The sequence below is a fragment of the Coptis chinensis genome, chromosome 6 (genome assembly GCF_015680905.1).
Source record: "Coptis chinensis isolate HL-2020 chromosome 6, ASM1568090v1, whole genome shotgun sequence".
In the NCBI taxonomy this organism is placed as follows: Eukaryota; Viridiplantae; Streptophyta; class Magnoliopsida; order Ranunculales; family Ranunculaceae; genus Coptis; species Coptis chinensis.
The window spans coordinates 82,949,580-83,093,758 of NC_141461.1; the positions used below are offsets into that span (position 1 = coordinate 82,949,580).

General features: G+C 36.3%; 11 protein-coding genes, 3 long non-coding RNA genes and 2 pseudogenes across 22 annotated transcripts; 7 read left to right on the plus strand and 9 right to left on the minus strand.

Moving 5' to 3' along the window:
* Positions 1-2,156: 2,156 nt before the first annotated feature.
* LOC147494876 (sm-like protein LSM36B) lies at positions 2,157-12,400 on the minus strand. Its single transcript, XM_086569358.1, has 3 exons — positions 12,225-12,400; positions 2,659-2,772; positions 2,157-2,537 (listed from the first exon to the last, which is right to left on the minus strand). The coding sequence occupies exons 1-3, from the start codon at positions 12,337-12,339 to the stop codon at positions 2,491-2,493; spliced, it is 276 nt and encodes a 91-aa protein (XP_086425484.1). The 5' UTR covers positions 12,340-12,400; the 3' UTR covers positions 2,157-2,490.
* Positions 12,401-13,032: 632 nt separating this feature from the next.
* On the plus strand, positions 13,033-13,890 carry LOC147494877 (F-box/kelch-repeat protein At3g23880-like). The gene has a single exon (XM_086568271.1). The coding sequence runs from the start codon at positions 13,033-13,035 to the stop codon at positions 13,888-13,890; it is 858 nt and encodes a 285-aa protein (XP_086424397.1).
* A 299-nt stretch (positions 13,891-14,189) lies between these two features.
* PFC1 (Ribosomal RNA adenine dimethylase family protein) lies at positions 14,190-31,244 on the minus strand. Its single transcript, XM_086569359.1, has 11 exons — positions 30,902-31,244; positions 30,639-30,788; positions 30,482-30,538; positions 30,002-30,100; positions 17,312-17,407; positions 17,124-17,208; positions 16,395-16,447; positions 15,498-15,581; positions 14,968-15,078; positions 14,661-14,863; positions 14,190-14,562 (listed from the first exon to the last, which is right to left on the minus strand). Exons 1-10 carry the CDS (start codon positions 31,115-31,117, stop codon positions 14,798-14,800), a joined length of 1,017 nt encoding a protein of 338 aa, XP_086425485.1. The 5' UTR covers positions 31,118-31,244; the 3' UTR covers positions 14,190-14,562; positions 14,661-14,797.
* On the plus strand, positions 19,833-21,639 carry LOC147494879 (uncharacterized). The gene is made up of 2 exons (XM_086565295.1): positions 19,833-20,143; positions 20,234-21,639. The coding sequence occupies exon 2, from the start codon at positions 20,263-20,265 to the stop codon at positions 21,637-21,639; it is 1,377 nt and encodes a 458-aa protein (XP_086421421.1). The 5' UTR covers positions 19,833-20,143; positions 20,234-20,262.
* A 13,275-nt stretch (positions 31,245-44,519) lies between the features above and the next one.
* LOC147494880 (uncharacterized) lies at positions 44,520-48,673 on the minus strand. The gene is made up of 3 exons (XR_015200215.1): positions 48,325-48,673; positions 45,412-45,542; positions 44,520-44,746 (listed from the first exon to the last, which is right to left on the minus strand). It is a non-coding gene; the product is annotated as an uncharacterized LOC147494880 (long non-coding RNA).
* A 4,808-nt stretch (positions 48,674-53,481) lies between these two features.
* Positions 53,482-80,357, plus strand: TERT (telomerase reverse transcriptase). 8 transcript variants are annotated; one of them, XM_086569364.1, is made up of 18 exons: positions 53,482-53,895; positions 53,967-54,047; positions 54,134-54,199; positions 54,849-55,017; positions 55,192-55,286; positions 56,502-56,822; positions 57,248-57,325; positions 58,686-58,751; positions 59,305-59,473; positions 60,925-61,583; positions 62,451-62,565; positions 63,292-63,436; positions 74,114-74,252; positions 74,702-75,892; positions 77,172-77,755; positions 78,793-79,065; positions 79,346-79,558; positions 80,040-80,357. In XM_086569364.1, the coding sequence occupies exons 1-18, from the start codon at positions 53,566-53,568 to the stop codon at positions 80,041-80,043; spliced, it is 4,698 nt and encodes a 1,565-aa protein (XP_086425490.1). In that variant the 5' UTR covers positions 53,482-53,565; the 3' UTR covers positions 80,044-80,357. The 8 variants fall into 8 exon arrangements, with proteins under 8 accessions (XP_086425490.1, XP_086425494.1, XP_086425488.1 ...); XM_086569368.1 differs by lacking the exon at positions 80,040-80,357 and having other exon boundaries at positions 77,172-77,277; positions 77,416-77,755; positions 79,346-79,759; XM_086569362.1 differs by lacking the exon at positions 80,040-80,357 and having other exon boundaries at positions 79,346-79,759.
* LOC147494882 (uncharacterized) lies at positions 64,718-73,408 on the minus strand. Of its 2 annotated transcripts, XR_015200273.1 has the most exons (4): positions 72,561-73,408; positions 71,882-71,950; positions 71,734-71,784; positions 64,718-66,119 (listed from the first exon to the last, which is right to left on the minus strand). It is a non-coding gene; the product is annotated as an uncharacterized LOC147494882 (long non-coding RNA). The 2 variants fall into 2 exon arrangements; XR_015200272.1 differs by having other exon boundaries at positions 71,882-73,408.
* Positions 80,358-87,018: 6,661 nt separating the features above from the next.
* Positions 87,019-87,988, plus strand: LOC147494883 (small heat shock protein, chloroplastic-like). Its single transcript, XM_086569371.1, has 2 exons — positions 87,019-87,354; positions 87,472-87,988. Exons 1-2 carry the CDS (start codon positions 87,120-87,122, stop codon positions 87,885-87,887), a joined length of 651 nt encoding a protein of 216 aa, XP_086425497.1. The 5' UTR covers positions 87,019-87,119; the 3' UTR covers positions 87,888-87,988.
* A 137-nt stretch (positions 87,989-88,125) lies between these two features.
* Positions 88,126-89,568, plus strand: LOC147494884 (putative xyloglucan endotransglucosylase/hydrolase protein 27). The gene is made up of 2 exons (XM_086569370.1): positions 88,126-89,041; positions 89,194-89,568. Exon 1 carries the CDS (start codon positions 88,368-88,370, stop codon positions 89,019-89,021), a length of 654 nt encoding a protein of 217 aa, XP_086425496.1. The 5' UTR covers positions 88,126-88,367; the 3' UTR covers positions 89,022-89,041; positions 89,194-89,568.
* A 4,349-nt stretch (positions 89,569-93,917) lies between these two features.
* On the minus strand, positions 93,918-100,363 carry LOC147494885 (uncharacterized; annotated as a pseudogene).
* Positions 100,364-100,372: 9 nt separating this feature from the next.
* Positions 100,373-100,957, minus strand: LOC147494886 (uncharacterized). Its single transcript, XM_086568272.1, has one exon. The coding sequence runs from the start codon at positions 100,955-100,957 to the stop codon at positions 100,373-100,375; it is 585 nt and encodes a 194-aa protein (XP_086424398.1).
* Positions 100,958-101,282: 325 nt separating this feature from the next.
* On the minus strand, positions 101,283-105,030 carry LOC147494887 (uncharacterized). Its single transcript, XM_086568273.1, has 3 exons — positions 104,975-105,030; positions 102,092-102,340; positions 101,283-101,769 (listed from the first exon to the last, which is right to left on the minus strand). The coding sequence occupies exons 1-3, from the start codon at positions 105,028-105,030 to the stop codon at positions 101,283-101,285; spliced, it is 792 nt and encodes a 263-aa protein (XP_086424399.1).
* Positions 105,031-105,819: 789 nt separating this feature from the next.
* Positions 105,820-106,713, minus strand: LOC147494888 (ethylene-responsive transcription factor ERF026-like). Its single transcript, XM_086566252.1, has one exon. It carries the CDS (start codon positions 106,413-106,415, stop codon positions 105,876-105,878), a length of 540 nt encoding a protein of 179 aa, XP_086422378.1. The 5' UTR covers positions 106,416-106,713; the 3' UTR covers positions 105,820-105,875.
* A 757-nt stretch (positions 106,714-107,470) lies between these two features.
* Positions 107,471-108,680, plus strand: LOC147494889 (LOB domain-containing protein 23-like). Its single transcript, XM_086568274.1, has 2 exons — positions 107,471-107,623; positions 108,381-108,680. The coding sequence occupies exons 1-2, from the start codon at positions 107,471-107,473 to the stop codon at positions 108,678-108,680; spliced, it is 453 nt and encodes a 150-aa protein (XP_086424400.1).
* A 7,644-nt stretch (positions 108,681-116,324) lies between these two features.
* LOC147494890 (ethylene-responsive transcription factor ERF026 pseudogene) lies at positions 116,325-118,042 on the minus strand (annotated as a pseudogene).
* Positions 118,043-125,969: 7,927 nt separating this feature from the next.
* LOC147494891 (uncharacterized) lies at positions 125,970-126,786 on the plus strand. Its single transcript, XR_015200275.1, has 2 exons — positions 125,970-126,128; positions 126,234-126,786. It is a non-coding gene; the product is annotated as an uncharacterized LOC147494891 (long non-coding RNA).
* Positions 126,787-144,179: the final 17,393 nt, after the last annotated feature.

Here is a 144,179-nt window from a genome sequence, read left to right on the forward strand (position 1 = left end):
CAAAGTATGAATTGAGGAAGGAGGTTGGAAGGGGTCATTTCGGCCACACTTGTTCTTCTAAAGTCAAAAGAGGGGAGTTTAACAAAAAAAACATTACCTAAGTCGAGAATTTGAAGGTAAGCCCAGTAGAAAGAGAGACAAAAAAATAGGGGGTAGTTTGGGCATTACATAAAAAATAACAGTTCTGTTAGAGGTCTGAGACAGATTGGGGGTCTAATTGTGATGATTGAAATTTTGGGGGTTAAACACAAAACTCGACATAACTTTGGGGGGATAACTCAAAAAGCCTCTTAGGTTAATTACCACTTATGGTCTAGCTATGTGGGGTTCAAAAGGAAGTCGATCTGGATACCGCAGTAATAAGAGGCCTATCATAGGCATCACTTGATCACCATGATCAATTGATGCTCTGTTACTTAGCACACCATATCTAGGCCATCCAGTTAAGAATCTTTCATTCATTTTTTTTCTTGGACTGTGTTTCCTAAAACTTATTGGCACCCTATTCTGCATTCGTGAGTGATGGAAAATGAATCTGTAATATTTTATATAATTTTGTTTTCTATATATCTTGCAGGTGACATTGTCTATGTAGTTAGTGACCCTAATTTTTTCAGTTGCTTGGGGAAAGGAGACTATGCCTGCAACAAATAATTGAAGTCTATAAATATTAATATATGGAAAACCAAGATTGCAACAACTGAATGTTTGATGGTGCCAAATATTCTGCATTTTGCCTCCTTGCGTGTCATTGAGTTATACTAGCATCAATTGAACATTTGAGCGTTGTGAAATTGGGTTTTATGTGTTGAAGGATATGGATACTTAATTATATTTATCTCAATATTTAGACATTTTGTGGATACTCCAAATTTTGCAAGAGCATGATACGAATAGGCAATGGTACTCACTTTTTACAACATGTTATCCTTCAATTCGTGTAAGCAAATGTTCAATATGCTGATCTTATTTGCAGTGCAAGTGTGCAGGTAGGTGTTTGATAGAGAAAGGGAAATGATAATCCATGTTAAAGTGATTTGCTACTTAAGGTTTGGAGATTTAAGATGCCTCAGAAATCAATGCTCTCGATCGGGGTGGGCTGAGATAACTTAGTTCCATCGGCTGTTATCCATAAAGCTTTGTGAGCTGAGAAGAAAGAGGAAATGAATTCCAAAATTTTATATTACTTTGTTAGATACAAAGTAAATGGTGAGAAACAAAATCAAGAATCATTCAGGTTGAAGACAAGGGTAATTTCTAGATCATGTTACTATACATTCGTATTGTAAAAATACCATTCACGTTAGATCAATTATGTACAATTATTTGGAAACATATGTAATTTTTTATCGCCTCCATGAAGACTAGATGTAATATTTAGTGTTGACACACTAAGTGTGAAAGACACCCATAATGACTTGAGTGGCGTAGCCATGGGTTAAATTCTAGTATATATATATTCTAGATTAGAGGTATCATTTCGGCAAGCACCTCCAGACGAAATGGACAACATGAAGAGGGAGCTCTTCAGTCTTCAACACCCGAAAAACAGATGCAACAACTAATCCACCATAGCTGGTTATGAAGCTCCCACCTTGACAGTTGCCCAGCAGTACGAGTAGCCATAGTTCTATTTAGCCAATGGACCACATCTAATCTTGCCATTCCCCTTGCACCATTATCTACGCTATTCTTTCTTTCATAGTTTGCGAGCGGAATGACTTGGAATATTGTTAGCATTCTGCAAATAGAATTTGCTTGCATCATTCTCAAGGTTAAGGTCGATTAAAAATCAAAACTGTGCTATTAAATCATTGGTCTCTAGGTTGTAAGATTGATGCAACCAATATGCTGCAACAAAAGAGATGAATCTAAACACGTAGCCATCTCAGAACTCTTCATTGTTTAGTAAGATAAGAACAGAAAAGAAAATTTGTGCTCGCATCTAGTTTGCCCAGAACCAATCTTTATGTGCTGAAGATGGCAGTCAGCTCAGCCTTATCCGACTGACTACTTGTACCATTTAGCTGCCAGTGGTGTGACCGTGTGTGACAGCTTCAAACATTTTCCTTTAACTCGATCTAAGTAGCATAAGTTCACCAAAGACATTCTTGCGAGCTCATATTAGTAGCACTTGCCAAGTTCAAAACAAAGGATCATTGCCAATATCCCCCAGAACCTATGTACCAAGCAAATTGCATTAGACTAGAGTAATCCACCATCAAGCTCTTAAAAACTGTGAGTGCAGCCGTTTAAGTTTCAATCACTTAGGAAACCATTCTAGATGAGGTTTTCAAAAATACAGTCAGAATCATTCTGAACCTCAACTCTACCAGATTCAAAAGTCGTTTGCTGTTGACTAAAATAGTAAATTTTAGTAAACAACTGATCCATTTCTAGAAAACACGACCTCCACATGTTAGTGCCACATATTCCAGGACTGTCTCAGCAACTTTAAAACGTTTCACCATGTACTTCCCTTAAGAACCTCTACGATCCTTCAGGCAATGTCCTCTTCGATGTACTGATATACAGAACTGCACCCACATAGAGAAACAAGATCCTCAATTCCTTGTTATAAGCTTGCAGAAAAAAGTAAATGGAAGCAAGATAAAAACTATAACACTAAGATATAAAGGAAATAACACTTCAAGTTACCATTGTTTCCTCGAATGAAAGCATCACCATATTTGTTTTTCAGCTGACCATTGACATATTCTTCAGTTTGCTCCATTGCTATATTCATATAACCATCCAAACAAGCTAATATACCTGCAGAATCAACAAAGAAGAATTTTTAATTGCTCATTGACTACAAACAGCACAAAACAATCAGATCAGATGTGGTTGTATCTCCACATAAACCTCATGCGAAACCATGACATCCTTACAGCAGAAAACAATGTGACTGATTCCAAGGTCAAGTGGGCACATCTAACAATGTAGAAGTAATTTATTCTATTGATTGGGTAACAAGGTAGTAGCAAATCTCAACCCATATGATTCCTCGCATAAGAAAAATCTCCAATATGCATTATTTTTTGTTTGTTTTATGTAATATATGTTTCCTAGGGAAAAAATGGGAAAACGTTATTCAGGAGAATCAATCTATCAATTCAAAATTTTCCCCACCCGATTAGGCCAATTTGCTAGTCACTTCCCAAGTTCGAATTAAACTGTTGAGAACATGCTAGAAGGGTATAAGTTAAAACATATCTAAGGCTGATGATGTGCCCCAGAAAGCGGGTATTCAAAGAGAAAAAACTCATACCTGCGCAGAGATAGAGTGCATGATAATAAAATGAAACAACAAAAAACATGATAGAAACTCAAATAATGATTTTGCACAAAATTTTCAGCTTTGTCCAGTCAAAAAATCTAGATAGAAAAGAGCTCTCACACAAAACGAAGGCACTCATTTCCCCAGTATTATCTAAGTTACAGGACTGGGCCAAAGGGAGTATCTAAAGCTCAGCTGAAGTCCATCATCATATTAAGCAACAATGGTTATACTATATGGTAGGCAGTAGCTGCAACTGAATCGTGAGGAGCCTTCACAGAAAGTGTTTGTTTACCAATATCATAATGAATATAACAAAGGGTATGAGGAGGGTTCGAACCCAGACCAACACCACTAATAGCAGTAGTAGTATCTCGGATGTCACCCATAGTAAAAGAAAATAGAGATACCAATAACAACCAACAAAAATTCTCTAACAATGAAAGGAGTAAAATATACAGAAAATAACAAAATATAGAGATTTGGCCGAGACAACAAAACAGTAACCGCTCACAAAGGATTCAGGGGAAAAAATTAAAAAAAATAAAAAAACCCAAAAACTACTGAGAAAAACACCGAGCAGCAAAAGAAAATATCCAAGAAAATACCACACTGAGAGATGAATAAATCCCTAAAACAAAACTTGCGGTTTTCCTAAACTTCAATCAAACCAGCACAATAATAGATCCTGAAAGAAGGGAAAACAGGCTGGTTATCGGAAAAAAAAAAGAAAGAAGGGAAAACAGGAAGAAGAGAAACGAGTTAGTGATGAACTTGGTACTCACCAAGTTAATTACCAATCCCTTTATCTTCTTCCTCTTTTCTTTTCTTTTCTTTTCTAGATCCATTATTGTGCTAGCTTGATTGGATTTTGCACAAAATTTTCAGCTTTGTCCAGTCAAAAAATCTAGATAGAAAAGAGCTCTCACGCAAAACGAAGGCACTCATTTCCCCGGTATTATCTAAGTTACAGGATTGGGCCAAAGGGAGTATCTAAAGCTCAGCTGAAGTCCATCATCATATTAAGCAACAATGGTTATACTACATGGTAGGTAGTAGCTGCAACTGAATCATGAGGAGCCTTCAAAGAAAGTGTTTGTTTACCAATATCATAATGAATATAACAAAGGGTCTGAGGAGGGTTCGAACCCAGACCAACACGACTAATAGCAGTAGAAGTAGTATCTTGGATGTCACTCATAGTAAAAGAAAATAGAGATACCAATAACAACCAACAAAAATTCTCTAACAATGAAAGGAGCAAAATATACATAAAATAACAAAAATACAGAGATTTGGCCGAGAAAGCAAAACAGCGACTGTTCACAAAGGATTCAGGGGGGGGAAATCAAAAAAATTAAAAAATCCAAAAACTAGTGAGAAAAACACCCAACAGCAAAAGAAAATATCCAAATATGGAAGCCAAATCGGCAAATACCACACTGAGTGATGAATAAATCCCTAAAACAAAATTTGCGGTTTTCCTAAACTTCAATCCTAGGAAGCACGGATACGGATACGCGACATGGATACGACACGACACGGATACGCGGACATGGCATTTTTCAAAAATATAGGATACGGATACGTCATGGATACGTTTGAATAATATATATATAAATATTATATAATTGAGCATTTTTCACCAAATTCAAATTAAAATGGCAATTCTACTTCATAAAATGACCAATTCAAACACATTAAGCAGCAACTTTGTATAAGTGTATAACACTGCAAGCAAATGCCAACAAAAAAGTTCAAAACAATACAATGGATTTGTCAATCAAGTTGTCCAACTTCAACTATGTCATCTTCTACATCTTAATTCACTTCATCTTTATTCTCTTGCATCTCTTCTTATCTTTGATTTTATTTCACTTGTTTTTTTTTTTTTTTGAAGTTCCAAATTTTTTTTGTGAGATTACTATTCCCGCATATCCCCCGCGTATCGGAAATTAAAAATTAATTAAAAATCGGATACTCCAAATCGTATATCCCATTACGTATTCGAGGCGATCGGGCGATTCGTTGTTGATATTATCGCATTACCTGGATACTTCACCAATACAGAAGTATCCGTGCTTCATAGCTTCAATCAAACCAGTACAATAATAGATCCTGAAAGAAGAGAAAACATGCTGGTTATCAAAAAAAAAAAGAGAAGGGAACACAGGAAAAAGAGAAATGAGTTAGTGATGAACTTGGTACTCACCAAGTTAATTACCAAACCCTTTATCTTCTTCCTCTTTTCTTTTCTAGATCCATTATTGTGCTAGTTTGATTGGATTTTAGCTTTTCGAGTTTAAACACCAATTGAATCTGCTCCTATATTAAACATTATCTGCTCCTAATTTCATCAAGGTTGTTCCACTCAACTCAAGCGTATGGTGAGGACATATTGGTTAGGTGACCATAACTAAAGAAAAGGTGTTGGCCTTTTTATTTCAATTAAGGTGTCTCCAACTCTCAGCTTTTTTATGTCCTATGCACATATTTCTAGGTTGGAGATGGTACAATACTTAACATGAGAGGTCTTTCTCATTTCACTTGATTCTAAGCATAGTTGTTAACCCGCGTATCGTTTTTCATCTCTCTCTCTCTCCTTTTTGTGACATTATCCTTAGAAAACAACCAAAATGTATTGTACAACGCATACCACATATTGTGTATGATATTGAAAATAACAGTTCTAGCCACCTGAAAGGCAAAAAAGTCTATAATAACTAGCTAAAATGTTGTAAATAGTGTTAGAAAACCGAAAATAAGTTAAGGGCAGAATTTTCACTTTAATGTGTCGGGTTCGGGCTATATGTGTGTGATAAGTTAGTAGAGCTTAGCCAAATTCCTGAACACGTTTTTGGGTTTCCTATTTGTTTTTGGAAACCACTTTAGCTTCCTAATAATAGGAGGTTTCTAATTCCATTTTAGAAATCAAAACCGCCTTTTGCATTCTATATAATGTGATTTTCGTCTAGATCTAATACATTTTTTTGAGACCTAAGCCTATCTTCTTCTTCAAGCCTTAATTGTCATAGAGAGTTATACATGTTGTTCTAGAGAGTAGGCTAGTAGAGTGCATCTTAGATTACTGTTGTCATTGAATCTGTGAGAATGAACGTTTAAGGAGCTTTTTTCACCTATAGAGGGACAAAATCTTCTCTTAAAAACAATGTTCATACACACCTTGACAATTTGTTCTTCATCTATCATTTAGTTCTTTTCGGTTTCTACCCTTTTTTTCACAACAGTCTTAAAAGAAGAGTTATACTTGTTGTTATAGAGAGTATGACAATAGGCTATTGTTGTAAATAGGGTTAGAAAACCGAAAAGAAGTTAAGGACAATGAATAACATATTGTCAAGGCATGTATGAACATTGACCTTAAGAGAATATTTCGCCCCCTCTGTAGGTGCAAAAGGCTTCTTAGACGTCTTCTTTTACAGGATTCAATGACATCATTAGTCTAAGTTGCACTCCAGTAGCCTACTCTCTAGAACAACAAATATAACTCTCTCTGGTGGCTAGAGCTTGAAGAAGAAGATAGATTTAGGTCTCAGAAAAAAGTGTTGTAAACCTGGATGAAAATAATATATAAATATATAGTACAAGAGTGGGTTTTGGTTTTCTAAAAAGAAATGAGAAACCTTGTGTTACTAGGAAGCCATAGCAATTTCCAAAAGAAAATAGGAAACTCATAAACATGTTCAACATGCAATAAACAGTTTAGGAAATTTAGCTAAGCCCTACTAACTTATCACACACATATAGCCCAAGCCCAAATCCAAACCGACTCGACTCGGCTCAGTGCGGCTTTTGAGTGGGCCTCCACCCGAAGCCCAAAAGTATCTTTATCTTTAGATGTATATTATAGTTGTACCCTCTTGGCTCTATTTTTTGAGCATTCACAGAGTCTCCAATATTTATAAAACTCTTTGGCTAATTACGAAAAAGTAAGAGATTAATATGAAAAAAAATTAGACAATTGGAGCACTCACATAAACTCCAGTTTTTTCTAAACTCTATTATTAATTACGGAAAAAATATGATATAAAGAAGGAAACAATCTCATCTAGCGTTTCACAGATTCTCCAACTTTTCCTAAACACTAGCTAATTACGAAAAAAAAATAGGAGACAAAAAAACTAAATTGCTAAAAACAATAAGTTCTAACAAAAACAATTTTCCTAAAACTCTTATGCCACAAAGAATAGTTTCTCACCATTGTTTTCAACCTGATCTTAGGTGATCTAGAAATTTAACATAACAAAGTTTCTTTCTAGAAAAATGCAATGAAATAACGAAGGAAAATATGAATTGAGTTACGTGAACATTTACTTTCTACATTTGTTAACCTCACATATGACTGGGACAAAAGAGGAAAAATAAAAGTAAACTAATCATAAAATAGGTAACAGTGTACACCCAAAACTAAGCGGACAACAAATAAAATTGTATTGTATGTACTATATGTCTATATGGGCCTAAACAAATAAAGTTGGATAGATTTAATGCACCATCCACTTTGGGATTTAGACATTTAGTCATCGCTAAGGATTTCAAAAAACACAGTAATTACGACATATTCCAATTAAATTTATAAATTTATAAATTTTTTTCAACACTATAATGTAATTTCCAATTTTATAATATACCAAACCAAAACAAATTACAGTGGAAAATTAAATTTATACAAAAAATAACATCACAAAACATATAATAGAAAATTTTGCATTTATTCTAAAGCAAGCTCACATATATATAAAAAAATAATGGCAAACCAATAATGACAAATATTTTAAAATATATATAATACTACATGAAACTAAGCTCGAAGAACAATTAATGGAAAACCGAAAACTAGTTGCAAATGCATCGAACTAACCTCAAATAATATTTAATGGAAAATCGAAAACTTGATGCAAATGCAAACATTAAACTAATCTTAAAAAGTAATTAATGAAAAATCGGACTATGGATACAACTGCATTAAACTAACATCAAAGAATAATTAACGTGAAATCAAAACTTGGATGCAAATACATCGAATTAACATAAAAAAATAATTGTTGGGAAATCGAAGACTGGTTGGAAATACATTGAACTAACCCTCAATGATTAAATTAATGGGGAATCAGAAACTGGATGCAACTGCATTGAACTAACATCAAAGAATAATTAACTATAAACTGGAAACATGATGCAAATGCATAGAACTAATCTTAAATAATAATTAATGGAAAATCGAAAATCGGATGCAACTGCATTGAACTAATCTCAAAAAATAAACTGGATGCAAATGCATTGAACTAACCTCAAGAAATAATTAACGGAAAATCGAAAATTGGATGCAAATTCATTGAACTAACCTCAAACAACAATTAACGAGAATGCATTACAATAATCTAAAAAAATAATTAACGGAAAATCAAAAATTGGATGCAAATACATTAAACTGACCTCGAAGAACAATTAATATGAAATTGGAAATTGGATGTAAATGCATTGAACTAACCGCATTGAACTAACCTCAAAAAATAAATAACGGGAAATCGGAAACTAGATGCAACTACATTGAACTAACATCAAAAAATAAATAATGGAATTGAAAATCAGAAACTGGATGCAAATGCATTGAACTAACCTTAAAACATAGTTGTGTTATATGTTATAGACTTGTGGGAATGTCTCAATAAATACAATTTTGCATTTAAAATAGTGTTATCTTATCTCTTTTCGTATGATTGGGAACGCCTTGCTATTCAAGTAGCTTCAATTAACTTCGCCTTATTAGTCAATTTCACAAAACTTCAATCAAACTTATATTATTAAACAACAAAATAAAATTGAAGAGTTTTATCAAGGGTGAGTTTTTTTTTTAATGGATAGTGGGGTTTTTACGTTATAAGAAATTTGGATGAGTGATCCATGTAATATTCATATATAATAGTTTTGCATATATAGTTGAAAATATTTTTCAAAATAATTAATATAACATCACACGTTCGTAGATAATCTTTGAAGATCCCACATAGTGAGTCATGTATAATTTAAAGAATAATTAACAGGAAATCGGGAATTGGATAATTTTTTATGATCCCACATAGTAAATGAAACATAATTTATTTTTATGTCCTGTTTGAAGTTGGTATTACACACCATATTGGATAATTAAAAAAAATCAAAAACGTAATGGATTCAAATACATTGAACTAAGCTCAAAGAATAATTAATGGAAAATCGAAAATTTTATGCAAATACAATAAACTATACTCAAAAAGTAATTAACTAAAAATCAGAAACTGAATGTAACTGCATTAAACTAACGTCAGAGAATAACTAACGAGAAATTATAAATTAGATGCAAATCCTTGAAAAATATTTAACGGGAAATTGAAAACAGTATGCAAATACATCAAACAAACTTCAAATAATAATTAACGGAAAATCGGAAACTGGATGCAAATGCATTGAACTAATCTCAAAAAATAATTAACAGAAAATCAAAAACCGAATGCAACTGCGTTGAACTAATCTCATAGAATAATTGGCGGGAAATCAGAAATTAGATGCAAATGTATTGAAATAACCTCAAAGAATAGTTAACGAAAAATCAAAAACCGGATGTAATTGCATCGAACTAACCTCAAAGCATAAATAATAAAAAAAACTTGATGCAGATATATTGAACTAACCTCAAAGAGTTATTAACAAAAAGTCAGAAACTGTATGCAAATACAATGAACTAATCTTAAAGACTAATTAGCGAAACATCAAAAATTAATGCAACTGCACTGAACTAATCTCAATGAATAATTAACGGGAATTCATAAATTTGATGCAACTACATTGAACTAACCTCAAAAAATAATTAACGAGAAATCGAAAACTTGATGCAAATGCATTGAACTAACCTCAAAAAACAATTAACTAGAAATCGAAAATTGGATGCAACTACATTGAGCTAACCTCAAAGAATAATTAACGAAAAATCAGAAACTGGATGCAACTACATTAAACTAAAATTATATATTAACTAATGGTAAATCAGAAATTAGATGCAATATCTTGAAGAATATTTAACGGAAAATCAGAAACTTGATACAAATACATTAAAATAACTTCAAAGAATAGTTAACAAGAAATCAGAAATCGGATATAGCTGGTCGAACTAACTTCAAAACATAAATAACCATAAATTTGAAACTATATGCAAATGCATTGAACATCGAACTAACCTCTAAAAACAATTAACTGAAAATCAGAAACTGAATGTAGATGTATTGAACTAATCTGAATAAGTAATTAACGAGAAATTGGGACCTGGATGGAAATGCAATGAACTAATCTCAAAAACTAATTAACGAAATATCGAAAACTGGATGCAACTGTACTAAATTAACCTTAATGAATAACTAACGAAAATTCATAAACTTGATGCAACTGCATTGAACTAACCTCAAAGAATAATTAACAGAAAATCGGAAACTTGATACAACTGTATTGAACTAACCTCAAAAAATAATTAATGGAAAATCGGAAACTAGATACAATAACTATGTTGAACTAACCTCAATGAATAATTAATAGAAAATCAGAAACTTGATGCAAATGTATTGAACTAACTTCGAAACATAGTTGCATTATTTGTAGGGGGAATATAATGTTTCGACAAGTATAGTTTTGCATTTTAAATTGTGTTTATCATAATTCTTTTATTATGATTGAGAGCATCTTGCTATTCAAGTAGTTTCAATATCATCTTTGCCACATTGAGCATTCTCATCAAACTTCAATTATTAAACCTAACAACTAAAAGAAGTCAATAAGTTTTATCAAGGTTTGGTTTTTCTTTTTATTGAAGTGGTGCAAAAAATTTGAATGAGTGATTAATATAATTTTCATATATATCTCATAACTCTGCATAATTGCTAATATATTTTAGAATAATTTAATATAATAGTACATGTTCGTAGGACGGGTTCGAAAACTAGTATATATATAATAGCAATCCCTTTTGGAGCTCTATAAGAGTGTCCACGTCAAATTTTACTCACGGGAGATCAGGAGAGAAAAAGAGAAAATTACGACCAAAAGTACTTCTCTTTTACTAACGAAAAATCAGAATACAAAAATGGAAGATTACCAATTTATTTCTCAAAAGAAAAAAAAAAACTTTACGAGTAAGTACTTCCATGGCCGATTCTCTCCTCATTACCTTAACATAAACTCAAAAACTTTCATAGCTTCTCTTTCTTCAACCTCAACTTCAGTCCTCATTTTCCGTTTCAGCCCAGGTGTACTGCCATCGATCAATTTTTTCATTCTTTAAGTCAGGTATTTTATCAATATCATATCTTCAATAGTCTTGGTTTTATATTCTATCATATACTAATATTGTGTTCTACGACATGAATGTTATTCTCCTCCTAAGAAAAATCTAACAAACATCATATTCTCATATCTATTGACTATATTTTCGATTCCTGAATTGGCCTGAGCCATATTGACAATTTTGTTTTAAAAAAAAAAGGTTTTCTTACAGTAAATTAAATTTCAGTAACTATGTTTCAGAAAAATTTTGATTGAGGCTCTAAATTTTGTAAATTGAGTAGCAACTATAAAATGAATCATCCCAACCATGTTACTCAGTTTCAAGGTAATTGATCATGATCACACTTGAGTAAGTTTGATTTAATAACATCTTAGTAAGAAATAGGATATAGCTTAATTTATTTCAATACTTAGATGACGTGATTAGCAGGCGAGCTTCTTTTATTGTCTAAATTATTCTCTTAAACATTTGAGATCATTAAGAAAGTTCTTCTTCTTTCTCACCCAGGAGGCATTGAGTATAATCTCAATTACCGCTGTTTTGTACTAAAACTAATTCCAAATATAATTGCACTAAAAATAAAGATATTCATAAAAAAAAAAAAAAAAAAACCTCTATAATCGACCCCTGAATTGAGCTTAACAACAACGGGCCGGCCACGAATCGACTTGAGAAAATCAGCAGGTGTCTTTGTAGCCCCCAATCCCTTCTCACCTCCTCCACTCATATTATTTTAATATGGCTAAATCGGTAAAACCCTAATTTTGGACTTTCTTTCCCTGGAAAAAAAACCTAGTTATATATTCCGATAATTCCTTTTTTTGGCTTTTCCGAAAGATTTCCACGTGGAAAAAAAGTAAGCAAATGGTTATATATTCCGATAATTTATTTTACCTTTTTGGCTTTCCTATTTATTTATTCTTTAAAAGATATATGCCAAAAATAAATGTGTTTGGTTTTTGGAAAAAAAATAGTTTTTCATCCAAAAACACTTTTTGGCCCCAAAAACTTGTTTTATGATAATTAGGTAAAACTTGTTTTTAAGTTAAAAAACTATTTTTTTCAGAAGGAAACACTTTTTGAGCTAAAAGCAAATGAATGAACAAATGGTGACTGGTGTGGTGAGGGACCTCCCATTTATTTTACATCATACACTACTTGTTCACTAGTACGTACTGCATATTTGGCCACTTGATCTGCCCTCCAAAGTTTTCGCTAATACAAGTATACAACTACAATTTGAACTCTACGTCTAAGCGTCTAACGTTAGTAGAAATTCTTATTTCGGTAACAAACGTGCACCAAGTATTAAGGTCATGCAAAGTTGCAAACACGTTGACTACGCCCACTAATTAATCACCGGCTGCTGCATGCGTTTTCTTCCTTCACCTCGTTCTTCTTTTCAGCAACAAATTAAGTAATGGCAAACATGTGTGATATGCCTGAACAAGTACTTTTCAGTATACTTTTTCGTCTACCAGTGAGGTCTCTTTTGCGAGCTAAGTCAGTTTGCAAGTCGTGGTACTGTCTCATTGTAAGTTTTGATTTTATCACCCAACACCTTAACTTTCATCGTTCAACAACAACTATCAAGGATAACAATGATCGTCTCATTGTTATTAAAATCGTTCTATCTGCTTTTCGTTGTAGTAAAGAATTTTCCTTACTATCTGGTGACAAATTTGACTCTATCAGAGATTTTGATTTACCATATATTTTAAAGAAGGATCGTTGCCCATCTATCATTGCTTCTTGTAACGGTTTAATTTCTCTATATCATCGACTTGGATTATCTACGTACGTTTCTTTGTGGAATCCTGCAACAAAACAATTCAGACTTATCCCCAGTTCTCCGTCGGCTACTGCCCTTCTAAGAAAACACAGCAAAAAGGTGGTTTATGTCTCTCTTGGATTTGGTTTTGATGCTAAAAACAGTGACTACAAGGTGATGAGATTAATTTTTATGGAGGGAAACTGTCTCCTAGTCGAGTTATACAGCTTAAGTACCGATTCTTGGAGAACTATTGACGTTGTTTTGCCCCATGGGATTGTTTTGGCTCGTACTTTTTTCAATTCATCTAGTAAAGCACTGTACAAGAACGAAATTTTTTGTTGGTTAGGAACTGGTAACTTGATAGAAAAAGGTACTCAAATTATGATACTTTCATTTGACTTTAGCAACGAGGCTTTTGGATCTATGGAATTACCTGTAGTATCAAGTCTAGTGATGGAGACAAGGATTTGGCTATTTAAGGGAAAACATTGCTTGCATTCATAGGGATAGTTTGACATCGGAGACAGTAAAATATCGTTACTTTGAAATATGGATGATGAATGAATTCGGCGTCAAAGAGCCTTGGATTAAGCTATATACAATTGGATCCTTTTTACTACCAATTCATCAGATAGGGTGTTTTCGAAGAATGGAGAGTTTCTCTTTACAAGCGCAAGGGGTGCAAATAATAAGGGGTACTTGTGCAGTAAATCCAGTACTCATGTGGAAGACTGCAAAGTAGACCCTAGTTTGAACCCAAGCGAAAGGGGTGCGTGCAACTAGCCAACCAGTAAGGATACTGCTGCAGTCCAACTCAGTCAACATAAATGTAGTTTAATTTGTTAATTGCTTTACAACATTTGGGTTTATTGTGTGTATAGGCTGCTCTTTCGACTAATATCTTCCTATCATTACGTAGTTATATTCCTTAGACCTCTAATACAGGTGACTTGTGGGAGCAACATTTGGTCATTTGGACATCATAACTGTTAAGCTTCTCCTCTAAAAATTTTGTAGTACAAATGGTTACAACTTTTGCCTATTCTCCATGACGCACTCCGGACAAAGAAGAACATGCTTCTGTATTTCAGTTTCCTTTTTTCTGCAGGACAACCTCCCAACAATGACGTCCATGCTTCTAATAGACTATCAAGTGTAGGACTTCAATTTGGAAACCTGCCGAACAAATGCCACCAATTTCTTATCAAACTAAAACAGTCTGTCGGCACATTCAAATAACATTTAATACCACCTGGAAGGTGGTGTCGGTTTACCTGCACTTTTCATTGTTGAGTTCCTTGAATGGATCTAGCTGCCATGCTGATTTTGCAATGCTGTAGAAGGTGATCTTGTATATCTAGTTTAGGGTTTTATATAAACCCGTGGTTCTCATCAGGAAGGTAGAGAAGCACTACGCTTTCACAATTAAATTATGCAGTCTTACAAAATCATCTAGTGTGAGCTCCTCTGGCCTTGACTGCACGAGGTGAATGAGAATAAATGAAAGAAAGAAAACCCAACGGTAATTAGGTCTGTGAGGATATACAAAATAGAAATGTTGTCCAGTACCATTTCACTTACCGTAACTGGAACACCAACATTTCCAAGAGCTTCTTCAATCTCAGGAGCTGTACATATATGCTGAAGTGACCTCCTCAGCATTTTACGCTTACCATTGAAAGCAGAATTCACCTACATCCAGAACACGAAAGAAGCCATGATGAGATGCATATATAGGTAAACCAACTTAAATTAAACTAGTACGGTTCAAATTTCACCAAATACCACACACCAAGTTTGAATTAAGTTTGGAAAACTTGTTTCAGTAGTTTTACTAATTGGTCAGATAAAAGTTTTTAAGAACATTGTAGAAAACAGTCTCTAAAGTACTTACAGAAGGGAAACTTTAAGAAGTCTTTCCTATATAATAATTTTTGGGCTAGTTATAAAAGGTTTACATTAGTTCAATCAACTACAGAGTTTATGACTTTAGGGGGAAAAAACTCAAAAAGCAAAGGTCTTGTCAGATAGCATAAGCGAAATTGTTATATTGAGTATAATAATGCCAGGCTGATACAAATGCGCATACACAAAATAGAAGATGGACCAACCAGTGAGAAAAAACTTTTAGGAGACACAATTGCTGGATATTCCGAAGGTTTTTTTAGCTTAAATGCGACAACAGCTGCATCTACCTGCAAAGAGAAATGCAGAAGTCAACATCAATCTCCATTTCCTCAACAAACACAGCAGATGTTTTTTCTGTACATAAATTACTGACTCAGATTAATTGATCACCAATGACAAGTATAAATCCAGTGACCATGCGGTATAATTAACACAATTGTTTTATATTGACAATTTTCTAGAACCAATATTTTACACATAATACTCGGTAACAATTCTTATATCAGCAGACACCTCAGCTTTACCAGTAAGATTGCTGCTTTCCTAAATTGCCTCTCTGAGAACTGTCAAAGCGAGCTTACAAGGAATTTCGGGATTTTATGTCCTTATCTTGACATGTCGCTTAGTCATTTAGATCCATCAGATTAGAAGTTCATTATCCAATATACTGTAGAGGCAGCAAGAACAAAAAAAAATCTCCTGAGTACCATGTCATGGTCAACAGTTTTCAAACATTGCCTATCTAATTGTGCTAATCAAATTGAATGTCTCCACAACTATTTCTTTTAGTTCACAATGAAACTTGCTTGAGAATGTCCTCCCATAAACACTCACAGACACACACTGATGCGTCCAAAAAGATAGATCTAGCCATATACTAAATGAGAAAATAATAATTGTATCATCACACTATGCAGTGCCAATATCTGCATGAATTAATTTCATTCTGGATGTTATACTTAAGTACCCAGAATCCCCAAAGCTTTCACATGGTACCGAAGCAAACTTCGTTAGACATTTATGAACAGCGAGATGCTTGGAAACTTTACAAAGATCGAATTGCAACAGAGACACTGATATAAACATAACAATTTACTTACATTCGGTTGGGGGAAGAAATTTGTTCTTAGGACCTTCAATTTGTATTCTGGGTCTGAACAGACACAAAAGTTTAATAAGAAAGGATTTATAACAGTCAAATAGCGCCAGAAATAGAGACCTTACATTACTGACTTCAGCAATCAAAGTAAGTGATGCTCGACACAATTAAAGTCATATCTATTTCTAAAGTAGAAAACTCACTCAGGACTGTTGCTGTAAGTGTTGTTCAGCGCTTTACAGTTTACACAAATTAACAACTGTGAAGTCCAGCAACATTCCATTAATAATTTAAAAAAATATTGCATTAAAATTCCTCAGAGACACAGATACTGAGATACAAAACAGTCGAACTAGAGCAATATCTATTTCTTGATATGCCCAGACCAGTCCAACAGTTGAATTAGAAACTCAATTCAGTTCTGCGCACATCAATAAACTCGAATGTTTTGATTTATTATTATTATTATTATTTTCTTACTCCAAGTTGACTTGGGCAAATTTTATAGCTCTAGCGCCACACAGTCATGTGTCTGGGAACAGCTTGGTCATGGCAAGAGGCTGTCAAGAATGTTGCTTCACTCTATACATTTTTAATTGCTTATTAACTGTACAGATCTCACTATTTTCTTTATAATGGATTATTGATATACTTGACTACGTATTGCCTTCAAAAGTTGATGAAAATATATAAACATACAGAACAAAAGCATACTAAGAAAGTATTATACCTGAGTAAAAGTTCACAAATATGTTAATGGGCCGATACTCTGACGTCCGCAGAGATGCATCTACCAAGCGCGAAGCTGTTTCATCCTGAAATTATTTCACAGAATGAAGTTATTAACAAATTCCCTTATAAATTCATAGTGAGTTTTATAAAGTGAACGAAATATTTGAAAAGGCATCAATTTTTTACCTGGAGTAAGAGGACAACTTCTGAAAAAATGTCCCCCATTGGAAGAAGTTGCTTCACCACATCTGTACTTATATTGAATGGTAAATTGGAGACCACCTGCAAACATGGGGAAAATACTTTATTTCAAATTTGAATTTGTTTTTGACATCGATATGAATAAATTTCAACAATAATGCTTACTCATCAACAAAAGAGTTTTTGTGGTGTAGTTTCGGTGTTCTGATACAAAAGACTTTTTGTAGTATTCTAGTTTTTTGTATAGAGTATATGTAAGTAGATGCACTATATCAATAAAAATTGAGAGGAAATTTGGTTTTACTAATGCAATCTGAAATTAAATGTTATTGAAACACTTAATAAATTATTTTATTGGCGAATTGAACTGCCGAGCTTGATAACGCATGCTTGTCACCTAAGTAGGGGCTATAAAGTGGATGAATCATTGGGGCATGCCTTGCAACGTTGCCACCCAAGAGCGCACTTAATGTGCAGTCCCCCACTGTGTTGCCCCTGGACTTTGTCGCTGAGGTTGAATTCTCTAGCCTGTGTTTGTCCGTCTGAAGGGGGCATTAAAGCTGGAGAAAGGGGAAGTAAGGGGGTAAGTGGCACAACCTACCTTTGGCCGTCCCTTCCTTGCTGCTCAGCCATGTCGGTTAGTAACCTCTGAAGAGCTTGCATCACCTTAGTGCAACATCGAAGGCCAGGCACCCCAGGGGGGAATGGACCTCCCAATCAAGCATCCAACTTTTTTCTGGTTTTGCCCTCTACTATTTTTTTTTGATAAATTGGCATCTTATTCATATGAGAAGAAAGTAAGAGACTCACCAATACAGGGAGGTGTTGAAGAAAAAAGAAACAAAACAGTGAAAAAAACTAGCTAAGTTACACCTGAAATAACAGATCCCCACTCTAACATCAAGTTCCCAAAACAGTAGCCCCTCCTCTCCGAAAGCATCAATGTCCAAAGCCACAAGTTCGCTTTAATGTTACGAATTGTGGCTTCAATGGATGCTGGCTTGTTGTTAAAGATGGCATCATTCCTTGTTTTCCAGATAGACCGCCACTTGGCATAAGGGACTAAAGGCCAAATGCAATTCCAATAGGCCGTAGTATTTGGCGACAAGCAGCTATGAAGACAAGAGACTACTGAATGAGGGCAGATAGCCTGGTTGATATCAATTTCCACCGGTTGTAGAATGGCTTGCCACATGTCTTTACTGAAACTGCAGTGTAACATAAAGTGGTCTGCAGTTTCATCAACTTGAGTGCAAAGCACACACTCTGCACTTCTGCAGCCACATCTTTACCTCGTGCGCGCAGTTGATCCGTTGTCAGAAACGTTTCCTTGTAGCAAACACCAAAGGAAGAACTGCATTTTAGGAGGTACACCACTGCACCACTCCAATGATAAAAGCTTTCGAGTTATAGGTTGGGGTGGGTAAGGAATGCCGCTGGCCAGAAAATTATAATAGGACCGAGAACTGAAACTACCATTGCTAGACAGCTTCCATTACCCATTTATCCTCTTCCACCGAAGGGGTTAACCCTACAAGAGCATCCAACATGCGAATGACGCCATCCAAGTGTCAATCCCTTACACCATACCTTAATTTGAAATTCCAAGTCAGCCCATTATTCTCCAAAACCATATGATCTTTTACCAGTCCATCCTTGTCGCTCGCATATCGAAAAAGTTCTTCAAAATCATCTTTGAAAGGTTTATCCATGCACCAAGCATCCTTCCAGAATTTTGCTTTGTCACCTTGCCCCACCTAGTATGTAATATTTTCTTTAAGCTTATCTTTGGTAGCGAGAATGCCACGCCGTAAACTGCAACCATAGGAACTAGAAACGCCGGGTGGCCAGCCCTCCACCTCTGGCTCACCGAATCTGTCCTGAATAATCTCCTTCCATAAGTCTGGCTCTCCTTTACCATATCTCCACACCCATTCACCCAAGAGGGACTTGTTGGTCAAATGTATATTTCTGATGTTTAAACCCCCCATCTCCTTAGGCTTACACACATTCTCCCATGCCACCATATGATACCTTCTACCGTCTGCTGAAGAACCCCATAGAAAATCTCTCGTGATTCTCTCTAATTTCTTAGCTACACTCATCGGAATGGTAAGCAGCGAGAGGTGATACATAGGGATGGCAGCAAGGGTGCTCTTGATGAGTGTTAGTCGACCTCCCTTAGACAACATCTTTCTTTTCCAACCGTTAAGCCTCTTGGCGCACTTTTCTTGTACTGGATCCCATACTTGCTTGTTTTTGTAACCTGCGCCCACTGGCAACCCAAGGTATTGACAAGGAAGTTGGCCCTTTGTGCACCCCATAGCATTGAAAAGTAGCTCCAAATTCTGCATCTCCCCCACTCCAATAATAGAGGTTTTGGCTAGATTTGTTTCTAAGCAAGAAATAGCCTCAAACCAAAAAAGACCAAACTTAAGAACCAAGACTTAAGATAATGAAGCATCTAGAAAAAAAATAGTGTCTTCTGCAAATTGTAAGATGGGGACTATTGTAATATTAGTCCTATTGGGCCTATACTTGGGCCCAACCTATGTACATTGTAACTCTGTTATTATAAATAAATGATGGGTCTCACTTTGAGACCCAACTTTTACTGTCTCTCTTTCTACATGGTATCAGAAAAAACAGGAAGAGAGAAGTAAGGAGATCAAACCCTAGCCACCACCCTTAGCCACCACCCTAGCTGCCACCCCCTTCCTTCTTCATGGCCCGGGCAGCGACGCATGTTGCGCCTGACCTGTGCCATTGAGCTGCTCATCTGAGAGCCCGACTTGTGCTGCCTCCTACTGTTTTCCGGTAGGTTTCCGGCGTTTATCACAGTTTTCCGGTATGTTTCTGGCGTTTAACGCATGTTTCCGGCGATTTTAACTTTTTTCTCACATCAAGGTACTATTCTTTGCACTATATCCCTTATCATGACGGATAAAGACTCTAAAGGTACGGATGATGTCTCCTTGTTGAATAATTTCTCTTCTTCAAAGAAAATTACTACCGCTCTTCTTAATGGGCGGAATTTCCACTCTTGGGCTCGTTCTGTTCGCTTATTTTTGGGGGCCAAAGGGAAGATGGATTGGCTTGTTCCCAACAAAATGATTTGTCCAATTAATACAGACCCTACCTACAATAGTTGGTCCATGACCAATTGTATGATTCTAAGTTGGTTGTTCAACTCTATGGAGCCTGATGTCTATGAAACGTTTACCTTTTATGAAACTGTTAATGGATTGTGGGCTGCTCTCTCCGAAATGTATGCTACTACGAACAATGAGGTTCAAATTTATGAGCTCTACCGTGAGTTGGGTCAAGCTACACAGGGGGGTCTTTCTGTCTTAGCTTACTTTGGGTACTTGAAGAAGCGCTGGGAGGTGCTTTCTGCTTACACTTCCCTATCCAGTATTACTAGTATTACACTGACTATTATGGCCGCTCTTCAGAAGCGTGAGGAGAAGCAGAGAGTTCATCAGTTCCTTATTGGTCTTCACTCTGATTTTGAAGCCATTTGCACTCAAGTTCTCAATATTGCACCTCTTCCATCTCTTGGTGAGGCGTATGCCGTTATCGAGAAACATGAGCGTCGTGTTCGGATTACTTCTTCTCCAGTGGTTTCTGATGCACCGTCTTCTGCTGATCAGATGGCGTTTGTTGCTACTACTCGACCCCAGGGGTCTTCTGTTGGCTTTCGTTCTACTGTTCCATCCGGGAACACTCATGGACGCTTTTGTGATCATTGCAAGGGCAGTGGCCACTTTATTGATAGTTGCTATCAGTTGCATCCAGAGCTTCGTCCCAAGAGGGGGTCAAGGGGCTTAGGAGGCAGCAAGCCTCGTATTGCAGCTATTGCTGATATTTATGGTAGTCATCATTCAAGGGGAGTTTCTGAGGATTCTGGGACTTTTACCCTAAGACAGATTAATCAGCTTATGCATGCTATGTCTCTACGTGAGGGGACATCTAGTACTTCTGCCATGACTGCTGCCACAGGTACACCTACTACGTTCCATGTTCGTTCCCCGCCTCCATCTGGTTGGGTCCTTGATTCCAAGGCAAATGATCATATGACTGGTGAGTCTAGATTATTGTCTGATAGCACACCTTTTTCACATCACGTCTGCCTTGCGGATGACTCATACACCACTATTACCCGTAAGGGTACTGTTCAGTTATCCCCTGCTATCTCTTTAGAGTCATTCTTACATGTTCCTCACTTAGCACTTAGCCTGTTATCTGTTAGTCGTCTTGCTAAAGATTATCACTGTTCTGTTGTTTTCTTACCCCATTTTTGTTATCTTTAGAACCTAAGTACGAGGCAGATTTTTGGCAGGGACTATAAGCATGCGGGACTATTCTACTTTAGAGATCCCCCCCTTGTCCTAGTACCTGTTCCACCAGTATCGAGTTTGCATGCTAGTGTGTTGCCTGTGTCAGGCCGTTATTTGTTTTCTGCTGAGTCTTTGAAAAGTTGGCATGCTCGGTTGGGCCATGTCAACTTCAAGCATCTATGTACTTTATTTCCTGAATTAATAAAAGCATGCAAAAATAGTCTTTTTCATTGTGATACTTGTTCTTTGTCTAAACATGTGCGTAATTCTTATATTCCTCGCATTTCTAGATCTCCTTGTATGTTTGATGTGATTCATACGGATGTTTGGGGCCCTTATCCTGTGACTACCCTCTCTGGCCATAGGTACTACGTGACCTTTATAGATGACCATACTCGGTGTACTTTGATCTATTTACTTCGCAAGAAATCTGAGGTTCTCCCTGTTTTCACTCAGTTTCTCCAGCTCATTAAAACTCAATTCAATATCGTGGTTCGCGGACTTCGGTCTGATAATGCGAAGGAGTATATTTCCAACGAATTTGTCACCCGTCTTAACCAACAGGGTATCCTTCAGCAACTAATCTGTCCTTATACACCTGAGCAAAATGGTGTTGCTAAACAAAAAAATCGGAGTCTTATGGATGTAGTTCGGTGTTTGTTGCAAGGTATGCATGTTCCTCAGTCCTACTGGCATTATGCGGTTCTTACCGCTGCCTACCTTCGAAACCGCACACCCAATAGAGTTCTTAATAGTAAGGCCCCTCTTCAAGTTGTATACCCCAGTCGTGTTCTGTTTCCCATTATTCCCCGGGTGTTTGGCTGTGTTTGCTATGTTCATGATAAAAGTCCTACATGGACCAAATTGGATGATAAATCCATTCGGTGTGTCTTTCTAGGGTATTCCCCTATGTCCAAGGGGTATCATTGTTACCTAGTCGTCACCTCTATCATACCTTGGATGTCACATTTGTTTAGCATAGTGCATATTTTAGTCATTTTACATCTGTGCAGGAACCTTTGTCTTTCCCAGAGAAGGCGTCTTCCGCTGTTTATCCTGTTCTTGTCTTTGATACTCCTCTGGTGGTCCCTCCTACTAAACCATTACAGGTGTATACTCGTCGCACTTCTACTCATGCTCATGCTCTGCCCACTACCTCAGGTAACATTCCTTCAACTTCTAGTGATCTACCGACTGTGATTGCTCCTACTGTTGACTCCCTTATGATTGCTCCTGTTGATTCTCCTGTTGATTCTCCTGTTGTTGAGCCCCCTCGATTTCCTTCTAGGACCAGGCATCCCCCAGACAAATACGGTTTTCCTACTAACCATCCTATTGTGCAGTTTGTCTCTTATCAGGGTGTATTTGCTTCCTATCAGACATATCTGACTTCGGTTTCCTCCATTTGGATACCGCGATCAGTTTCTGAGGCTCTGTCAGATCCACATTGGGTAGCCGCTATCGCGGTGAGATGACATAGACCGGAAAGCGAATCGGACTTGGAAATGGTTGCTTTACCTCCCAAGACTCGTCCTGTTGGATGCAAATGGGTTTTTACAGTGAAGTACTTGGCAAATGGTTACAGTTTGAACGATATAAGGCCCGTTTGGTTGCTAAGGGGATTTACACAGCCCTGGACGTGACTTTGGTGCGACCTTTGCTCCGGTAGCCAAGTTAAAATCTGTTCGACTTCTTATTTCCCCGGCTGCCGTTATCAATTGGATGTGAAGAATGCCTTCCTTCACGGAGATCTGGCCGAGACAATTTACATGGATCCCCACCAGCCTTTCGTGGTGAGGGGGAGTATGCTGGGAAAGTTTGTCGACTCCGTAAGTCTTTATATGGGCTTAAGCGGTCACCACGAGCACCGGTTCGATGGATTCAAATGAGGTTGTTGGCTACAATATGGATTTACCAGTGCCACTTTCGGACCATACATTGTTTGTTCGGCAAAACTCGGGGGCGCGACTTATCCGCTTTGATTTGCTTGTATATGTGGGCGACATTATTATTACAGAGATGATCGATCGGGCATTGTACAAATTAAGGAATCCTTGGGAAGTCTTTTGAGGTTAAAAACTTGGGTCCTCTACGTTACTTTCTTGGCATTGAGATTGCACGTAGTCCCAAGGGAATCTCCTTATCTCGACGAAAGTATGTTCTAGATCTTCTGACTGATACAGGGATGCTGGGTTGTCGACCAGTTTCTGCTCTTATGGTGCCTAACAGCTGGTTAGTTGCAGACAAGGGACCATTATTGTCAGATCCATCAGCTTATCAGCTATGAAGCACCGATACGTCCCTAAGGGTGAAGTATCTGTGTCCGATACGTATCCGACACGGATACGCGTCCGATACATGTCGGATACGCAATTTGGAGTATCCGATTTTATAATTAATTTTTTAATTTCCGACACGCGGGGATACACGGGGGACAGTAATCTCACACATACAAGAAATTTTTTTGGAACTTCAACAAAAAAAAACAAGTGAAATAAAAATCCAAGTTAAGAAGAGATGCAAGAGAAGAAAGATGAAGTGAATCCAAGTTATACATGTAAGTTGATGTTTAATGTGTTTGAATTGGTCATTTTATGAAGTAGAATTGCCATTTTAATTTGAATTTGGTGAAAAATACTCAATTATATAATATTTATATATATATATATTATTCAAACGTGTCCATGATGTATCCGTGTCCTATATTTTTGAAAAATGTCGTGTCCGCGTATCCGTGTCGTGTCGTATCCATGTCGCGTATCAGTATCCGTGCTTCCTAGCTTATCAACGCCTTGTTGGGCGTCTTATTTATATAGTTAATACTAGACCAGACATTACCTATGTTGTGAGCAGAGTTAGTCAATTCATGCATGCTCCACGACAATCTCATTTGGATGCAGTGGAGCATATTCTGAAGTACCTAAAGTCTTGCCCTGGCTTAGGTCTCTTCTATGCAGCTGGTTCACAAGGTCCCTTAATGCTACTAATCGATTCGATTATGGAGGTTCTATTGACAGTCATTCCACTACCGACTTATGTGCTTTTCGTGGGAATCACCTTATCTCATGGAAAAGCCAGAAGCAGTCTGTTGTTTCCAGATCATCTGCTGAAGCTGAGTATCGTGCCCTAGCTTTAGGCACTTGTGAGATTATGTGGTTGCGATCTATTTTGGGAGAGCTTGGTTTTGCACACCGGATCATCCAGTATTTCATCGCGGACAATCAAGTTGTCATCCATTTAGCTTCGTGATTCAAATCTACATGAAATGGACTAAGCATAGAGATTGATGTGCATTTTCTGCGGGAAAAAGTTCGTTCTGGGATTGTCTCCCTGTCTTTTGTTAGGACTAAGGCACAGATTGCTGATACTCTTACCAAACCAGTGGGACCTGCTGATCTTCTCTCTTCTATTGGCAAGCTGGGTATATTAGATATCTTCGCACCAGCTTGAGGGGGAGTATTGTAATATTAATCCTATTGGGCCTATACTTGGGCCCAACCTATGTACATTGTAACTCTGTTATTATAAATAGAGGATGAGTCACACTTTGAGACCTAACTTTTACTGTCTCTCTTTCTACAGGGACAATGGGACTAGCATTACCAACAGAAAAGCCAGCTAGCCACCCTCCTTGCACCGCCTTTTGAATCATTTTTTGGAGGGCTTCCATCAAAATATCGAACAAAAAAGGATTGAGAGGATCTCCTTGACGTAAGCCTCTATTACTATTGAAGTTACCTGTGGGGGCACCATCGATCATCACAGAGAAAGATGTTGTCGATACACGTCTTAATCCACACAATCCACTTGTCCCCAAACCCGAATTTATGTGACATATATCTAAGAAAACTCCAATTCACATAATCGAAAGCTTTCATGATATCGACCTTGCATATGATACCTGGTGTATTCTGATGAAGTCTCGAATCAATACACTCATTGGTTATCAATACACCATCAAGTATTTGCCCCTCGATGAAAGCACCTTGAAATATATAGATTATACCTGTCAAAATCTTGGAGATGATTTTATAAATGCTTCCAATTAAACTAATAGGTCTGAAATTTGACATATCCCTTGCCCCCTCATGCTTTGGAACAAGAGTGATATACGCGGAATTGTTGCGCCAGTCAATGAAAGTTGAATCTTGAAACATTTTCACAACAGCCATCACATCGCCCTTAAGAAAATGCCAGCATTTGCAATAGAATTCCATATGAAAGTCGTCTGGTCCCAGAGACTTGTCTCCTTTGAATCCCTTCACCACATCTTCTACTTCTTCAATGCTAAAATCCCTCTCTAGCCATTGTTTCCTTTAATTTCTTCTGAAATAGTCTCGAATTCTAAGCCCTCTAAAAGTCGGATGAAAGTCTACATTCTCTGTATAAAGAGAAGCATAATACCCCACTACATGGCTTTTTATTTCAGCTTTATCTGACAACGTCCTACTGCCCACCCGGATTTTAGAGATGCCCTTAATCCTATTCTTCATGTTGGCCACTTTATGGAAGTACTCAGTGCATCCATCACCATCCTTAGCCCACAGCGTTTTTTATTTCACCCTCCATGAAACCTCCTCCCTCTTCAAAAGAGTTTGGAGCTTCGCATTAGCTTCAATTTTTGTTATGAATTCCTCCTGAGTAAGACCCCATTCCTCTTCTAACTTATCAAGATCATCAATGATGTTGACTTGTGTATCAATAAGAGCGTCCACATGCCCAAAAACCTCTTTGTGCCAAACAATAAGTTTTATTCTGAGTGCTTTTAATTTTCTCCACCAAATAATACTTGGAGATCCACAAACTCAAAAGAGCACCACCATTCTTCCATCTTCCTCAATATATCTTTGTCATCAAACCACATCAATTCAAATTTAAACGGCCTTGGGCTTGATACTTGGACAGTGCAGTCCAATAACACAGCTTTATGGTCCGAGGAATATCTCGGGAGTGCAATTTCTTAGCATTTCGATAGTGCAGTCCAATAACAAAGCTTTATATAACCATGCATGGCCGAGCAAGGAACCCCATCTGAACATAATATATCCCCGAAAGATGTATCTGTCCACTCCTCTCAAAACTTCGACCAGAGAAAGATGAATCCCTTGATTGCTACAATCATCTGTGCTATAGTCATCGCACATCCATCAAAGTGTCTCGTGTTCCTTTCCAACCACAAAGCCCATATGATAGCAAAAGGTAAGATGTTCCACACTCTGCATCCCTTTGGGGAATGGACACTAAGCACCCAAGAGCTCAACAAATCTTTCACTGACCGAGGAACAACCCAATACACCCCAAAGTGGCCCACAAAGTAACTCCATATCTCCCAAAAAAAAAAGGCAATGAATGAGAATATGACTCACTGATTCTCCATCAGCCATACACAAAGGACAAAAGTTACTGATAATTTTCTTTCTCCTATTCTTTCTCCTAATGAGATTGTCTATAGTCAAAATCTTATTATGGGTCACACACCAAATGAAAAAAGAAACGAAACAAGGGATCTTTGTAGGAGAAAGACTTGGCTGAGAATGTGAAACAAGGTCACACACCAAATAAAAGAACTAGGAAAGTCTTGAATCATGACCCCTCGGGTGTTAGCCGGTTGATGAGAACACAAAGAAAATTAGAAAGACTTAGCTGAGAATTTCACATTCTTTTCTATAGTCCAGTGTCGACGATCCTTATCCGGTCTCACAGCAGGAATCGCCTCTAGAATAAGCGTGAGGGTGGAAATGCTCGCAATATCCCAATCAGTCAAGTAAACATGAATCCCCAAATCCCACCCAAGATTATCGTTATTTAAAAGCATGAAATCACAAATGGGACGATTTTTTAAAGGAAACTTTGAACACCAAAAATTGTAGAATCCAACATGCTAGTTAAAATACTGAGAAAGCTAACGATCGAATTTAGCAAAAGAGGGGGAAAAAACAACTTATTGAGGTCTAGAGGATTACAAAATGCCAAAATGACTAATTATGTGTTTTTCCTGAATTGATGACACTTCATGAAGTTTACGATGAACTATGTCCACCATAAAACCTTCAATGTTAGTTGCATTGCTAGTTGTTCTAAAATAAATCCAAATGGAGATTTTATGATTGTGATATATACCTCGACTTTTTTAACCTCGTACAGCCCTTTGAAACGAAATCCAGGGGACACTAACTGCACAGTCTCACCGCATCCTAGGCTCAAAGGTTTCATTTATTATTCAGCACACACCCAAAAATAGGAGAGCCCAAGCCCCAAAGTGAGCAAAATAGACATACAAAGTACAAACCAAACACCAGAAGCATGAAAATTTAACATGAAATCCAACAATACTCGCGAGTCGCGATGAACTATGTCCATCATAAAACTCTGCAAAGTTTTTGCCCATTCCTTGTAATAAAATCAAAACTATTTGTTTTGTATTCTATGCACCTAGCTGAGACCGAGACCAAAAACCAGTAGACGAGTTACAAACTTCAATCAATCAGTCCCACATTGAATAACAATACTATTAGCGCTATAAACCTTTATATACTAAATCATTACTCTTTCTGTTGCAGAGAAAGTAATTAAGGAGAGCTTGTGGCCCAAGTAGGGGGGCATGAAGATGGTTGAATCGCTGAGTCAGTATTGGGTTTATTATGTTAGTCATCTGTTGGGTTAATGTGGGGGATCACACCCTACTCTGTTCTGCTAGTCGTCTGATAGGGAATAAAGGGGCGCACGCCCTTGTTTGGCCTATCAGAGTGGGAGCACGCCTTTGGACTGTTTTTAGTCAGGTCTTTTATTTTCGAAAGGTTTTAATCGGTGGACTTTAAGGGTCTTTCAGTCATTGTTTGTTTAAGTGGTTGGACGCCTATTTAAGGCTATGTTAGGGTTTGTAAAAGACACTTCTTGTTTATATTCAATTTATTTGATTGACTCTTAGTTAAAGATTGACTTTTATTGATTCTCGGTTAGAGATCGATTTTTTTTTTTTACCAACCAAAAAAAAAAAACGCTGCATTACTCCTATGTCAGTTGGTATCAGATTCAACTACAAACTGGATATGTATGATCGTACGCGAATGGCCGAACTTTCTAGGCAGGTAGCATCGCTAACCCGCCAGGTCGCCGCCTTTACTCGGCAGCTTGACCAATCTTATGAGCGTCAAACACCAGCAGTGGAAGATGCATTGAAGGTAAAAAGTTCTAAAACTTCAAACTTTATTGATGTGGTTGAAAAAAATTCAATTTTTATTTTTGAAGTTGAGAAAAAATTAAGTTTTGTTGATTGGGATTTAACCCCTGTGTTTGATGAGGAGTCTGTTGACGGGGGATATATTATCCAGTTGGTGATCAAAAGGAGTTTATAGATTGGGATTTACCACCAGTTTATGATGTTTATCCTGACGATGAAGAATTATCTGTTTTGTGTTTTGTAGATCCAAGTTTGTCTAACTTGGAGGAAAAATCTGGTTGTGTTGGTTTGGCGCGTTTGTTTGAAAGTTTCGCATATCTATTCATTGACGTCTTTGCAGATTTATTAATGGCGAAGAATCTATGCTTTCTTTTCAGAAGATATTTGTCTGTGCATGTTGTGACAACGAGTTCTTTTCATAAAACTATGCAAGTTAGTCAATATCGTGGCAAAGTTCGAGAACGACTTCAGTCTGTTTTGCTGTTCATTTTCTGCCTTTGCGCCAGTAACATTCAAAGACAAATGTCCTCCAAGACAGGGAAAATGATAGGGAATAAAGAGACACATGCCCTTGGTTTGGCCTATCAGAGGGGGCGCACGCCTTTGGACTATTTTTAGTCAGGTCTTTTATTTTCGAAGGGTTTTAATCGGTCAACTTTAAGGGTCTTTCAGTCATTGTTTGTTTAAGTGTTTGGACGCCTATTTAAGGCTATGTTAGGGTTTGTAAAAGACACTTCTTGTTTATATTCAATTTATTTGATCGACTCTTGGTTAAAGATTGACTTTTATCGATTCTCGGTTAGAGATCGATTATTTTAGATTGTTTAAGAGCTAACGCTGCATTACTTACTCCTACATCAGTCAGTATTGGGTTTATTCTGTTAGTTGTCTGTTGGTTAATGTGGGGGATCGATCAGCCATGTTCAGTTAGTTCCTGCTTTGGGACCGCATGTGATAGTGGCACAACGTGTGGCTTCCTAATCTCGAAACTCAATCAAACAACTCCATTCCTTTTCTCCCTAAATAGGCTTCTGAGCAGAACAACTCTAAAGAAATTATATAGAAAGAACGATGGCATATGATGTTTAAAGTATTCAAAAATTTCATATTATTCCCAGGGCAAAAAAACAGGATAAGAGAAAGTAGAGTACTCACTTTTGCATGTCTTGGAACTTTCGTGATTGATGCTCTACTTTCCATCAAAGACGTCATATGACAACGAATATTGCACTTTGTGAAGTCCTCTTGCAAAACCTAAACAAGTCCTTTCAACTATTAAATTCAATAATAAGAAAATAAAACCACATAGGGCAATAAGCCTCATAGACTAAAGAAAGATTTAACAAAAATAAATAAAACATTTCCATCCTCGTTTATATACTGCTAACCCGCAAGAATACTAATGAGAATGTAAAGTTTGTGACATATATTATTAGATGATCAGCAACATAACCAATAACATAACATGAGGCTAATAGCAATCCTATGCTGAAGCGGATGTTCGTAGAAGCAAGGAGTCATTGGATAATTGTCATCCAACAGCTCCATACTCCTCCTCCACATGACCACATGAGCCTGTCTTAGGAGAGTTAAAATATTTGAAAAAGACCAATAACTTAGAAACTTATAAATTACCGAGAAGCGTTCAAAACTTGCAAACCGTTCTTTGACGAGTGCAGCCATGTGTGGATCCTGTAATACACACAATTCACACAATGTCATCCCCACTCCTAATGACAACAACATACTCAATACATATCATATAATAGCAAGTATTTAGAATGCTACACACCTTTTCAATTGCAATAACAGTTGCACCGGCATTTAAAAGAACTTTAGTTAAAGACCCTGTTCCTGGTCCAATTTCTAGTACCACATCTCCATCTCTAACTTCAGCCGTTTCGACAAGCTTGTCATTAATAGCCGTATTCAACATATAATGCTGCAAATAAACATACAAACTGTTCAACAAAAGTCCCCAAAGAACTGTAGTTGATTTATACAGTATAAAAATGCTCATTTTGATGATATGTTTGTAGGAAAGAAAAAGTATACCTGTCCAAGAGACTTTCTTGGAGTACGTCCTTTGGATTTGAGAGCTTTAAGGGTAGCATGGTAATCGTCCTCGCTTCGAGCACATAGTACAATAATACAAGAGCTTCTTCTGATGTTGTGTTGTGGAATAGTATGTAGTGGGTGGAAAGAAGGAGGTTGTGTATGTAATGTTGGGAAATAAGAAAATGGCGGGAGAGATTGGTGAGGAAGTAGCATTTTTTTTTGAAAATATGGCGAAGGATAACGGGAATAAAATGAGGCCGTGATAGAGTGCCAGCTGTTGTATATTTACTATTTGGTTTTGATGTTTCTCAAGGGGCAGTTGATGAACAAGTTTTTTTTTTTTCGATAATTATATTTTCTAAGAACTTATAGTATAACCCCGTTTGTAAATTAAACTCATTTGAGCATATAATTAGTACCAGCCCACTCTATGAACTCTACCACCAAAAGTGGATTTATAACATAAATTGAGGGCTGATTTTTTTGTAAAAGTAGTCTTCTCATAATGGATAATCTCCCTACAAAAAATCAGCCCAAACAAAAATGTTAACCTTATCAAAAGTTGTTTTGAAATTTGAAAAATCTAGACAATTGGATAATTTTATAACATTGTAAGCAAATTTTGATATCATCTTCTAATGTGTTTATTTTTTTCAAAAGATGATCTATATTGTGGGGAAAACATTTCCACCGCAATATGAGCAAATTAGGTCTTGAGCAAGGCTTTTGTGACAAGATCATCCATCTCTAATCTTTTGAGTTAAGGACATGATTTTTAGTCTTCTAGGTTTGAGTCATTGACCTTTGAGTTTTGATTTTTACTTTGACATTTTAAGTACTTTTTCATAACAGTTTGAGTATTTATAAGAAACGTTAATAAAATTCATTTTGGTGCTAAAATGCATATTTTATGATAAATGATTTGAAATTGCCTGTAACATGCAAAAGACAAAAATTATGAGTTGTCTGTTTATTATGCGTAAGAATGATGTAATGCAGTAATGTATATTTGGGAGCTGATCAATGGACTGTTACAAAAGAATTTTGGCAATAGCATTATTTTTCGGTAAACCATTGGAAATGCACCATTCGGATTCGAGTATCACAAATAAATTTGGGATTCCAATCTGTTTGCACCCCTAGGTACAGTGAAGGTAAAAAATGAAACAATTAGAAGACTGGAACTACATAAGGAAATTTTCTCGATATTTTTCACTCAAGTGTTTCCACTCAAAATATAAAGCGGTCAGGCGTGATGGGAAATGATATATATATATAAACCATCAATCTAACAAAACAGAGCTGTTTCTTGACTTGCGGCTGGGATTCGTTTTAAGAGGGTATAAATCGAGGGCCACTGTTCTGCCACGTAGATTAGTAGATTAGGAATTAATGAAAGGTCTTAATTGTGAAAACCCTTTGTACCGCAAACCCCTTGGTTATTTATCTTTAGTTAATGATGATAACTAAGCAATTAATTCGGTTTCAATAACCTTTCTCTTTTCCAATAAACCCTTCGGATAAATCAAGGGTCTGGACATTCCCTCTCCACTGAGAGAAAATAGTCGTTCATATAACGTGGTAAGCTTAATTGCACCATCTTCAACCTCTAAGAGAAAACAATGTCGATCGTTCATCATGCCCACACTCTCAATCCTATTTGTACAAACAAGTCGTCTTCGCTGGTAAGAATGAGTTTCAATAAAGAAAACAGTCCATCATTAGCCAGGAGTTTCTCAACGTTATCACGAAACGAGATTTTCCTTATCGGAGTATCAAAATGCTTGCAATCGAACGTTATGCGGGAGAAAAGATTAGGTTTGAAGACCAAGATTATATAATAGAAGGGATAAATCGCAACAGCTTTGATGATGGGATTGATATTGCTTTATTTAGTGCTGGTGAATCAATTAGTATGGAGTTTGCACCTGCTGCTGTTGAGCGTGGAGCAATTGTTATAGATAATACTTATGTGTTTCGTATGTATAAACAGGTTCCACTAATCATTCCAGAAGTTAATCCAGACGCAATGTCTAGACTCTTTTTTGGTAAAGGTGTTATTATTGCTAATCCTAATTGCGCTACTATTATGTGTTTGATCGCAATGACTCCTCTTGATCGCTACGCCAAGGTCGAGTTCGATCTATCCACTTTCTTTAGTTTTGTTTTTCCTACTCGGAGTAATACACGAATACAACGAATACTGAATGTTGGCCACAGTAACTGAATTTTACATTTTCATGCTTCAATTGCCATATGATTGAATTGTTTAAATTTCCCTTTTTTTTTCTTCTTTTTTTTAATGACAGGTAACCCGTATGGTAATTAGCAAATTTCAAGCATTCTGTGAAGCTGATGCATTAGATGAAAGAATCGTGAAGTTTCATGAGGTTTTCTTTAACTATAATTTCATGATATTGCACAGTTGTGGAATGCCAAGAAGCTATACCTTTAGAAGAGTTGCACCGGGCTACACCCCCCACCCCCCCCTAGGAATGTGAATTTCAAGACGATCATGGTATGGAAGTTGCACAGTTTGTCCCCCTCGACCATGTACACATGAACTTGAACTTTGTGTTTATAGGCCTGGGTAAATTGGTGCTTTTCTCCAAAGGAGTAGCTCCTTACTGATTCTCCTTGATCAATCTCTTGCTGTTTTATTTTTGATGGAACCTTCTAAGCAGAACCCTAACAATACAATGTTTTATGTTACGCAACATAAGGCCCTCGAGGTTTGTCTTAGTTACTCGATGGTTTTATTTGCATTCTTATATGCCAGTGTATGTCGAGTTCGTGTTGATACCCTTTTTTTTTTTGTTCCAGCTTAGCTTTGAGGTACTTAATTCACCTGTACAATCGAATGGGTATAATGAAGAGGGAATGAAGTTAGTGAGGGAGGCAAAAAAGATTTGGGTGAGTATTATGTTGCAATATAATTCAGTTCTTTCACAATTTGAGCACCAAGTACTTCTTGCTTATGATATCTTCTTGGTTTGACAACAACTATATTCCTATTTATCATAGTTGTATAATTTGGTATAACTTCCCCGTCTCCACTTGCATCAACTTAACAAAACAGCTCGGTTTCCTGACTCGCGGCTGGGATTCGTTCTCAGGGGTTATAAATCGAGGGCCACCGTTCTGCCATGTGGCCTACTAATAATTAAAAGTCTTAATTGTGAGAACCCTTTGTAGTGCAAACCCCTTGGTTCTCACTCTCGCCATTAAGACCTCCTTGCTTGCAATTCATTAGACACGGCTATAAATTGAACCGAATAGTCATTCTCTCTGTTTGCCTTCTCCAGTTCTCCAAAGTCCAAACTACTTCCGATCTCTCTCAAGCTATGATTCTATTAGAAAGATCAATGTGTTGTCTTCTTCACCCAAAGCCAATGCATGCCATATACAAGGTAAAGTTTCTATCAGCGTTTCTTCTTTTGCTTTGATTGTTCTTTTTTCCCAAGTTTCAAATGGTTTATGTTTTGATTCAATTAAACTATTGGCCTTTTATTGGCTGAAATTTGGGTCTCACAAAACTACGAAAGAAACTATTTAGTTCAAAGTGTGCGTGTCTCGCCGATTTATTTGGTTTTTGTAACTCAACTTTTGAGGTTTTTGAGGTTGCGCGGTTTTCATTGTGATTGATATTGGCTTCATAGTTTTCATTTCTTCTAATGGAGTACTTCTCTTTAATCTTCTTATTTTTTCCAATTGTGTATTTCTTATGGCTAAGTTAATTTTTCTTTGAAAATCAGATTGTCGGAATGGTATTTCTCTATATCAATGTTTGCATATGTAGTTCGATATTTGCGTTGTAATATCTTTTATTGGTTTGGATCAATACATTATAAATCATGTGATAATATACTTCAGGGGATTGGAGCAATCTGCACAGAAGTTTGCAAGCCGATTTGGTTCGTTCTATGCTCATTATATAGTTTATACTTATTATCGATATCTCAGTAATGCAAACTGTTGCTGCCTGGAGCTGAAGATAGGTGTGCTAAATCAATTTGCATTGCCAAAACTAAACATGTGGTAAATTTGCATTGAACAGAGGAAGTTTGCACACAAAATATAGCAGACGAAGGAGTTTCATGTAAAAACAGGTACAACTTGCTACTATAGTTTATTGGTCAACTAATTCATGTGCCTAGCTTCTTTATAGGTTGTGGTTGAGATTTCATCCCACCAATGGTTGGGATGCTCTCTCATTCCCCAAACAACTCAAATGGTGTTTTAGTTCCCACTCTATCATCTTAAAGGGTATGAATGGTGTTTGTAATTATAAGTACTGTCACATTGTTCACTTTTTAGCCATTTTCATTGATCATTTGAACTGGAAATCTTTTGTACATATAGTGAAACATATGGTAGCTAACCATGTGAGGAATTATTTTCAACATGAAGCAACGGACACTGCCTAATTTAAACCCGTTGTATTACTAAAGTAATTAGATGCATACATATCTGTGCAGGTTCATAAGCACGTAAGTGCTTTCTATAGTGTTCCCAAACCTCCTTTAAGAAACCTTTTTTTTTTGTTAGTCATTTAACGAGTAAATTTTTTTATTTTAGGATTTGAAGGAACAAGTAGAGTGGAACAAGCTAGAAAAGTCATTAGCAAGCACAAGATGAAAACAATTATGCAGAAGACTTTCTGAGCAGCCCAATGTTTGTAAGTCAATCTCTTTCCTCTTGCTATCTCTCTTTCTTAATTAACGCAATTTAAGATCTGAACTGATGACACTATTATTGACATTTTTTCACAAAAAATATTCTCATTTTTTTGTTGATGGTGTTTGAAGCTTATTCATGCTCGACACTCAAAAAATATTTTTGATGTTGATTTTTATTTTTTTTCCTTTTGAATTGCTATTCGTTTTTGAGTTTTTCCCTTCTCTTGATCATGAAATTGTTGCTAATCAATGTGAAAGGATGGAATCATATGGTATTGTTACACAATTTATCTTTGGCTATGTTCTATGGATGTCCTACTTTCTCAAACCCTTCAAACACGGATTCCATCAAGAGGCATCATTGATATGTTTCATCTCTGACTCACGGCTGGGAGTCACATTTTAGTGGGTATAAATCGACGGTCAAAACCGAAGACATGTGTAAAATTAGAAAAAGAATTAATGAGTAAGCCTGCCCTTTCTTGATTCCAATCAACCCTTCGAGTTCTTAACTTTCTATCTCTATACGTGTTTACCTTATTCGACAAAACTCTTTACATTCGCTCAATTCTCAACATAATTAGAAGTTTGACCGAATAGTCATTCTCTCTTCTCCAATTCACCAAACTTCTATAGATCTCTCTCCCATCTATTACCAATGTCGTTGTCTTCTTTACCAAAGCCAATTGATGCATTTACAAGGTAAAGTTTCTGTCCTCTTTTCTTCTTTTGCTTCGGCTGTTCTTTATTCCCAAATTTTAAATGGTTTATGTTTTGATTCAATTGAACTATTGCCCTTTTATTGGCTGAAATTTGGGTCTCACATAACTTATTCATGCAACCACTGATTCAGTTGAAACTGTTTACTTGAAATTGTGTGACCACTGATTCGTTTGTTTTGTATAGCTCAACTTGCGGTTGCACGGTTTTCGTTGGATGGGCTATTGCTTCATAGTTTCCATCTCTTCGAATTGAGTGTTTTTGAAGTTAGTATTTCTCTTTAATCTTCTCATTCTTTCCAATTGTGTATTTCTCATGGCTAAGTTGATTTTTCTTCGTAAGTAGAATATCGGATTGGTGTTTCTCTATATTCTATATGTATAACTTAGTCGGTCAAGAACTGATTAGACACTCAGCCTTATTGGATTGTCTCAGAAGCTGAAATTGGATGGATGGAATCAAAGTGTAGTACTATATATATATTATTTTTTATTATTATTTTCTTTTTGGTAATTTTTCCGATTTTTTTCCCTACTTGACCGCTTTATTATTTTGTGCTATGGTTATTTGTGGATTTATGAAACTTTGCATACGTACGCATACTGAAACATTGAAACTTTTGCTAGCGAAATGCTTGGTGCAATGATGTTGTGTGGAGAAAATGCTCTATATGACTTCTTGATTGAGTGTATTTCTTATTGTTTAGTGGATATAATGTCCTTGCCAGGGCCCCTTTCGCTCATGAAATAATTTACATTGGTTGGTGAATCATTTCTATTACAGCAAATTACCAAATTTCTATAGCTCAATCAAGTATCAGACGCCCACTGTGGCTCCTCTTCTTCTCCATATATTATGAATTTAAACAATTTTTTTTTTCGTTTCTAATAGCCGCCTCACAATTAGAAAAATAACTCTTCGCTACATCGCCTTCTCAAAACTGCTTCTTCCACTGTATATTATTTCTAATGCCTCAAAGATCCAAGTTGTTGTCTTCTTCACTTAAGCCTACACCATTATAATTCTTCATAAATAGTGCCGCCTGGTAAGCAATCTCCTCTATCTTATCTTATATTTGTTTTTTATTATCTCAGATCGATTAAACTACGTTACCTTACTCCAACTGAGAAGTTTTCGCGAAAAAAAAGGTTTGTACACTCTTTCTTTAATCTGTAGGAAATTGATTAACCACCTTCTGAACTATGAACTATGGTAAACTCATTGATTTATTCTAGCTATCGTTTCTCTCTACAAATTTTAGAAAAATTTATTTATACCAATACCATAAATTACTATTTCATAAAAAATTAAATTGGAAGCAATTGGTGTCGCAGCACACATACGTAGTAATAATATGCCTACAGTTGATTCTTTGGTCACAAAATCGTAACAATGAATATGAGTTTGTTGATCATGTCGCTTCCTTCAACATACTTCTCCATTTATAGTCACGCCTGCAACATTTGATAAGAGATGTTAAGGCTTTGTGGTTGGAAGTTTTATCTTTCTTTCTTTTATTATTATAATTAAATTTTATTTGACAATGAACACAATTCCGATCCTTCTCACTATAGATTGGTAATCTGTGGCTATCTCTCAAAACGTACTCTAAGCTTTTATATATGTTTATTACATTTTTCGCCTATTTAGAATCCTGGGACACAATTCCTTCTCACTATAGATTGGTAATCTGTGGCTATCTCTCATAACGTACTCAATTTGATGTTAGAACTTAGTATTTGATGATATGGAAATCTTCTACAATGTCAATACGAATGGTTATTGTTTATATAACAATCAATTACAAGATTTAATCTGAAACATATATGAAACTAACATAGGGTACTAACAATTGATTATACTCTTCCAATGTGGAAAAATTATATGCATCTTATTAAGGTTTTTGTTGTCATTGACAGGTTTATGCTTATGTGCTACAACTCTGTAGTAGAATCGGAGGGATTTTTTTTTTTGGTGGTGTTGGTTTGATTACTTATCTTGATGGTTGTCCTTAAGAGCATATCAAAACGTGATATTTGTTGTTTGAAGAGATGCAAGAGAAAGTTAAGTGCGTTCGTATATGTATACCCAATATTTTTTATTTTTATTCTTCAATATTAACCATGTGTAATATGTGTTTGTGGTTCAAAAGAATCCATTGACTTCAAGGAGAAGTTCCACTGCTTTCACCGCAATGTGTGGTGTTTGTGTGGCAGTGTTATAGGCCTAATTTCATTTTTTTTCCTGATTAATGCGGGTTCTGATGGCAGTGATGATCGAAGGTTTGATTTTGATGTACATGCCAGTCCTCAAATGGTAGGTAAGCTTGAGTGCATACATGCATTGTGTCAGGTATTGTTAGAATTTGAAATCTTGGGTATTGACTGATACAGATGGTGTATCATTAGATTGTTTATGTCATACGATATCAAATTTCTTTTGATACTTAATTCATCAAATTATTTTTTATGTTTGCTAATTTGTGTATTGTGTGAACATGATATGTTACGTGTAAGCGTTAGTGGGGTGTTAAAAGTAAAAATTGTAGCAGTTTCTTTTGGCCTTAAATGTTAGAATGAAAAAGGTTTGATTTATTAGGGTATGCTCAACAAAGATTAGAGAGTCCCATGGCCTAATAATTTTCATCTGGGAGATTGAGCTTTATTTGGACCAACAAAGGGTTGGAACGGATTGCCCACTGTTTTAACTTTAGGAAGTTGAGACTGTGGTATAACTGGAAATAGTTTACGTCCTTTGTTATTTGCTATTGTATCACCCACTAATCCTATGAAAGCTTGGTGTGTTTCTCTAATGTTACTCCCCCATTGAGTTTCCAATGTCTCAAATTTATAACCATTCATGTTTACTGGCTTCGCGTATTGAAAGCATGCAATCGTGTATAAAGTTTGGTTGTTGTTATTGGTGGTTGAGAGGGCTTCGGTCGTTACTGGTGGTTCGTTTTGAGTGTATGTTGACGATTCCAGATTTAGCTTCCAATGAAGAGCAAGTAAGTCAAAAGGATTTGAGTTTATGTTTTTTCCGTTTAAATTGCAAATGTCGGTGTCTGGGAAGAAAGATGAATGTTCTTATTGTTTTTCTTTACACGTAATTGTTGGTAGCATTATGTGTTCACCGAACTAGAATGTCTAGATTAGAATACTCTCTGCAGCTTTTTGGGTAAGCTACTGTTAGAATATTTAGATTTCAAACCAAAATAAATTTTTATGTATAGCAACCAGTATGTCCAGCTATTAATTTCTCCTTTTTTTTTTATAAAAAAAAACTGTTTGATTAAAAAAAAAAAAAAAAAAATAGTGGGTCTATTATAAGTGATGGTCAGTTGTTTTCTCCTTTATAAGGTTATACTTAGGTTTGCATTCTTAATCGTAGTTTAGGAAGCGACAAGCTGTTCAATGTCTTGGTTTCAAACTTATTATATTATATATTTTTTACGTGTTGATTTTTTCAGTTTTTTTTTCGGAGCAAGGATTACTATATGGAGAAACATTCAATATTGTACCCATTTCTATATTGAACGGTTTGTTTCTCCCACCTTAGGTTTTCTACTAGCTGTACTTTAGTTCTCAAGCAGCCTTTTGGAGCATTGGATGTGCCTAAGTAACTAAAAAATATATTGTAGTGAAACCGCTGAATTTGGAAGTCTTAGTTTAGGTAATTGAGACAAGAAATTTGTGTAAGGACAAGGGCTTAAACAATCACCCAACTTTTATTTTCGTTCTGCTACACATTTTAATTTGTAATGGTTTCAAAATGAAAATTCATGTATTTTCTTTTTGCTCATGTGATGTGAGTAAAGAGTTCATGTTGACAAGTACCCAAATTGCGAAGCAGCCTTGGATTTTCCCTGACAGATCAATTTGATCTAAACATGCTAGAAGAGGTGTTGAGTCTCCTGTATATTCCATATAAGGGTGCAAACTCTTGAACTGCTTGGCCACTCCATGCACTTTACGCAGGTCTCTTGGTTATCCAAAGTCTTTGTGTTGTGCACTGATGATCATCTTCACCATAGGGAATTTATCATTTGCCCCAGGTCTACTGTCGATTCATTTGTTAAGTCGTTTACTTGGTATGACACATTGTGAGAGGTGTAGTTGTGTATGAAATAGGTTGACATCCATTAAGTATTTTTCTGAAAACCGGAGTTGATATTTGGTCGATTCATGTATAGCGAAATAAATTTTTGTGGGATTAATTTGCCACAATTTTTTTGTCCAAGCAGAGCTATACAAAATGTGTTGCACGACGTAGACGCGTTTCTAAAACAATATGGATGAATATGACTAGAAAGATATCGAAGTCTACTATTTTACTTTTTCAGTTAAACCAATTATGAATGTATGCTTCCAAGAAGCTTTTAGGGAAGTCAGTTTAATAATGAGTCCAATTAGCATTGATGGATCTGCAAAATAGCGACAATAGACTCTGTTGCTTACTTACTTACTTACACATGACCTTTTAATAGGGTACTTGCAACTTCCTTAGAATTAGTTGAATTAAAGGTAGAATTTGGCAATTTTTAAGGTTATTGAAGCTGTAGAAATATTTCTGGTTGTGTTAAACTTATTGATTTACTGATAGGCGGTAATATTCTATGATGGCCTCATCAGCTCAGCATTGCACAATGGTCCTTAAGTAGATGGTTATGGTGTTGTCTTCTAATTTAGGATTTTGGATAGACAATAGGCATTGATTTTATCACTATTTTGTCAAATGCATTAGTTGTATAATTTGTATGGAGTTGGTGTACATTCACAAAATTTATTTTTTATATCTATTCGTTCCAAATCTTAATATTGTATTAGTAAACTGGAAACATTACTACTTGCAGAACCGATGAATCCTAAAGATTGTTGTGCCTATAATTCACAATCAAAACAAGAATCTTTGTAGGCATTTCGTGTTTCACGTGTGATTTGAAAGCTAAGGATTGATTACAATTATTTAATAAAACGTTGGACAACCTTCAGAACCTCCAATCAGTCTCGAGCTGCCTCCCTTGATAGCCAACGGAGCGTGAAGCCCAATCAACCTTCAGAACCCAACTATTTAGAATTTTAATTGTGCTGCATTTCTCATAGTTTACATAGTTATTTGGCACGGACACTCTTATTTTCATCGAGCTGCTTACTTATCAATTTTTATTTTTCGATTCTGTAGGGAAATTTTCTATTATTGGACACTTCTATTTTCATCAAGCTGCCCATTTATCAATTTTTTTCTATCAAATAAATAATAAATAGATGTGGAATTTTAAATCACATTATATCTGATATTTCTTTATGGAATCCGTGCCTTAACTAGTGGTAAACATATCAACGCTAATGTGACCATATGCATGTGCTTGGCTGTGGTGGTAAAAGACAACAAATAGACCGGGCCACTAAAAACTAGCAGAGCGTGGCGTGCTACCCATTCTTAGTACAACTTGTTGCTGATTTACAATTATAGGTATAAGTTGGTCTCATATTTTGGATTTCCTCCCAAAACTCAGTGCTAAATGCAGTGATCACGAGTAGTCCAAAAGTGACATGGTCTCCCTCCATGTTACATGCAATCTGGACTTGCGACGAGATTGAAGTGATTATGAAATTGTTTAACTATTTAATGAGGTAAATACTAGCAGTTGAGGTTTATTTATTAGTGTCAGATAGAAAAGAATAAGTGGTGCACATCTTAATCATCTAGGGGGTGCTGAGACCAAAGTCCTAAAATCCTGCACAACAAACAAACCTTATTTTGTTTTACTTTTCTTAGATCATAATATTTCAAAATACGTATAAGATGCATACATATATTAGCTTCGTAATTAGGTAACTATGATTTAAAATATTGCAAAAGAAACACTGCCTTCACTATTTCATTAAAACTACCCCTAAATAAGTATGAGAACTTTAGTCAAGTTAGCAAATAAAAATCAAAATAATATTTTTATTTTTATTTTTTAAGAAAAAAAAAACAAAAAAAAAAAACACACTTTGATGAGATCTTAAATTGATGGACATTACGTGAAAATCTTGATCAGATCAACTCATGGTCGATCATTGCACACATGAAATAATATAACTCGTGCATCTATCGTCATTTTATAGAATCTGCACCCTATTACCCAAATGTAAAAATAAAATAAAAATGGTACTAAATGTTGTATGTAAACATGGCTAAGAAGCGTGCAATCTCATTCATCTACAATTCTTCCCGCTTATTTGCTAATAAATCGTGATGTAACTTGTGATTTGTGATTTTCATGTTAGATGCACAAATACACGAATGTCAGGTTACATTTTACACCATGGTGCAACCTGTACAATTTTTGCTATGGAGTTTATTTTGGACCTTTAGGTTGGCTAAGTGTCACCTTCTCAAATAGAGTGATGTGGACAAAGCTTATAACTTATATGAATACGGGTGATGCATCTAGCTTTTCTTGCTCAATCGCTATCGCTGCTTATGCTGTGTGTTATGAAAGAATGTGTGTTTATATTTATTAATGGAAAATTTGTTTATAGTGATTATATTTGTCTGTTTATTTGTTTAAATTACTAGGTATTACCCGTGCCTTCGGCACGGATGTTTTTATTGTGGCTACTCATTTAAATGATGGACTTCAAAAATATAATCTCAATATACTTTAATAGTTGCATAACTTCAATAGCAAAACAGTTGTAATAATTTAAGTGTAACTAAAATCAATTGCAAACTGCAAAAACTTGCACTATCCAAAACCAAGATGGCCTCCAAATATTATATAAATATAAAGATTTTAATACAAATGTTAGACTACCAATGACTCATTTGTTTCATTATTGTATCTTCTCATTCACTGAGGAACATAAAATCTTCCAAATTTGGAAAATGTATAGAAAATAACTTTGGTATTACATTAGTCCTCAAAACTTTTACAATCTTTTGCCAAAACAAAGTCCACTTGGATGATGCATGTGTGCCATAATTAACACCACCTCATCTAGCACTCTCATTCTCATTTGCAAAGAAAATGATCACATTTTTTTGTATTCAACTGGCAGGCTATTGTCATATTCATCTTTGAGAAATCAATCGACTTTTCTTTTCAGGGACCAACTTATGCATCAAGCTATTGACATGAAAAGTTATCAAAAAAAAGCCAAGACATATCATACGTGGTCAAAGTAATTTTTCATCATGTTATGCGCAAGAGGACAAAGTAAGGAACTAAAGAAAAAATCATATTGAAAGCACAAAGAAAATTATACAATGAAGCGCAAAAATTGCAATCAAGAAAACCTTGCAATATAAGGTTCATTCAATGTAAAGAGAATATAGCAACGATCTTATATAGCGATACGAATCTCAAAAGAAAACAAAACTTGACTAAAAGCTCCATGCCAGAAAAAATGCATTACACATTTGCATTTTTTTTTATGTATTTCTAAAGTCAGATATAAAGTGAGATGTACAATCTCGTAAAGACCATCTCGTAAGGACGGTAATAGAGTTCTAGCTAGGACTGATTCATTACTTCAAGGGAATTTGCCTGTGAGAGGCGAGGCAGAGTCAAGTAGTCGTAATTCCCTGAATGTTTCTCCAAGCTGAGGCTAGTCTACCCTTGATGATCGATTTCAGAGCTACCTGCAATTTCCTTGTAAATCCACTCAATGAAGGTCCTATTGCACCCCTCGTATATAGTATCCACCTTCATCAAATTGAATGTATTTCCCATAATGTTTCTTCAGATATTTCTTTTATAACGAATAATCATTTGAAAGACCAATTGTAACATTCGTAAATCAGTTGAGTTAGCCAGTAGTAATCAAACAGGGAAAGATATTCTATGCTAGCTATAGTTTGAGGTTTAATGATGAAGCAAAATGTGACCAAGCAATTTATAACCAAGATCATAGCAACTATACATCAAGTACACAACAATAGAACAAGTCTTCAGTTATGGGTTTAAAAAACCCATTTGTGAAAATTCAAATAATTAGCATTGAGTTATGAGTTGAGATTAGGAAGACTCAATTGTCCAAAGTTAGACTTTTCCTCTTAAGTTTCAACCAATAGGCAACTATTTGTAAGACAAACTACATCTTTCTTTCACAACTGAAGAACAATGAATCTTGTTAGCTATGAAGAAAAATCTATTTCCTATACCACCCACTATTTTACATGAGGTTGTTACTTGTAGCATGACCATCACATAATCAGGTCTACCATTTATCTATACAATAAGACACAACACTTAACATTATCATACATAATAAGAACATTTAAATGAAGTAAGAAAATAATCATCATAAACGAATAGTAACTACACAGAATACCTGAAACCAATGCAGCAATGCAAATTTAAGCAAGAATGAGAAAGCATCTCTTTTCATCCCTAGTTCATCTACCTCAAATGTTGTTGCTGCAAACTGACCTTAGATACAACTTTATCACTCTGAAAGTATATCAATAAAGAAAACCCACGTTAACCACTTGTGCTACATACATTATCAGTTTCAAGTTTATTGGTTAAATTATGTAAAACAAAAGAGCATGCCTTCAATTCCAATTTGACATAAGTTTCAGTAAGTGCTAAATGCCATTATATTTTCACATTATTTCACCGAAGTATGTTAAGCAAAACAGACATTAGCAAACCAAAAATATGTGATGATAGAATACTCACTTAAAAGTAGAAATTTAAGAACACACAACAGCACAAAGCCAAAGAAACGGTTCAACTCCTAGTTCCATTAGTACTGCAGTTTTATTAATAACTTGGGACTTAAACCTTCCTTTCCTTTGGCCATTGGGAATAGTGATTCTTTCTCTTTGACCATAGTAGCTTCTTGCACGTACTGCATTGGATGAGATAATTAAGTAGCATTAACACTACCACCGAAATACCACCCAACCTCAGTTCAAGCAATGAAGCAAAAATAATACCAACTCATACCTTGTTACATACATTCAAACTATTTGAGCTAGTAGTTGTCCTTATTAGTGATCAAGGACTTTCATTCCGTTTTCAAACTTACATGCTCAAGCTTAAAATTTTAGTAGTGAAGCATATTCTAAACTTGGCCATTACTACTGAGCGGCACTCAAACTCCAACTCACCATTCAAATCAGCATAGTAGTAACCAACGGAGCAACAATTAGCCTAAATGTAACCACATCTGGAGTATGGACCAGGCATTTGGCCGTGTTCCTTCAACACGTCAATTTTCAATAGCGTCTAATCTGCGAACCTAAAATAAAATGGTAAAAAAATCAGGAACAATAATCATTTGCAAATCATCAAGGTGAATGTAGGCATGGGAAGAAATGTGTCAATAAATTTAACATGATTCTTAACTAACCAATGCCTAACTTGTATACATATATTCTTTTCACTTATCGATGTTAAGCCCAAATCAAATCCCTTCACACTGCTGTCAACTAAGAACAAATCTCACCAATGTAGATATTCAAATAAACCATACGCTAATTATGATTTCTAAAGCCAAATAGGGTATTGATATCTGCTAATTCATAGTTCCCATAAAGTAGCCATAAAATTTTCACCTATTCAATTCCTTACATAGTTTTATTCCCTACAATTCTCTAAACAATATTACTCTGTTTCCAAATACATGATCTTGTAGTCCAGGGTCAATGCTCATTACAACAATGCATATAAATGGCAATATAAAATTTTGGGCTAATTAGACTTACCCCCCCCCTCCATTTTCAAAAATATCAGTGATACCCCCCCCCCATTTGAGTGATCTAATGGTCAGATTTCTTCATCTGAAAAAAAAAAATCATCTCGTAACCGTTGGATCTTGCAATTGGGGGGGTATCACTAATATTTTTGAAAACGGGGGGGGGGGTAAGTCTAACTAACCCTAAAATTTCTTGCAAAAAAAGACCTAAGAATCATATTGATTATAATGTTACCATGCTAGGCCAAGGACAACACCTGATTAATATATGGTCAGTTCTACTCTAACATCTTCATATGTTTATTTGTTTAACCTCTTCTGTCTTGTGATAACTAATAGAGCGTACAAAAGATAAATACTAAATAAATCGAAGTACCGAAGCAATCATTAGACTGAATAATACTAGAAACATACGCTATACATACCATCAACAGTAACAAAGGATGATGGTTTAACTCGGATCATACTTTACTTGCTGCAAATCAAATACCGCAAAGTTTAACTATAATCTTGTAACTCCACCTACACTATCTTCCCTAAATGCTAAAAGTGGATACACCAATGCTAAAAGTCAATAGCTTGGACCAATTCTCCTCTCGTTGCTGGACTTAATGGCTCTTTTGTATTCGTAGCATGTCACTATTATTTTGCACCACATCAAATGACATATTGTCGGTCCTTTACATAATAGGTCTAAGCCTTTATGTTATTAGAACAAGCCTATAACTACACTAACTTTTTGGCTATTCCTTAGTCTTGTCTAAGATCCATTAGTCTTTACTAATCTACTGTTGTTATCTCAGCAGGTCGTGGCTCCGAATACACTTTATAATCCTCTCCTAGTAACAAAAACCGTTATGCCATGAAGGTTAGCCAGTGGAGTTATTGTGGTTAATAGTCCAACACACATTTTACAACCTGCTCCACAACGCTATCATCATCTCACTCATCAATCGGTCTACATTTTAAAGATTGATGGAATTGCTTGGTGTCTAAATCTTCTCAGATTCCTCTCTGACCATCCAACTAATCGACCGATGAACACAACCATGGACATGCATACTGACATCCAAATGGAGCTTTCATTATGCATAACATACATCTCACTGCAACTGGTATACTTAACTTTATTAACCACCATTAACAGAAACATATGAAGAACATCCTAGAAGATGATTCAAGGAGTAAAAAACAATCAACTATTATTGCATACAGTAGTGGAACTTAGTTTTAATATAAGATATACCATGTCGAACAAAAAAAAAATACAAAACACCCAGACACCAATGCAAATGACAACAAATAGATATTTCATCTTTTTGCAAATAGAAAGCAAATATCACAAATTCATGTAAATGGGAAAATCTCACATCCTATACAAAATTTAAAGAGAGAGAGAAGGGGGTGTTGAAAATGACATTGATATAATGTTCTTGTTGCTTAATCGAGCTAAAACAAAACAAAGATTCACATGGCATTGGCACACTCTTCTCCATTGAGTTATGCAATAAATAGCTCAAGAAATAAGATATAACACATTTTTATTAGGATAGTAATATTTAAATTTATATATATCTAATTCACCTTGGGAATATGGTCGTTCCTCAACCTTAGCAAGCAAATTAGCTAACATAACTAAGGGACTAAAATGCTTATCCCAAATCAACAAATATAAAGGTACAATAACCTTATTAGCCGCACCAGTCACAATAAATGTAGTAGCAAACACTGCCTACATTGCTACAAAACCAAAGAAACTAATAAGCAAGTGAACTATTGAGCTACAAACAAAACCCTAAGTGCTCACTTGCATTGGCTTCCACCACGTGCTTTTCTATTTCTTTCAATACCAAGATAACCTATGTTACCCTTTGGAATATGCTGCTACGCTGCTTTGGAGCAAGTGGGTATCTCAATTTCAGTATGCTTACATATAACTTTAAAATGCTAAAATGAGTGTTATATATCTTTCATCTAAAAAAACATAAAGACTGAAAGTAAATATTGGTTGTAAGAAATAATTTTTTTTAATGTATAATACTTTTTTTTAACGGCCTGAAACGTTGTTGTAGAGGTCCAAGCCCACAAAACCTTTAATAATCTTTCCATATGCTACTTTGTGTTTTTGACCCTTTATCACAACCGTTACATTTCACAAATTATATATAATATCGAAAAAAAAAAACAACAACTAACATTTCACAAATTAAACTAAATAGTTATGAATTATTTTGTGGGCCTTTATTCCATTTTTAATTGGCATTTATACACATTAATGTGCTTTAAAAGTATACTAAAAAATGTTTCAAAACGATTCAGAGCGTACATCTATTCCAATCGAACACAAATTCCTGTGAAATCCCAACCACCATTTGTGGTTCAACTTTTATGGTCACCTTCCTTGCTCTAAATCCCCATCCTTGGATATCCTTACAAAAATGAAACGTTCTACAATGTCATGGAAAAAGAAATTGACAAATTAAGAACCAGAACATGAGATGTAATGTTGGTATTTTACTACCATACCATGAGATGTAATGTTGGTATCTTACTATCAATTGAAGTCTGGCTACATGTCCCTTATCTGAGCTAGTAATAGAGTTAAATTCATTAAAACTTACTAACCTTGATAGATAGAGCTAAATCAATTAAATGCCAGAGAAGCAGTCCTGATTCATCCTATGCAAAGCAAAACAATCAACATCAACAAACAAAAGAGACCACCAAAATTGGAATTAAACATTTAACGAACAATTAAATAATTGCGAACCTTTAGAGAGTAATTTGGGAATACGACTAACTTAATTGTAAATCTCTACTTGGATTAAACAAATGAAATGGAAATGGAAATGCAAGAAAAACCTTCATAGAATCGGATCTTTGATTGAGGCATGAGAGATGATTAGTAAAGGAGACAAAGAGGTTTATTGGTATTACTAGGGCTGTCCACAAATAACCGAAAACCAAAAAACCAAACCAAACCGGACCGAACCGGCTGGTTTTTTCGGTTTCTAATATAACCGGTTTGGTTTTCGGTTCTCAATACTAAGAACCGACTATTTTTGTGCGGTTTTCGGTTTCATACCTCGATTAACCGTTATAAACCGAACCGAACCGAAATTAATCTTATTTTACATTATTAAATTTGTCTCTTTTTGACTGCCCATAAATGTTGACTTACTAAACTTAGTCAGCACATCAACTTGGACACCCAACTCTTAACTTTACCTAAGAACACCTACATATGCATGGGCCAATATTCTTTGATGGGCATATGCGTTGAATATGGGACTAAAGTAAAATGGTAAGAGTTTCACCTTCAAGAAACTCTCTCTTTCACCTTGCACACTCCTACATCCCTCCTCTCTCTAGCTCAAAAGCATTTTGATTTATAAAATAATCCAAAATGAAGACATGAAGAATTCTAAAAGTTTTAGAAGTATTTAAAACAAACTTCTCAAATTCTAACAATGACCCACTTCACAAAACTATGATTCCAACTCATCAACCATTAAAACTTGGTTAGAAATGAAAAGTGAAGGAGAAAACTCCATAGTTACTATTTCATATGAAACGTAGATTAGAGCATGGATTGAGCAATTAACTTTTAAGTCGTCTCATGTTCATAAAATTGAATTGAATGAAACTATACCAAAACTCAAAAACTTGACAAACTATTAACATTACCAACCAAAGTGATGAGAATGGACTATGTGCTTGGAATTAGATATAATGAAAAAAGAAACAGTAGAAGTTATGTGAGATTGGGAAAAACAATGGTGTATTAAAAGAAAGAAAGAAATGGGTGTTGGGTTAGAAATTGGTGGGTTGCAATTTGGTGAAGAAGAGAAAGTGATAATGGCAAGTTGGAACAACAAACTGTTTTAGTCCCATATTGCTTAAAAAAGCCAAAAGTAACGCTAAAAGGAAGTTACAAATAGAGTAGCTGAGGCATGGGCCTCAACAGGTGCTCTGGATGGCTCCATTTTGAGGGTCCATCGGTGGGCCGCTGACTAATTGTTAAAAGTTGTTGTCAAAGTCTAAAAACTGAAAGTTATAACCGAATCGAACCGAATTTCGGTTTGGTTTTTAATCGGTTTTAGTGACTTGTCAGTTCGGTTTCGGTTGCTATTTTATAGAACCGATCAATTCAGTTCGGGCCAAGTTTTCATTATAAACCGGACCGAACCGAACCGTGAACACCCCTAGGTATTACAAACGCTTCTGATTCTATTCTCAACAATACATTAATTCCTATGTAGAAAATAATAGTAGGAGTTTCTTTTTTCCGATAATATTATAATAATGCTAGGAGGTTTATTGAATACTTTATTAGTGATTAAAGATCAATGGTTTATTAATGATTTATGGTGGGCGCTATTTGAGTGATTAAGAATAAAGCCAGCCATAAAAAAACAAGTGACTACAGTTGTTTGGGTTGGCAAACGTTTTAACTTTTAAGCGTAAAGAGATAATACATAAGCAGAAAGAAATGGCGTCAACAAAAAATAACAACCAGTGGAGTATTGGAGTTCGACAGTAAATTATGATCAACGGATCAAAGCTAAATTATAATAATTTAGGCATGACACATAAAGAAAACAATCTGACGTCAATATCCACTGTCAAACTCAACTGAAAACAAAAATACAAAATAAATGCATACACAGAGTAGATGAAAGAGCAGGGTGGTCTGTGACATTCTCATCACAATTCAGTTGTGAGCGAAATTACTGTTGGTTTTCGCATTCAAACCCAAAATTTTGAATCTTCATCCGCAAAGTTAAAAATTCGGAACAAATAAAAAATGTTAGTAAAACGTACAACTCAACCAAAAACCAATGTCCATGCTCTAACATCAAACAATAATCCAACAAATCTATTTACTCTGAAATTAGGAAAAAAAACACTAAAATCGTACCTCCTAAATAACCTTTCCGAAGATGATTAAAGATCAAGAACAAATTAGAAACACTAATGACGAGAGAGAGAGAGAGTGTGGAGGTGGTGTTTTATATGTGCTGGATAGCCTTAACAATATAGGAGAGTTAATAGCTAATGTTTAGTTGATAGAAGACGTAGAGATTGATCAAGACTTGATTGGTTTTCTGAAACTGATGGCGAGGTTTGGGGATTAAGCACCACCGCTGAAGCAAAAATATTTATAACATCATGCAAAAATTTAATTGTATGAAAAGTTTGCAATCTTCAATCTCCGTGCGTTACGTTTTACTTTTTTTTTTCATTTCTTTCCATAGTTATACCAAACCCAAAGCCCACGTGAAACTTGAGAATATCTTCACGCACAATTTTGAGATTAAATGAGAGAGTTAATTGCATTTACACGGCTCAAGATATTTAATACATATTGTATTACTATATTTGGTTGTATTTGGTAACCGAACTTTAAAGTAATTAATACCCATTTACCAAGAAATTAAGAAGTCAAAAGAGTTACTAATTCCCCTTACAAAAATTGGAAATGACGTTTCAAATTTATTAAATGGTGTAGAAATTCACATGTAGAAAGTTAATATAACTATTAATACAACATGTAGAAAGTTAATATAACTATTAATACAACCACTTTTTTGGGTAATTGATAACTATTTTTTGGTAACTGGAGTAATTGGTACTTTTATTACCAAATCAATCTTTTATTACAAAACATTTAATTCATTAAGTAACATTTTAAATGTCATTGAAGTTTCAAAACGTTCTAAGCCATACACGTGTCTATGCAAATCCCCATGCACATCTAACTCAGATTCCTACGAGATCTTGACCTCTCTTTGTCCTGCCATTGTGTTTTATTATAATAGATTAATGACATATTTTTATCGCGTTCAGTACTTCGATTGATGAAACTTGTACATTCTTTTACATATTTATTTACCTAATAAATAGTTAACATTGAAATTAGTGGTAATTAAATTTATACCTGTTCCATAACAAATATAATCATTACATCCACCATAACCTAGATTTACATCGTAAACATCAATCGAATTTGTAGGGGATCCATTTAATTTCCTTATATATATATAGTTTTATGAGTGTGTCCAAAATCACCCTAAAAACATTTATTGCCATTTGAAATATTATAATATAACTATAAAACCACTCTCATACCCCATAACTAACTAAAGTTTTTGCCATACAATAATCACTTCAATCCAATAATATATCCTAAATTCATTTGGGGTATTTCCAATAGAGGGGGGAAAAAAAACATCAACAATATACGGGCTTGTAATATTGTATTTACGAATTCAAAATAATTAGTTGTTGACTTGTAATCATGTTTATTGGAGTTATTGGTGAGAGAAATGTTGTTAGAGAGCGAGATAAATTATTGGAGAAGAATTCAAAAACATTTTTTATTTTTTTTAAAGAAAAAAGAATAAGTAAATAACTTATTTTGTTTTGGATACGTCTAATAATTAAAAAAAAAAAAATCTAAATATATCTTAAATAAATTTATTTATTTATTTTAAAAATCAGTTGAGCTCCCAATACTACCGATACTATCTAATAACATCATTCCTGGCACAGTGGCACATGACATCCTCAATGCCCAAGAGTATGAAATGTTGTCAGAACCAAACCCCGGTTGACTTAAGTCCACTAGTTGTTGCAAATATCTATACACCATAGGGGTGACTTCGGATCGGATCGGATTAACCTCCTTGAATTTTTCCAAATTTTTTTGACCCTAATATGCTAGCCAAATCCGATCCAATTTTTTTTCGATTCAAAATATATTTCCAATTTGAACTTTCGAAATTTCCAATAACTCGAAATTTTATACTTTGGTAAATTTTTCAAAATCTCTTTACTTTCAATTATTTTGGAATATCATTTGGTTTATTGTAGGGAGAGAAAACCATGTCCACAACACCAATGTACCAACAATATACGCACTTGTTTAATGAGAAACCCATTTTCATTCAAACAAGTGATCCAAAAAAAACGAGAAAAAGAACCTAACCACCAGCAAAAACATTGCGTAATTCGGGTATTTGTAATGTTTCAATCTTTTTTTATTGGAAATTATTGAAGTGTGATAAATAATGGATTATGGTCTTGGACTAAAGCTTTTACATAATATTATATATATTGTAATTTGGCTTTTGGATTGAGAAAGTCAAAAATGACTTGACATTTTTTTCATATCATTTGTTTTAAAAAAAAGAATAAGTAAATAGCTTAAATATTTTTGTTTTGTTTTTGGAAGTAAAAACTAGAAAATGAATGAAAAATCGAAATCTAATCTTGGATAGTGATTTAAGTATATATTTTAAAATAAATTGGTAATAATATCGGAAATTTCTAATTTTCATTGGATCGGATTTTAGAATTATATCCAATCCGATCCAATTTTTTGAAATTTTGTCAAAATCGCCCATGAAAACTACACCCAAAGTTGGTCGGATTTAAAAAAATCCACTAATTCGGCAAAATCTAGACACCCCTAATACACCATCACACTTCCCGCCCAACTCAATGACTTCTCCTAGAAGCCACTAATAAAAACACTTCCCCAAATCTCTATCTCATTTTTTCAATGGCGAGAAAGAAGAGGAAGCAGAGAAGAGTACCTGAAGTAGTATGGAGAATATACCATAACAAAGCACGCACATTATCACAAACCATCCTCTCATTACTCCCTACTACTACTCAAACCTCCTCAACTTCATCATCATCTTTACCATGCATCCGTTGCAGAGGACAAATCTGTCTTTTCTGCTGTGGTAATGACGTCGACTCATTTCTTATACGCCGAACCGATCCACCTGATTATAAAAAGCTACTTACTAGAACCTATGCTGTAATTGACGATAATGCACCCCCTCTTTCTTTATTATATTCTGGTTGCCGTTGGTCTCAGCAACAAGTACGTCGTATACTAATTAATGTAGAATTGATTATGGTGTATGGTTGGTTATATATGTGTAATGTTTTCAGATTGTGAGGAGGACTATTGAGAGGATAATGGGTGATGTACAAGTATCACGTAAAAATGTTATATGTAATGGTTATAATAAGGTAAGCGTGTGATATGTATATCTATCTGATTAGTCATTTTTATTTTTTTTACAATATTCTTATTATTATTATTTTTTTTTTTGCAGTTTGCTCAATCAAGCGTTTCTGTGGATCTTTTGACTACCTCAGCTTGGAGTCTTTTCCAAGAAAGGGTATGTGCTTATTGTAATAACAATGTCTGTATGTCACCCTCATGTGTATGAGTTTGTATATATGTCTATCTTGAGTTTGTGACACTTCTGTTGTCCATATGGACATGCGCAAAGGTTTAATTTTTCCTTGTAATGAACTATATCTCACTCTGATGATTCGATATGGGAAGATAGTATTGTCTGTTGGAGGCTGCCCACTTATCATAAACATAAAAGTAGTGGTTATCTGTCTTTTGGCAAGGATGATCTCCCTAACAAGCTAGTCTCTGAAAAAGAATCAACCCTTAACTTTTTGTTAAAATAATCAATGGGGTGCTGGTGAGATCCTGCCTCAAATGTGTCTCTGTGTGTCTGTTGATACACTGGTATCTAAGGTAGGGGTCTAGGTGGGAGCAGGAGAAAGGGACGGCAAAACAGTAGAAAAGCTTGAACCCCTTTTTTAATATATGAATAAACTTTGATGTTTGCTTTTTACCTTACTGCATCTGTGTGTCTTCCTCTGTGGGTGCATTGTCACACTTAACTACATAGATAGGGCTATATACGTAAAGACGTCATATCTCATTCCCTTTTTTCTTAAGTTGCTATTTTCGTAATGTATTTTTTGTTTCTAGTTGTTCATTGGAGTTAAAATTTACAACACATCCAGATTGGAGATGATGTCATGGTACACCTTTTGAAGTTTGTATCTATATTTTTGCCCGTTGGGCGTGGGAATCACCATCAGGTCTCCGGCTTTCCTATTAGCGGCTTATGCTCCAAGTTCTCAAAAGGTTTAAATGCTGCAGCATTTCAGCGGCCTTTACCTGATCAATCTGGTAATTAAGTTATGGTTGTAAGTTGTATTCATTTCCGGTATTCTTCTGTAATTGAACATTGTCTTGACTAAATGGATCGGTTGTGTGCATATTTCCTGTCCATTATTTAGGAAGTATAACGTGACTCTGTAAACCATTGTAAGCCGAGTGATATGAAATTTCCCTTCTTGGCAGAAGTCTCCAAAAAGCGGAAAAGAGTCAATAGGGAAGGCAAATTGTGCTTGGACTCCGATGTTCTTACTCAGCATTCATCTGGTTCTGATGGCCCTGTAAGTTTTGTTAATTTGCAAGTTTGAATATCAATAGGTATTGCGATTCCAATTTCGGTACCGTCCTAGTGCTCACAACCACTTACTACGAGCATTGCTATCGAAATGACTGTAAAAAAGCATTCATCTGATTCTTCTTAGGAACTAGGTGTTTCCGGAGGTATTGTCCAGCATAAGACGCTAGACATGGTTTATCATCCTCCTACAAAAGTAAATCATCATTCACACGTTTAATTATGTAAGAGAATTCCAGTAGATAAGTAATATAAAGTTACATAATATTGTATAATTAAACTCTCTCGAGCCAATTATTCTTACTTTAAAAGTAATTAAAAAGGTAATAAAATTTAAGAGTGCAAAAGAATGAGGAAATCAAGTAAGAGTAGATGCATTATCCCGAAAAATAGAGTAAGAGTAGACGCGATCTATAACTGATACTGGAATAGAATAAACAAAATACTATCAGCCACTAGTAAAACTCGATGGCTGAATGTGTGCCAGGTTAGAGCCTCAAAGTTTAATCCCTTACTAGCTCTCAGAGGTGTGGCCTGACCTTTAAATATGCTAAGGTTGACTATTTAGTGATTATATATCACATTTAGATGGTTGGACTCGGTCTGATTGAGCCTCAGGTTAATTTGACAGTTGTAACTATATTACCCTTTTTTTGTTCTTTTGGGGGATGGGTGGGGGTGGGGTGGGGTTTTGCTATTGCAGCCGCATTGTTTATTAGTCGTAACTTCAACATGAAATAACATACTGATAACCAAAATCAATTACATGTTTAGTCCATAGTTCCGGAAGTGCATTAGGAAACTTAAATGAAGCCGAAGGAGAATCTTAAAGATAATAAACTGCAGCCGGTTGGCTATGCATCAAATCAAACCTGTCATCTACTCATTCCATTCAATATCAGGTATAATGAGTATACAAACCTCATAATTTTCATTTTTGTTCGGTGAAATCTTTGTGCAGAGCGATAGAGAGTTAGAGACTCCACTAATTTCACCTAGACTGGTTTGCATCAACTTAACACGTTTCAAAACACATTGGCCTTGCCATGTTTCTTTATATGTGGCCATGAATACTAAGCCTTGTGGCTGCAAATAGGTTGAGTTTATAACTTCCTGCCTAAATCACCTTTCCTTTTTGTGTGTGTTTGTAATTCTACTATAGTATAAAGAAAGCACAAATATCGTCCCTCTATAAATTCAGGAAGCAAAGAACAAGAGTAAATGGATAATTCCGGAAGTTCTTAGGAGGATTTACGGCAGGCAAGCACACACATTAGCAGAAACAACAATCGGTTTGCTGCACACTCAACCACCACCACCATCAAAGAAGTGCTGCCGGTGTAAAGGAAAATGCTGCTTTTTTTGCAGCAGCGGCAGCTCTGATTCATCAATGTTGTATCTTTTGCAACGAGACGATCCTTCTGATTATAAAAAGCTTCTCACTGAGAGCTATGCAGTAGTTTCTGATAATGCACCTCCTCTTTCCTTCTTCTACTCTGGTTGCCGATGGTCTCAGCAACAGGTCTCTCTCTCTCTCACTCACACACACACACACACACAGGCACACACAGTTGCATGGGCATTCATGCATTTTCCTGTTTCTACTATCTCTTCATGCAAAATGTTAATAAAACTTGGCCTAATCGCTCAGGATTGGGGTTGTTGATTTCAGTACTCGTTTTTCTTCGTGAAATTAGTCTTTCTTACTTTCATTTGTAACATAATGTGCTAATGTGTATGATTAATGGGAAAATCTGATTTTTCAAAAATGAAGTACTGCTGAAAAGTTTGATTTTCTAGTAAATAAATAAACTCTCCAGCAGTCAATCAAACAAATCCTTGAGAACTTTGGAGGATATAACCGATGAAGCATTTTTCTTTTCCTTTTCATATAAATAATTTTCATCGTGATGTATTTGCAATCTACTACTTTGTATAATTTTTCAGATTGTTAAGAGGATTATAGAGATGACAATGCACGATGTTCAAGTATCTCCTAATGCGATATGCAGTGGTTACAATAAGGCAAGTGTCATATTTCTTTCTGATTATATATAAAAGTATATAACATGTCTTTCGGTCAGGCTACAATTACTTCCCTTATTGTCATCCCCACCCAAAAGTGGAACTACACAATTAGTTTGTGGCTGTTTTTATGGTGGAGAAGATTCCTACAATGTAGATCATGTCCACCAAAAATCAGCTCATTTCGTATGTCTAGCCTTGGCCAATGTAATTACAAAATTGAAAAATTGTGGACCGTAAAGTAAATTGCAAACTGAAATTAAGTTATGACAAGGCAAAAACCAGCCATTAACTCATTGTGGAGGTACACTTTCTGGGAGGGCTGTAGGGGTCTCAAACACAAACTTTGTTGTTATTCTGTTATTCATTGGATCCCTTATTAGTTAATGTTTTTATTTTTATTTTTATTTTTAAAATTTATTTACATTTTGAAGAAGAAAAGGAAACAAGTCCTAAGAGAGTGAAAACCTCGTAGTTGTTAGCTCCTTCAGATGAAATTAAGTTTTACCGCAATATACAAAACAGATATAGCATATACGCCTAGAATGAATTTCATAGTTCAACTTTTTCCAACAGTATTCCTTTTAAATGAACGACTGAACCTCAATCGAAATTCAAAAACTGAGGGTATGATAGCATGTGAGATCGTCTGCTGTGAGCTCTATCTAGTGATGTCTATACCAATAAATGACTTAACGGTAGGCACTATAGATAATTTGAAAAAGGACCACTTTGTAGTTTGACAATTCCTTTGTTGAGATAATCAGTACGATCTCAACTTAAAATTCTTACAACACTAGAATTGCTTTGAAGAATCACATTCAAAATGTCAAAATTTAGTTATGTGTTTTGTAGTCTGCATAATGAGTTGGTGTCAACATATGCATCTCATAACAAAACTACTAAACTAGAGTGCTTTACCAAAAGATTACTCACCCCTGATAAATGACAAAAGGTACATCTCAGTATCTCACCCTTCTCAGGGTTTTGGGTTGGGGGTTGAAGTCAACAATGCTTAATTCTTGTATTCAAATGTTGGGTATCTCTAAACTGCTTGATTTGTGGAAATCAAGCAGAACTGATGAATATATCAGTTCTTCAGAAGAACAGATTAGTTCGAGTATCGTATTCCCATTATTCGAAGAAACCGTTACTAGAAAAGGAGACTTGTAGAACGTGGACCATTATCCATATTGTACATATATATCTCAAGTAAACATGACTTGCACATGTGAGGGGAAAGTCAATTTGTTTGTCAATTTTATAGAAAATTTCAATATCCAAATCTAGAACTCTTACTTGATGTTCATTTTTTTTAGTGGTTCCTTATGGCGTTGCATTGTTTATCTATTTTTGGCAGTGTTCTCAATCGAGCAAAGTTGTGGATCTTTTGACTACCTCAGCTTGGAGTCTTTTCCAAAAGAGGGTAAGTGCTCAACAGTATAGCCCTCACGTGTTTGAGCTTATGCTGTTCTTGCCATTCAAGTTACTGTGACACCCCTACCTGTGAAACCCTTTTATGTGTTCCCAAATCAACATGAAACAAGGGCTGTTCTTTGACTTCTTTCTTGTGGAGAATATATTCTCACACCGATGTCAGGATTATTGACATTGGAGTTCTAACAATTCTATCAATCAAAAGAGGAGTGGACATGGGGAGATGGAGGGTGTCCATCTTGTCATAAACATAAATGCGAACAGTTAGAAATACTGGATATCTGGCTTTTGGTGTGGATGATCTCCACAATGTGACTGTCACTTAAACAAATCATCCCTTAACTCATTGTGTTAGGAGTCTTATAATCCTGCCTCAGGAGTGTGCACCGGGTGTGTTGGCAGACAGAAAACATACATATATACGTACAACGAACTTACACAAAGAGCTTTTCTGGCTTTACCATGTTTGCTTTAGTTACTATATCTTTGATATATTCTGTTTCTAGTTGTTCATTTGAGTTAAAACTTCTAATTTTTTTCAGATTGGAGATGATATCATGGTGCATCTTTTGAAGTTTGTATCTATATTTTTGCCCCTTGAGCATGGGGATCACCATCAGGTGTCAGGCTTTCCCATTAGTGATTTCTGCTCCAAATTCTCAAAAGATATAAATGCTCCAGCATTCCAACACCCTTTACCTGATTCATCTGGTAATCACTTTAGAGTTATGTTTCTTGTTAGAAGTTTTCGATCATTTAAACTATTCATTTTTTTCGTCATCATGCTATTTTAGTTTGAGTAAAGTAGTTGTTTAGCGCAGGCTTGACATTGTAGGAGACTTGCTGTTCTCTTTTAATTGCTAAATGTTATTAGGCCTCGCTTGGTATAAGTTTCTTACCAAGTGAAGATGCATTTGAACATTGCACTCACACTGAGTTGCTTCCACTTGTCTTGAACGGTAATCACCTGTTCTTGGATATCAAACTCATCTAGTTAACTGATTACACCAAATCATGTCAAGTTGTACAGGAAAAGTCATGTTATCATCCTATGGGGAATTATGGCCCAAGGGGTGGTAACCTAGTTGGAATGTCTTAGCATCGAACAAATGGCACAATCACGCCATCACCCCTACTTTTTGTACACTGTTGTACTTAATTTATCAATGAAGTTTCTCATTAGTTTGCAAGATAATACCACACTACGTCAGACAGCTCTTTTATCATGATACTTTGATTCTCCTCCTACTTCGCTATATGAATGTTTTTCTCGATTGCTATGTACCTAAAGTTTTCCTGTTCTAGTGCGCTCGCACACACACACACACACACACACACACACACACACACATATAGTCATTCTCTAAAAAGTAACTACTTAAGTTAACTTAAAATAAGTACGTAGGTAAAATTTCACCTATAAAATGAATTCAACCCCAATGTTTTGTGGATATGATATACTCACCATAAAGATCATCTTCACAAAATTTTAGCTCATTTGGAAACCTCTAACATAGATAAAAATTGTTGTTATTTTTAAAAAGAAATCTAACGTTCCAGAAATGTCGAGTTTTTGCAATAATTTTTTGCCAATGTTAGAGGTTTCCAAATGAGCTGAAATTTTGTGGAGATGATATTTTATAGTGAGTATATCATATCCACAGAACATTGGGTTTGAATTTATTTTCTAGGTGAAGTTTTACCTTGGGTTTAATAATGACTAATTTATTTTCTTAGGTATTTAGAAAAAGTTTAAAAAATACTACTAACTTTTTTTTGTGGCGAAGCTGACCCTACGTACTTATTTGAAGTTAATTTAAGTAGCTACTTTTTACAAATAGGGTATAATAATGACTAATCAATTCAACTGGACCATGATAAATCTTACTTATTTAGTAAAAAGAAATATATAAAAAAATAAAAAATACTACTAACTTTTTTTTGTGGCGAAGCTGACCCTTTTGACAATATTTTATCCAGTTAACTAGAGTAGTTAACCTTTTACTATCTATTGCTCATTCCCATTACAGTTATTTACTTCTTTAAGTGTCATGCCATATTGTCTTGATTGAATTCGTTGGTAATTTATTTATTTGCCATCCACTGTAGTAAGAAGTTTGACTTGATAGAAAAAGTGACATTAAGTTTTCTCTTCTTGTCAGAACTCTCCAAGAAGAAAAGAAAAAATGATGAAGACAAATTCAACTTGGATGTCGAAATTCTTACTCAACCTTCACTGGGTTATGATGGCTCTGCAAGTTCTGTTAATCATCATGTTGGTTATAATCAGAGAAATGATATTGGAGGATGGAGTTTACAAATGAGTACCTCTGTAGCAATTATGCCAAGCACTTGCAGTGGCAGTGATAAAAAGGATATCAGTAGTGAATCTCTCCAAAGGATAGATAAGGAAAACATAAATTCAAAGAAGCGAACAAGACTATTTAGTTGGCAGCGGCGCAAAAGGTGCAGGCAACTGAATTTTGGAGAGGTATCACAAAGAAATCATGTTGGACAATGTAGCGGTCAAGGCATTACCTCTGACACAAATTTTCCAAGCACATGCATTGCAAATATTAGAAGCAAATCCGGTAGGGGATGTCTCCAAAAGACAAACAAGAAAAATGCAAACTCAAAGAAGAGAGCACGACCATTTAGTTGGGAACGCCGCAAAAGGTGCAGGCGACTGAGTTTTGCAGTGGTACTGACTGCTCCCACTGATACTACTGATTATACAGAGACCCTAAACACGCATAACATAAGTATCGGCTCTTGCCATCACTCTGTGGGGACAGTTCACTTGCAGGAGTCTAAGAAAAAGGTTAGATTCAATATTTGCTGTGTAGTGGTAAGCCATTAAGAGATGATTTTTGCAAATTTTCTTTTGCCAAGTTCTTCTATCAAACAGAAGAAATGCTGATTCTGATATTTCTTAATTACAAAATATTGGTTCTTTCTGCAGTAAATTTTCATGTGCCTCCCTGACTTGTTAATTAGATACCTGATGCCAAGGAATGCTAGGAGGATAGTTAGAAAGGATGGAGTTAATGGTTAATATATAATCTATTGGGTGCCCTTTTTATTCATGAAATATGACCAATCTGCTGATGTGGATTATCCTGATAGGGATAGAGAGATCTACAAGTATGAGTGCCAATCTGATAGGGATAGAGAGATCTACGAGTTTGAGTGTCAACCCATGTTGAAATTGCTTATGGAGATTTTATTCCCTAAAAATGGTGGTGTCCGAGTAATTTTTCTTTAGTGTAAATCTGAGTATTAATAGTAGTATGTTCTTTACGATACCAAAAGGAAAAATACGGTACACATTTATGATATTTCATAACAGAAATTGAAGAACATATGGGGAAGGCATCCAAAAGTGCCAAACTTGTTGGTTGGGGTTAAACCTTACAACACGTACACGGTACACCATGACCTTCTGTGCTTGAATCTATTTGTGGGATGCGGAGTTATTATAACAAGATAGGGAAAGTCACAATACCAATAAAATCGTTACTATTTTTTAGGGAAGTTATTGTATTTACCCTGATAAATCGCAAGTGTGATTAATTTATTTTTTCTTTCAGTGTTTTGTAAGATTATAGTAGTTTATGTCTGTTATCATTGTTTTTTTTTCTTCTTATTTGTTTTGTTAGCATGTGACCTTAACTTCAGGTTTTGTCAGTGCCTCTGTTTTTGGATGCTGCAAACGCCGCAAAAAGTTGCGCAGGGTGAACTAATTAACAGAAAAGGCATATTTTATAAGTCCAACTGTTTTGCTTCCCTATTTCCCAAAAAACGTATCCTTCCCCAGATCTGCTTCAAGTCTTATGTTTTTTTTTCATAATGCACTTTTGCTTCATTCTAAATTTCTCATATATACAATCCACATTTGCTTCATTTTGATACCAGGATGCACTTTTTCTTCATTTCAACATGCTATTATTATTTTTTTGTGTCATCGGGATTCACTCTATCACCTGACTCGGGGGAAAAAGAGATATGCAACAATTTTTTCTCTATTTATGTATTTATCTCTAACCTTTCTTAAGTTATACAAAACTGTATGCTGAAGTCGGTACCTTGTCAATTGTTCTTTCTCGGGGAGTTTGCTATTTGGATCTTTCTGAAAAGTTACTCGCCTGGTATTGTTTCAGGCTCCCTTTTCATTTTGGATTTGTACTGACCCAAATGATAGCTCTTGGGATCATTTAAAGGATTTTCATTGTATGATTCCATTCCAAGTATGGACATATGAGAAGTTGGGGTTGCATGGCCTGGGAGTGTTAGGAGCCTTATTTAATGGTTACACTGATTACTAAACATGCTTAAGTTGGAGGTACCAGATACCCTAGTTACTAAAGAAAGCTTTGAATTGGCTATGGCCTTTCAATATTCTGGCCTGCTTAAATATGACATCGTTGCATTCTTTCTGTTTGACTTTTTGACATTCTAGCCTGGCTTAAATGACAATATTACATCTTGTAGCATTATTTATTTTCTGATGTAACTTTAATAATCTCTAGACATATTGAATACATCAAAGACCAGTGATACTGGTGCAATGCACGTCTTCAAGGATATCTTTGGCATATCTGATGAAAACCTGGTGTTTATGTCTTTGCCATGCGCTCTGAAGTGTCAGTTTTGTCTCAAGGGATCTCCATGCTTGTAAGTTAAGCATTTAATTGATGTAATATATTGCGTTTAAACTGCTATTCATTTTGTGTGAACCCTACAAATGACGATTTTGGCCTATTTGCAGTTTTGTTAATGCTACATAATTTTATTATAATTGATAAAGTTGCTATATAAATTTCCTTGTTCCTTTGGAATCTGTCTGATTCTTGGTCACTTTCTCTCTTTCCGTTGGGAGAAGGATTGTATTTGGTGTTTTATCGTACTATTATAGCTGAAGATGAGAAATATTGGTATTATATGAGAATATGAGATTGTGAGATCCTTGTAGTTATACCCCCAGAATTTGTCCATGAAGGTAATATTTGAGAGGCGCCCAGCCCAACAGGGGTTCAAGAGTTCAGGGCCACATTTCTTCAAAAATTGTACAAGATAATTTTAATTGAAAAAGAAAAGGAAAAGGAAAATGACCATTAATTGTTTAAATGAATACACTAAGATCATAACTCACAAGTACAAGTCACAACCAATGATCATCAAATGAACAAGTTGAGCAACAATAACACATCACAAGTTATTACATCCAATAGTAAAAACAAGTCGGCATGTAAAGAAAGGAATAAGTGAATTGTAACACATAATGCAATAAATGAGCAACAACATAAGTCGTACACTACTCATGATTCATAACAGATGAGATGTAACTTAAGTATCCATAATAAGTGTCTGTTTTTTTCTTTGTTATATTGATTTCATCCAACTGTTTCAAGTGAGCTTGATTATGAAGTTCAGAAGGTTACACGCTAACACCCAGATGATTTTATCTGTGGCTTTGAGTTTCAGTGAGATTCATTCTCTTCAGTTCATGTGCTGTATGTTTGAAAATCATCTTTTACTTATGTTAAGAATATATTATTATTTTGGAAAGATGTAGTATCATGGGTTTAAGGAAAGCTATTATATTGTAACCCCACATCTTCTATAAATGTGTATAGTGGTTAGGAGTATTATGTTCTTCTTATTGTTTGTTGGGTATTGGCTATCTTGACACCAAAGTAGTATTATAAGTAGATGTAGAGTATAGAGACTATTACTCTCCACAACACTCTATACAACCATCTTCAATTCCACTTCTCTGTCTCCTCTTCATCACCTTTCACTGGTTCCTTAGCATATTAATGTGTCAACTCTCCACACATTAATGCTAGGATAACTGAGATGATATTAGCGATAGTGAAATCAGTAAGACAGGAAGAAGAGTAGACAACAAAAAGAGAAGTTGAATTAGGGTTTGAGAGAGTGCAGAGAGATAACATTATCTCTATGCTTAGCTTCTGTTTATAATTTCCGGTTTCAAGATGCTCAATACAAAATATAGGAAGAAAATAAAGCTCCTACTCACTTACCACATTCCCAGAATATGTGGTGATACAATATAAGATCTTTCTTTAAACCCAAAATATACTATCTTTCTTAAATACCAATACATTTATCAACTCTCCTCCCCAAGCTGTAAATATACATATTCAAACACAAAATAAATAGAATTACGGTCTACTCCCCCTTTCGCCAGAAAATTATACACAGTTATAGTATTCCGAGAAATGATGGTTTTGGCGTGAATACTTGTAAACGTTCCGTTGTGGTTTGACTGAAAACTGAAAGTGTAATGCAACCTATAACCGTAACACCAATTTGACTGTGCACTCTTTGGCTGCAGCACACTCCCACTGACTTGATCGCGCTACTTGGGTCCTGCTATCAATATCACTGTTGTAGTCAACAAAATACTGCAATTAAGGCAAAACTGCTACCTGAAATGATGTTTCCATACCCTTATTTTAGGTAACAAAATAGCACTATGTGACAACATCAGCAACATAAACTTTAAATCAACTTCATAAATATAATTTCTATTTAGAGTTGGATAGGACTCATAGATAAAATTATATAATCGGGTCGGTTTTGTGACATATATAACGCCCGGTTCCATCTTATTAAAGACTAGTGAATGCCCGTGCCAGTCAGCACTCTAAACACATTGCTTTTCAACAACACCCCAAGAGACCATCTCTATAGTAGCATTGGATCGATGATATAACAATTTCCAACAGTTTTATACTCTATAATCATTTCATACACATACTCAAGTGAGCTTAATGATTGCAATTCTATGCATTTCATTTCTCACAAACCAACTCATTATACATACCTTTACACATTCATTAATTCAACACATATCAGAATGAGAATGAGGAAAATAAGGGGAGAGAGTCTTTAATTAAGAGCATCATCATTTTTTTTTTTAAAATAAAAAAATCCAGTAGAGTCTCATTTGTATTTTCAACATTTCAAAAACCTAAATCATGTCATAACCTGAAAATCAAATAATACAATTCTCATAGATCAACCATACCAAAATATATAACTTCATATTTATACATAACACAAATTACTTTTAAAACTAAAAAACAACTCATTAAACATTAAAGAAAATTTTGCATAATTTTTCACCTGGGGCTAATTCTAGTAACAAAAGGGAAAAATAAAATAAAATAAAATAAATACTCCATGCCCACTGGTCAAGTTCTTCATTTCTCTCATTTTTCCTTCTATGCATACTGTTTATATCATTTTGCTACCATATGGATAAATGCGCCATGGAGCAATGATTGCAATCAGGTCGCAGAAAAATTCTGGCAATTTAACTTGGTACCTGCAAGCAAACCACATACACATGATTTTTTTAGACTTGATACATTTAGCATATTGTTTACAAAAGAGATGGTTCTCAAAATGAAATAATCTCTATTCTTACTTTTAAGTATCCACGCTATCATAAAAAAAAAAAAAAAAAAAAAAAAAATCATAAAACTTATATAGTATATATATATAGATACAACATATTCTTTAATTTCTAAATTAATAAAAGTAGTATTCTTTAATTTCTTACTTGCTTTTGTCATTGGTATTGATGTCCTTAGAGAAGAACTTCTGGGTACACGACATTTGTGGTACAATTTTTTTGCATTAGGTGGAAGAAAAACGGATATTTTTTTGAAGAAGTATATCTGGACATGGCCACATAGAGTTGTCCATGACTGAAAACCGATGTCCTCAAATCAATGCTAACATATTTCACTGACTGACCTTGCGACCTATTAATTGTCATGAAATAAGCTAGTGGAACAGGGAATTGTGGCCTTGATAGTTTGAAAGGCAACTTTGAATTTGAGGGAGCCAGAGATATTCTTGGGATGAGTATCGGATTTCCAGCTTTCTCTCTAGTCAAAATTTTGGCTTGAAGGACTTTACTCGCACATTGAAGCACCATAAGTCGTGTCCTATTGCAAATGACATTTTTAGGTGCTATGTTCCTGAACAACATTATAGGGCATCCAGGTTTTAACTTGAGATTGAAAGGTGGTAAGCTAGAAGGGTCGAGGGAGTTGAGAAACTCGGTGGGATAGTGAGCCCCACTTGGATTATCAATATCATCTTCGATAATTTTATCTGCAGCCAAATACTCGAGTGCTTCACCAGGGAACAAATTCAGTGCAACCTCATTAATTGCACTCACATCATCATTACGGGCAGCAAGAATAGTACGATCAGTTAAGAAAGTTGGAGACGGTGTGTCCATAACATCCAATTGGGGATAGACAGAGAAGATGAGTTCTTGGATATTGGTATACTTGCGGATTCCATTCGTAATTGTACGCATTCTTTGGGATTCGAACCAATCTAAATGAATCAAAGCAAAAACTGAATTCTTTAGTTTCTAAAATAGTTCGTTTATATATGGAACTAATAGAGAAAAAACATTCTAATTTGAAGGCATTAATAGCACACCTCCAACAAAAAATCGGCGAATTCGACATTCTCGGACTCCGCCATTTCAAGCTGCATGTTTTGTACCAAATGGAAAATTTCTAAATAACTCCAAAGGAAAGAGCGCCGTAGTGATGCACCAACAAATTACTCTCTCTAGCCTAACGGTATAACAGGTAGTGTTTGTCGAAAATCACCACCGAACTGTAGTGATACCACCAAATATCTTCTTGTTTCTGCAAATATCTTGAAGTGTTCTATCCACGGCCTCAACAACACGGTATCTATGTTGCATGGGCACCTCGTCCCCAAATAATTAGTTTTGTTTCTTTAAATAGGTCGACAAGGTCGAATGTTTAGCAAAGCCGCAAAAAAATGGTATCCATCACATCAATTGGAATCTTAAATGTAGAATGAAGCGGTCGTCCCACCGCATTAATAACAAAGATGCAATTCCGATGATGCCACCATGATGACAATAAGACCCATGTCTTTGCAGCGGCAGCCTTTTGCAATTGTATTATATAAAAAGTTTTCCCTGTACCAGCTGCTCCATTCAAAAAGAAAAGTTTACCCTTGTCACCATATACTGAATCAGTCACATTAGTGTAAACATGAAGTTGTTCGTCATTAAGACGACTCACATCAACTGTGGCCTCTTCTCCTATTCCTTCATGCTGAAGTTGGCGTTGCTCCCAAATGAGCCTATTGCCAACAATTTTGCTCCAATCCCCTTTTTGCTTTGACATGGGCGGGAAATCTTCCAATGTCTTCCCAGATTCTAAAAGGATTTGTTCTACCAGATATAAGCCGTAATCTGTTATTTGTTCATCAGTTGGATCCGGGATGCCATGTTTTGTTGAAGCCGCGATCCAAGATCATCACATATATTCGATGCAAATTTGTTCCAAAGTAGATCCGGTCGTGAAACGGATGACACTCTAAAAGAATTACACAAAACAACGTCCGCATTGATATCCGGTTTTCATTATCGCCGCCTCTTCTAGGCATTGTATCCACTCATCTTCGAACTTCCAACAATTTCCCACGGGCAATACATGCTTCTTTGTATGTGCTGTACACAGTATCACTGACTTTATAAAGAGATGTAAAGGAGGTAGGCCCTTTTACAACAGTAAGTAGCGTAGATAAAATCTCTCTCCGGCATTAGGGTTTGCAAAATACATCCTACTAATGGAAGGTCCCTGAGTCCTAGGAGTCCACTCTTGAGAGTCTTTGTGGAAAACATAGTGTCGTGGAAATTCTTGATAGGTATATGCTCGTGCATTTGGATCTTCAGCACAACGCTTAAAGAAAGCTGTCAGTGTTGAAGTTTGGTCTCTGGCTCGGGTAAGAATTGCATCCATGGGCTCTTTGCTATTGAAAACAACCCTATGTATGCCTTCCAAATGAAGCGCCAATCGTTGGACACTTGGAAACTCTTTATGCATTGGATTCTGAAATAGATGTCATGTAGCTTCTGTTGGTCTAATGTACTTTGCATCGATATATTGTTGAATCTCATCATTTGATCCCGCCACCACCAATTTGCTGCTTTGTCATAGTCTTTGTAGATGTACTTGTTAATATATTTAATGACTTGACACGATGCACAAACTTCAACATTGATATGGCGGTCAAACATTTCGCACGATATATGCATTGTAGGGAACAACATCTCCATTATCAATTTTAACCATTTTATTCTTTCTCTTCACAAAATATTTCTTGGCAGTGTCGCATTTTCGGTAAATGGAGTACCCTTTTTTATCCATAATTGTTTCCTCTACAAACTCTTTTGGATAGCCTTTGGTGCATCGACCATTTTCCATACATGAAGCACTCGGATCTCGATCGCCACAAGGGGCCATGAACCATGCACTTCTTCACTGTTTCAAACAATGCGGGGGTGGTGTCGGGTTTGGGAATTCAGCACATACAAATTTATCCACTTGCTCACTGTTTCGGATCTTGTCATCATGCGCGAGAAATAAAATGCAATACATGTGTGGAAGACCGCATTTCTGAAATTTAATGGTATAGACATATGCAACCATCCGGCCGAAGATATCATTCTTCAAGATTTCTTTCATAATTGCTTTTCGTTTCAGCTCGAATACCCGTGCAACTATTTAATGCCGAAGTGTCGAAGTTTGTTGTTCTTTGAGCGCATCTTTAATGTCCTGCCAATTAGGGTTTGCAGTCACCGTAAGAAAAATATCTGGGTGCTTATAGTGTCGGGTGATAGCTATTGAATCCTGAAAAATCTCGTATATGTGCCTTGGACTTCCAACATGCGAGGAAGGCAAAATGAACCGTTAGCCCAATTTGATCGACTTAATCCCTCGCGTGCACATCCGTCAAGCACTTATACACATCCGAACGGATGGTGTCTTGATTTAGTCTAATGTATCGCACCGGTTCTACGTTCATATGCATCCCCAAGCATCAACCAAAATTCATGCAACAATTTACACCCCAAAGAAGATGGATGAGTACTCGTAGGTCGTTCAAACAAACAAGGTAGCGTAATACAATAATTGGGTGAGTCTTGCATTGCTTGGAGCATTTCTCTTCCGTCCCACAACTTCAAATCAAGTGACCAACCCAAATCCCCATAAGGAAACGAAAGAACATAATGCAAAGGCAAATAAAGCGGGATGACATTCGCTTATCCGTTCCAACTCATGCCCTTCTCTCTGCCGGTACAATATCACGCGATGACATCAATCTTACTCCCATCTCGGTGCAATATCAACGCAATCTCATCGGTTATCGGAAAGATTGTACCTTCGTCTATCTGAACGCGGATCATAGTGTAGATGGACCGGAACATTATTATTCTCAGAAGCATTTTCAGTTAAAACCTCAAATGCTTGCTTATATATATCACAAAATTTGTGGGTCTGCAGAAGAGTTTCTTGTACAATTTTCAACACTTCCCTTGACAAATTCGGATTACGATTGTGGCGGTGATCCAAAGCAACTAGGGGATCATAAATATAAAGTTGTGAAAACTTAGGTTCCATCCCTGGATCAGGCAACAATGAACCGATTTGATGCCGCAACTCTCCATGAACAGTGAATGAGGTAGGACCACGTCCATGTAACACATGATCATTAAATTTGCAACCAAGACTGGTAAAGGCATTACACACGTTGTATTGCCGAATATGCTCACGGAATAATCTTGCACGTTTATTATATCCTTCGAATAAAGATTTAAGTGCCGGAGGCAGTGGAGAAAGAAGCGGTAGCTTAACTTTTCCTTGTAAACAACAAGTTCCAAATAAATGTCGGTTGCGCCTTGATTTCGATAATTGTTCATTTTTCCAATGAAGGGCCGAACAACATGGACAAAGAACATCTATCTTTTCCAAAAAGTGACGGCGATTTGGAACTGGAAGCGCATGGCCTCTATTAGGATTAAGAATTTCTTCTTCACTTTTGTCAAATCCAGTCATATCATGATCATTGTAAAAATAGATTTATGATATATCACGATTTACGGTATGTTGAAACTTAACATAAGAGTGAGAATTTAAGCACTTAACTTACATAGTGTTATCCTCACAACTTTGCATTGTTACATCTTTTGTGACTGGAGGTTGGTTTTCTCTATAAGAGATATCATACATTGATGAAAAGGACCCAACTTCATACGTTGACCTCGTCTTCTTAAAGGAATCTGCTATGTAATCAGACATAACATCTTTTTCTCTCTGTCTCCGATTTTGTTGTGCTATAGTCATTTGATCGTGATCTATAGGCACTTGCATTTCCCTTTCTCTTGAAGACGTTATCTGCATCTCCGATTAGGAGGTACAATAGATCTTTGGCTGGGAGGCACAACAGATAACATATTGGGAACCGCAATAGAACTTCGATTAGGAGGCACAACATATAGCCTAGTGGGAACTGCAGTGGATTTTCGATTAGGAGGCACAACATATAGCCTATTGGGAGCTGCAGTAAATTTTCGATTAGGAGGCATAATAGATAGCCTATTGGGAGCTGCATTAGGTCTTCGATTAGGAGGCACAACAGATGGAGAAGGAGGAGATCTTCGATTATGAGGCACAACAGATGGAGCAGGAGTAGATCTTCGATTATGAAGCACATCAAATGGAGGAGTAGATTTTCGATTATGAGGCACATATATCAGATTCGGGGGCGTAGCATATCTTCGATGGGGAGGCACATATATCGGATTGGGAGGCGTAACAGGATGTCGTGCTATGGACTTGACTGTGTGAATTAACGACTCCTTTCCCCTCTCTTTCATTTCTCCAGTTTGTGGTAATGAAGTCGCGACCTAAGATACGACCTAAGATCGCCCGTTAATATGTTGATAGATATGTAACTGGACAAATATATATGTGTGTGGGTGTGTGTAAATCTAGGTAAAAAAAAAACAATTTCGTTACTCGGGACTATGTTCAAGTGATATTTAAAAGTGGTTATGACACAAAGTGAAATCACATAATAGTATTTCATACTGTTGCAATTCGCTCTTGCACAACCTGAATTCGCTCTTTCACCATGATTGCCTAGAAAGGAAATTATGCAGAAGTTAAATAGTATCATAACTGAAATGATGGTTTAATAAGGAGAGTTCTAAGAACAAAAGCGGGTGAAATATTATACCTGGAATATTGGTTTAGGGGAGCTCTAACCAATTTCTGTGAAACTCAAGAGAAGCTCATGAATATCCTCCTGAACAAAACCATGAATACCATGAACAAAACCACACCACTACAATCCTCTCACTTGGAAGTAAAAAATAAAATTCAAATACTACCTAAAAAATGGTGTTGATTAACAACATGAAGTAAAACAATTTTCTATTCAGGTTTGATAAATAATTGACAAATATCTAATGAAAGCAGCACCAATATAAAGCAGTCCAAATTGCTCCCCATGACCCATGTCCACTGTGAGACTGAGTACCTCCTTAACAGTGGTTATAAGCATAGTGACAAATCCAAATAATTTATACCACACTGAATAGCATCTGACTTCTAATACCACTTTAAATTTTCGCCTAAAGACATCAAAACCGAACCTAGACAAAAAGTATAAAACCTTATCCTAATTTGGAATTGTAAACCATGGGAGTGAGTTATCGATGTTCACCAGTAAATGGTTCCCCCTATCAGTTAGCAGGGAATTAATAGAGATAGAAGTCTACCAGAGGTTACTGTGATTTCAAGATAAGAAATTTCACTTTTCAGTTTTCCGAAGGATAGATATTTACAACATCCTTGTTTCTTACTATCCTTAGAAGGTAATAGCATTTCTATATAGCAATAAAAAGTGCACTGACCGAAGCAAAATGGTGATAGGAAGCAAAGTGAAGCAGAGGCCCAAGCTCGCCATGTTGAAAAGAGAAGAGAAAAACAATGCCAGTGGCCTACTTGAAATGTGAGTGAGAAATGGAAAGAGCAAAGAGAAAGCCTAAAAGCAATCAAACTATTTGATCAATCTGCACACTAAATTCCAAGATATACAATGAACTACAGCATGTGAAAAATAAGGCATTCTGCTTTGGAAAATTCATATTAACCAATTCCAACTAAGAGAAGGATATAAAACCTACTTCCGATTCGTACTCACATTACAGTTTTCATTAGTGAGCACTTGCAGAAGAATATGTAGAACGAAGAGACACAGTACTTATCAATATCATAACCACTGCTTCAAAACCACTGCTTTTTCCCCCTACTACAAGGACTACCTATGAGTATATTATAAGTAACCACATCAGGCAAACATCCTCGGTCTAAAACTTTGGTTGCAAACTCAATCCTATTCGCCTTACATAGCCCGCTAATTAACGCAAACACATCAGGCTCTCCGTATAACTCCAAAATCTCCATGACCCGAACAACTTTTGAGACATTTCTTGAATTAAAGAAGCCTTTCATGAGTTTTGTACAAAAAATAACATGTGGTTTGTAGCCATTACTCACATTAGACTCAAGAATATAAAGTGCTTCAGTGTAGTTACCTTCTTTGCAAGATCGGTTAAGGAGTTTTATAACATGAGTCTCTTTGGAATTAAATGAGTGGTACTGAGCTGAACTTGGTGTCTTAACTCTAGGTGGGTTTCTTGAAATGGTGTCATTATGGTTAAAGTTGTTGCAGCGAGGAAGAGTAGTGTTTCAACTGGGTGTTGTTGAAAAGAATGCAGTGAGGGAAGAAGACAATAGAAATGACGAAGGGTTCAAACTCAACAACCGTTAGATTTTCTTAAAATAGATCTGGACCGTCCTTTGTTTGTAATTTTGTCCTGTAGTGCTAAAAAAAACCTTAGCTTATTAAATAGATGAGCATCCAACTAAAAACCAATTGGGGATAAGTGGGGAGGCCCTAAGACTTATATAATTTTATGTGTGGTTACCATATTCCATGTGGGACTAAACATCTCAACAAGTCCCAAACCCATCTCGGATACAATTACAAATCCCAGATCCATCCCAGGGCCTTACCATATCCATCCTAATAGGGTTTGGGCTGGTCGGATACCCTTGGGTTGGGTAAAATTGCCATTTTGTACTCTTGGAAAATGTTAAACAATGATCCAAACCTGGAGCTTCAATCCCATGTTAATGATAATGCTAGGAGAGTTAAGACGATATTAACAATAGTGAAACCAATAAGACAAGGAAAAGAAGAGGAGACAACACAGAGAGAAGTTGAATTAGTGTTTGAGAGAGTGTCGAGAGTTATTAATTTCTCATTGTTAAAAACAAAATGTAAGACTTCTTAATAATTTGCTGCTGCACAAGGCATTACTCGTGGGCCAAAATTTTGTTTAGTTTTTTTTTGGGTGATATTTCTCCTTGTTTTTTTATTGTTATGTTCTGTTTTCATCAGATTTCACTCACTTCGTAAGTTGCTTAAGTGCCTTCTACACAAAGTTCGAATCTGCCACCATTCGAAGTTGATGGATAAACATTATACAGTCGAAGCCTTGGAAATGTCTACTATGGGAGAAGCCGAGCCTATGCTTAAGGTTAGCTTACATGTGAGGAGATGTTTGCTTCTTATTTTGTAGTATTTATCATAATTAGTTGTATTAAAGTGATGTGCATGAATCATGTATGTTTCAGAGAAATACTATGTGGAATTACACGTAGATTAAGATTTGGTGATATTTTATTGTGAATTTATAATTTTCTCTGTTAACATCTATTGTCTATGATTGTCTTATTATCTTTTGAATTCTAACACTTCGGTCTGATTGTATACATGGTTACTTGATCAACTTTGTTTTTGGGTTAATTTTTTAAAACATTTCTAGGTCATCTTATTTTGTAACTAATTTTTTCCCAAACATATGTAGGTTATATTTGGTGGTAATCTGAGTTGTTTATGCGAGAATCATGTTTTGCAGTTGTTTGCTTTTGGGGAGGTATATTACAGACAATGTTGTTTAATTAAGGTTGTTTTGATTTCTTTCAGAAAGACTGCATCCAACCACTGGAAAATTCGAGTTTGCATGTGAATTTATTGCAGCAGAAACTTTGCCAGAGAAGTTCGAGAGCCTTTGATCATAACTTTAAGCATGGGAGGTACTGTCTTAAAAGTCAAGTGGTTTCATTTATATGGAATGTTTGTAGGAGTATAGTTCCTCTAGAATTGGTTGGAGCACCTTCAAACTGGAGAGCATTAAGGAGAAATATTTCAAAGTTTGTCCATTTGAGAAAGTTTGAGAATTTCAGTTTGAAGCAGTGTATGCATGGTTTAAAAACATCATGTGTACCACTCTTGTCAAATTGGTATTCTTCGTGCTACATGAATAATCACGCGCCTGAGACAGGTGAAAAATTGATTAACGATTACCAAAAGTTCAGTGAAGTCATGGCTATTCTGAAAAACAATCTATTCTCTTATTGGATCTATTGGCTCTTTTCACGTCTAGTTGTTCCCATAGTGCAGTCCAGCTTCTATGTCACAGAAGTAGAGGGTGGAAAACTTGATATGTTTTATTACCGTAAGCCAACATGGGAGAAGATGTCTAGTAAAGGTGTTACTTGTTTGAGAGAACAGAATTACCGTTTGTTGAGTGATAAATCTCTATCGAGTATTCTAAGAAAAAACTCATTTGGTTTTTCGAAAGTCAGATTTTGTCCAAAAGAAAATGGAATGAGGGTACTAGCAAATCTTAAAGCATCTTCAAAATTTCCTATTCGAAGTCATCTACAAAAATCTTCTCATAACACACAGAGTTGTTTTAAGCCTGTGAATGATGTTCTTCGGGATCTGGGTGCCGTTCTAAAAGGACTTAAGATGAAGAATCCCGAAAAGTTGGGGTCATCTGTGTTCAACTATAATGATGTCTACAAAAAGTTATGCCCGTTTCTTAGTGGTTTGAAGAGTAGATCCAGTACAGTTCCAAGTGTTTATATTGTCATTTGTGATATATCTAAAGCCTTTGATTCTGTTAACCAAGATAAATTGCTTAGTGTGATGAAAGATGTCATGCTGAATGAGGAGTATCTGTTACAATTCTCATCTGAAGTTGTCTGCACAAAGAAGTGTTTATGGGTTCATTATGGCCAAAAGTTGTTGGATCCAACTATGGGCACTGCTACTATGAAATCTGCCCCATCTGTTCCCTTCCGTGTATTACACCGTGTTCTTACCAATCAGGTATAATCTTCAATTTGCAGGTTTGGCAGACATTGTTTTCTTGATTTGCAGTTTGCACTTTATACTGCTTTGATTCTTTTCTTGATGAATCATCCGGAGTTTGATAACAATGGTATTGATGGTTTAGCACTAAATTTCAGTACCAACATTGCTCTTTCCATGTATTGCGGCATGTCATGTTTTTTTCCTGTTTGGTAGAGGTTCCGTATTAGGATATCGGTACTCTTACCATAAGTTTTAGCTGTTATACTTGATATGTTTGTATGCGAGGGCTGATTTTTTTTTTTTTTTTTTTTTTATAGTTAAAAAAAAAGTATATGTAACCATAGTGTCAAATTTGTAGGAAAAGATATCCCGTTCAAGTGCATCAAAAAGAAAGACAAACACGAGCAATACAAGAAAAGGCTACAACTGAGATAACGTAAAGCAAAGAAACTGTCTTAAAGCATGACCTAGCAAGGAACCCCATCTGAACATAAACTCTCAGAATGGTGTGTCTGTCCACTCCTCTCAAGACTTCGACCAAAGGAAGATGAATCCCTTAATCGCTTAGTTGGTAAAACTTTTGGGTGATGATACCAGAGGTCTGGGGCTCGAACCCCGCTACTCACTATTGAGTTACTGATCTTGTTAAAAACAAGTTTGCCCACACATTTTTTTTTGCAAAGTGGTAAATCCTTTGGGTGATGATACCAGAGGTCAGGGGCTCGAACCCCGCCAACATCAAAGAGTTCCTTATCTCATTTAAAACAGGTTTGCCAATCAAAAAAAAAAAAAAATTGCCTGTGCCATAGAAGTCACACACCCATTGAAGTGCCATAGAACTCTATATGCACCATGTAAGACTAGCGATCCTTAAAATAACAGTGACTGGTCATGAGAGCTTCAAGTTTGAGGGGTGGCAGTTATTGCTGGGTGTGTGCCCACTCTTGACATGTTAATAGGCATGTGCCTGTCCCAAATCAAAATGTGGTAGCTGAAATTAGGACCTTTGTATCAGACAGACAGCCTGTGTTTGGTTCATGAAATTAGGGTTACATGCATGAGTGAATGAGGTTAAATGCTGAAGAATGAAGGAACATTACTGTTCTTATCATCTGGGCATGTGGCTATATGTGCTTTTTCAGTCATGAGTATATAACGGTTATTCCAACGGTGGAATACATAATTAAATTAAACGTATCACAAAGAACAAGTGGAAACTACTTATCGAATATCTACAATTTTACTGTGGAATGAGTGATATATTGTACAATCTACTCATTGGTCTATGTTTCAGGAGACGAGCAAAATGGTATGGAAGGCACAGCTCTACCAGGATCTTTATCAACACGTGAAGTGGAACATGTTACTGCTGGAGAAACAATTTTACTTACAGGAAGTTGGTATACCTCAAGGGAGTGCTGTGTCGAGCCTTCTTTGTTCATATTACTATGCTCACATGGAAAGAAATGTGATTTTTCCTTTTCTCGAAAAAATTCAAGAGCCTCACACTTCAAAATCTGCCAAAACAAATTTATCAGGAGAATTGATTTGTCAAAGTAATGGTCCAACAGAGAAAGATGAAGAGCAGAATACCCCAACAGGTCCTGAGCATGCCCTACTCAGGTTTATTGACGACTTTCTTTTTATATCGACTTCAAAGGAGCAGGCTACTAGCTTCTTTACAAGGTTGCAGAGAGGGTTCCGAGACTACAGTTGCTTCATCAATGAGTCAAAATCCTGTATGAACTTTGATCTGGGCGAGCTGTCTGGTCTTCCATCTAAAAAAATGTATATGGGGGATGATGGTATATCGTTTCTTCCATGGAGTGGTTTGCTTATCAACTTCTGCACATTGGAAATCCAGGCTGACTATACAAGGTTGCTTTTATGCTTTTTTTCCTAACAACCAGAATTTGTTCTTTATTTTTTGGTTTTTGCTAAGTTACATTGACACGGACACGTGTGTCGTATACGACTGGGATATGAAGTGTCCGACACTGAAATATGAAAACTTGAGGCATATCACATACAATATGTGTCCGTGTCGTGTCCTACACGGCCACGTGGATATCCGACACTGATTATTTTTAAAATATGGCGTGTCCATGTAGCATAGGTTTTTTGTTAGGAAAACCTGTTTTAAACAAAATTAGTAACTTGCGTTAACTGGGATGCTGGCGGGTTTGAAATTTGAACCCTCCAGACATATGGTATCATCTCCCAAAGGTTTTACCAACTAAGCTAGTTGGAACTTGCAATTTATTCCGTTTTCAGTGTAATATAGGATATGCTGAATTCCACATTGTTGTCGACATACCCTATTCTCAAAGCCGGTTTTTGGTGGATGTGATCTCCCCAATTTAGAGATCACCCTCACCAAATTCTCCCCACTTTGTGTATTTCTAATCAGGATGAGATTTCTGAGAACACAGAAATGCAAAAGAAGCAAATCACTTCGTAGACAATCTCTCACTTGGTCAATACACAGTGTCCTTTGGAATACAAAATAAGCAAAAGGAATTCCATGCTGCTCCTCCCACAATCTTGACCATAGGCAAAGAGAACCTTGATGGATACCACTTGCTCTTCTCTTGCCAAATCCCCGTGTCACAGCAAAAGATATCAAGCTCCAATGATGATTACTAGTGGTCCTTGTTTGAGCACAATTGACAACTGAAGAAGGCAAAAAGTAAAACCACCCTATCCAAGACAGTGGTAAGGCATTGTTGTGATCTATCTGTTAAATCTCTGGAGATAATCAAAACCATATTTCCTACGCAGCTCACTTACATCAACATCACCATATGTATGAGTGTAAGACATCTTAGGTTATGACAGTCATCAAGAATCTATTCGTAATTCATGGGCATCAACAGGGCTGATATGAAGTAACAAGTCTTACATGTGATTGACAGGTATTTGAATATCCATGTGAGTTCTACTCTTACTGTCCAGTGGCAAAATAAACCAAGTTGCTATTTGAAGGATAAGCTATGCAGTTACCTGCAGCCAAAATGCCATCCAATATTTTACGATTCGAACATCAATTCTGCTGCCACTGTTAGATTAAACATTTACCAAGCTTTTCTACTTTGTTCGATGAAGTTCCACTGTTATGTCTGCAATCTGTCGAAGGTTTGCACTCTTCAAGCAGAGCAGTATTATGAAATGATCATGAGTTCACTGAGGTAATTTTTTTCACACCAAGAATTTCTTAACAACTAATGTGTGTGTAACAGATAGGATGTGGAAATATTAGCTCAACTTATACTAAATAATACTTTAGATGTGATTATGCCCAAATCTTTGGTACTTTTCTCATATGAATAGTGCACATGTGGATTGTGATTTTAGCTATTGCAAGTTCACAGATTCCTGAATCAGGAATCTTTCTCTCAATCTGTTATTATTTTCTCCAGTATTGTTACTTTCTTACCTTTAATGACATAATTTTGAATGTATTATCAGGTACATGCACCGACTCATTAGAAGAAGGATTTTTACAGTTAATGGAACTGGTGTTCATCCAGTTCTTCATTTGAAGAAAATAGAAGTGTTGTGGCTTGGCTTGAAAGCATATATTCGAGTATTAGAGAAAAAACAGCCGCGACACTCGCGATTGTTGTATTTGTTGAGGTCTGAGATGTTGGGGTTTCTTGAAGTGGAGAGTGCTTCATTAAGGTATGCAACCGATGATTCACATTCATCTTTGTTTTGGAAGATAAAATATTAGACTACTCTTGGTACGCAAAAGACAACTTTGAGTTTATGTTTTTATTTTTTCTAATAAGAAGGCGGCATGGTCACGGCGTCCCCTTTCCCGTATGTTAAGGCAAATGCTAATTCTTATCCTTTTTATTTAGAAATCACCCAATTCATGGACTGACTTTGTTCTGTGTAATAGTGTGCAAATCCAAGCTCTTGAATTAACAATATTAAATGTTGTTGGTTGCTTCATGCAAGGACACTTTCAGTTAGTGAAAAATCTGTCTATACTAAGGATCAATCATAGCTTATCTAGGGAATATCCCCCATCTCCTTCATACGTGACTAGGTATAGGTCCTCTCAACATTGTACTGAAAGCGAGCCTAATTGCAAAAACTTATTATGCAAAGAAACGATGACAACTTACATTGTGCTTGTCTGTTCTTGCAATGGTAGGTAGGTAGTGGTTCCAACACCAGATTGATCTGCTGGATTTTACTATGAAGATCGTCAATGGTTAGCATGTTTCTTTTTTGCACCAAAGAATTGCCTCCTTTGTTTGCAACATATTTGTTTGTATGTCCTTCCTCTACCCTATTGCATGTGGCACTCTTTTCTTCCCCTTTACAACCAAATATTACCCTCTCTGCGTTGCATCACTTTGAAATTGCAATGGCTATGGGACTATGACAATGGTATTACTGTATTATTAGTATTATCAATGTTGTACCAATAGCATAGCATTTGTAATATAACTTGTTGAAGCTTGAACAAGATGATCGGCAGTTGACACATTCAGTATATTGGTAAACTTTTAAGGATTTTGACATTTCTCCCATACACTCAAAAAGCTAACCCTTTATTCATAATTTTGAATAACAAAACCAAGAAAACATTGTCTCTCTACGGTCAGAATAGCAACTAGGGTACTTTGTTGATCTCCAAGCTCTGTGTTACTTTAATTCTCCCCGGATGGATCTGGCCTTGCCGTCTGATGCATTTGCCGATCTAACTCTCGGTACCACCAACACAAAAAATAAGAACTCGCCACAAAGCAAAGCTTCATCCTGCTTGGGTGATACTGTCCACATAGGAGGCATCTATAGATATGGGCAAATGGTTTGTAACCATATTGGTCCAAATGTTAAAACAGAGACTCTTGATAAGAGCTTTGTTGCTTTTAGTAATGTAAGAGGTGACTCTAGTGGAAATGTCAGTGATAGGACTGTAGGAATCTGCAGCTTATTGTTGAAAATGTGGTAATTCTCCATGGGTCTTACTGCGGAGGAGGGGTTGCTTGCCAATAGGTGCATGTGTAAGAGATTTAGGGCTACCCACAACTTTGTTGTGTAACACTATCTTTGGTTTGCTTTCCTCTGAATCGGCTTTAGGTGCTAGCAACCACACCGGTACTCAAGTTCTATTGCCTGCCTGACTTTTGTAGATGGTGTGAGGGTTTCATGTTATGGCCTTGTAGCATCTTGCTATGATGGTGCAGTTTTTGTCATTTTGTTGTAAATTTGTGGAATTCAGTTTTACTGATAAAAGAGATTTTTAGAAAATAGAAAAATTAATCTTAATTACATTCTTACGTTCATCTTAATAAATCGGTACAAAGGAATCTTTTATCTTAATAATGTGGTAAAAAGAATGCCTTTGATGTTTACACCTTGGTCGTAGATTAATAAGCCTATATATATGTTGTTGCTTTCATCTTTATATTGCCTGAATATACTTAAACAGTGATTCCAGTACTTCTCAGTCACTATTGTCAGATTTTGGTTTTCTGACAAAAAAATATGCTGCTTGGTTCTTTAATTTGGCTTCAAGCACATGGGTGGTGATTATGGAGTTGTATGTATGTAGCTATTTTCACATTTTGGGTATTTAGTTAGTTACCAAAAAAAAAATTTTGGGTATTTAGTTGCTTGGTATGTTTCTATTTGACCATTCGAGTTTTGTAACGAAATGAAGTTTATTGTTTGGTTTTCGGAAAAATGGGATTCAGCTACACCAAGCTTTTCCCCTCTGAACGTTCTAGTGGAAAGTTCAGGCAGGTCCGTATTCAAGTATTATCTATAGGTGTTACTAAAAAAATTCTGTTGGTGCACAATGGACTTTGTGATACATCTTAAAATGGGATTAAAAGTTGAGTTTATATTGAAACCTTGTTATCCTTTTGTGCTTTATTGCTTGAACTCCCTACCTTTATTGCTTGTAACATGTTGCATTGCTTTAGCATCTAAATATTTTGGCATTCTGTTTAATTTGCTTGATGAAATTGGCCATTGACATCATCCTTATTGCCACATTGAACTGATTATGCATCAAAGGTTTTTATATTAGAGTACTGTGTATCATTTTGAAATATTCATGACATAAGATCAGAGGAAATTTTTCATGTTAATTATTGTGCAATGGCCATTACTATTGTCCTTACTAAATCCTTGAGTTGGGCGTAGGCTCAACTCGTAGCATCAAAGTGTGTAGAAACCCAGCCTCATTCTCTTATCGAATTATAGTATAGAACTAGCTAATCTGCCCGTCCCCAGGACGGGCTTACTACTATAGAGATTATCATCATTATAACTGATACTCATTCGTTCAGTCATTTTAGAAGTTAGAACATACCAGGGTTAGCAAATACATATTTGATATGTTTGTTTATTGGGCTTAAAGTTTGTGTTGAAGAAAGATGTCATATTATTTTTCGTCTTAAAAGTTAGCGTTCACAGTTTTTGTGCGCATTAATCAATTTTGGTGAATAGAACAAAGAATTGCATTTTAGTATTTCACTTAAATGTTTTCCTGTGATGCATGATCTCTATTGTTCCAATTATATAAACTATTTCATTCGCCCCTTTTCATATCCAAAAATCCAGGTTCCACATAGCGATCAAGAGGTGCTTATTTTGATTGTTTTCTCTTGGAGGTTGCTATACGGAGTTGTTAAAATTACAGTATTAAAATGTCTCATGTCTGGATTGTCTGCACTCCGAAAAGCCCACCTGCCAATAGTGGAATTTATATGCAACAATGAACATCCAATCCAAATTCAGGGCCGATTCTTAAATGGCTTCTCTACAATCAAATACTTATTTATTATTATTTAGAAATCATCATAAAAATTGTTTAAACTATTTCACTATAATTCATCAATTACGGCAAATCCGGCCAACTCTTAAATGTAACCATCATAAAATTTTGTTACAATTTTTACAGAGTGATAAGATAATATTATGGTAAAAAAACTTAACCAATATAGGAACTGTCGACATACCCACTTATATAATCCTTTCACATAGATAAATTAATAGCTAATGATACAAAAAAAAGTTTAAGTAAATGAACCTACATATTAGTAAAGTAACCTCCCATAATATGTTGCCCAATGAAGTGATGTCCTATCGTGTCCATCTCTGAAACTGGAAATTACGCCTGTAGCAATTATTTGACCCATACCCATTCAAATCCAAGAGCTGCCGCCAAATGGATAAGTCCTTGGCCTTCATCCTTCAGAATACATGGTCCTTCAACAATGAATGCAAGTCATTCATACAACTTCATGGACAATGAATGCAAGCCATTCATATATACAACCTGTCATTCAGCAACTTCTTGATCAGTGAAGAATCAACATGAATCAATGATGATTTTCTTTACAAATTACAATTTCAGATAAACACAAACAAAATGATAATAAGTCGAAAGCAATGTCGGCAGACTCACCTTATACTTAATTCATAGGTATGTTGTATCCTGTTCACCACATTAGTCCAATTAAGTAACATGAACCATCAACATCATCTGTTTATTGTATCTCTGTCTTTCTTTAATACCACATTACCACCAACGCAAAGAGTATTGCAACAACATTTTCTTGTTTCAATAACTTGAGCAAAAACTTGAACAAATTTCTGAATACGCAAAAAATAAAAAGGAATAAATTCATTAGTCATTGAGCATGGTCAAGAGAGAAGCGGGACCTTAAGGTTTGTTTCTATAAGAGAGAGAGAGATAAAAGTTCTTTCCATTAGAAACTGACCGGAGTTTTTGACATAACTAAAGCAACTCCGAGGCCATAAAAGTTCATAACAAACTAAATATATTACCACAATCCAAACGGATCCAGTTGACATGCTTCCTTCGAAGTTGTCATGAACTTCTACACAACATAATTAGTAAATATATATAACATGTTCATAAGAATTACACGGCAAGCATCACCTGATTACCCTATAAGTGTTGAAGCATATGCAATCATATAAGAATCCTAAAAGATTAATAACAACTACTAAATAGTCTTGAAATATATCCAATTTCCTATCATTTGACCATGCAAAAATTATAATTTCTTTTGAAATGGGGGGTCCTTGATCGTTGATCAATACGAATAAATGTTGCAATTTCCAACTAACACTGAACAATCTGACAAAAAGGACACTAATTATAAAAAATTATCATTGCGATCTGAGATGCATAACAAGCAAACACTCCCACCAAAAAATGCAAGATTTAGATTCTCAATATATATGATATCATTGAATCAAATGTTGTATACAAATTACTCAGTTCACACATGCAATTAAATCCTATAAAAACTACGGATTTCAGAGTTGTTAATTGCATTTAATGAATCAATTAAATTCACGAACCTTCATGTGCAAATATGGTATAAAAAGCCTAAATTGCATTAATAACTCAAAAGTTCATTAGCAAATCAAAACTATTGTGCCATGTAGCCTAGAATTAGAGATATTAAAGAAATAGAGCGATACCAATATCACTACCGATCAAGACGGTTTATAGATGTTTCCCTTCAATCTACAAAAAAGTAGCAGAAAATCGGAAAATTGTCAAATTAAGCAACTCGAGATGTAAATTGAACATCCAATCGAAACCAATAAAAAACACTAATCAAAATTAATGTTATTACAAATAAAAGTCGAACTACAACAAATAAAAGTTGAATTACAACTAATTCATAAATGATAAATAGCTCAGAGATAGAAAACCCGAAGATGGGTATATATAAAGGCAAAATCTAGAGTAAGCGCGATTATGGGTGCGTAGTCCATCTGCGACCATGTAGCAACGCAATAAAAAAAAATACAATTTTGTATTTGTTCCCTTAATTGTTACTAAGGTTTTTCTTTACAAAATGTCACTGTTTCTTAGATGATTCTAAGTTGTGCTTCGCTGCGTTGTTGTAGGTACCATTTTTGATTCAATTTCTTCTGCAAGACAAACTTTTTTTAGTGACTTTTCTAGTGTCAGTAAAGCAGCTTTGTAATGTTCTTGAGATATTGCCCCTTCCTCCACAATTTGAACAGCATATTTGTATAGGCAAGCGGACCATTGGTCTCTATTATCAACTTCATCACTATTGGCCCCAGCGTTCACTATCCTTGAGTGCTTATAATCCTTTCTCCACCGTGAAATAATGTAGTGAGAAGGGATCTCTTCCACTCCATTATAGTTTAGGACGCTTAATGTATGTCTACAGAGATAGCCCTTGAAGTTGAACAGACCACATATGCAAGAAACTTCCTGCTTCTCTGTATTATACAAAACCTCAAAATTGTTAACTTTTCTCTGGTTTCCCTCTCCTTCACAGCGTTCCTTGACAATGTATGTTACAATTGGCCCGTCTGAATGAACTTGTGAGGTGTTAAAACACGAATACAACTACTCGACCTCGTGCTGAAATTTCCTGAATGTTTCTTTAGTGTAAAATCTTCCCTGGCTTCTATTGTACGCTTCTTTTCTAGAGCCGATTCATACTTACCGAAAAACTCCTTCAATGAAGTTTGCTTAGTTAACTTTTTCTTCTTCTAAAAAGTAACTCTCTTTTATCATGGACTCCATGCCAAAATTGAATGAGATTGGAGAGGGTGGGGTCCTTATCTCTTGAGATCTCTATTTTTTTTTATTGGTTTCTGTCTGATGTCCAAAGCCATTTTTCAGATCTTCTTCTTCAGAGAAATTGTATAGAGAGAGATTAGAGATATGTTGATATTTTGAGAGAGTTTGGAGTAGGGTGAGGTTTTGTTTCTGTTTTCGGTGGTTAATTACTCAATTACCCCAACGTATAATTCAAATATGAGCGTGTATTTGGTTTTTGTTTTCCTACACATGAGAAAAGACCAAAACGTTTTTTTATAATTTGCTAAACACACCAATAATAAGGCTAGTTTGGTAATCAACATAGTAATTATTTTTTAAGTAGGGATTTTTTTAAAAATATTGCTGATGTGGCTTTCTGTGAGCATATTGGGAGAAACGGATATTAATATAGGTAGGATGGGTATGTTAATAGTACTAGATCTGGGACCATCTAGTACTGAAAATCAAAATCATGCCATTGATTAACGTCCAAATAAGATAATACTGCGTGTACTGTGTAGTACATTGGGGTTCATTTTTGCTGCAATGTTTGGAATGCTTAGTTTGCTTCCAGCCCAACCAAAACATAACACGTGTACGCCCAACAACCCAAAATTAAATCAGAAAACTGGTACTGTTATGTAATAATAAACTCCCCATTTTGCCCTTATTATCCACCTCTCCCACCACCACCACTACCAACCAGTCCACCACCACCACTTTTTTTGTTTTTTTTTTTTTTCTTTTTCTAGCTTTGTTAGAAAAAAAAACAGCCCACTCTTCAATTTCTAGAATTTTAATCGAAAAAGTTTGAGTTGAATATAACATTTGATAAAAAAAAAAGTTTAATTTCTTAAAACCCAATTGTATAAGTTGAGGGGATGAAGATGAAGAATCACTAGAAGAAATGAACTGGGGTGGGAGTGGAAGTGTTTTTGGGAAGACAAAGCTACAGTTCATCTAAAATCATTTTGTGGTATGTTTGGTAATTAGATGGTTTTTGGGGGTTAGTTTGGTATTGTATTTGGTTGGGTTTTTGTTTTGGGAAAACTGGGCGGAGTCTGTTTTAGTTATGGGCACGTGTCGCTTTCTCATAGGGCCAGAAGCAAACTAGGCATAGCAAAATTGCAGCAAAAATGGGCTCTAGTACATTGTATACGACACAATGTCACTGCCAAAATGCTAATCTATGCTGTGGCCACATGCTACCGTTTGCACAGCGCCTGGGTTTTGGAACAAACGAAACAAATTCCAGAATCCATGACTAACTTGGTACAAGGATTTTGGATCAAAGTAATCTGTTAGTCCCTGTTACGTCTAGACTTCTCGTAATCACGGGCTCAATGTTCTCACCTTCCTAAGCCCACGATGTAAAGACATAAGCCCATATCTTAAATCACGTGAAACAAAAAAATCGTAACTTCGAAGCCGCGATTTTCTCAAAGTTTCTAGAGCTTTCGATAATTAAACCGCCTCTTTTTTATCCTCTTGAACATTCTAGACTTCTCTATATTCACCTCTTTTTTCTCTTTATAAACCCGCCCTTCTCTATACTCACCACTCACCACACATCAAACAAACAGCAAACAGCAAAAGTCTCAAAAGTCAAAACCCTGCTTAAACCCTTCAAGCTACCAATTTCTCAAAAAAATGGCTTCATCAGTTGTTCTAAGGAGAGCTTCATCTACTGCTTCAACCCTCTTGAAAAACAAGTCCTTTTTCAACTCACTTCGTTCGACTGCAGTTGCTCCATCTGTCCAACGTTCGTTCAATACTAATGCTCAAATGACAGAATATGATCAAGATGACCGTAGCAGCCTCGACATCGATCGTCGTCCTGGTTACGCAACTCGTCGTTATGATTCCCCTGCAAGCTTCATCTCAGGTAGTTGTTTATCTCATCCCTTAATACCATTTTAGGTGTTTTTGGTTTTGCTTAATTTCTCATGAGTGATACTAATTTTGAGTCTTTGGCCGTCTCTGTGTGGCTTGGTTTGTGCAGATGTGTTTGACCCAATTACACCAACAAGGAGTTTGAGCCAGGTACTAAATATTATGGACAGACTGATGGACAATCCATTTGCAATTGCGTCCCAAGGAATGGGAGGTGGATTAAGAAGAGGATGGGACGCAAAGGAAGATAATGACGCACTTCATTTACGCATCGACATGCCTGGATTAGGTAAAGAAGATGTCAAAGTTTCGGTGGAAGATAACACTCTGACCATCAAAGGAGGAGATAAAGAAGCAAGTGAGGAAGAGGGTGGAAGGAAGTACAGTAGTAGAATTGATCTTCCACCAAATCTTTATAAAGCTGATCAAATTAAGGCAGAAATGAAGAATGGTGTGCTTAAAGTCTCTGTTCCTAAAGTTAAGGAAGATGAGAGGAAGAACGTTCACCAGGTTAATGTGGATTGAGTATGTAAGATTGGTGGGTTTCGAGCAAATCATGTTTAGGTTGTGTTTCAATTTGTGTGTGAGTTTGAGTTTGAGTTAATTGAACGTAATAACTTTCTTTTTGTTCTTGTTCTATCTGATCAAACGGTCCAACCAAACACCGAGAAGGTAAGATCTACACATTTACTTAAGAGTACAGATAATTGGTGATTTTCGAATCGAAGCGAAAAACTTGGAAAGTTAGTATACCAAAAGTCCAAAACAAATTATGTACAAAAAAAAAAAAAATGTAATCATGGTCCAACACTCCGACTCTACAATGCATTCTTTATTACTTGTGACATGACTTCGAATTTTTTGATAATGGCATAACAACATGGTCAGCATGGGGAATGACAACATTGGGAACTGTCAAGCGCAGTCCTATGCTGTTTTACCGTTATTGTATTCTCCTCCGCATTGCACTTCTAGATCGAAGGCATATACCTTTCTGCAATTTTAATGGCAGATCCAGCACTTCACACTGAAACCCCAACTCAGCAAACCCTTACTCTCAAAGAAATCATTGTTGATTACACCCCTGAAGCCTGCATTCACACACCTGAATCCAATGACATTGCGATAACATTCGATGAAAGAGGTGGTGCTCGATGGAGGTCCCATACTCAGTTTAAGTATGGGATCTTCAAAGCTAAAATCCAATGCCCCAAAGGTAACACAAGTGGTTTAAACTTCAACATTTATCTTTCTTCCCTTGAAGGTGATAAGTCGCAAGATGAGATTGATTTTGAGTTCTTGGGGAAAGATAAAAAGATTGTGCAGACTAATTTTTATACTACTGGGACTGGGAATAGAGAGAAGATTCATGAGTTGGGGTTCGATTGTTCTGATGGCTTTCATGAGTATGAGATTAGGTGGTTTGAAGAGTTTATTGAGTGGGTGATTAATGGGAAAGTTGTGAGGAAAGAAGAGAGGAAAGAGGGTGAAGAGTTTCCTAAGAAACCTATGTTTCTTTATTCTTCAGTTTGGGATGCTAGTTACATTGATGAAGGGAGGTGGACTGGAACTTATGTTGGTTGCGACGCGCCATATGTTTGTCTGTATAAGGATGTTCAAGTTCCTGTTGCGACTGCGGTTGAGTGTTTTGGGGATTGAGGATTTGGAATTTTCATTTGGTGAGTTTGAGTGTTTCAATTGATATTATTCTGCATTGTGCAGTACGTTGTTGTTTGACATTGCTTTAGGAAGCAATTATTGTTTTTCTTTATCTGTTATCGTTATTTCACATTTCATGTTTACAGTTCGGAACTTATTTGGATTGTTGTAGTTGTTCAGTCGACTGGATTGGAACTTATGTCGGTTTGCGACGAGCCATATGTTTGCCTGTATAAGGATGTTCAAGTTCCTGCTATGACTGAGGTGGAGTGCTCTAGGAATTGAGAATTTGGGATTTTCATTTGGTAAGTTGAGTATTTCAATTTCTCTAATTTTGCATCTGTGCAAGTCTTGTTGTATACAATACTTTATGCAGCACTGAAATAGCCAGTCATCTGATCTTTGGATAATCACGATGAAAGCGTTGAACAAGATGAGTTTCAAACAATCGTTTATGTTATTTCTATTGTAGTAGTTTGTCACATTTGATGATTAGACCTTGAATTGCAGTAGTTCTTCAAGATATTAGTGTGGTTTTTGTCCTCCAGCTTATGTGTGCAATTGTTTTGATTGCTGTACTTGTTTTGGTTCAATTTCCAGTTTCTGATATATTAGATTGTTGCCTTAGCTCAGAGCTTTGCAATCCTTTTGTTAACACACACCCACCCCCACACCCAACATTGGGACACAATATACATATGGCATGTGCTTTGTTGCAAACAAGATTTCAATCAGGCACGCAACAGACATTGCGCACCATAGTAATCGTTTACTGCTACTGAAAAGTGCTCATCCGTTTTTCTCTCTTATCAGTCCGAAACAAAATAACAAAATGAGTGGGTATACCTAATGCCTTCTGTGGAGGTGAATCTGGTGGTGAAGATGAGCTATACAATCTTGGCAAGGTAAGTGGTGAAGATCAGCTATATGTTAGAGCTGATGAAGATTTGGGTTAGAGAGGGGAATAGATGATGTTCTTATTTCGCGTAGGTACCTTCAAGAGGAGAGCCTTGAATGCTCCGGCTTAATTATAAAGAGACTGTACAAGAGGTTTAGACGTAGTTATCAACAAAACTAGACAGAACGACACCTCGACCTGTTGTGAACATGGCTAGTCTCTCTTATGCCTTACACATCCCGATCAAGGGCAGCTAGACGCCTAGACCTACTAATTTGACCTACTTAGTAAATGATAATTATTGAGCACTGCACACGCCTACATTAATGTCAATACAAACCAACTTATCCAAATAGTGAGTCACAATAATAGATAAAAAAATATGTCCGCATGCAGTGTTCATATATGTTTTGGGAGAAATTTAGGGGGGATGGGGGACTAATACTCTAGGATCTGTCCCTGCAACCGCCCTACGGAGTATGAACACACCTCCACTGTTGGGACATCGTGAACGTGGGAAATATAAGGAAACATAAAAATTATAGATAGAGGTTTATAATTGGCTAAATCTATGGTGCGCAGGTCGTATGGTATGCTATCAAATCTGGGCCACTCATACCAAGGGGTGCGTGTGTATTGCATGGCAAAAGTACTGATCCAAAGGCCCACATTACCAAGCGCACCATACATCTCATGCTTGGGTGTTATTGTATTGGTCCGAAGACATGCTCTTTATAATTAGGAAAAAAATAAATTTCTGGGCATCTAACTATACCCAATTTCACGTAGTGGGCAACATATATTTTGATTTTAACATTTTAGGCATGCAAGTTTTCAATTTTAATAATATTAAGTGTATTATATTTGAATGGAAAACTGGTTGAATATCTATATTGTTAAAATTTAAAACCCAAAGTGTAAATATGTTGACCACTATGTGAATTGGCGATAGTTAGATATCCATAAATTCATTTTTTTCTTATAATTACGAAATTGAAATTGAATACATGTCTCAAACACCTGTATGCAATATTGCAATGCTAACACTAGGAAAGGGCTATTTTTTCAGTTTAGGGAACCGTGCACCTCAAAAGTAAAAGGATGATGTGCTAAGAGCATTCTCAATGCAAGTGAATTTGTTCCCCCTCTTATCACCTCCACATAGGCAGTTTTTCCTTATCACCGTTTTGGTGAAAAGTAAGGTGAAACTGCCCAATGCAAAGATGAAAAATATTCTCGGACGGGATGTTAGATTTTGTCTGGACGTAAAAATAAAAAAAACGCTCTAAACGAAATGAAACATTCCGTCCGAAAAAAAAAAACCCCATTTTTAAAAAAACACACACAAGACGTAATCCAACATCCTGTCCGAAGTTCACAAGTCAACCACTATCTTGGTTGAAGGTTTCACCCTGGAAATGACTTGGAAAAATAGTCGCTATCTTTTTCACCTTTGCATTGGGCATTGATTTTGAACCAAATGGAGGTGAAAATTTTCACATTCCCCTCTTTTTCACCTATATTGAGAATGCTCTAAACTGCCGGCCCAAAATGAGTATCAGCCATATATTGGGCATCCAACAGTTGCCTTAAGCCCTTAACTTATACTCCAAAGCTTGACGAGGATTACTTGAGCCCATTACTGCATTTAAGCCAATGGCCCATAGAAAAGAATTTGGTGGGAATTATGACTCTAAGCAAGTGCGGTTGGGATTTACGGTTCCAGGACAAAAAACATAAAGAAATAGTTTTGTCCCTTTAAGTAATTTAATGTAAAACAAAAAAACACACTTGTAGCATTAGACACAGTGTTTAGAAAACCGGACTTTGACTGGTGGTTGAACCGGGTCCGATTGGAACCGTAAATATTGATTCGGGTCGATATAATTTGAGTTTTTGGTTGGACTATCGGTTTAAATTTAAATCAGTAGTTGAACCGCCGAACGGTTCGACTTCAACATACTACTATGTGTTTCTTGACTTCTTGTATAAAAAATTTATTTTGATATATAATACCAATTAATATTGAATTAAAACATGTATCTATTCATTTTATTATTGTAATTATTAAAAAAATTGCTAAATAAACATCAATCGGTCCGACCGAGTCGAATCATGGTTGAACTATTTTAATAAAAAATCGGTTCAATCACCAGTTCGGTTTTCAAAACATTGATTAGACACGTTTTTCTCACTCTCTCTCGTCATGTCCTCTCATTCTCACTATCTCCTCTCACCTCTTTCTATAAATTTTTAAAAAGTTTACAAAAAAAAAATAATAATAATAATAATAAATGAAAAATACAAAAAAAAAAATCACAAAAAATAATAAACCAATATATTAAATATCAACATATATTTGAAATATTTGGAAATTAAACATAATTTTTGAAACAACTAAAATTTCAAAAAATAAATATAATAATTTAAAATACAATTTTACATGTGAATATATATACATAATGGTGTTTGTATGTATGTTGTATACATTAGGGGTGGGAATTTGGCCCTAATGACCCCTAACTTCGGACCGACCCCCTAAGCCCCTAAAACCCTAAAAAACCCCTCAGAGTTTAGGGGGGCGAGGGCCAACCGGCTCTAATGCCTTCTAGGGCAGGCTAGGGCTAAGATTCTAAAACATAGGCCCGACCCTAATTCAGCCCTCATTAGCCCGACCCTAACCAAGCCCAAACCGGCCCTGTTTCACACTTTCACTATAAATACACATACCATAATTGTCCAACTCTTTGTTAAATATTTTCAATTAAAATAACTTTGTCCTTTGTAATTTATCACTTACACCCAAGGGTACTTCCAATAACTTGTCTTATATAACAAAAACTTGTCAACTTAACAGCCATGAAGAACAATGAGCATTAGCCTAATAAAAAATAAGACTTTATTCCTTTGATCATCAAGTCAAAGTCCATAACTTATTATTCTCAATTTCTTTTCTCACTTATTTCTTATAAATTATATTTTTATTTACATCCAAGCCAAGTCTAAAACTAAAGATTTCCTTCCACACCATTAAAGCAAAATACAGAGTAGACATTTGTAACATAGAAACCAAAAAACAACTTTTGTCAGAAAAATGACATTTGTAATCTCAAACCTTTCTCCATCACTTGTTCAAAAGCCAATATTTTCATTTCCATATACAAAGCTTGAATCACTTTTAAATTAGAAGAAATGTAATATTATATTTGTTTAAATCTATTATAGAAATAATTTATGATATTACAAATAGTTTAACAACTTCCATGATCCTTAACCAAAACTATTATGTTTCTTCTTTATATCTATTACTTCTTCCTTTAAAATGATAATATAATTATTTGTCTATGTATTTCAATTTAAAATATAATTTTAGTGAGGTTTGAGTACAAGGAAGAACAAATTCCGAACTCTCGATGTACTTCAGTTCATTAGATTGTGGATGTGCATTTTAAATTTTTGGACTTATACATGATTATTACTAGATTGGTTGGACTTTGAGTTTGTAGATTATTGTACATTTTTATAATATAAATGAGTTTTAAAACTGATGTAGTAAAAAAAAAGAAAATATATAGGCCCGGCCCTAAAGCCTTTAAAGAGGGCTTAGGGTAGGGTAAGGGCTTGAGGTTTAGACTTGTGACCCGGCCCGACCCGACCCTATGTTGACTTTAGGGCCATATTTGAAGGGCTTTAAATGTTTAGGGCCGAACTAGCTCGACCCGGCCCATTGCCCACCCATAGTATACATACATAATAATGTATGCATGTGTGGTGTATATATGCATAGTAGTGTTTACATGTGTATGTTTGGTATATACATGCGGTCAGTGGCGTAGCTAGGAATGTAAGTGAGGGTGAGCCACCCATAAACCAAGCATTAAAAAAAAAACACGCTAATTTTTTTTTAACTAAAAATTCAAATCCGATCACAAAATAAGTATATTTAGAACATAAAAAAATCATATAAAATAATTGCAATAAATGTAATATAAAAAAAATAAGAAAAGAAAAAATAATTCAATCTAAACAAATATATACTTATTCATAGTTGTCTTCGGCGTCTTTCTTTTTTGTCATCCTTCTTCATCTTTTGGAAGCGTTGTAAGATCAACTCGGTATCAATGCTATCAAAAACTTCTTTTTCAATGTATGTTATTAAACAATCATTCAACCATTCATCCGCCATCCGATTGCGCAGACGATTCTTTATGATATTCATATCAGAAAGTGCCCTCTCCATCCACAGTAGCAGTAGCAACAGGTAAAATCAGTGCCAACTTAATCAACAAATACACAAGTGGGTACACAATGTCTTTCTTTGTCTCAACCATTATTTTGGCTAGGCTACTAATTCCATTTACTTTACCAAACTTAGTATCGAAACGCACATCAATGATATAATTCTCAAGCTGATCCGCTAATTCCATCTGATATATTTCTGAAAAATCATCGGGATAAAGTCGAGCAAAATGGATCAACTTTTGCTTATCGAAAGCAGCAAACGACTCACAAGGATCAAGACATGCCATGCAAAGAAGTAATTCTGTGTTTGCTTCATTAAACCGGTCGTTTAACTCTTGAAGTTGCAAATCAATACAGTGATAGAATAATCCAACACGATAGTAATGTAAATTGGTGCTTCCTTCCGCTCTTCGTCGAGACCTCCCTTGAGCTACATACCTCTCTTTCATATTTGGAATAACCACATCATGTTTGGTACATAGTGCAGAAACTTCAACCAGGAGACTATCCCACCCATCATCTCTCATCGTCTGTAAGCGTACCTTTGTTATTTTAACAAGAGCCATAGCATTGACAATGTCTTGGTCTTCACGTTGCAAAGCCTTTGACAAATCATTGCTAATTCCTAGTATCTCTTTCATCAAATGCAAATTTAAGATAAATTCAAAAGACTGCACTGAACTCAATAATCTGTAAACCTCACCTCTTTGTTCCGAGCTTGAACCATCTTCCGCTATATTATCAAGCACATCAAGTACTGAACCATAACTGTTTATCATGCCAAGAAGTGTATAATAGTGTGAGCCCCATCGAGTGTCACCAGATCGTTTAAGATTAGTCTCTTGATTCAACCCTTTACCACTTGAAATTTCTCCGCTTTGTAAAGGCTGCAACAACTCTAGCCTTCATTGCTTCAGTAACATATCTCTCGCCGCTTACATGATGCTCCAACAGTATTTACCACATTAGAGAGAACACTAAAAAGGTTAGCAATTGACTCATGGTTCTTTGCAACGGATACAAGGGCTAACTGAAGCTGATGAGCGAAACAATGAACATAAAATACAGACTCATTCTCTTTCATTATAAGTGTTTTTAGGCCATTCAAATCACCTTGCATATTGTTGGCCCCATCATACCCTTGTCCACACAGTCTAGATATGCTTAACCCATGTTTAGAGAACAACTCATCAATTGCCTTTTTAAGTGTTACTGCACTAGTTTCCTTAACATGCACAACTCCAAAAAATCTCTCAATCACGCAACCTTTCTTGTCGACATAACGCAAAACAACCGCCATTTGCTCTTTAATTGATATATCCGCGTGCTTCATCAACTAAAATAGCAAACAATGAATTTCCATAATCCTTTAAAATAGCATTTGTAGTTTCCACACAAGCTGCATTCACAATCTCTTTTTGTATATCAGGCGAGGTGAATTTTTGATTTTTAGAAGCATTATCAAGAACGTTCTTAATGACTTCGTTATGATCTTTTAAAAATCGTATAAGTTCAAGAAAATTGCCTTTACTGATCGACTCCTCTGATTCATCATGGCCACGGAAAGCTAAACCTTGTCTCAAAAGAAACCTAATACAATCAGTTATTGCAGTTAGATGTATTCGATAATCCCTTCGAACTTGGTCAGATTGTCTCTCAAGAAATGTTTCGATATGTTGCTCTTGATTTAGCAATGCCCGTGCTGCCCTATAAGCAATATTATGAGCACTATTTGGTCCTCCAACATGCTCTTTTAATTTGGTTTTCCTTTCCCAATTAGTAAACCCCTTGTAAGAAAAAAATCTCCGCCTCCTTTGTGCCCCCGATCGATTTAAAAGAGATAACAATAGTGACAAAACGCGGCATCTTTGTGAGTACTATATTCCAACCAACTAAACTCTTCATACCACTCTTTCCGGCGGTTCCTCTTTGCCTATTGTCCTTGGAGGAAAATTATGATTAAATTTGCAAGGACCCCTAAGCAAATATGTTCTTCTCATTTGAATCATGATCATTAGGATGATAATCTGAAATCTTGTTCCTCAATCCAGGGTCTCCCGGAAGACTAGACAAGTCAAGTTCTTCTCGATTTCCATGTTGAACCCGCTTTGACGTAGGTTGTTCAACACCACCTTCCTCAGTTTCTTGGTGACTTCGCTTTGAAGAGGATCCTACTTCAACACTAACAACATGATCTCATTTTACTAGTTGGTTGAGCGGGCAACGACTTTTCTTTGATCAAATACTTTAGCATAGCTATTTAAACAATTAAAATAAACCACCAATCAATTTAATTGAAATTGCACGAATTAAAATAAACCATCAATAATGTTCACAAAATAAAATAATAATCACAAACATATAAAAATCTAAATAATATAGTTTAGGAATAAATACAAAAAGAAGACAAAAAATTAAATAATATAAGGGTTACCTAATTACCTCCACAAAACCGGTAGGTGTAAAATTGTTTGTTTGGGTAGAAAAGTAGAATACTTAAATTTTAATATAGAGTAATAGAGAATGGAGGAGAAGAGAAGTAGAGTAGGTGAGGGGGTTTTTTTCTTTCTATTTTTTTTTAATAAATACAAGATGGTTTCTGTTTGGGTTTATATATGGGTGGGTAAATACGAGATAAAAGAAACACAAGTACTATTGGGTTTTTTATTTGTTTTTTTTTTGTACGATTTGTTTAAACCGAGTCAAATTGGTATATCAAGTACAGTAGGTGACGTCAGCACATTCTTTTTGGTTTCCTTTCTTGTGAACACACGCCCACTTTTCTTTTTCTTTTTTTGTCTCTTACCAATTACATCACGTGACATCAGCACACATTCTTTTTGGTTTTCTTTCTCACAAACACAGTCAACACACGCCACTTATCACCTCCACATAGGCAGTTTTTCCTTATCACCGTTTTGGTGAAAAGCAAGGTGAAACTGCCCAATGCAAAGATGAAAAATATTCTCGGACGGAATGTTAGATTTTGTCTGGACGTAAAAATAAAAAAAACGCTATAAACGAAATGAAACATTCCGTCCGAAAAAAAAAACCCCCATTTTTTTAAAAAAAGACACACAAGACGGAATCCAACATCCTGTCCGAAGTTCACAAGTCAACCACTATCTTGGTTGAAGGTTTCACCCTGGAAATGACTTGGAAAAATAGTCGCTATCTTTTTCACCTTTGCATTGGGCATTGATTTTGAACCAAATGGAAGTGAAAATTTTCACATTCCCCTCTTTTTCACCTATATTGGGAATGCTCTAAACTGCCGGCCCAAAATGAGTATCAGCCATATATTGGGCATCCAACAGTTGCCTTAAGCCCTTAACTTATACTCCAAAGCTTGACGAGGATTACTTGAGCCCATTACTGCATTTAAGCCAATGGCCCATAGAAAAGAATTTGGTGGGAATTATGACTATAAGCAAGTGCGGTTGGGATTTACGGTTCCAGGACAAAAAACATAAAGAAATAGTTTTGTCCCTTTAAGTAATTTAATGTAAAACAAAAAAACACACTTGTAGCCTTAGACACAGTGTTTAGAAAACCGGACTGGACTGGTGGTTGAACCGGGGTCTGATTGGAACCGGTAAATATTCAGTTCGGGTCAGATATAATTTGAGTTTTTGGTTGGACTATCGGTTTAAATTTAAACCGTAGTTGAACCGGTGAACCGGTTCAGCTTCAACATACTACTATGTGTTTCTTGACTTCTTGTATAAAAAATTCATTTTGATATATAATACCAATTAATATTGAATTAAAACATGTATCTATTCATTTTATTATTTTAATTATTAAAAAAAATTGCTAAATAAACATCAATCGGTCCGACCGAGTCGAACCATGGTTGAACTATTTTAATAAAAAATTGGTTCAATCACCGGTTCGATTTTCAAAACATTGATTAGACACGTTTTTCTCACTCTCTCTCTCGTCATGTCCTCTCATTCTCACTATCTCCTCTCACCTCTTTCTATAAATTTTTAAAAAGTTTACAAATAATAATAATAATAATAATAAATGAAAAATACAAAAAAAAAATCACAAAAAATAATAAACCAATATATTAAATATCAACATATATTTGAAATATTTGGAAATTAAACATAATTTTTGAAACAACTAAAATTTCAAAAAATAAATATAATAATTTAAAATACAATTTTACATGTGAATATATATACATAATGGTGTTTGTATGTATGTTGTATACATTAGGGGTGTGAATTTGGCCCTAACGACCCTAACTCGGCCCTGACCGACCCGACCCTAAGCCCTATAAAACCCTCACAACTAAAGCCCTCACAGAGTTTAGGTGGTGGGCCGGCCCTAATGCCTTCTAGGCAGGGGCTAGGGCTAAGATTCTAAAACATAGGCCCGACCCTAATTCAAATTCATTAGTCCGACCCTAACCAAGCCCTAAACCGCCTGTTTCACACTTTCACTATAAATACACATACCATAATTGTCCAACTCTTTTGTTAAATATTTTCAATTAAAATAACATTGTTCATTGTAATTTATCACTTACACCCAAGGGTAATACTTCCAATAACTTGTCTTATATAACAAAACTTGTCAACTTAATAGCCATGAAGAACAATGAAAGCACTAGCCTTTAATAAAAAAATAAGACTTTATTCCTTTGATCATCAAGTCAAAGTCCATAACTTATTATTCTCAATTTCTTTTCTCACTTATTTCTTATAAATTATATTTTTATTCACATCCAAGCCAAGTCTAAAACTAAAGATTTCCTTCCACACCATTAAAGCAAAATACAGAGCAGACATTTGTAACATAGAAACCAAAAAACAACTTTTGTCAGAAAAATGACATTTGTAATCTCAAACCTTTCTCCATCACTTGTTCAAAAGCCAATATTTTCATTTCCATATACAAAGCTTGAATCACTTTTAAATTAGAAGAAATGTAATATTATATTTGTTTAAATCTATTATAGAAATAATTTATTATATTACAAATAGTTTAACAACTTCCATGACCCTTAACCAAAACTATTATGTTTCTTCTTTATATCTATTACTTCTTCCTTTAAAATGATAATATAATTATTTGTCTATGTATTTCAATTTAAAATATAATTTTAGTGAGGTTTGAGTACAAGGAAGAACAAATTCCGAACTCTCGATGTACTTGAGTTCATTAGATTGTGGATGTGCATTTTAAATTTTGGACTTATACATGATTATTACTTGATTGGTTGGACTTTGAGTTTGTAGATTATTGTACATTTTATAATATAAATGAGTTTTAAAACCGATGTAGTTAAAAAAAAAAAATATATAGGCCCGGCCCTAAAGCCCGGCCCTAAAGCCTTTAAAGAGGGCTTAGGGTAGGGTAAGGGCTTGAGGTTTAGACTTGTGACCCGGCCCGACCCGACCTTATGTTGACTTTAGGGCCGGGCCGACCCGACCCTAATATTTGAAGGGCTTTAAATGTTTAGGGCCGGGCAAGCTCGACCCGGCCCATTGCCCACCCCTAGTATACATACATAATAATGTATGCATGTGTGGTGTATATATGCATAGTAGTGTTTACATGTGTATGTTTGGTATATACATGCGGTCAGTGGCGTAGCCAGGAATGTAAGTGAAGGTGAGCCACCCATAAACCAAGCATTAAAAAAAAAACACGCTAATTTTTTTTTAACTAAAAATTCAAATCCGATCACAAAATAAGTATATTTAGAACATAAAAAAATCATATAAAATAATTGCAATAAATGTAATATAAAAAAAAATAAGAAAAGAAAAAATAATTCAATCTAAACAAATATATACTTATTCATAGTTGTCTTCGGCGTCTTTCTTTTTTGTCATCCTTCTTCATCTTTTGGAAGCGTTGTAAGATCAACTCGGTATCAATGCTATCAAAAACTTCTTTTTCAATGTATGTTATTAAACAATCATTCAACCATTCATCCGCCATCCGATTGCGCAGACGATTCTTTATAATATTCATATCAGAAAATGCCTTCTCCATCCACAGTAGCAGTAGCAACAGGTAAAATCAGCGCCAACTTAATCAACAAATACACAAGTGGGTACACAATGTCTTTCTTTGTCTCAACCATTATTTTGGCTAGGCTACTAATTCCATTTACTTTACCAAACTTAGTATCGGAACGCACATCAATGATATAATTCTCAAGCTGATCCGCTAATTCCATTTGATATATTTATGAAAAATCATCGGGATAAAGTCGAGCAAAATGGATCAACTTTTGCTTATCGAAAGCAGCAAACGACTCACAAGGATCAAGACATGCCATGCAAAGAAGTAATTCTGTGTTTGCTTCATTAAACCGGTCGTTTAACTCTTGAAGTTGCAAATCAATACAGTGATAGAATAATCCAACACGATAGTAATGTAAATTGGTGCTTCCTTCCTCTCTTCGTCGAGACCTCCCTTGAGCCACATACCTCTCTTTCATATTTGGAATAACCACATCATGTTTGGTACATAGTGCAGAAACTTCAACCAGGAGACTATCCCACCCATCATCTCTCATCGTCTGTAAGCGTACCTTTGTTATTTTAACAAGAGCCATAGCATTGACAATGTCTTGGTCTTCACGTTGCAAAGCCTTTGACAAATCATTGCTAATTCCTAGTATCTCTTTCATCAAATGCAAATTTAAGATAAATTCAAAAGACTGCACTGAACTCAATAATCTGTAAGCCTCACCTCTTTGTTCCGAGCTTGAACCATCTTCCGCTATATTATCAAGCACATCAAGTACTGAACCATAACTGTTTATCATGCCAAGAAGTGTATAATAGTGTGAGCCCCATCGAGTGTCACCAGATCGTTTAAGATTAGTCTCTTGATTCAACCCTTTACCACTTGAAATTTCTCCGCTTTGTAAAGCGCGCAACAACTCTAGCCTTCATTGCTTCACAGAACATATCTCGTAAACTTACATGATGCTCCAACAAGATTTTACCACATTAGAGAGAACACTAAAAGGTTAGCAATTGACTTATGGTTCTTTGCAACTGATACAAGGGCTAACTAAAGCTGATGAGCGAAACAATAAACATAAAATGCAGACTCATTCTCTTTCATTATAAGTGTTTTTAGGTCATTCAAATCACCTTGCATATTACTGGCCCCATCATACCCTTTGTCCACACAAATCTAGATATGCTTAACCCATGCTTAGAGAACAACTCATCAATTGCCTTTTTAAGTGTTACTGCACTAGTTTCCTTAACATGCACAACTCCAAAAAATCTCTCAATCACGCAACCTTTCTTGTCGACATAACGCAAAACAACTGCCATTTGCTCTTTAATTGATATATCACGTGCTTCATCAACTAAAATAGCAAACAATGAATTTCCATAATCCTTTAAAATAGCATTTGTAGTTTCCACAGCAGCTGCATTCACAATCTCTTTTTGTATATCAGGCGAGGTGAATTTCCGATTTTTAGAAGCATTATCAAGAACGTTCTTAATGACTTCGTTATGATCTTTTAAAAATCGTATAAGTTCAAGAAAATTGCCTTTACTGATCGACTCCTCTGATTCATCATGGCTACGGAAAGCTAAACCTTGTCTCAAAAGAAACCTAATACAATCGGTTATTGCGGTTAGATGTATTCGATAATCCCTTCAACTTGGTCGATTGTCTCTCAAGAAATGTTTCGATATGTTGCTCTTGATTTAGCAATGCCCGTGCTGCCTCTATAAGCAATATTATGAGCACTATTTGGTCCTCCAACATGCTCTTTTTAATTTGGTTTTCCTTTTCCAATTAGTAAACCCTTGTAAGAAAAAAACATCTCCGCCTCCTTGTGCCCCCGGCCTGATCAGATTTAAAGAGATAACAATAGTGACAAAACGCGGCATCTTTGTGAGTACTATATTCCAACCAACTAAACTCTTCATACCACTCTTTCCGAAAGCGACGGTTCCTCTTGCCTATTGTCCTTGGAGGAAAAGTATGATTAGGCTGGCAAGGACCCCTAAGCAAATATGTTCTTCTCACTGAATCACGATCATTATGATGATAATCTGAAATCTTGTTCCTCAATCCAGGGTCTCCCGGAAGACTAGACAAGTCAAATTCTTCACGATTTCCATGTTGAACCCGCTTTGACGTAGGTTGTTCAACACCACCTTCCTCAGTTTCTTGGTGACTTCGCTTTGAAGAGGATCATACTTCAACACTAACAACATGATCCGTGTTACTAGTTGTTGGTTGAGCAACAACGACTTTTCTTTGATCAAATACTTTAGCATAGCTATTTAAACAATTAAAATAAACCACCAATCAATTTAATTGAAATTGCACCTAATTAAAATAAACCATCAATAATGTTCACAAAATAAAATAATAATCACAAACATATAAAAATCTAAATAATATAGTTTAGGAATAAATACAAAAAAGAAGACAAAAAAAATTAAATAATATAAGGGTTACCTAATTACCTCCACACAAAACCGGTAGGTGTAAAATTGTTTGTTTGGGTAGAAAAGTAGAATACTTAAATTTTAATATAGAGTAATAGAGAATGGAGGAGAAGAGAAGTAGAGTAGGTGAGGGGGTTTTTTTCTTTCTATTTTTTTTTAATAGATACAAGATGGTTTCTGTTTGGGTTTATATATGGGTGGGTAAATACGAGATAAAAGAAACACAAGTACTATTGGGTTTTTTATTTGTTTTTTTTTTTTGTATGATTTGTTTAAACCGAGTCAAATTGGTATATCAAGTACATTAGGTGACGTCAGCACATTCTTTTTGGTTTCCTTTCTTGTGAACACACGCCCACTTTTCTTTTTCTTTTTTTGTCTCTTACCAATTACATCACGTGACATCTGCACACATTCTTTTTGGGTTTCTTTCTCACAAACACAGTCAACACACGCCACTTTTCTTTTCTTTTTTTTTTTTTTTTTTTCTTACCAGCTTAACAGTTGATAACTATAGTTTTTTTTTTTTTTTTTTTTTAGACAAAGTGAGGGTACGCCAGGGTGTATGCTGGGCCCCCCTGGCTCCGCCACTGCATGCGGTGCATGTGTGTTACACACATGTTTAGTGATGTTTACATGTTTGTTACATACATGCATAATGATGAATTAGAGATGCATACTGATGAAAGAAAACCAAACTAGTGTATTCATATGAATGTTTAGTACATAATTTTGGTCTTTGTCATGTATATGCGCAGGGCAGCGCGAAACTTAGAAGCTAATAGGATTTTGGAGTCTTAATTAAATAGAATAAAAATTAAAGTATTACATACTAGGAATAAGCAGAGTGAAGAACTAATGTTATGTAAGTGCAATGTAGAAAGAAAAACATATGTATACACCAGTATACATGTGAATGTTTGAAACAAAATTAAAATTTGGTATTTGTCATGTATATTCTTGCGGTGCGATGCTTAGAAGCCAAAAATATTAATTTTGGAGTTCTAAGTATAAAAAAAATCAAAGAATTACCTATCTAAAATACTTTAAAGATCGCACCTCTCATCTATAGTGGGACAATAGTGTTTTAATATTTTTTATGTATCTCTTGGTTACTTTGTCAGTTGTTATTTGCCCTCTATTTTTTAGTTATTTACCTAATTTAACCCTATCTAAAAGAGAGAAAGAGAAATTGTTGGGCTTTTGGTGGACATGTGTAAGAGAGATAAATGGTAGGATGAGAGGAGATAGAAAAACGTGCGTAGCACTAGCACGTGCACCATTCTAGTTTGAAATAAAGAGAGTGGAGAATTAACATTATGCATGTGCAAAGTATAAAGAAAAACACACGTAGACTAGTGTATGCATGTGCATTTGAATTGATATTGCATGTGAAGCCGTGAAAGTTTAGTACAAAATTTTGGTATTTGTCGTACCCTATATAGATGTAAAAACAATATGAAATATTGGGTTTACAATTCCAAATATCATATTTCTTGTATTTGGGAGGAAGAAAATTATTATTAAAAATAAATATAGTGAAAAAAAATTATTATTCTAAATATAATTATTATTAAAAAATAATAATAATAATAAAATGTTTTAGATTAGTAATTGCTTACACTAACCCAATTGATTTGTTTTGGAACTTTAAATATAACTAATCTGGTACTGTAGCCATAATTATTTTCCAATTTGAGTGATTGAGCCTAAATTTATGATACCCACTACCCACTACCTATCATTTTGAGGTCCAACCTTGTTATGAGCATCTCTTCTCCAGTACTTATGTACTAATTTTGTGATTCGCGAGATGTGAAATTTCATGCAACAACATATATCTGCTGATATATTGATCACTTACAGATTACAATGCGGTAGGTTTAAGAAACTCTTTTCTTCTTTAGTAGTCAGAGAAAGAGATGGGAATGAGTATGATGATGCGAGGACTGTCGGCCTGGCCTGGCCTAGCCATGGCTTGTATTTCGGCGGTCAAACTTATCTCTTTTGCTCTTGTCTTGTTAGGAGAAAAGTATGTATTTCCAATGTTCCATACTTCCATCTATGAGAGCGAGGCTATGACCAAAGACTAGTTTTTTGATATTACTTTTTTGCTTCCATGGCCAATATCGGTCCACCCTTCTCCAGTCATTATAAACGCTGGTTTCAGTTCTCTATATGCTGAAAAAAGTACTTTAGTCTCGTCTTTTTCAGCAGAAAGGTTTATCTGCAGATTATTTGATCCCCATTTTGATTATTAGCTACCCTACATGGCTAGAAGGTTACATGCATATTGTTGCCTCTAATTTTATTTCCATGACGCACCCTCTCAACAATTCAATGTGATTATTACTTACGATCTCCCATGTATTAGATCTAAATTGGCACTGCTGTAATCCTTTATCGTGCCCATAGTGTAGGGAAAACGTTCTAACTAATTTACAAGCTAGCACGAACTGTCTCTAGTTATGACTATGTATATGAACATTGTGCGAGTGAAGAAATCCGATCCACTCCGGTACTAACTACAAATTGAATAACCAGGGACTACGCCATTGACATAATAAGTGTGCATCTGTGCCTCTGGTTACCTGGTTATGCCTTTGATACGTCTATCGTATGCTACGCCCATCATGACAGTAGGGTATCCCAACGCAAGTTGGTAATGGTATTAGGTGAACGATTGGAATAATTGTCCCAATTGCTTAAATATCCGTCCAAAGGTATGGTCGGCCGGTCGGGGTTGAATACGAAGCACGTGTAGCCAGCAAGTCACCTAACTTACATAAATTAACCAAATTTAACATTATGACCAGTGTTAGTTTGTTGTGCTCCCTGTTTCGATTTTAAATAAAGTAGCCTGAGACTGTACTTAATCTTTCGTCAGGTGTTAATATTCGGGAGTGTGGGTATATATTCCTACGGGGTTGATGCTTGCATGTCTACCTGTATTTTATGACAGTGCCTGGTATAGACTCTTTGACGACAGAGTCCACTGAAATACAGTTGCCCTCAGTAGCATTCTAATAGCGCCCTATGTATATAGAATACTTGCACAGTTCTATGGAGACTTAATTAGGATAGGGCCATGCTTAAAACATTTTATGTCCACCCATTTTAGTTCTGATGATATGCTGTTATGTAAGAATATTCTCAAGGTTGAAACACTCCCAAAATTTAGAACACTGGCAATATCACAATATAAGAAGATCGAGTGTATGCATACATGTTAGCGGTTAAGTACAGTATGCATTGGGTTCAAAAGTACTGTTGAGAATAGTTCCATAAGCTTCCTCCATCCAAAATTTCTACATAGTCTTCAGATGGAAACAAGTTATTTCTTGGAGGGCTGACCAGCATTCCTTGAGCCATATTTTCCAGCAGCATTGGCATGTCAAACAATGCCTCTTCATCCACAAATGCCTCTCCATGCAGTCCGCCAACACCGAAGTCATTTCTTGAACCACTCTGTACTAAATATGATTCGGTACTAGATGTTGGGTGCACTCTCATTGCTGCAGCTGCAGTAGCTGCTGTGCGGATATCTGAGGGCGATCTAGACTTGGGAACTGGGTATTGAGGAATCAATTCCGGGAAGTTGAGAACAGCATCAGCTCCTTTAAGATGAAATGCTGCAACATCATATGCTGCTGCTGCCATTTCAGGAGTTGGGAATGTACCTAACCATATACGTGTTGTTGTACGCGGTTCCCGGATTTCCGACACCCATTTTCCATACCGACTTCTAACGCCTCTATAGTTTGATTTTCCAGTAATTTGCCCATTTGATCCACCCATCGAAGTGTTAGTGAACGTTTTGGAAATTTCGCGCCGTATTAAGCTCTTGAGAGGTTCTTCAGATCACTTTCATATTGAGTTAAACCACACTTCAGCCCAGTGCAATTGCACTCAATTTTCTTGACGAGGACTGTAGAATGATCGTGCAACCTTATATAGGTTTTCAATTAGAGTTTCTTTTACAAATTTTTTCTTAAAACTTTGTGTTTGGTATACAACAAAGTTAGGGCCCATAACAACCGTCCAATTGATTTAGATCCCATTGATGGCAATGATGGGCCATATTATGTTCTTGGCATTGATTGGAGTCACAGATCCATTCGTGCGTGAACGTTGAACGGTCTTTTCAGGATTTCAGCCTACAATTTTTGTCTCCAAAATTTGTTAACATCGTATCAAAATTGAAATTCAGTTGGTGTCCCATCTATCTCATGGAATGGCCAGACTGAAGAACGTGTGCATATTGAATTTCTAGTGCTATTTGGACTGCAAAATCAAATCTCTACTGCTTCTAAGCACCACGAGCTTCCTAATATTTGCTCGTGCTTTTTCTTCCGTTTTATCATTCTATATAGTTACGTTCAGAACTTAATTGTTGCAAATAATACCACCCAATTTCTTGAACAAGTATCTCTAATTCTCTATTGACATATATAATCCAGTAAGCTAACACAAAATTAGGCTTCAGATTTACAACTTACAAGCAAGTTCAGATGGGCTCAGGTTATAGTTAACAGGCCAGACCTTGGTGGGTTGATTTCTTTAAATTTCTATGCGAGAGCAAGTTAGTCCAATTGCTCCCTCAAATACAAATTGTGCTTAATTGGAAACATTGAAGACATCACATCAACTTACCTTTGTAGAATTACTAGCCGTTGAAGTACTTACTATGATTAGTCTACAATTGAACCTCACACCAAAGATTTAAATCTTTTAAAGCTTAAGTAATTGGTAATTAAAATCTCCATTAGATGATCTTCCTCAAAGCTGCAGATTTTTTTTGAGAAAATCTTGCCTTTTCGTATCTTCAAGGTATATTTTAGATAAAATAAACCATGATACCTACTCGATGTGCAGCTTGCAAGTATCTAAGAAGAAGATGTCCTTCAGATTGCATATTTGCTCCATATTTTCCACCCAGTGATCCACAAAGATTTGCTTGTGTTCACAAAATATATGGTGCCAGCAACGTTGGCAAAATGCTCAAGGTAAGAATAAACTACTTTCTAACAATGAAATATTTAACTGAGTGAATTTCCAGTATAAATAATTAATAAGTCTATCATTCTTAATCAAAATACCCAATGCTTATGTAACTGTTTATTAATGCTAATTAAGAGACTTATTGTAATGTAAGAACTTATTGACTATTAATTACAGCTTATATGTGAGATATTTTAATGAACAGAAAGACATTCCAATCGGAAAAAAAGAAAGAACTCAAGTACTAACTATCCTAATACCACTAGCTAACTAACTTTCATGCCGCTCGATCTATATCTAGCTAGGAGGAGTTGAAATGAATCTGTGCGTGAGTGCCTGACCTAGAATGCCACTGATTGCGAGTTTATAAGTTGTTTAAATGAGTTTAGAACTTTAGATATAACTTTTTGTTTGGTAACTAACTTTAGATATCACTTGAAACAAATCTGATCGACTTATCTCATCAAACTCCCCAGTAAAAATTTCAAAGTAGGGTCACTGTTTCTTTTCACAACTTAATCGGATTTTAAGTTCACAACAAACTAAAATCGCAAAACTCAGACAACGTAGCTAATAAATTTAGACGTGTAGTATTCATATCATTAGTACGAGTACGACTGCCGGCGTGTGCGTATGCGCACACTTATTTTATTGGCAACTTATAATATCATCAGTATTATTATGTGCCTTAACGCTTAGAATAGATGGTTAGAAAATAAATAAACAGTAACTAACATTTAGGACGTTTTATGAAATTTTCAGCAACTCAAAGTAGAGAAAAGATCAGAAGCTGTTAATTCTTTGCAATTTGAGGCCCAAGAACGAATTCAGAATCCAGTTTATGGGTGTCTTGCCATCATTACACAACTACAGCGTGAAATTCAGACTACAGAACAGATGCTGGCCATGACACAGGCTCAGATCACGTTCCATCAACAGGCCGATCTCCAAGGATCTTCCCAATTTCAAGATTTCCAAGTCCCAGTTCATCAAGCCCAAGCCCCAAGCCCAAGCCCAAGCACAGTTCAACAACGTCATGCTGTTGCAGGAACCAGTTTATAGCGATCAAATAATGTTACCTGGTCTTCCTCATTTCCAAGACCCTGGTTTGCTTTAGATTCTTATGAATTAACTATTTAGTTCACTTGGATGTACAACAAACTATAAGAAAGTTTGTTTCCTATCATTTTTATGTAGAAAATTTTGTCTAAATTTTAATCTAATTTATGCATTCCACTATTACTACGTTGTTTTCCCAATTCAGTAGAGTAATTTTGAATGCTGCTCCTAAGGCAATGCTTCTAGGCTCTTAACAAACAAAAAAATTAACAAAGTGCCATGAAATTTTTGATATCTACAATCTTCTATAAATAGGCGTAAATTCTTCCAACACATTCATTAATATATTGGCGATATATACCGATATTTTGTGAGTAGGCATTATCTCCAAAACCTATAAATACCTTCAGATTGAAAAATCCATATTGAAAAACCAAACACCAAAAGAAAAAATGGCATCTACTTGTTCTAACAAGAAAACTAGCCCAACTTCAAAACTCAACAATCCCACAAGCAATAACTGCATTCACAAACATGTTTGAACTCAAACAATTACATGCCCACATTATCAAATCCAACTTAACCCCAAACCTGTTTTTCTTCCTTACAACTAGACTTTTAGCATTTTCCGCAATTTCCAAACATGGTGATCTTACTTATGCTAGAACTTTGTTTAAAAATATCAAATAATACCCAAATCTTACAATGTATAATACTATGTTTTATACATTGTATTATAAAATATTAACAATGTTATTTCTTTTTGTATAGATGTTGTTTGAAAAGAGGAGTACTCAAAGATCCGCAAACCAATTAACAAGTGGTAAGAGTGAGAAAAACCAAAATGAGAACAGTATATTGTACTTGGGAGCAGCTTATATGAGTTTGTTTGGCTTTGCATGCATGTTGAACAAAGTGTTAAGGATACACACGCAGCTGAATTCACAAAATTTCATTTTCAAATTAAGGTGACAATAATTAAGTGGGTTACGGAAGTGCTAACTAATCACGATTCTTATATTGTTAATGGAATGTGTTCCATCTCTCATTTCTTTTTTAGGTTCTATTTCTCGCGCATGTATACTGTGATTATGCACCAAAGTGGAAGTTGGATTTCAGATATGTATAAATATTGATTAAAAAGAAGAAGTGATGATTAGTGTTGAGTATCAATCGAGTAGTTGTTGTGAAAATTGCTATTTGTTCAATATATATACTTCATAGTGTTGTTTGGTAATCCTATTGATTGTTTTCTTATTAGACATGTTTTAAGTTGTATGCTTTAAAGAATACATTTATAAATAACTAAATTGGAATATTGTCATGTGAAGTTATTTATAATACAAAATGTTTAATAACAATATGATGACACAAACAAGTTCAATTTAGATGTCATAATAAGGATTACTTTGCCGAATTTTCAAGAAATTGGTGTGAAATATTAAGTTTATGCATATGTTTATTTCAATAAATTTACCCATAATGACAATAGAGTGGGCATCGCCACAGGTTAAATTCTAAATTCCAGAGGTTATATATACTCTTAGTCACAGAAACCGTCATGTAACCTCTTCGCTCCCGCATTGAAACCACGCTCTCAACGAATTTCACATCTATAACTAGTTTTTGTAGAACCAGAGGATTCAATTCAATTCAGTGTATATTTACTTGATTGAATTCTAAAGAAATTACAATTGTTTATATAGAATTTACAAAATAGGAAACAAAACAATTCGGTGGTTTGAGAAACACGGGGTGCGGGTCGCTCTCTGTTTAGGCTAGAGAAGGGCACGGGTCGCGCTCTAGCTACTGGACATCTCGAAACCCTGAGGCATAGGTCGCGCCCTATACACAGAAAGCAAAATACAACTTTCTACACTCCCCCTCAAGTTGGTGCATAGATGTCAATCATGCCCAACTTGTCAAGTGAGCTGTCAAACACCTTGTGGGATACACCTTTGGTAAGAACATCAGCTAATTGCTCCTCAGAGGTTACAAACGGAAAACGAATAACCTTCCTGTCAAGATTTTCTTTAATAAAATAACGATCAACCTCCACATGCTTTGTCCTATCATGCTGAACTGGATTATGTGCAATTTGAATGGCGGCTTTATTATCACAATGTAAATCCATAGGCTTTTGAAGTTCGAAGCCCAATTCCATCAAGACAGTATGAATCCATAACAATTCACATACTCCCTGTGCCATACCTCGAAATTCAGCTTCTCCACTCGATCTGGCAACAACTTTCTGCTTCTTACTACACCAAGTGACAAGATTTCCACCGACAAAAGTGAAATATCCTGATGTGGACTGTCTATCAGTTTTATCACCAGCCCAATCTGCATCTGTATATCCAACAATATCCAATGCATCATACTTTCCAAATAGTTAACCTTTGCCAGGTGCTTTTTTCAAATACTTCAGGATACGAAAGACCACATCCATATGTTCTTCACTAGGACAATGCATAAATTGACTAACCACACTCACAACATAAGCAATATCAAGTCTAGTATGAGATAGATAGATTAACCTTCCTACAAGACGCTAATACCTGCTTTTATCAGTAGGAACTTGGTCAGAATGAATGGTGAGCCCGTGATTCATCTCAATCGGTGTCTCCATCGGTTTGCAATCCAACATCCCGATTTCAGCAAGCAAATCAAGGACATACTTCCTCTGTGAGAGTGAAATCCCCTTTTTAGACCTTGCAACTTCAATACCCAGAAAATACTTCAGTTATCCTAGATCCTTCATTTCAAATTCCTTTGACAAATACTTCTACAATTTATTTATTTCCTTCGGATCATCTCCTGTAACGATCATATCATCAACATACACAATTAGAGCTGTAATCTTACCATCCTTGTGTTTGATAAACAAGGTATGGTAAGAATTGCTCTGTTTGTACCCAAAAACTTTCATTGAATGTGTAAGTCTTCCAAACCAAGCTCTTGGAAATTGTTTCAGGCCATACAAAGCCTTCTTCAGTTTACACACTTTTCCCACATCTTTGGGATGGTTCTTCACACCTAGAGGCATATCCATGTATACTTCCTCCTCCAAGTTCCCATTCAGGAATGCATTCTTCACATCAAGTTGGTGCAAGGGTTAATCTCTATTTGCTGCAAGTGAAATTAAAATCCGGACTATATTGATTTTCGCTACAGGTGCGAAAGTCTCCTCGTAATCAATTCCATAACGTTGTGTGTATCCCTTGGCAACCAATCTCGCCTTATATCTATCAATAGTTCCATCTGCATTAAGTTTCACGGTAAACACCCAACGACATCCAATAGTCTTCATTCCAACAGGCATATTAACTACTCCCATGTTACATTCTTTTGAAGGGCTTCCAATTCTTCATTCATTGCTTTTTTCCATTTTGAATCTTTCAAAGCATCCTGCACGTTACTAGGAATAGATACAGTAGACAATTGATTTATGACAAGTGCATGGGTTTCAGAAAGGCTATGATTAGACATAGAGTTAGCTATAGGGTATTTAGCATTGGCTTTGATGTCTGGTTCATATTGTTTCTTAGGAACTCCCTTACTAGCTCTTTGTGATTGTCTAGGTTCAAGACTTTCTACCCCAACAAACTCATTAAAGGTTATAGGAGGTACCTGAGGCGAAGCATTCTGATCGAGATCTTCAGTTATTGATGTAGAAGGGGAAATGTCGTGTACTATAGTTTCAGATACATCCGGATCTTGTGCTTCTGTCTCTACTGTTATAGGATCAATTTCTGCTTCAGGAACTTCAAATTGTTCCTCTAAGTGTTCCAATTCTCCAAAGACATAAGGATTCCCGCGCCTTCACCGCCACTCTCCCCCTGAAGGGAAAACTAGGAAACTCCTCCTGAGTAATACGGGTCTGATTCATGGAATGAGACATCAAGAGATATATACATCTTGTCATTAATCGGATCATAACACCTATACCCCTTCCGAAACTCAACATAACCCACAAAAATACACTTCTTCGCACGAGAATCAAGTTTACTTCGTTCTGGTTGTGGGATATGAACATAAGTTGTACATCCAAACACCCGAGGCTCCAAGTTAGGCATAGACGAGATGGACAAAAGTGTATGGAGTTTCTGATAAAGATTCTGGAACTCAATTACCCGTGAGGGAGTACGGTTGATAACATAGGCTGCTGATTTCACTACTTCACCCCAATAAGATCGAGGTACATTCATGCCAAACAAGGAAGCACGAACAACCTCCAACAACTGCCTGTTCTTCCGTTCGGCTAAACCATTTTGTTGGGGGGTACCAGAATGGGAGGTTTGATGACGAATTCCAATTAACAGGCAAAATTCAGACATGAGGCCATTCACAAATTCTCCACCATTATCAGACTGAAAGACCCTGATAGATTTGTTGATATCGCCGCCACCATTTTGTAAAAATCAAGAAACATCCCATATACATCACTTTTGTTTTTCAAGAACGACACCCCACGTCGCATGAAAATCAATCATCAATAAAAGTCACATAATATCTAGCTCCAGAAAATGAAGAAACTTTGGCAAGACCCCAAACATCAGAATGAATTTTCATAAAAAGAACAGGACATCTATTAATACTTGGTGAATATGAAATACGGTGGCTCTTGGCCAGTTCACAAATATCACAATGAAACTCAGACTCACTAACAACTGAAAATAACTAAGGTTGCAACCTCTTCAAATAACTAAAAGATAGATGACCTAACCTACGATGCCATAACCACACAACTTCTTTTGCATTCTCGACCCTATTAACTTGATTAGCTTGCCCCAGAAAATTCTTTTGTTTCTCGCTAGTTTCTGTCAAGTCCAGGTAGTACAGTTTCCCCTTTCTAACACCATAACTAAGAATCTGTCAAGTCAGAATGTCCTAAAAACACAAAAAGATTGATAGAATGTCACAGTACATGCAAGTGCGAGGATAATTTGACAAACAGACAATAGGCTATAAGCAAGGGATGGAACAACTAAGACAGATTCAAGAGTGAGGGTTTTAGATAACTCAATAGACCCTTCTCCGCTAACCGGAGTTGAAGTACCATCATCAGTAGAAACAACAGTCTGAGGTGAAGGTCTAAGACTTTTCACAAGGTTAGGGTCATTTGTCATATGGTCAGATGCACCCGAATCAATTATCCATGTATTATTCGAAATAACCTTACCATTCATACCTGATTGCACGACACTAGCCGAAGCATTGTCTCCATTCACAACATTAGCAATGGTGGCCTTGCTTAAATTCTTTTGTGGCCTCTTCGAGAAGTCCCACCAATCAGGATAACCAATCACTTTATAACATCTCTCCTTGCTATGACCCAAATCTCAGCAAACACCACACTTTTTATCTGCCCAAGGATTTGATTTACCTTTAGGATGGCGTGGAGGACCAGAAAAAACTGGAGGAGTTGTCTTGCTATGAACAGCCAAGACAGAGGATTCAGTTGATACAGAGCGCCCCATAGCCTGTTTCTCAGATTGTACCTTACGAATGCAAGCATAGCTTTGTTCCAAGGAAAATTTAGGTTCTTTTCGAAGGATCTCTCCACGCACCTGATCATACTCCTGATCTAGGCCACGTAAAAACATATGAACACGTATTCTGGACATTGTGGACGTTTCATGGACTACAACTTCAACACTGTTATTCTGGGAGGTCACCCTCTGATCAATCTCCTAGAATATAGCCACCAATTCGTTGTAATAGGAAGGAATAAGTCTCTCATTCTGCTTCGCTTCAAAACACTTCGTATTCAATTCAAAAATTCGAGTTTCATCAGAGTCATCATATAAGGTCTTCTCCACAGCCTCCCAAATATCTTTTGCAGTAGGAAGACGAATATAACGGTTCATAAGAGAAATCTCCATAGAATCAATAAGTCAGTTTTTTACCTTTTCATTATCTGTTGCCCAAACTTCATATTCGGACGAATTCATAAGCGGTTCAACCTTTACGCCAGTCAAATAACCAAGCTTTCCCCTTGCTCCAATCCGCATCCGCATGAGAGGAGCCTAGATGGTATAGTATAGTTGGACTCATCTAATTGAACAATTTTTGGGAACGCTGAGTTGTCTTGTGGGGTGTAGTGGTGATGAATGATGTTTGGAGAATTATTGTCAAATTCAGCTATTGCAGGAAAAAACGATTTAGGTTTTTGAAGAAAATAAAAAAAATAAAACTTTGTGAGAGGGGTTTAAGATTTAAGGATTCAATAATGGGTTTAAGATTCAAGGATTCAATGCAGCGGATTTCAATGGTTTGACTCTGATACAATGTAGAACCATAGGATTCAATTCAATTTAGTGTATATTTACTTGATTGAATTCTAAAGAGATTACAATTGTTTATATAAAGTTTACAAAATAGGAAACAAAACAATTCGGTGGTTTGAGAAACATGGGGCGCGGGTCGCGCCCTGTTTAGGCTAGAGAAGGGTGCGGGTCGCGCTCTAGCTACTGGACATCTCGAACCCTCGAGCGCTAGCAGTCACTTCTATTCACACTATATCCGAAAGCGCAGTCGCTATATACACGAAAAAAACAGAATACAGCTTTCTACAGTTTTGTTTTGTACTATACAAGCTCAACTTTTCCCTGAACTATGATTTAAAAAACCACTATACTACCGCATTAGAAGCTTAAACATAAGATTCACATTCGTTTGCATGGTCAATCTCGATAAGTCGATAACTAGATCGAGAGGAGGTTCTAATGAAGATTGACGAGTGACATTCCAACGATTGATGACTCAAAGGGATGCGAAATTTGCACTACCCAAATCACTGTAGGTAGAATCGATTGTAGATGAGATCTCTTCCGCATGAAATAACATGCCATTAGAGGAGAAAAGGGAAAGTGGGAAGACTGTTACAAGAACTGGTAAATTACACAAGTAGGAAAGAAACATATTCCCTTTTACTTGTGGCAGGAGAAACAAAATTGAACATTTGTAGAGTGGTTAGTGTTAGCTGACGATACCTTCGAGTTTTGACAGTTGGTTGTCTTTCTATTCTTTTGGTGCGAAGTTCTTTTGGAAATGCTTTTGGAGCACCTGGCCTTAGACATGCATTTCCAAGTTGTAAATTTTTGGTGGTTGCAACAGAACCTATATAAAACAAAATCCCATTAAATCAGAATAATTACACAATTTCTGCAAGTTTTTTATAATGTGTGTGAATATAACCTAGGCGCTCCCAAATAGGGAGCTTCTGTAGTTAGCGCTATAACGCTCCACTTTCGCTTCCGCTCTCGCTGTCGCTCCCGCTTCACGATCTGGTGACTAAGTATAGTATATACGTACCTTCATCTGGCCCCGCCATTTCTAAAAAATATTCTACAGTTCAACTTCATAATAGCCCCCCCTTGAGTAAAATCCCGGTTCCATCCCTCAGTCCCTGGATCGAGCGATAGTCAAACACTGTAACAGAGTTGAGAGATTATGCTTAAAACATTTTATGTCCACACATTTTAGTTCTGATGATTTGCTGTTAAGTAAGATTATTCTCAAGCTTGAAGTACTCCCAAAATTTAGAACACAGGCAATATCACAATATACATGCTAACAATTAAGAACAGTGTATGCATACATGTTAGCAATTAAGAACAGTATGCATTGGGTTCAAAAGTGCGGCTAAGAATAGTTCCATAAGCTTCCTCCATCCAAAATTTCTACATAGTCTTCAGATGGAAGCAAGTTATTTCTTGGAGGGCTGACCAGCATTCCTTGAGCCATATTTTCCAGCAGCATTGGCATGTCAAACAATGCCTCTTCATCCACAAATGCCTCTCCATGCAGTCCACCAACAACGAAGTCATTTCTTGACCCACTCTGTACTAAATATGATTGGGTAATAGATGTTGCGTGCACTCTCATTGCTGCAGTTGCAGTAGCTGCTGTGCGGATATCTGAGGGCGATCTAGACTTGGGAACTGGGTATTGAGGAATCAATTCCGGGAAGTTGAGAACAGCATCAACTCCTTTAAGATGAAATGCTGCAACATCATATGCTGCTGCTGCCATTCCAGGAGTTGGGAATGTACCTAGCCATATACGAGTTGTCGTACACGGTTCCCGGATTTCCGACACCCCTTTTCCATACCGACTTCTAACGCCTCTATAGTTTGATTTGTTTCTGTTGGAAATAAGGTTGGATAGACGCCCACCAAGATAAGGATAAACCACTGAGTATAGGACTCTATCCTATCGATATTAGATGAGTATATAAACTCTATCCTATCGATATTAGATGAAAGTATAGGACTATCCTATCGATATTAGATGAGTATATAACTCTATCCTATCACGGTATTAGATGAGTATAGGACTTATCCTATCCATATTGAGGAGGTGGGAACCTCTATAAATAGACCCCCACCTCTCACATATTAATCATCCGAACAACAAGAAAAGCTCTCTCTCCTTTAATGGCGACCTCCAACATTTTCTAAAGTAGAAGCCCGATGAATTTGTGGAGATTCCATAGGTGGTATCCTCCCTAGCCATTGTCGATTCTTGGTTCTTGGTTCGTGAAAAAAAAAAGGTTGCTTCCGTTAAATTGGTTGGAACTTGACTCAAGCAAAGTTAAGAAGAAGAAGATCTTGAGTGTGTCAAGAACATCTTCTCCCACGTAGATCAAAGCTTGGAACTTCAAATTGAAAGTTTGTGACTAAGGTACGATCTTACTGTTTCACTGGCTATTTTATGCATGTGGTATAACGTAATTGTATATATCATAGGAATCATGCATGAGATATCGATAAAATCCTACATTGGCATCGAGCGGTTTTCCATGGTTTGCATGCTTTTGTTTGCGGTTTTGATCTTGTGATCTACAATTTTTGAAAAAAATGCGTTTTTTTCAAAATATTTTAATTAATTTTTAAATAATTAGGTTGTTTAAAATTAATTAGATATTGCTTAATTTTTTTTGTAAAATAAATTATTTATGGGAAATAATTAGTGGAAAATTTTTTTCTAGGAAATTTTTTTCTTAGAAATTTTTACATGGAAATTTATTTCTGAGATTATTTCTCTATAAATTTTAGGATTTTTTTTTCACATGTATTTTTCCACAATTAAAAATTGACATTAGGATGTTTATTTTTACCATGGAGTAATTATTTGAATCGGATTTTACTATTGCATGAATATAAAATTGTTTGTTTTCTATCAACGGTCAGATGAAAACTAAGGCACAATGCCTAAGTCACATAGACTCGAAACTTGTAGGAAAACCGAACCCGGATCTTGGGAGATCTGCTTCCAAGAAACGCATGACCGCAAAGCAATATAGGATAACTTTGAAGCCTACCGCCTTGAAATCGATAAGATAGAGACAGAGCCACCATCACCCGGAATATACACCAAAGAGCCCCAAATCCTATTCAAGATAGGAATGAGGCTCGACCACTTAAATCTCTCCTACATCGATTATGGGACGATGCTAAGGAACCAAATCCATATGATGTGTCATCAGGGTTTATTTTCCCACCTCACGGGGAAACAGAGGAAGTGGCTAGTAATTTTCGAATGGCTGATAGTGACTGTGAGGATGAGGATGACTCCCCTGGGCACCCAGGAAGCTTCTATGTTCATGGTTGACTAGCTCTGTTTAGTTCTACATTGTTTTTTGAAAGATAGGAAACTCTTTTTTTGTAGAAACAATTTTATGAAATGGAAATTTAAGTAGTAGATTTTTGCATATTCTATGTTATTGATAGTCAAATGCATTGATTTTATTTAATGGCTAGAATCATGCTAGTAGATTATCATGATCATCTCATATGTGAAAATGTGGATTACTTAGATTTAAATTTAAGAGATGATTCTTATTCGTAGTATCTTATTTTTGGAATTCAAACTTGATAGAATGGCACCCGATGGAAAATCCCCGTTTACGATGCTACCTGAAAAGGACTTGTTAAACGACAAGAATTACTTAACTTTGGTCTAGGAAAGTTAGGCTAATTCGCGATAGGAAGGTCATTGATGTAATAACCGAGACGAAGAGCGTAACCTCCCATTTGAAGGATTAACACAAGCTTATTATCTTCTTAAAAAGTACAATGAGTATACAAGCAAAGATAATGTTGCCCGAATTGCCATACTTGGCACCATGAGGAATGACTTCATGATGCGGTATGATGGCCTTGGATCGGCAAAAGAGCTATGGGAAGCAAGAAAAGCGGACCTTGGGGGTAACGACTTACCGCACACCGAGGAGGCTACAAATGAGCTTTGACAAATTTATCAAGTTGCCCCATACCTCTATGACACAACATTGCACGTGATGAGAAACATGGTTGCCGAAGTTAGCCCAAGGGGAGGTCTGTCAAATGAACAAAAAATTCAAGCCGCCATTAGGTCTTTACCTAAAACTTGGGAACAATTTCGTCTTCTCTTGACGATGACGACAAGATCACAAACTTTGCACAAAGTAAAAGGAAATGTGAAACTTGAGGAACAAAGGCTTCTCAATGAAAAGCCCGTTGTTCAAACTGAAGCAAATGTTGTCAACTCCAAAAGAGGAAGGCTCCTTGGAACAAGAAAAGTGGAAAAGGGAAAGGCAAGGAAAAGGCCAAGCCTAACCCACGAAAAGAAACCTAGGAAGTCGATAGACATGACTAGTGTTGAATGCTTCCGTTGTCATCGATGGGACACTATGCTTAGGGCATGTCCTTCTCCGAGGTGAGTTTTACTTTAAGATCTTGTCAATGTGATAAGTATTGTCATCTGTCATCTGATTCATCACAATATTGGATTGTAGATTCAGCAATGATACGTAACACATAAGCCGGGATAGGTCCCTATTTGAAGATTTCCTGAAACTTCCACAAGGAACTTCGGAGAGTCCACATGGGAAACCAAAGTGTTGCCGATGTTTTGGGCACGCATACAATTGTAGGTTGGATTTTGCGAGTGGGAGATCCATCCTTATTGAAGAAGTACTCTTTGTACCCTCAATTAGGAGAAATCTTTTATCAGTTTTGAAATTACTTCAAGAATCCTATGTGTTTAATTTTTCCCAGAACTCGCTTGAGATATCTTTAAATAACAATTGATAGGTCATGCTTATTTAATGAATTCTTTTATGACATTACACTTAGCACAAACTGAAGTTTTTATGTCTAAAATGGTTGGTTGCCAATTGTGGCATGCTAGACTAGGACATATTGGACACAGTAGGATAGACCGCTTAGCAAGGGGAGGGTTGTTAGGTAACTTAACCTCTGTTAAAATGGAAATCTGTGAAAGTTGTCTTGCTGGAAAAGCCACCAAGAAACCTTTTGGGAAAGCCCAAAGGGCAACTTATCCTTTACAACTTATTCACTCGGACATCGTGGACCAATGAATGTAACAAAGAAGGCATGGGGCTTTGTATTTCATTACCTTCACGGATGACTATACACGCGGTATGGGACCGTGTACTTGATGTCTCACAAATCGGGCCTTGGACTATTTTAAAAAGTACAAGAACTTAGTTGAGAATCAACTTGATAGACAATAAAGGCCTTAAGAACTGACCGCTGACGTGAATATCTTTTCGATGAGTTTAAGGAACTCTCGTGAAAAAAGGGTATAGCTAGGCGACTAACTATTCCTTATACCCCTCAGCCAGAATGGTGTCTCCGAGAGAAGGAATAGAACCCCGCTGGATATGGTTAGATCTATGATGGCTCGTGCTAACTTGCCTATCTCATTTTGGGGTGATGCATTGTTAACGGTTTTAGCACATACTTAACCTAGTTCCTTCAAAAACTGTTGACAAAACACCCTATGAACTATGGACTGGTAGACAACCCGTTTTGAACTACCTTAGACCATGGGGGTGTGCTGCCTTTGTCACTTCTCAAAATCGAGAATTTGGAAAGTTGAGTGCTCCTGGAAAGAAGTGTATCTTTATAAGATACAATTGAGACTTCTAAGGGGGTATGTCTTCCTAGGGGGGATACTCGAGGGCATGTCACAGAAATAGAAGCACGTAACGTCAGATTCTTAGAGGATCAATACCCAATGAGGGGTGAGGTTGATAAGGATATACAACTTTACGAAGTTGATAACCTTATAACTGCTGATGAACAAGGCGAAGATGAAACTTTCATCAACCCTGATTCTAGTAACAATGGCATTGGTCAAATGATTGATCAATCCCAACCTCGTAAGAGTGTTAGAGGCCATATCCCCAAACGCCGGTTTGAGATTGAAGGGAGATAAATATGACCAATGCACTTACAGAAATATCCGATGAACCTAAAACGCGTTCAAGGAGGCTATTTCGGGTCCAATACAAGTAAGTGGATGGAAGCTATGAAGGAAGAATTGAGTCGATGAAGAAAAACAAAGTATGGGACTTAGTTGATCTACCTCCAAACAGGGAGATCTATTGGGAACAAGTGGGTTCTCAAGATCAAGAAAAAAATCACGGAAAGGAACATAGACAAATTCAAAGCTAGGCTTGTTGCAAAAGGTTACACCCAAAAAGAAGGAATAGACTATGAGGACACCTTCTCACCAAGAGTGAGATTTGCCTCCATCATCGCCTCCTCTTGTCAATGGTTGCCCATTTAGATTTAGAGCTTTACCGGATGGATGTCAAAACTGCTTTTCTCAATGGAGAATTACAAGAGGAAATCTATATAGATCAACCCACTGGTTTTTCAATCAAGGGTCAGGAACACAAAGTGTGTAAACTGAACAGATCCATATATGGTTTAAAACAGGCCTCGAAGCAATGCTTCAAGACAAATTCGAAATGGTAAATGAGGACCATTGCGTATATGTCAAGACATCTAAAAATGGTTTTGTGATTCTATCTCTATATGTGGATGACATTTTGTTAGCAGTAACAATAAGGCATTGATAAATTCCACTAAGGAGTGGTTGTCATTAAACTTGAAAATGAAGGACATGGGTGAAGCAAGTTATGTCTTAGGAGTTAAAATAACTTCGTGATCGGCCCAAACGCTTGTTATCTTTGTCTCGGGGAGACATATATCAAGAAGGTTTTGGAAAGATTCAACATGACCGATTGTAAGCAAGTGGATCTCCCAAGAAGTCTAGGAGAGTCTTTGAGTTCTAAAATGTCTCCCAAGAATCCTCAAAACTCGGGCTATGAAAAATGTACCATACTCAAGCTTGAAATTTTCTTTATGTATGCAATGTTGTGTACAAGGCGGACATCCGCTATGCAGTTGGGTTAGTATCAAGGTTCCAAACAAATCCACAGGTCGCATTAATCGGAAGGTCATCAAGAAGATAATGAGGTATCTAAAAGGCACCGTGGACTACTCACTTGTCTACCAAGGGAAAGATCTTAAAAGTCGATTAGGTACTCCGATGCCGACCGGGCTTGGAGACCTTGATGAGAGGAAATCAACTTCGGGATATACCTACATAATGAATGGAGGTGCTATATCCCCGAGCAAAGAAAAAGCAAACTTCCATAGCACTTTCAACTATGGAAGCCGAAAGTATATTGTGTTGTTGCTCGCCCACAATGAGGGTCGTGTGGCTCGACGATTCATCAAACACTTGTCGGTGTTCTCAAGAGTCAAACCAGTTCACATCTGACCGACAAAGATGGTCGCTCTTGCATATGCTAAAGATCCAAAGTACCATGGAAGAACCAAGCATATAGAGTTAAAATACCACTACGCATCGACAAATGATACTGAAAAAGAAAGTGGTTCTACAACATATATCCACCGATCGATGGTTTCATGGATCCACCGACCAAACCTATTCCAAAGGAACTCTTCCTTGCACATGTAAAATGCTTGGGTTAAAGAGGATGTGATTATGTTAAGAACACTTTGATGGTTTAATGAATAAAAGTGCATTCTTTCCGGATCGATTGCATTCTCATTATAATTTGCTTTATCATCTCATATGTATGTCAAGAGGGTTGGACCGGGTTCACTCACATGAAACAAATCCACTTCCATTTTAAACAGATGGGAGTTTAGCTTGACAAGTCACTAAACCTTATAGGAAGGGTGGACCTAGTCTTTAAGTCATGTCCCTTCTTATAATTGGATAAGAAGAAACAGGCTCATAGGGAAGATTCTCGCCTAAACCTACAAACGGTTGTTGCCAAGTGGGAGCATAGTATCCTTGGAATTGTCATTAGGGATGACAACACTTGCATGGTATGAGTGGACATACAGATATCTATTGTTGAGTAAACAAATTAGATACTCTTGCCATGACATGTTTTCACACAACATGTGTATAGTTGACCACCTGAGAGCAAGAAAAGAAATATCCCTAAAATTCTTGCTATGTGAGCTCTATTGATATATTTTTTGTTTAAAACATATCGAATGGTACCCTCCTTGAACTTTTGACCTTGTCAAGAAAATAAGAGGACTACTACTCGTAACTTTGGTTTGCTCCCACAAGCTCTTACTAAAAGGCTGACCGGATGCATCTTTGGGAAGTTGGTAGAACTCGACGACAATGACTTAGCGTCTGAAAGGTAAAAGAACCTGAAGGTTTATCACACAATCACCGGGATTCTACCCGCCGGGACAATTGATGATAATTGTGAATCATGTGATACGTTTTTGACTTTATGGTGTGGACTCATAGGGATGAGTGCTATTTGTCAAAGTGATGAAACAAACAGATCTTGGGGTATACACACACTCTCCTGATATTAGGTTTTCGATTCATCTTCTTTAAGATCACTTTCATGGTAGATCAACGTCGTTGCTTTTCATTGCGACTTGCTACTTCACGAGATATCATGATACGTGTGCTAGGGTCACATGAACCATTTGCCGTGTGAGACACACAAATGGCTAAGCATTCTACTTAAATGCTTCTCTTAGAAACCTTCTTCGCCGTTGTGGTAGTGGGAGATGTTGGAAATAAGGTTGGATAGACGCCCACCAAGATAAGGATAAACCATCGAGTATAGGACTCTATCCTATCGATATTAGATGAGTATATAACTCTATCCTATCGATATTAGATGAGTATAGGACTCTATCCTATCGGATATTAGATGAGTATATAACTCTATCCTATCTCGATATTAGATGAAATATAGGACTCTATCCTATCCAATATTGAGGAGGTGGGAACCTCATAAATAGACCCCCACCTCTCACATATTAATCATCCGAACAACAAGAAAAGCTCTCTCTCCTTTAATGGCGACCTCCAACATTTTCTAAAGTAGAAGCCCGATAATTTGTGGAGATTCCATAGGTGGTATCCTCCCTAGCCATTTATCGGTTCTTGGTTCTTGGTTAGGTGAAAAAAAGGTTGCTTCCGCTAAATGGTTGGAACTTGACTCAAGCAAAGTTAAGAAGAAGAAGATCTTGAGTGTGTCAAGAACATCTTCTCCTCTGTAGATCAAAGCTTGGAACTTCAAATTGAAAGTTTGTGACCAAGGTACGATCTTACATTTCATTGCTATTTTATGCATGTGGTATAACGTAATTGTATATATCATAGGAATCATGCATGAGATATCGATAAAATCCTACAGTTTCCATTTGCCCATTTGATTCACCCATCGAAGTGTTAGTGAACATTTTAGAAATTTCGCGACGTATTAAGCTCTTAAAGGGTTCTTAACTTTCATATTGAGTTAAACCACATACTTCACCCTAGTGCAATTGCACTCAATTTTCTTGACGTGGACTGTAGAATGATCATGCAACCTTTTATAGGTTTTCAATTATATTTTTTTTTTACCTTTTTTTTTTTTTGGCAAAACCTTGTTTAAATGTAACTGTTTATTAACGCTAATTAAGAGACTTATTATAATGTAAGAACTTATTGACTATATTAATTACAGCTTAGATGTGAGAGATTTTAATGATCAGAAAACATTCTAATCGGAAAAAAGAACCCAAGTACTAATTGTCCTAATACTACTAGCTCACTGACTTTCATGCCACCCGATCTATATCAAGCCAGTAGTACTTCATATGAATCTGTGCGTGGGTACCCGTCCTAGAATGCCATAAATTTCCACTGATTGTGCAAGTTTATAAGTTGTTTAAACGAGTTTAGATGTCACTTAAATGAGTTAGTTTCACTATTTCTTTTCACAACTATTCCGATGTAGCCGTTAAATGTAGACATGTAGTATTCATATCATTAGTACGAGTAGTTTTTTTTATTGGCAACCTACAATATCATCAGTATTATTATGTGTTAGAAAATAAATAAACAGTAACTAACATTTATGATTTTTTCTGAAATTTTCAGCAACTCGAAGTTGAGAAAAGATCAGAAGCTGTGAAATCTTTGCATTATGAGGCCCAAGCTCGAATTCAGAATCCAGATTATGGGTGTCTAAGTGTCTTGCCCTCGTAACAGTATAACACAACTAAAGCGTGAAATACAGACTACAGAACAGATGCTGGCCATGACACAGGCTCAGATCACGTTCCATCTATCAACAGGCCGATCTCCAAGGATCTTTCCAATTTCAAGATTTCTAAGCCCAAGCCCAAGCCCAACAACGTCAGGCTGTTGCAGGAACCAGTTAAGATCAACGTAACTAATATTTCCAGGACCCTGGTTTGCATTAGATTCTTCTGAATTAACTATTTAGTTCACTTCCATGTAGAACAAGCTGCCCAAGGAAGTTTGTTTCCTATCATTCAAATTAGAAAATATTTATATAATTTATGCATTCCACTATTACTACATTGTTTTCCAATTCAGTACAGAGAGACAATATTTTTAGTCTCTTAACAAACAAAAAAAATCCGTATAACAAAATGCCATGAGATTTGCAATATCTACAATCTTTTATAAATCGATGTAAATTCTTCCAACACATTCATTGATATATTGGCGACATATACCGATATTTTGCGCATCGGCATTGTGTCCATGTATAACCTTTAAGGTTGAACAGAGGGGGAAAAAAATGTCTCTTCCTCATCCAACTTCTCCAAACAAGAACTCGTTACGGTCTCTTCCTCATCCAAATTCTCTCCAATTTGACTATTCCTACCGTTCCCTTGGTCGATATAAGCTAATGCGTCTTTACCTTGACAACATAATTTATGATTATTCAAAGCTCTCCACACCAAGTAACTAAAGATCTTCCGTAATTAAACAAATTCAATTCAAATGAAACAAACTCAAATTAAACATTTCAAGAAATGAATCCAATTAGTTTTACCAAAAATTGTGAGTCTAATATTTAGGTTTTGGGCTATTACAATTTTACCCCTGCCAATTGAAACGAAAAGTCGAAAACAACACTTATTGGACCACGTGTTCAAATTATCTTGTTTAAAAACCCTCTTATAAGTATCGCAGCCACCTTCTTCTCTAATTGTGCTTCCCAAAATGACAGACTCTTACAGCACCATCATAGTTGCTTGTATCTATGGCGATCATACGAAAAATACACAAGACAGCTATACTTTTGAGATTAGTGACGATCCTAATAATGATCTCGTGAGTAGAAATCAACAAATAAACACTAAAGTTGAAAAGATCAACAAGCACGTGTTTTTACTACTTGCTAGAAGTTCATTTAATTGTGTCACTTTTGTTGCACAGTTACGAGCGCTTGCAAAACGTTTTGGAGCCGTTGGAGCACCACCATGCAACGTGTCACGACTCGCGACACATTTACACAATTTAATGGTCAGTGCTTCACACAATTCCGATTTAATCTTGTTCGGATTTACTTTTATCGAGAGGAGAAGTGTAGTCTATCTGGTCTCAAAAGTCAGAGGCATTCCCCCTCGATCAGTTGGCTATGCTGCTAGTGGATATGGTGCTTATGCCACCAGACACCTCGACCACCCTTCAGTTCCCTCTTTATGCGGTCTCAATAGAGGCCAGGCAGAGAAAGTCGTTGTTTCCCGGTGCATCAACGCAATTCAAGCATATAGGAGTTGTAGTGACCATAGTACAAAATATCCCGATATTTGGAGATATCTATCCATATTCTAGAAAAAGATATATAAATATCACGATATGTTTAGAGATATATACGACTGCAAATATCGGTGATATTTCAACGATATTTGTGATATTTGTGATATTTAGAGATATTTTGCGATATTTGGGGATATTTTGTGTATATAATAATTTTATTTAATATTTATCATTATATTTCAAATAAATATAAATAATGTATCATGATATATAAAAAAATATCCACAATATCCACGATATTTTTTGATATTTTGGATATATCTACGATATTTGCATGTGAAACAATGTCAAATATCCCCAAAGAGGAGGATATATCCACGATGCATATCTAGAAATTGAATATCGATAAATACCCATATCCTGATATTTTGTATTATAGTAGTGGCCCCATCCAAATAGTCACCATGGAGCTTAATAGTTGGGTTTATTTGAGACTAGGTCTAATTAACTAGTTCTAATAAAACTAATCAGAGGTTAGTCTTCAATTAAACAAAAGCAAGGTACATACTCAGTTAAACACAAGACGTGATTTTAAACTCCTCTATACAAAAAAAAATATGTGAACAAAAATTCAATTTTACTAAATGACTTAAAAGTACAGGAAATAATGAAAAGAGTGCCAAACAATATTTAAAGGCTAAACAAGAGTGATATTGGTCACACCTAATTTGATTTCTATTTAATCTTATTCTCGCATAATAAATTAAAGTTAAAATATGGGGTTCTCTTTTACAGGAAAGTATAGCAAATTACGTACAATGACCATATACCAAAAATTAATGTTTTTTTTTTTGCTCGGTAAGTGAAATATATTAAAAACGAAAAGAATGCAAAAGAATGTTATGAGTATTGGGCAAAGCTATACTCAAATGCTGACCGAATTGAAGCTAAGTGAGCACTAACAAATAGACTAGGTTCACAACATGAAAATACTAACACCATCTAACAAATCTATTATATGGATTCTCCCATCTATGGAGCCATGACGGCTTCCATTCAATGATAATTGGATTTTCCACTTGTAGATTAGCCCCAGCTTTAGATAAAATGTCTGCAAAAATTAATGATTTTGAGTTTTAAAGAAATTAAACATGTAACGCCCGTATTTAAAATACTTTTTTTTTTTCTATTTATTAATTAATTAAATTATTTATTTAAAAATCGGCTGGATTGGATTTGGGATCTGGCGGGCCCCGATTTTTTGGGCCGAAATCCGTGTTGGGCTTGGGTTTCAAACCCAAGTATATAATCACATTGTTCTAGATAATAGGGTTCTTGGAGAATAAAAAAATAATAAAAATGGAGGTAGAGATAAAAGCCTGGATTGTTTGGAGGGGGAGCCGACGATTGATTCGACTAGGAGGAATTCGCCGAAGTACATTAGTTAAGGTGAGTAGTTTAGTTTTCTTTTTCCCTTTCACGTGTATAGCCTATACAGTCTATACTGAGATAACAGTTTTACGGGGGTACAATGTTTCTGTTATTTTCCCTGCTTTTCCTCGTCCGGGATTCTTCTGCTTTGTATTGGGAAAAACCGGTTATAGTCTTAGACTTGGAACTTCGGAAGAGTTTGGTAATGGTGGCGCAAAGGAACGGAGAAATAATATCTTTATCCGGTCGAACCGCGTGATACTCACGGTGGTGTGGTTTTTTTTGTTATTTGAACTTTGGTGTTGTGTTATGTGTTGATTGGTGTCGGTCTTTGAAGACTCGCTTGAAGTCGTTAATGGAGGCGAGCCCCATTAGAAATCAGTCTTGCATGTTTATTATGAACTAGTATGTGTTGTGTTGGGTATATGCGGTTGAAACTGTTAAACTGTGATTGGGATGGGTTGTTTGAAATCGGTGGTTAAAATGTCGGGATGGATATTGGGTGTGGCTGTAAAGCTTGCACTGTTCATCAATGGCGTCGCCTGTTAGGATGTTGGTTGAACTCTTGATGTTTTGTTTTTAATGTGTCGGCTTGAATGGATTGTTTGGTGGTGGTTGTGGGCTGGACGGAGGTGCTGCTGGAGCTTGGAGAAATCGTTAATGGCGGCATGAAGAGTCCAAATCCAGTTTTGGTTGAGGATTTTAAATTTAAGAATTGAGTTTTTAGCTTTTATTAAAGTGGTAGTGGTTTTCGCAGGGATTAAAACCGCTTGGTTGAATTGGGTGGTCGAGTGGAGGTCGACGGTGGTCGATTTTGGTGGTGGTGGAGGCTGCTGGAGGAAGGAGATGACCGGTTTGGGCCTGGGGCTTAGGCTTGGGCTTGGGCCAAAGCCAATGGGTTTCGATTTTTGGGCCTTAGCTTATTAGTTGTTGGGCTCGGTTTTGTTTTAAGTTGTTGGGCCCGGTTTTGTTTTAGTGGTTGGGCTGAGTTCTATTAGTTTTCTTTGGGTCCGATTTTAAACATTTTTGGTTGGGCCAGTTTTATTTAACTTCCTTTGGGCCGGATTAATCTTTTGTTTCGGACCAGTTTAGGTTAAGTTGTTTGGGCTAAAACTAATTGCTTTTCTTTGGACCAGTTTCAAGTTAGTTTTGGGGCCGGTCCATATAACTTAAAATAGATCTAAATGGGTCTTTCAACATTTAGACTTTCGGGTTCTAAGGTTTGGGCTTGGCTAGTGGGTCTGAACCATGACCTTAGTCATGAGCCCATGAACCATGCACCTTTGACCTTAGCCATGAACTATGGCTATGACCATGAACCGGTTGAACAGAGAAACGACAGTTTGACTTCGACCATGATGTGTTGACTTTGACTTTGACCATGATGTTGACTTTGACCGTTGACCGTAGAATGTTGACTTTTTCAAGTTTTTCTCATATTTAAGAATATGGACAAATATAGTAATAAAATATTATCGAAGATTATATAACGTTGTTTGTCATTATCTAATTAAGATTTGACGTGATGAGTAGTGTGTAAAGCATATATATATTGGGCTTTGATTGTGGACTGTGGATTGTTTAATTGTGCTACATTTTATGTTGTAAATTGTATGGACAAATCTAATGCTAAAATGCTGTGGAAGCTTGTATAAATTTGGTGGTCATTATCTAATTAAGATTTGACGTTGATATTGTGACATTATATAATATGTTGGGATATATATATTAAATGCAATAGTTTTGGAGAAATAAATGTATAAACACTCCATTATTTTATCTGTGAGATGCTAGTAAAGTATTTGTGGATATTTTCCACGGGATTGTGGCTTAGTGCAATAATATATTGGCACGTGAAAGAATGAAAGTGGTTATGAGATATAATTGAGATATTTCTAAATATTGTGGCTTAGTGCAATAATATATTGGCACGTGAAAGAATGAAAGTGGTTATGAGATATAATTGAGATATTTCTAAATATTGTGGCTTAGTGCAATAAGGTAATTGACCTGCACGTGATATAGTGGAATGATTATGAGTCATAAATGTATGACACCTGAATAAATTACGTAACGAAAATCCTAGAACCTGACTACCACAACTCATGTGATTTGCCCTGTGTGGGCGTATGTGATATGATTGGCCCTTGTGTAGGGTGTATATATATGAGATGTTGATTGACCCATGTGTTGGGCAATCGTAGCCGAATAGTGGCTTGATTATTCCGTTCGCAAAATAGAACGAGACACGCGATATTTTATGCCGAATAGTGGCAGTACTTGCATAATGGCTTTCGTGTGAGGGTTACCTGGTGTGCGGCATCCCACTCAGGGTAGTTACGCACGGAGTGGTTCATTATGTGAAGGGAGGCATGTGGATGTACATGTTCGGCGTTGGGAAGCGATTGTGGTAGCCAGGAAAACTAGGTAAGACATAGATACGACGTGATTTTAGAGACACACAAAGAAAGCCTTAATTAATATAATTATAGTAATATGTTGGTTAATGATATATCTTTAGATAGATGATTGTATATGTTTGGCTGGTTATAGTTTAGTTAGAACCTAAGGCGCCTCGTGGAGGAACTAAATGCCTTTTTATTATGAGTATAGTTTGTTGTGTGGTTATTGGGAAGTTAAAGGCCTCGATTGGAGGAACTACCCCGCCTTAGTTATTGAACTTAAGGATGTTGTATTAGTCGTGGAAAGTTAAAGGCTCGGTGGAGGAACTAACCGCCTTAAGAATTGTGTATGTATATGTATAATTATATGTTGTATTTTAGAGCTACTCACACCAAAGATTTTTATAATCTTGACCCGATTTGCATGTTTGCTTATCGGTGTGTTTCATTAAATGAACATAGTTGATAAGTCTTGACAGATTTAGTGTTGAAGAAGATTGGTTCTTTGGTTGTGGTTTTGCGTTAAGCGTTGCATCTCGGGATATGTTTTGTTTTCCCATGAGGTGATATAGATTTTCAGTCTAGACAATGTTTTTTTTTTGTATTTTCATTTGTAAATTTTTGTAATGAAGATGACTTTTGTTAATTCGAAATTTTTATTGGTTTTTAATTATCTGCATATTTAAACTGTTTATGGGTTTTTGGAAGTTGAGAGTGCGTCACACCTCGGAGATCGAAGAGTCGGGAACAAATATTGTTTTTCCGAATTCTGTCAGAAATTCGGGGTGTGACAAAACCTTTACACGACTTTCAAATAAGTTAGACTTAACATGCGATTTCTAATTTTTTTTCAAAGGCTTGAAGTTTTGGTTTAAAGTTTCAAACCCATTAACATGCTTCATCTAAATAAATTGGTTCACAAAATAAAAATAAAAACATAAATAAATAAAATAAAAACAAAAAAACAAAAACAAAAAAATAAATTGTTTATGATTTCAACTAGGTTATCATATGTGTTCTCTCTTTAATTTCACTTTAATCACATTTGGGCTTGATCAAATTTAATTGGGTTATCATCCCTGAAAGACTGAATGCACTCAATGCACTAAGATTTTTACTTATTTTAAATCAAAAATTTGATAAATGAAGGTCTTCGAGATTTGTTAGAGATTTCAATTACGTTTGTTTATTTGTTTGTTTTTTGTTTTTTCTATGAGACATACCCCAAAAATTTGGTAGTTATTGGGGTATGTCTATAAATATGTTATTAATGGGTGGTTATTTGGGTATGCAATTGTTTTCTTGTGTGTGACTAATGCAAGATCATTCAATTCCTAAATAACAGTGTTGGGTTTGAAACAATGATTTTAACAAAGGGAGGGGTTCTAGGGACATATCTTATAAAAATACATAAACAAACTCAAATTTGTTAAAGTATTTATAAGTTTTAGATTAGGCTAATTTTTTATAGATGTGATCTCCTAACTATTCTAAACATTGTCATAAATAATCAAAAAAATTAGAAATTTCTAAACTTGTCAAATGTAATATAAAAAATGGTGAAAATGAATGGTCCATAATTAGCCAAATTTTGTAATTTGTTAAGTACATTTGACAAATTTAGAAATTTCTGATTTTTTTATTTTATTATTTGTGATAATATTTAGAATAGTTAGGAGAACATATCTACAAAAAAAAAACCTAATCTAAAACTTATAAATGGCCTAACGAATTTGAGCTTGTTTACGTGTTTTTATAAGATATGTCTCTTGAACCCCTCCCTTTAACAAAAGTCCAAATTAATGAGCACCCAGTCACTCCCATGAAGCCCAAACTGGTAAAATGGTTGGTATCAGCTTCTTTAGCTCCGGAAAAGACTTGTCTTGTATACAATGTGAGTCCTTCGTCACCTGCTAGGAAGCTGGAAACAAGATAGGTATGTTTCTCTTTTTGTACAAGGAAAACAAACAAAACAAAAGAGAAAATAGAAAAAACAGACCTAATCCCTCTCTTATGCATGGAAATGGAAACTCCTACACACTATGACAGGTGCCAACGCTCGTGGTGTACTTGGCATGATCTTTTTTCTTAAGGCGTGAGGTTTTCTTCCCACACAAAACTACAAAAACATCCAAAATGTCAGCCGAAATCTTGGATGTCTTTTGTACTCAAAAAAAGAACTAAACCGACTAACCAAGTAGGTTAAGATGTGAAGTATTCTGTGATCAGTACCTAGTCAATTATGTGTGAAGGCTACAGTTGATTTCAAGAAAATAAAGAATACGTCTCTAGCTGGTCTGTCTACATAATTTTCTCTAATGCCTAGAACTCTAAAAGAAATTAAGAACCTATTGAATAAAAAAAAAGAAAAAAACATTTTAATAAGGTGCTAAAGTAGGTCCTTAATTCCGTATCACAAATTTTGTAACATGTTAATGGGACTTTGGAACACGCACAGCTCCATATCAATTAATCTGAAACAATCAAAATTTCAAAATAAGAAAAAATTACATGTGAGAGTGCTCTGCCCATGGCTTTAGTAAATGGACCACCAAACTAATGATCTACGAAACCATCATGCACTACCAAATCTGTTGATGTTGATGAAGAAGAAAAATCAGAAGTCCACCACCACTAAGAAAATAATGAGGTGATGGAACAAAAGAACTAGGCAAGTAATCCATTAAAACATGAAGAAACCACACCGTGACTGTCGGAGCAAAAACTGAAGAAAACATATCTACCTAGACACTCTTAAAAATTGACTTTCCGATATCGATCACAACTCACAAAATGATGCACAGAATGATAATAATAGTAATGGGATGGTTTGTTTGAATATTTGAGACTACAACACTTTTCAGTTCGGTGGTTGCCTACATACCCTAGAGAGATCAAGTCTCTAAAAGTCTACAAAATATAGGGCTTCCAATGTGGTTCTGCTGAGGAAAACTCCTCCATATGCAACCACCCATAAAACCCTAGAGAATCCCTAGCTCTAGATCATAATCTCTAGTTTTCAGGTACATTGAATAGAATCATAACCTCCGAATTCTGTGGGATCCGGTTGGGACTTGTTTTCAGTTGATTTCGGGCATACAGTGAGGCTTGACCCACATGCCATGTTGTGCCTTGACTACGAACCCGGGCTAAGCTTGCAGATATAAAGGGTCTAGTCAGGGTGTCATGTCTAGAGAACATGTCCAGCTGGTCCATAGAGACACTGTGCTACTGAGCATTATGTGCCCTAGCTACGAACCCAGGCTAAGCATATAGATATGAAGGGTCCAGTCCGGATGCCATGCCCAAAGATCGAACATTCCCAGCTGGTCCATAGAGACGCTGTGCTGCTGACATTCTGTGCCCTGACTACAAACCAGGGCTAAGCCTGCAGATATGAAGGGGTCCAGTCCGAGTGTCATGTCCCGAGAACATGCCCAGCTGGTTCATAAAGGCGCTGTGTTACAATCGATCCAACGAGACCATAAAATAGGAGGATCAGGTAATGGCATGTGGACTATTTATTTATGAGGGTCGACACAGTGACCCATGTCATTAACATGAACATATAGCTTAAATGGATCACTGAATTTCCATTTCATAGCATCACCATGTTGGAATCTCCAAGTGTATTTCAAAACACTTGTGTGTTGTTTAGTCCCACATTGGTGAACCACCACTAGGAAGTGAGGTATATGAGGTGAACCTCTAACATAAGGGCGTGCTTAGGGTACAAAGGCTTTTGTGTTAGGAGGGAGGACTCACCCAAAGCCACACACGCGCGCGCCCGCCCGCCCCGCACCGAACCGAGACGCGTCGTGTCGTGGGCTTGGACTGTTTGTCTAGTGGGTAGTGGATTACCAATTGCCTAAACTTGATTTTTGCTTTTGCAGCAAGTTTCGGCTAAGCTAGAGTTCTACTTCGATTTGGTTTTGTGAAACCGAATTAGAGAGGTGTCCTTCTCCATCTATGATCGATCATACCTCTATATAAACACTTGCTTTGTGTTCATAAAGAGAGATCAATCACGGAACAAAGAGAGAGGAGCAGAGTGAGAACTTCGTGTATACGGGCGTCTTCTTCTTTGCCTCTATATTGAGAGAGAGACAAAAGTCGTCTTTGCCATCTATATACACCCGGTGAACCCGAGAAAGCGGAAACTAGTGTATATTGTCCCTTCATCCCACCATACACAAATCAGAGAAACAAATAAGTCTTTCATTGCTTTATTCTTCTTCTCTTCTCTTCTTCCTGTCAGCCGCCAGAGAGAGTTATATTGATGTTCTAGAGGGAAGTCTGTTCTAGTGCAAAGTCAGACTGCTGTTAACCATTGAATCCTGTGAGGAAGGCATGCTTGTTGCCTTTACGCACCATTGGAAGGGGCTTAAATCTTTCCTTAAGGGCGACTAATCCAGCGCCTTGGTTATTACATTATTACGTCCTTGTCTTCTATTGTTTTCTTTTATCTGCATACAACAATCTTAAGGAAAGATCAAGATGTCTACACCGTTGACACCACGCCGATCAAAGAAACCAATTCGAGTCATGGAAGTTACTTCATCTATGAGAGATCTTTGCACCTCTTGAATGCTCATGACTTACCCAATGTGTCCAAGATTGAATCCTTCAACGGTTCACACTTCAAGCGATGGAGAGAAAGGGTGTTCACAGCCCTAGATGTACTCAACTATGCAAAGTATCTCATCGTCTGACCCCATGGAGGGTTCTAATGATTTGAAAAGAAATCAAAGGCCGCTGGCTCAATGGGAATAAGGTATGTCGTCATGCTATTTTGAGTACCTTGTCGAATGAAATTTTTGATATTTATTGTTCAAATAAGAATGCACATGATATATGGGAGAGTTTGAACAAGAAATACATAATAGAGGATGTTGGTACTTTCGAAATATGCTATTGGGACTTTTCTAAAGTTTCATATGAGAGGGATAGAGATGTAACGTCTCAAATCCATGATTTTCATGTCTGTTGATTAATGATTTGAAAACCGGGGTATTAATTTACCCGAATCCTTTGTTCTTTGGATGTTTGATTGAGAAACTCCCCGAGTCTTGGAAACACTATAAAAATAGTATGAAGCATAAAGCGTAAGCGGATGACTCTTGAGGATGTGATCATTCACATTCACATAGAGGAAAAAAGAACAAGACTTCGGGATGAGGTGTTGTCTAAAGAATTCCATTCTAAAGCCAATATCATTGAAGGTAATCCCAAGAAATCTAACAAAACCTCTAAGAAGCGAGAAGTCCAACAAAAATAAAAATTTCAAGGTCAAAGGCACTTCTTTTTTAAAAGGAGGTGGTACTAGCAATGGAAATTGTTATGTTTGTGGTAAACTGGACATAGGGCTTTTCGGTCTGCAGACACAAGAAAGACAACGATGATCCTCCCAATGCTAATCTAGTTGAGGGAGATAATATTGTTCTTCTTTGTAGTGTCCAAGTGTTCATAGCCAGGGGGAAGAGGAACTGGGTACTAGATTACGGTGCCACCACCATGCGTCTGGTGGTGATGTTGAAGCCTTCTCGGACTACATGCTAGTGAAAGATGAAAAGGTCTATATGGGTGACTCTAGGTCTGTTCTGTTGAGGGGAACAGGCAAGGTTCTTCCGAAGTTAACTTCGGGGGAAAACCCTTTCACTTAGTAATGTTCTTCATGTTCACGAGATTAAGTCGAGAATCTGATTTACTGTGTCCCTACCGGGAAAGGCGTCAAGGTGACTTTTGAGAGTGACAAGTTTGTTCCGAAAAAGAATGAGGGTTTTGTTGGTAAAGGTTATTGTAATAACATTGGTCTTTTCATGTTGAATGTACTTGACAACATTATTATTAATAAGAATGAATGCATACGCTTACTTGCTTGACTCTTTTAATATATGGCATGGTAGACTAGGACATGTGAATGTTCATTATATATGAAAAGGATGAAAGCATGTGGTTTATTGTCTAATATTTCTGATTTTTCTAATGATAAATGTGAGATATGTCTTTGAGACTAAAGCCAAAGAAGAAACCACAATAGAGAACTGTGTCTAGAGATAAAAATTTGGATTACTAACTCTTATTCATACAGTTTGGGTGAATTCGGAAGTACCATGTCTAGAGGGGAAGTTTTATTATATTACATTCATAGATGACTTCTCTAGGTACACCATGGTATATTTACTTAGACACAAGCATGAAGCAGGTGAGATGTTTCTCAAGTACAAAGTGAAGTTGAAAACCGGCTTAAGCGTAAGATTAAGAGACTTGATCCGATAGGGGTGGAGAATATGAGTCTAACCCCTTCGGGACTTTTGTGACAAGAGTGGCATTATTCATGAGACTACTCCACCATACTCTCCCCGAGTCTAATGGAGTAGCGAGAACGGAAAAAAACAGAACATTAAAAGAGATGATGAATCTATGCTTGTAAGTTCGGAGCTTCCACTAAACTTGTGGGAAAGCAATCCTATCTGCTTGCCATATCTGAGAATAGGATACCCAACAAGAAAACAGGGAATAAGACACCATATGAGTTATGGAAAGGTCATGTACCTAACGACATACTTAAAAATGTGGGGGTGTCTTGCTAAGGTTCTTGTGAGCGAACCTAAAAAGAGAAAATTGGGACCTAGAACTGTTGATTGTATGTTCATTGGTTATGCTCATAATAGTCTTTGCATATAGATTTTTAGTAGTAAAATCTGATAATAACCTTGTCGATGCTAACACTATTATAGAGAGTAAAAATGCTGATTTCTTTGAGAATTTGTTTCCTTTGAAAATTGGCATTGAGAGGTTGGTTGCTCCTAGTGAACAACAATCAATAGATCCTGAAATTTCTGAACAAGAAATTCGGAAGAGTAAAAGAGAAAGGAAATCCACCAATTTTGGTGATGACTTTTACACATTTCTTCTTGATGATGATCCTGTGACGTATAATGAGGCAATCAGTTCTCGAGATGCACCTTTCTGGAAGGATGCTATACACTCAGAGCTAGATTGATTATAGCTAATCACACATGGGAGATAGTTGATCTACCTCACGGGCTAAACCTATCGTTACAAGTGGATCTTCAAAAGAAATTGAAACTAGATGGTTCCATTGAAAATATAAGGCTAGACTTGTAGTCGAGGGATTCTCCCGTAAAAAAAGGCATTGACTATTTTGATACTTATGCTCCTGTAACTAGGATTTCTTCTATAAGAGTTCTAATGGCTCTAGCTGCTATTCATAATTTATTTATTCATCAAATGGATGTAAAATCTGCATTTTGAATGGTGATCTTGATGAAGAAATATATATGATGCACTGAGAATCTGATAGTACCCGAGGGAATGAAGCATAAGGTATGCAAGTTAGTTAAGTCTTTATATGGGTTGAAACAAAAGCGCCAAAACAATGGCATGAAAAGTTTTGGCCATGTCATGATGTCTAATGGATATCACATAAATGATCTTTGATAAATGTATTTACTTTAAATCTTTTAATGTGAATACATATGTGATTATCTGTCTATATGTGGATGACATGTTAATCATGAGTCCTAGCCTTGATGTTGTGAGAAACACCAAGATGTTTTTATCCTCCCAATTTGAAATGAAGGATTTGGGAGAAAGGCGATGTGATTCTTGGAATCAAAATCATCGAAAGCTTGATGATGGCTATCTGCTTTCACAAGAGCATTATGTTGAGAAGTTTTTGAAGAAGTTTAACTTTTATGATAGTAAGCACATTGTGGACACACCTTATGAGGCAAATAGTGAACTTGGAAAAATGCTCAACATGGTGTACCGATCTAGATATGCCCAAATTATTGGTAGTCTCATGTACTTGATGAATTGCACTAGACCTAACATTGCTTATGCAGTTAGCGAGGCTAAGCGAGATACACTCATTGTCCTAGCGGGGAACATTGGAGTGCCTTAGAGACTAGCCAAGTACTTGAGAGGAACAATGAATTACGGCATAAGGTTTAGACAAACTCCACTGTGATAGAGGGTTATTGTGATGCAAACCCGGATATCGATTCTCATGATATCAAGTCCACTAGTGGTTATATTTTCACCCTAGGTGGAGGTGCGATCGCTTGGAAATCTTCTAAGACCTTGATAGCTCGTTGACCATGGAGTCCGAGCTTATTGCTTTAGATAAAGCAAGTCTTGAGTTTGAGTGGCTTAGAAACCTTTTGGCGGATCTTCCTATTGGTACAAAACCGCCTCGGTTGTACCTATGCATTGTATTTGTCGGTATGATAGCAAAGGCAAAAAAAATTGTATAATGGGAAGCGGGCATATTAGATGCGAGACTACGGTCTATAAAGCATTTCTTTGGAATCTGGAGTTGTGGCTCTAGATTATGTGAGGTCGAGTTAAATTTGGCGATCCTCGACAAAACCACTTAACAGGGAGACAAGTGGTTGATCGTCGAGGGGATGGGACTTTTGCCTTAGATAGAGGGCGACAGCGGCGGCAACCCCACCTATGTGATTGGAGATCCCATGAAGTAGGTTCAAAGGGAAAAACAAGTCACCTCGTTAAGCTCTGGTATGCTATTGTCTTTATTTGAGGCGTCCTTTATGACTAGATAGCATTATTGTATACTTTATATAACTTGAATAGCAATGAGAAAAAGGATGAGTTATTTTACTCTTAATGGAATCCATAGTCCATTATTTTTATGAGATAGTGTATTTTAAGCTGCTATGTACACTTGATGGATATCCACCTACGTGAATGTAGAATTGGGTCGGTTCTTATGAGTATTGAGCAAAGTACTCTAGAGTATTCACATAACACGCAAGTAGGCCTGAAAAGGGCCAAAAGCGCAACACCCCATGAAACGGGCATATAATGAAGGAGCAATGTGGGTGCATGTCCTCTATTTTACTACAAGGGAATGTTGGTTCAAAGATTTTTTTTAATCCACCACTTTCCGCGTATTATAAGACATGTTACCCATGACCGGTTCAAGCCCGAACACACCCGGTATCTTATGCATTGTTTTTTCGATTCTCTCTGGCATTTCGTTAACCCATTTCTTTTGTAATATCCTATTCGGTGCGGGGCGGGCGGGCGCGCGCGCGTGTGGCTTTGAGTGAGTCCTCCCTCCTAACACAAAAGCCTTTGTACCCTAAGGGCACGCCCTTATGCTAGAGGATCACCTCATATACCTCACTTGCTAGTGGTGATTCACCAATGTGGGACTAAACAACACACAAGTGTTTTGAAATACACTTGGAGATTCCAACAATCCCCCACTATTTCAAAATACTAATAGTCCCCCACTATTTTGGAATAGGATATTACAAAAGAAATGGGTTAACGAAATGCCGGAGAGAATCGAAAAACAATGCATAAGATCTTGGTGCTTTTGGGCTTGAACCACCATAGGGTAACATGTCTTATAATACGTGAAAGTGGTGGATTAAAAATCTTTGAACCAACATTCCCTTGTAGTAAAATAGAGGACATGCACCCACATTGCTTCTTCATATATGCTTACTGATTGTTGCTTTTGGCCCTCTCATTTTGTGTTATGTGTGAATGCTCTAGAGTACTTGCCTGAATACTCATAAGAACCGACCAGTTCTACATTCACGTAGGTGGATATCCATCAAGTGTACATAGCGGTTAAAATACACTATCTCATAAAAATAATGGACTATGGATTCCATTAAGAGTAAAATAACTCATCCTTTTTCTCATTGCTATTCAAGTTATACAAAGTATACAATAATGCTATCTAGTCATAGGGTGGGACGCCCTCAAATAAGGACAATAGCATACCGGGCGAGGGTGACTTGTTTTTCCCTTTGAACCTACTTCATGGGATCTCCAATCACATAGGTGGGGTTGCCGTCATTGTCGCCCTATCTAAGGCAAAGTCCCATCCCCTCGACGATCAACCACTTGTCTCTGTTAAGTGGTTTTGTCGAGGATCGGCCAAATTTAACTCGACCTCACATAATCTAGAGCCACAACTCCAGATTCCAAAGAAATTTGCTTTATAGATCAGTAGTCTCGCATCTAATATGCCCTCGCTTTTCCCATTATACAATTTGTCTTTGCCTTTGCTATTGCGCACGACAAATACAATGCATAGATACAATTGGAGGCGGTTTTTGTACCAATAGGAAGATCCGCCAAAAGGTTTCTAAGCCACTCAAATTTCGACTTGCTTTATCTAAAGTAATAAGCCGGACTCCATGGTTGACGAGCTATCAAGGTCCGCTTAGAAGATTTCCAAATTGCACCTCCACTAGGGTGAAAATATAACCACTAGTGGACTTGATATCATGAGAATCGATATCCAAATTTTGCATCACAATAACCCTCTATCACGGTGGAGTTTGTCTAAACCTTATGCGCCGTAATTCATTGTTCCTCTCAAGTACTTGGCTAGTCTCTAAGGCACTCCAATGTTCCCGGCTAGGACAATGAGTGTATCTGCTTAGCCCGCTAACCGCATAAGCAATGTTCGTCTAGTGCAATTCATCAAGTACATGAGACTACCAATAATTTGGGCATATCTAGATCGGAAAGTACACCATGTTGAGCATTTTTCCTCAAGTTCACTATTTGCCTCATAAGGTGTCGGATTACGTGCTTACTATCATAAAAGTTAAACTTCTTCAAAACTTCTCAACATAATGCTCTTGTGGAAAGCGATAGCCATCATCAAGCTTTTCGATGATTTTGATTCCAAGAATCACATCAGCTTCTCCCAAATCCTTCATTTCAAATTGGGAGGATAAAAACATCTTGGTGTTTCTCACAACATCAAGGCTAGGACTCATGATTAACATGTCATCCACATATAGACAGATAATCACATATGTATTCACATTAAAAGATTTAAAGTAAATACATTTATCAGCATCATTTATGTGATATCCATTAGACATCATGACACTGTCAAACTTTTCATGCCATTGTTTTGGCGCTTGTTTCAACCCATATAAAGACTTAACTAACTTGCATACCTTATGCTCATTCCCTGGTACTATCGTTGCCACCTCGTCGCATCATATATATTTCTTCATCAAGATCACCATTCAAAAATGCATATTTTACATCCATTTGATGAATAAATAAATTATGAATAGCAGCTAGAGCCATTAGAACTCTTAAAGAAGAAATCCTAGTTACAGGAGCATAAGTATCAAAATAGTCAATGCCTTTTTTCTGGGAGAATCCCTTGACTACAAGTCTAGCCTTGTATTTCTCAATGGAACCATCTAGTTTCAATTTCTTTTTTTGATCCACTTGTAACGTATAGGTTTCGCCCCAGGAGGTAGATCAACTATCTCCCATGTGTGATTAGCTATAATCGAATCTAGCTCTGAGTGTATAGCATCCTTCCAGAAAGGTGCATCTCGAGAACTGATTGCCTCATTATAAAATGCAGGATCATCATCAAGAAGAAATGTGTAAAAGTCATCACCAAAATTGGTGGATTTCCTTTCTCTTTTACTCTTCCGAATTTCTTGTTCAGAAATTTCAGGATCTATTGATTGTTGTTCACTAGGAGCAACCAACCTCTCAATGCCAATTTTCAAAGGAAACAAATTCTCAAAGAAATCAGCATTTTTACTCTCTATAATAGTGTTAGCATCGACAAGGTTATTATCAGATTTTACTACTAAAAATCTATATGCGGCACTATTATGAGCATAACCAATGAACATACAATCAACAGTTCTAGGTCCCAATTTTCTCTTTTTAGGTTCGTTCACAAGAACCTTAGCAAGACACCCCCACATTTTAAGTATGTCGGGTTAGGTACATGACCTTTCCATAACTCATATGGTGTCTTATTCCCTGTTTTTTTGTTGGGTATCCTATTCTCAGATATGGCAAGCAGATAGGATTGCTTCCCCACAAGTTTAGGGAAGCTCGAACTTACAAGCATAGCATTCATCATCTCTTTTAGTGTTACTTTTTTTCCGTTCGGCTACTCCATTAGACTTCGGGGAGAGTATGGTGGAGTAGTCTCATGAATAATGCCACTCTTGTCACAAAAAGTCCCGGAAGGGGTTAGACTCATATTCTCCACCCCTATCGGATCCGAAGTCTCTTAATCTTACAGTTAAAGGCGGTTTTCAACTTCACTTTGTACTTGAGAAACATCTCACCGCCTCATGCTTGTGTCTAAGTAAATATACCATGGTGTACCTAGAGAAGTCATCTATGAATGTAATATAATAAAACTTCCCCCCTCTAGACATGGTACTTCTGAATTCACCCAAATCCGTATGAATAAGAGTTAGTAATCCAGTTTTATCTCTAGACACGCTCTATTGTGGTTTCTTCGTGGGCTTTAGTCTCAAAGACATATCTCACATTTATCATTAGAAAAATCAGAAATATTAGACAATAAACCACATGCTTTCATCCTTTTCATATACTGAACATTCACATGTCTTAGTCTACCATGCCATATATTAAAAGAGTCAAGCAAGTAAGCGTAAGATTCATTCTTATTAATAATAATGTTGTCAAGTACATTCAACATGAAAAGACCACTGTTATTACAATAACCTTTACCAACAAAACCCTCATTCTTTGTCAGAACAAACTTGTCACTCTCAAAAGTCACCTTGACGCCAGCTTTTCCCATTAGGGACACAGAAATCAGATTCTCGCCGAATCTCGTGAACATGAAGAACATTACTAAGTGAAAGGGTTTTCCCCGAAGTTAACTTAAGGAAGAACCTTGCCCTGTTCCCTCAACAGAAATGACCTAGAGTCACCCATATAGACCTTTTCATCTTTCACTAGCATGTAGTCCGGAGAAGGCTTCAACATCACCACGGGTGGCGGGTGGCACGAGAATCTAGTACCCGGTTCCTCTTCCCGGTGGCTATGAACACTTGTGACACTACAAAGAAGAAACAATATTATCTCCCTCAACTAGATTAGCATTGGGAGGATCATCGGTGTCTTTCTTGTGTGTTCTCCAGACCGAAAAGCCCTATGTCGGGTTTACCACAAACATAACAATTTCCATTGCGGTTACCACTCCTTTTAAAAGAAGTGCCTTTGACCTTGAAATTTTTATTTTTGTTGGACTTCTTCTTAGAGGTTTTGTTAGATTTCTTTGGGATTACCTTCAATGATATTGGCTTTAGAATGGAATTTTTAGACAACACCTCATCCCGAAGTCTTGTTCTTTTCCTCTATGTGAATGTGAATGATCACATCCTCAAGAGTCATTCCTTCTACGCTTTATGCTTCATACTATTTTTATAGTGTTTCCAAGACTTCGGGGAGTTTCTCAATCAAACATCCAAAGAACAAAGGATTCGGGTAAATTAATACCCTCGGTTTCAAATCATTAATCAAAGACATGAAAATCATGGATTTGAGGCGTTACATCTCTATCCTCTCTCATATGAAACTTTAGAAAAGTCCCAATAGCATATTTAAAGTACCGGCATCCTCTATTATGTATTTCTTGTTCAAACTCTCCCATATATCATGTGCATTCTTATTTGAACAATAAATATCAAAAAAATTTCATTGGACAAGGTACTCAAAATAGCATGACGACATACCTTATTCCCATTGAGCCAAGCGGCTTGATTTCTTTCAAATCATTAGAACCCTCCATGGGTGTTTATCATATCGATGAGAGATACTTTGCATAGTTGAGTACATCTAGGGCTGTGAACACCCTTTCTCTCCATCGCTTGAAGTGTGAACCGTTGAAGGATTCAATCTTGGACACATTAAGGTAAGTTCGCGAGCATTCAAGAGGTCGAAGATCTCTCATAGATGAAGTAAC

Bases quoted from the DNA above. Each gene is read 5' to 3' on its own strand.
- LOC147494876 (XM_086569358.1), bottom strand. From the start codon at position 12,339: ATGAGTGGAGGAGGTGAGAAGGGATTGGGGGCTACAAAGACACCTGCT. The intron at 2,773-12,224 runs GTTTTTTTTTTT...TTGATTCTGCAG, and splicing joins TTCAGGGGTCGATTATAGAG to GTATATTAGCTTGTTTGGAT. The intron at 2,538-2,658 runs GTAACTTGAAGT...ATGTGGGTGCAG, and splicing joins TTTCATTCGAGGAAACAATG to TTCTGTATATCAGTACATCG.
- LOC147494877 (XM_086568271.1), top strand. From the start codon at position 13,033: ATGGCAAACATGTGTGATATGCCTGAACAAGTACTTTTCAGTATACTT.
- LOC147494879 (XM_086565295.1), top strand. From the start codon at position 20,263: ATGACGGATAAAGACTCTAAAGGTACGGATGATGTCTCCTTGTTGAAT.
- PFC1 (XM_086569359.1), bottom strand. From the start codon at position 31,117: ATGCTACTTCCTCACCAATCTCTCCCGCCATTTTCTTATTTCCCAACA. The intron at 30,789-30,901 runs GTATACTTTTTC...GTTTATTTGCAG, and splicing joins CAAGAAAGTCTCTTGGACAG to CATTATATGTTGAATACGGC. The intron at 15,079-15,497 runs GTTGGTCCATCT...TTCTGGATGTAG, and splicing joins CTAAAAGTTTTTTCTCACTG to GTGAATTCTGCTTTCAATGG.
- TERT (XM_086569362.1), top strand. From the start codon at position 53,566: ATGGCGAGAAAGAAGAGGAAGCAGAGAAGAGTACCTGAAGTAGTATGG. The intron at 62,566-63,291 runs GTATCCTTCCCC...AATAATCTCTAG, and splicing joins TTCCCTATTTCCCAAAAAAC to ACATATTGAATACATCAAAG. The intron at 74,253-74,701 runs GTTAGCTTACAT...GATTTCTTTCAG, and splicing joins AAGCCGAGCCTATGCTTAAG to AAAGACTGCATCCAACCACT.
- LOC147494883 (XM_086569371.1), top strand. From the start codon at position 87,120: ATGGCTTCATCAGTTGTTCTAAGGAGAGCTTCATCTACTGCTTCAACC. The intron at 87,355-87,471 runs GTAGTTGTTTAT...TGGTTTGTGCAG, and splicing joins CCCTGCAAGCTTCATCTCAG to ATGTGTTTGACCCAATTACA.
- LOC147494884 (XM_086569370.1), top strand. From the start codon at position 88,368: ATGGCAGATCCAGCACTTCACACTGAAACCCCAACTCAGCAAACCCTT.
- LOC147494886 (XM_086568272.1), bottom strand. From the start codon at position 100,957: ATGATAAACAGTTATGGTTCAGTACTTGATGTGCTTGATAATATAGCG.
- LOC147494887 (XM_086568273.1), bottom strand. From the start codon at position 105,030: ATGGGCACGATAAAGGATTACAGCAGTGCCAATTTAGATCTAATACAT. The intron at 102,341-104,974 runs GTAAGTAATAAT...TTCAAAGCGAAG, and splicing joins GATCTAATACATGGGAGATC to TCACCAAGAAACTGAGGAAG. The intron at 101,770-102,091 runs GTATGAAGAGTT...CGATTGTATTAG, and splicing joins CGTCGCTTTCGGAAAGAGTG to GTTTCTTTTGAGACAAGGTT.
- LOC147494888 (XM_086566252.1), bottom strand. From the start codon at position 106,415: ATGGGTGGATCAAATGGGCAAATTACTGGAAAATCAAACTATAGAGGC.
- LOC147494889 (XM_086568274.1), top strand. From the start codon at position 107,471: ATGATACCTACTCGATGTGCAGCTTGCAAGTATCTAAGAAGAAGATGT. The intron at 107,624-108,380 runs GTAAGAATAAAC...TGAAATTTTCAG, and splicing joins ACGTTGGCAAAATGCTCAAG to CAACTCAAAGTAGAGAAAAG.